Source organism: Alosa pseudoharengus, unplaced genomic scaffold (genome assembly GCF_046254945.1).
Source record: "Alosa pseudoharengus isolate Yale_2024_CS ecotype anadromous, Long Island Sound unplaced genomic scaffold, YU_APseudo_1.1 YU_APseudo_1.1_scf_3, whole genome shotgun sequence".
NCBI classification, from domain to species: domain Eukaryota; kingdom Metazoa; phylum Chordata; class Actinopteri; order Clupeiformes; family Clupeidae; genus Alosa; species Alosa pseudoharengus.
The window spans coordinates 24,509,646-24,653,824 of NW_027468718.1; the positions used below are offsets into that span (position 1 = coordinate 24,509,646).

At 43.6% G+C, this 144,179-nt stretch overlaps 6 protein-coding genes across 12 annotated transcripts; 5 read left to right on the forward strand and 1 right to left on the reverse strand.

The window, feature by feature from the left end:
* Positions 1 to 16,817: 16,817 nt before the first annotated feature.
* Positions 16,818 to 21,301, forward strand: LOC143100467 (claudin-10-like). Of its 5 annotated transcripts, none has more exons than XM_076263672.1 (5): positions 16,818 to 17,031; positions 20,280 to 20,441; positions 20,523 to 20,604; positions 20,690 to 20,794; positions 21,070 to 21,301. In XM_076263672.1, exons 1-5 carry the CDS (start codon positions 16,818 to 16,820, stop codon positions 21,221 to 21,223), a joined length of 717 nt encoding a protein of 238 aa, XP_076119787.1. In that variant the 3' UTR covers positions 21,224 to 21,301. The 5 variants fall into 5 exon arrangements, with proteins under 5 accessions (XP_076119787.1, XP_076119789.1, XP_076119785.1 ...); XM_076263674.1 differs by lacking the exon at positions 16,818 to 17,031 and adding an exon at positions 18,165 to 19,015 and having other exon boundaries at positions 20,690 to 20,800; positions 21,088 to 21,301; XM_076263670.1 differs by lacking the exon at positions 16,818 to 17,031 and adding an exon at positions 18,165 to 19,015.
* A 27,687-nt stretch (positions 21,302 to 48,988) lies between these two features.
* On the forward strand, positions 48,989 to 50,599 carry LOC143100465 (claudin-7-like). The gene is made up of 5 exons (XM_076263668.1): positions 48,989 to 49,257; positions 49,436 to 49,597; positions 49,693 to 49,780; positions 49,958 to 50,065; positions 50,162 to 50,599. The coding sequence occupies exons 1-5, from the start codon at positions 49,026 to 49,028 to the stop codon at positions 50,376 to 50,378; spliced, it is 807 nt and encodes a 268-aa protein (XP_076119783.1). The 5' UTR covers positions 48,989 to 49,025; the 3' UTR covers positions 50,379 to 50,599.
* Positions 50,600 to 51,149: 550 nt separating this feature from the next.
* Positions 51,150 to 52,982, forward strand: LOC143100466 (claudin-10-like). The gene is made up of 5 exons (XM_076263669.1): positions 51,150 to 51,462; positions 51,575 to 51,736; positions 52,292 to 52,373; positions 52,487 to 52,594; positions 52,689 to 52,982. The coding sequence occupies exons 1-5, from the start codon at positions 51,231 to 51,233 to the stop codon at positions 52,867 to 52,869; spliced, it is 765 nt and encodes a 254-aa protein (XP_076119784.1). The 5' UTR covers positions 51,150 to 51,230; the 3' UTR covers positions 52,870 to 52,982.
* An 872-nt stretch (positions 52,983 to 53,854) lies between these two features.
* On the forward strand, positions 53,855 to 61,889 carry dnajc3a (DnaJ (Hsp40) homolog, subfamily C, member 3a). The gene is made up of 12 exons (XM_076263667.1): positions 53,855 to 53,945; positions 54,558 to 54,668; positions 55,039 to 55,163; positions 55,855 to 55,929; positions 56,172 to 56,324; positions 56,626 to 56,807; positions 56,946 to 57,065; positions 58,724 to 58,829; positions 58,994 to 59,114; positions 60,444 to 60,576; positions 60,730 to 60,878; positions 61,151 to 61,889. The coding sequence occupies exons 1-12, from the start codon at positions 53,864 to 53,866 to the stop codon at positions 61,306 to 61,308; spliced, it is 1,515 nt and encodes a 504-aa protein (XP_076119782.1). The 5' UTR covers positions 53,855 to 53,863; the 3' UTR covers positions 61,309 to 61,889.
* A 1,031-nt stretch (positions 61,890 to 62,920) lies between these two features.
* uggt2 (UDP-glucose glycoprotein glucosyltransferase 2) lies at positions 62,921 to 95,333 on the reverse strand. 3 transcript variants are annotated; one of them, XM_076263676.1, is made up of 41 exons: positions 95,311 to 95,333; positions 94,516 to 94,649; positions 94,109 to 94,191; positions 93,746 to 93,876; positions 93,477 to 93,589; positions 93,072 to 93,249; positions 89,638 to 89,734; positions 89,465 to 89,537; positions 89,232 to 89,332; positions 88,664 to 88,763; positions 88,265 to 88,325; positions 87,410 to 87,501; positions 87,054 to 87,204; positions 86,352 to 86,471; positions 86,068 to 86,153; positions 85,840 to 85,975; positions 85,412 to 85,543; positions 84,921 to 85,085; positions 84,451 to 84,574; positions 84,167 to 84,265; positions 83,743 to 83,837; positions 80,544 to 80,750; positions 78,852 to 78,983; positions 77,416 to 77,546; positions 77,028 to 77,123; positions 76,764 to 76,866; positions 75,724 to 75,803; positions 74,162 to 74,351; positions 73,821 to 73,979; positions 73,383 to 73,468; positions 71,582 to 71,666; positions 71,408 to 71,490; positions 70,761 to 70,784; positions 68,935 to 69,036; positions 68,614 to 68,698; positions 67,726 to 67,908; positions 67,427 to 67,587; positions 66,875 to 66,989; positions 66,630 to 66,746; positions 64,311 to 64,473; positions 62,921 to 64,036 (listed from the first exon to the last, which is right to left on the reverse strand). In XM_076263676.1, exons 2-41 carry the CDS (start codon positions 94,638 to 94,640, stop codon positions 64,014 to 64,016), a joined length of 4,587 nt encoding a protein of 1,528 aa, XP_076119791.1. In that variant the 5' UTR covers positions 94,641 to 94,649; positions 95,311 to 95,333; the 3' UTR covers positions 62,921 to 64,013. The 3 variants fall into 3 exon arrangements, with proteins under 3 accessions (XP_076119791.1, XP_076119792.1, XP_076119793.1); XM_076263677.1 differs by lacking the exon at positions 95,311 to 95,333 and adding an exon at positions 95,171 to 95,257; XM_076263678.1 differs by lacking the exon at positions 70,761 to 70,784.
* Positions 95,334 to 96,866: 1,533 nt separating this feature from the next.
* On the forward strand, positions 96,867 to 140,272 carry hs6st3b (heparan sulfate 6-O-sulfotransferase 3b). The gene is given in 2 exon segments (XM_076263679.1): positions 96,867 to 97,432; positions 139,564 to 140,272. Coding segments are annotated over 2 exon segments (1,275 nt in total).
* Positions 140,273 to 144,179: the final 3,907 nt, after the last annotated feature.

Here is a 144,179-nt window from a genome sequence, read left to right on the forward strand (position 1 = left end):
AAATTATGTTAACAGCAAATCATACTATGCGCCTACACACACAAGACCATGTGCTGTGGAGACGCTACCATGCGTATGTTCATGCGTAATTTGGTCATATCACATCTGGCACATGTTTTTCTTTTCTTGTAGTGGAGAACCTTTTATGTAAATGACCAATTACTGTCAAGGTGGTCGCTCACAGTTTGTCTTTACTAACTTAAGCGGTGAAAAAGAAAACATAGATCAGGCACAGGGGGTGGGCCATCAACCCAAGAGTTCACATCAGCAGAGGAGCTGGCCCTCCATTTAAATAAAGGGAGGCCGGTAATTGAAGGGATACAGGGGGGGGGGGGGGGGGGCAACCACTGACTCTGCCCCTCACAACGAAACTACCCCCTTCATCCGAGGTAATTCCAGTAAACTGTCATGCACATGCAAAGAACAATATATGAACATATACAGAACATATATATATATATAATATATATGACTGATATTGTCTTACAGTGTCTGGAAGCACGCTCATTCTTGTGGAGCCATTAGACGAGTACGTCGATCCAGTGAGTGATATGAAGATATTTGGTGAAATGGCTATCATGGAAATCATGACCATTGGCAAGCATGTCAATCATGCGAATTACACCTGACATTGTCCTAATGAAGACACTAGTTGTACATGTAGGCAGACTCCAAATGTTGGCAAAATGGCATACGCCTCTAATGCGAAATAATGCGATTACGCACTCTCCATCTATTGGTCACAGTGCGACAAACCACACTGATTTAGCGCAGCACCTTCCCCTCAGAAGTTGCCGATCTCAGATAATGTACTTCTTTTAGAATTGACTACATGGGCAACACTGAATTGCGTACAACTATCACCGACATGAAACAGGTTCATTGGCCACATTTTGTGATTGTAGCAGGTAGCTGGTACGTCTGCTATGGATAAGGAGACCGTGTCTGTGGACTCCGCAGGCCTCGAGGTAGCCTAATGTTCTGGAAATAGTAATAGTCCATAATGGGAACTTAAATTATGTGTTTGCTACTCATACAACATCTAACGTCTAACAGGACCCAGAGGCTGTACCACCAGAAAGGCCATCTAGCAACGTTGTGAGTATAAAAGGCCTACAATTGAACAACATTCATGGCAAAGTCCTGCATTGCTACAGTAATTAATAGGTTTCACAGAATTCACAAACCGTCAGGTGCCTGTACAGCACACACTTGCAGCGCCAGATCAAATTGGCGGAGGTACAGATTCAGTACCACAAAAGGAAGATAGTGGAGGTGGAGCTGGATATTGAAATAAAAAGGCGCACACTCCGAAAAATGGATTTGGAGGTCCATACTCGCCAAGACAAGTATGTGATGTGTTCCAAAAATCACTGTAAGCACTAAGCACTATGATAAGGTCGTAACTTTTTTTCTCCACCCCTCCACACTCCCCAAACACACACACACACACCTTCCACTCCCAACAGATGAAAGACAACGACAATCCACAATGTTGGAAATAAACAGATGAACGCATTTTGTGTGTTTTCTCCCTCTTTAATAACGATGCGGTAGGCCTAGCCTACTCAACCAACTGGGGAGCTTTGAGGACTTTGTAAGGATATGTTACAAAAGATAATTATTTCCTGTGAACTGTCAAAACTAACTGAATTAACTGAAGAAATTCACAACATAATGGTCTCTGACCAGTCGACCAGTGGCGTCATCGGGGAACAATGCAGCGTTGTCCCAGTCCCTCTCCACAATCATCCTAGGTGCCCGTTCCTTCCTGATGTTGGCAATGTTGTGCAGCACGGTGCAAGCTGTGATGTCACATGCCCTCTCTGGTGTTACCCTCAGGTAGTGGAGGCACTGGAAGCGTGACTTCAAAATCCCAAAAGACATTTCGATCTGTGCTCTGGTCTGGGCAAGGTTGTATGTGCGCTGAGCAGCAGTCTGGGGGTCTGCAAATGGTGTCAGCAGAAAGGGCTGACAGGCATATCCCTTATCCCCCAGCAACAACCCTGCAAATTCACCTAAAAAGACAAGATATCGCCTAAATGTAGCCCGAAATATATGCAAGCCACAATACCTGTTTAACAGCATAATGTAAAACATCTTATTCATGTTTCTACCTTGTGAGAGTCGTTGGTGAATTGGAGAGGCCCGAAAGACTCGCGAGTCATGGACCAATCCTGGCCACTTTGCCTCTACATTGCTGAAGCGACATTCAGCATCACAGATCATCTGATGCGGGAAGAATACATAAAGATGTGGCCAAGCAGAAATAAGTAATCTATAGTCTCTAATCTATAAGTCTTCGCTTACCTGAACATTAAGACTGTGAAAGGACTTTCGATTCACAAAATCCGCTTTGTTCTCAGATGGACGTTTTATCCGTATGTGGGTGCAGTCCAGTGCACCAACAACATTCGGGAAACCTGTAATGAGTCAGTCTGTGCTGTGACAATTGTAGTCGGCCTACCAGTTTTCAATATGTGGTTTTCTTATTACAGTGCATACCTGCAATTCTGTAGAATTCATCTTTGATGTGGCACAGTCGTCTATGGCCAGGGAACGTCAGGAAAATATGGCTGTAGCGCTTTAATGCCAAATACATTGCCCTGATGGATCGGCACACAGTGGCCTTACTGAGGTTTTCAGCATCCCCAATGGAATATAAAAACATGCCACTGGCTAAAAATCTCAGGCCAACACAGACCATTTGGGTCACAGTCAAGGCATGGCTCCGTCTGGTTCTGTGTGCTATTCTGGGACCCAGCAGACGACAGAGGTAGCGTATCCCATCAGCTGAAAATCTGTATCTTTCATATAGAAAGTCAGGGGTGTGCAGAGACCTTTGAAGGGGCTCAAATTTTAAAAAAGGGCACATGGAACAACATGTTCTTGTCTACACAGAGATCATAGTCTATAAGGCTACATCTTATTGATTAAATTCAAAGCTAATTTTAATAGCCTAGAAATCTAGACGCACCCTAGCGGCAGCAAATACTGTATGTTATTGCCTAGTCTGGCTTGTCAGGCTATAATTTTAATGTTTATCACAGTGAACTACCACCATTAGCAAGCTGGTGTCTTGCAGATTCACGTGCTGTGCGTGTGTCCACTGAGTGAAATGACGCGTAATGTAGCCTACTGTAAACAGAGAACGACGTGTGGAGTTGGGTTAGATAAACAACTACAGTAGCCTATGTCGTCGGCTTATGACGATTTAGAAAAGGTTTGCCTACTCTGTTTTATGAACTAGGTCTACTAACCTAAGCTACTATAACATAGTAACCTAAACAGAATATGTTATGAACGTTCAGCCTTAGATTTTCGAAGCTGCCAGGTTATTGAAATGGATGGACCATGACATGGTTAAAACGGGTTTGATAGCCTACTTCATTAAACATGAAACAACTTAAAACATTTTATTCTCTATCTCTAAGCTGAATACTATTGCATGTTCAGATAGGCTAACTGCCAAGTGCTCCCAACATAGACGGCTCCCAAACGTCTCCTGCAGCACTGCCTGCGTGCACCTTCTGAGAGTTCACTGAATGTATGACGTCACGGATTGGTGGCCGCAAGGTATTTTAATTAACACAGAAAATTTTTATTTTTGTACATTTCTAATTTCACAAACTATTAATGAGACATTTTAGCGAATATTCACGTTGGAACTAGCGGAAGAATTACAAATTTTAAAAAGTAAAAAACGGGTCTTGTCAAAAGGGCACTTGGACATCAAAGGGGCAAAAGGGCAGGTGCTAGACCCCCTGTAGCCCCCCTTCTCTGCACGTGGCTGTAGAAAGTCGTCGTGGAATGCAAGGCGGTCCGCTCTGTCTCTCTGAACACTCGTTCGTGTCGGAAGGCCCTTCTTAGCAGAAGGGCTTCTTCATCTACCACGTCGTCTAGGTCTGAACACTCGTTCGTGTCGGAAGGCCCTTCTTAGCAGACTACCACGTCGTCTAGGAAGGGACAAGCCATTGAAGAAGAAGAAAGACTCGTAGACCTATCACTTTATATAGTGCTGTCATCACTGACTTTATTGGAAACACCATTGGACGTGTTCGTCATTTCAAAAACGCACCCAATGTAGAAGCCTACGCGTCAATTATTTCAGATATCAACACATTTACAAAATGTAGTTACGGAACAATAATGGTATGAATATAGGAATTTATGTAATTAAACAACAGAAAAAGACACATGATATAAACATGTTTTAATGCAGGCTGTTACAAGTAAATCTCAACAGGCCTACTACTTATGAAAGCGCTCATCTCCTTGCACGGAATGACAGCTCAATGACAGCTTGGAGTGACGGCTCACTGAGCCAATAAGGGAGCAGAATTAACTAAGCTTGGCTGTTAGCCTGGTCGGGACCAGGCTAGGTGCAGAGAATAAATCCCCATGGTAACTTATGCGGTATGTCTTTCGTGAAACCAAGTCAAGGCTATTCATCCAGGATAACCAAAAATCCCAGCTTAATCCCTTATCTAGGTTTTGTGAAATACCCCTCTGAATCTGATGATGAAGGCGACTTCATTACATTGGAGAACATCCCTAATCTAGAGCTGACCTTAGCTAAAGATAATTACAACAAGGAAGAATCTCTCGGTCTGGCAGCAGAGGAGCTATACGCTATAACGCTGAGGAGAGATATCAGATGCTATTTCCACAGTTACATTTGACGGGGATAAAGTTTGTGTGTTAGAAACTTTATCCAATGCTACTAGCTAACGTAGGCCTACTGTCGTTAGCTATTGGCACCATAGGCTACTAGCCAAAACCCATTACAGATAGTTTCAGTGGGCAATTAATTTGAATAATGCGAGAATGTCTTGTTTTGACTGATGGCAGGGTGCCTTGCATTGTGTGTGCATTCAAATTAACAGGGTTTGCAAACGTGATATCATGTTTGTTTAGTTCGCGTTTTAGACTATTTTATCCATTGCTAAACCTGCTAAATCCATTGCCAACCTGGGGCCTGTACTACGAAGGGAGCTTAACCTACCCAGATGTAACCCAGGGTTACTTTGTTAAACCAGGGTTGACAAAACCTGGTTATCTTAAGTGGTGTTAATCGGTACTACGACGCTGATTATGAAGTTGATTTGTTGAGCCGGGGTTAACCTAATTGGAGTTTGTGCGCGTTCACATAAAAGGGGCGGGTTGCAGCGCAAGTCACCACTTTCAATGATGACGCGATCACCTTATTTTACGGATGAGGAATGCACAATTATTAGTTACTGTATGAGGAATTAAAACCCACTCTACGACAAAAATCAAATACGTCGGCAGTGAACAAAGCAAGGCTGTTGGCAACGTATTGCAGATCGGGTAGCCTAAATGCCTAAAAGTAAAGTTTTATTCCCACATGTTCTTCAAATATGTGTTATGGAGGATTAGTAGCTTGCGGAATGTCTGACATGAGTTAAAATAATTAAATAGCCTATTTTGAGTTCATAGAAAGGCCTACAGATGCAACCCAATTCAGAAGTGGGCATATAGATTACAGTAATAAGGATTATTGAATGTTTAAGTAGCCCCCATTGACTGATTTAGTGTATGCCTAATCCTGTGAACATTTCAGATGCAACCACATTGCCAAACGCACATGGCAACAGGTAAAAATGAAACACAAAAACATTATTCAGAATAGTAGGTTTATATAGTTATAGCTTGCATTAATATTTCTTAATTATGAAAACGACAAATGTAGGCCTAGCTTATACTTCACTTGGCCTCTGTTTTACAGCTAACAAGAAAAAGGTGTCTTTGAACACTACTGTAGGAGGAAAGGCACCAGAGTGTTTTACAGTAGCAGAGGAGTTGGCCATCGCAAATAATAGTGGAAGGCCGATTATGGAGGGGGTTGAGGGAGGCATTCTGGTGCTGTGGATGTGTAGCCTTTATGTGCAGGGTACAGTAATATGACATTCAATTCAACAAGTTTGTTAAAATGGTGATTTTTATTTATTAGGCCTACTGTAGGCTATGTCCGATTTATTTTCGGACATACAGTATTCTTGCATCACCGATTGAATACATGAATGTCCACGTACGGGCATTGCTATGAGACGTCTTTCTAGATCATCTGACAAAGATAACGAATTCCCTCGGCTGACAATCTATATCTTCATAGAGAATATCGTCCGGGTAGGCTATATATATTTTCTGGCGGTCTCTAAAACCCCTCACCCTGCGAAGAGAGTCCCTCGCGATTTGCGCTCCAATGTCGGATCATCCAGGTACGCCGACATGTCTCGGGAGAAATTGTTAGTGGAGGGGTGGTACTTATAAAGGGTGTGGTTAACGGAAACTTCGGGTTAACCAAGAACATAACCTGGTCGGAGCAGGTTTGAGATGCAGCGTAAATTGCCATGGCAGCATACCTCGGTTAAAACCTATCCACCTTTCGTAGTACGGGTTAATCGGGAAGTTACGCCACACGTGATCAAGTTACTCTCGAAGTTACCCAGATAAGCCAGTAACCCCGCTTCGTAGTACAGGCCCCTGGTGCCTTGCACTGGGTGTTCATTCAAAATAACATGGTTTGCAAACGTGATCTCATGTTTGTTTTAGACTACTTTCCATTGCTACTAGCTGGTTCTGTAACCCATTACAGATAGTTTCGATGGGTCATTAGCATGATGCACTGCAGGCTGACAGATCAGTGACCGTGACAGGGGGGGTAGGGTTGATCTTAATGTCATGCAAATGAGAACCATTGTGTTCCCCTCCCATGGCTTGAGGGAGAAAGTAGCCAAATTGAAAAGCCTGATTTCTCAGCTTGTAGCTTTGAGATGTGTACTTCTGGCTACAACTTATTCAAATACTAGATGTACCGCAGAGCGGTACAAAATATGACCGCCGCCCAGTCCAGCCCATTTTTTCCACAAAAATAAATCACGCTGAAAGGCCTATATGATTCTAACTGTCTCACTAAATTGCATTATCCACACTCAATTCTCACTGGTATCACAAGTACCAAAACATGATCAGTTCATAGATTTCACATGTAAAATTAATTTTATACAACCCCACCCCCATCTTGCCTGTTCATAATTCTGAGAAATTCTTGAATTGTGTGCATGTGTGCGTGTACATGTTTATGTTTATGGGTGTGTGTGTGTGCGTGCGTGCTTGTTTGTGCATGTGCATGCATGCGTACATATGTCTACTGTGTGAGTATGTGTCATACGTATGATTACTGTGAATGTATGTGTGTGCGTGTGTATCTGTTTATGCACATGTGTGCACATGGAATGGGTTAACATGACCCCTGGAGGCAAACATACAGAAAAAATTGGTCATCCTAGGCCCTACGGTTCTCAAGGTATTCACAGAAAAAACGATGGTTCCATGCTATCCATGTGAGGTTACATGCAAGTTTCGTGTACCCCGGTCTTTCACTGTCCCGGGAATCCTTGTTGGTATACGGTCACTAAATGTACACATAAATTATTTTATTGTAAGGCCCCCCATGAACGAAAGTTCACAAAAGCTTGGCATGCATTCGGAGGGTGTCATAATGATCCTACACTTTCAATTTTGTGCAGTTTTGACCATGTCAGCCAGAGATATTGTGATGAAAACACCTAATTTTTTGCTTTTTAATTTTTAACTAGGTGGCGCTATACATGAAATAAGTGGTAATGGGATAGGTTGACATGCCCCCTTAAGACCAACATACAAAAAAAAAAGGTGGACCTCCTAGGCCCTACGGTTCTCGAGATATTCACAGAAAACTGTCTCCAGCCACCTACAGGCCAGTTGGTGTATAGTAACATAAATTAATTTATTGTGTGGCCCCCCATGAACGGAATTCCACGAAACTTGGCGTGCATTCAGAGGGTGTCATAATGATCCTACACTTCCAATTTCGTGCAGTTTTGACTATGTTAGGTCACAGATACCTGCGATTACAACACCTCATTTTTACTTTTTTGTGTTTAACTAGGTGGCGCTATACATGAAATGAGTGGTTATGGAATGGGTTGACATGGCCCCTTGAGATCAACATACAAAAAAAAAAAAGGTCCTCCTAAACCTTACGGTTCTCGAGATATTCACAGAAAACTGTGTCTGCCCTACCCTCCTTTCGGGGGGTGCAGTCCAGCGGGGGGGCTACAGATCAAAACGAAAAACGATGGTTCCATGCTATCCATATGGGGTTACATGCCCACCAAGTTTCGTCTACCCCGGTCTTTCAGTGTCCCGGAAATCCTTGACGGAAATTTGGACATGCAAAAAAGAAAAAAAAATCTGACTAAACCTATATGACCGCCGCTTCGCTGCGCGGCGGTCATAATCAGATCTCCATGAGTGAGACATCATTGGATAGCTTTGAAACTACACTTTCAGAATCTGTGAATAACTCAAAATGTCTCTGGGGAGACATGACGGCTGGTTTTCCCACTCCTGGTCACATATGTATTTGTGAAATTGCATAATTTCAGCACATTTGAACAGCTATTCCAATGACAACCCCCATGTGAAACCCACATCGCATAAAATGGCTTTTTTTATTAGAACTCCTATGGCCTATTTCTCTCATTGCAGTTTTTATACACTAAAATTGGTCCCTATTGGTCAAGACTGATTTGTTGCAAACAATTCCACCGTATATGAATAGTTGAGTGTGTCCTCTTTCAATGACATCCCCCATGAGCAATTCCATCCAAGAAAATAGGCTTTTTTAATTTCAAAATCCACAAGCTATTATTCTGATGGGGGGCCAAGCAGTGAAGCTGCTAAGCATCATTACTGTTTCTACCTTTTCTTATTTGGGCCAGTAGCAAAGCCCAATTGTATATTTACGCTTTCCTATTATTCGGGACCAAGCAGTGTAGGCACCCATTGTGTTTGTACATTTTCCTATTATTGGGGGCCAAGCATCGAAACTGCAAGGCACCCACTGTGTTTATATGTTTTCACATCCTAAGAACACACAATAAATGTGGAGTCTTTTTACCACTGTGGGGGCGCTATAATCACAGGATGTAGGCTCATATATCAGCAATGCTTTCGCGTACCGAAACCAAACTTGGTATATGGACTTAGGACCCCATCCCGAGGACAATATATTTGGTGACCTTGGACCACTAGGAGGTACTAAAGTTACAGGAAATTAGCTCATATCTTGGCAATGCTTTCTCGTACCGAAACCAGACTTGGTTCATGGATTTGCCACAGCATAATGTTGGTGATGTTTGGCCACTAGGGATAGATTACATTAGACTCAACTTTATTGTCATTGTGCAGAGTACAAAGTCAACTAAATTCAGACACTGCTCTTGCTTGCTTGCCTGCCGGTTCACACCTCACCCCTCACTCAGTGCAACGTGCACCTCCACCATCAAAGGCTAATGCACTCCTCCCCCACAATGTGATCATGAACAATGCGACTACACTAACGCTGTTCACCAGCCACCAGTCTACAGCCACCAAATACCCCTCATCCCCCCTCCTCTGGACAAGGGGAAGTGCTATGAGTAGGCTATCATGTTTCTTGTCTTCTCCAGTGCTTTTAACACCATCCAACCCCTCAGACTGGGTGAAAAACTCCTGCAGATGATTGTGGGTGCTGACCTGGTATCCTGGATTGCAGACTACCTGATAGAGCGGCCACAATTCGTCAGACTGAAGAACTGCCTCTCCGACACTGTGATCAACAGCACTGGAGCTCCACAGGGAGCAGTGCTCTCTCCAGTCCTGTTCAACCTGTACATGTCTGACTTCTGCTACAACACAGCCACATGCAGAAATTTTCGATACAGCAATTGTGGGGTGTATCAGGGATGGGCAGGAGGAGGAATACAGGAGCCTGGTGAAGGACTTTGTGCAATGTCTGTAGGTCTAAGGGCTTCTACATACTCGACGCACCCAACCGGTAGCGCGACACCGTGACGTCAAAATGACGTAGATCTTGCTCGCGCGCCAGGATTTTAGCCAGGTAGCGCACCACTCATTTTTTTTCAGACGAGGGCAAAAAATATTCAGTTCGAGGGCAAGCGAGAGTTGCAGTGTTTTGTTACAGTCGTGAATTTGTAATAGTTTGCTGGATAAGTTAACAAAGTTACCAGCGAGAGTTGCAACACATGGAATTAAGAGGAAAGAATAGAAACAATTTATTTTCAAACAAAGGATATCTATTAAGGCCTGAACAAAATCTCTTTCCACTTCAGGAAATTACACAAACTCAGCCAGCTGCTAGCTAGCTAGCCAGCTAACTAAACTGTTTAAATTATTAAAATTTCCCTCGGGATGACTAAAGTATCTATCTATATATCCATCTATCTATCTACCTGTGCGCACACCTTGGAAACTAGATGATAATGATGGTGGTAGTTGTACCATCACAGAGGCTAGCTAATAGCAGAGCCCATTTACATTCTCTGCTACTATTGTTTCTTAATGCAGCTTCTTCTGCTGTGTAACGTAGTTAGCGTTAAGCTTTTCACAACAGCGACACCTCTGTTCAGGAGAATATTGCAACTAGTGTCGTGACCACGACACGCGAGTATAAATGGTTACGGCGCTTCTGTGACGTCACATTGCCGCGCTACCGGTCGGGTGCGTCGAGTATGTGGGCCGTTTAAGCCCGCTCTGCTCCCAGTTACCATTGAGGGGGTCAATGTGGAGGTGGTAAGCACTTACAAGTATCTGGGGATACAGCTGGACAATATACTGGACTGGTCAGTCAACACTGAAGCACTCTACAAGAAAGGGCAGAGCAGGCTGTACTTCCTGAGGAGGCTGTGGTCCTTCAATGTCTGCAGCAAGCTCCTCTGGATGTTTTACCAGTCTATTGTTGCCAGTGTCCTCTTCTCTGCTGTGGTAAGGGAAGGGAATTAGGGAAGCTGGCTCTGTCATGGGAGCTGAACTGGAGTGCATCACTTCAATATCAGACAACAGGACCCTGAACAAACTAATGAACATTTTGGACAATGACTGTCATCCACTCCACAGTACTATCATAAAGCAGAAGGGCCTGCTTATCCAGGACCAAGGATGCAGAGGACAAGAAGGGTGTGCGATATATGAGTGGAATGGTCAGATAAGATAATTTCTTATGTTTGAGGTCCACACAATGGGGGGGCCTTACACAAAGGGAGTTGTGTTGTCCAGCATCTTCCACACCTCCCAAATGTGTTGCATCTTCCTTACCATGTCCCTCTTATAGGTGTACAGAGTATATGGAGAGCTATCCATTCCTTCCACATTGTGTCTTTGTTTAGTTCACACACAATTGTTGTTCAAACTTTGGAAACTGAAATCTTTTTATTTTTTGGAAACCTAAATGAGTGTCAGACCTCCTTTTTATGTTGCAGTGTCACCATACCTTCCTCCCAGTCTTTTTTGCATTTGTTCCTGTTCTTGTTTTAAACACACATTGAAAACTTAATAAAAAAAATCTATTGAAAACCTAACATGTATCAGTCATCCTTTTCATGCTGTAGTCTCACCAGCCAGCTGAAATATAAGTTATAAGTATTTTATTGAAACAGTGGGTGCCTTCTTCTTCTTGCAGTATTGATCAAACCTTTCACATTTAAGTTGTTGTTGATTCTTATTTAGCCTATGTGTTTTTGACATGTTTATGGCTAGTCTTAAAATGTTAGCTGTGTGGTGGCCACCTTTATGCTATTTCTTTAAAAGATCTGAACAGATTTAATGCATTGATCAAAGTTTTAACATTTAAGCGGTTAGGCTACTGAATGCTATTCATATATTTATATATTTGATAGACGTTTATTGCTAGTTAACAATGATCAAAGTTGTGTGGTAGATTGGGGGGGGGCACCTTCATCTTCATCTCACCAAACGAACTGAAAAGGACACTGGATCTAATGTCCACACACAAAAAGGATACAAAATACATAGCCTACGTTTTGACAATGTAAGTAAAGTACTGTATATGTAGCGTGATACAGGCAAATGTAGGAATCCAATAACAGCTTATGTCCAGCAAGGAAACAAACGTTCAATGTTAGAACTACCAAAGAACATGTTTTAGATTGATGTTGCAGACCAATTATACTCGCAATATATAATTGACACTATAATGTAAGCATGCTAACACGTAATAACACTTGTTTTTGGTTTGTTGTAATGTTTCCCGTTCAATAACGCACTCGCTGCTGTCTATCCCATTGAAATAACACGACACGCAAAGAGCTGTTTTGAACTGTTGAAGCGTGCGTGAACCACGTGACCGCGTGTCGGCGACTTCAAAGAGTGTCGTAACTCTTTTTCTATGGCTCTGGGCCAATCTTTCCATTGTTGTTTCAAAGATTACCGCTTGACTGATTTCAAATAAGGCCCTTCACAAAGCAGTAGGCCTAGGGGTATTCACTAAGCTCACATGTTCAGATGAAAAGAGAAACTAAGTTGGATGTTCTGCCTGCACAAACAATAAAATATCTGGCAGTGGATTTGTAATATATGGTGGCGCATTGCATTCACATCACAAAACTATCTCGTAATTATGAGAGAACTAGATGTACCGCAGAGCGGTACAAAATATGACCGCCGCCCAGTCCAGCACATGTTTTCCACAAAAATAAGTCACGCTGAAAGGCATATTTCTAACTGTTTCACTGAATTGCATTATGCACACTCAATTCTCACTGGTATCTGCTAGACAACAAGTACCAAAACGTGATTAGTTCATAGATTTCACATGTAAAATACATTTTATTCAACCCTACCCCCATCTTGCCTGTTCATAATTCTGAGAAATTCTTGAATTGTGTGCATGTGTGCGTGTACATGTTTATGTTTATGTGTGTGTGGGTGGGTGTGTGTGCGTGCATGTGCATGTGCTTGTGTGTTTGCCTGTTTATGTGCCTGTGTGTGTGCATGTGCATGCATGAGTATATATGTCTACTGTGTGAGTATGTGTCATACGTAGGATTACTGTGAATGTATGTGTGTGCGTGTGTATCTGTTTATGCACATGTGTGCATATGGAATGGGTTTACATGACCCCTGGAGGCAAACATACGCAGAAAAATTGGTCATCCTAGGCCCTACGGTTCTCAAGATATTCACAGAAAACTGTGTCTGCCCAACCCTCCTTCCGGGGGGTCCAGTCCAGCGGGGGGGGGGGGGGGGGGGGGGGGGCTACAGATCAAAACGAAAAACGATGGTTCCATGCTATCCATGTGGGGTTTCATGCCCACCAAGTTCCGTGTACCCCGGTCTTTCAGTGTCCCAGGAATCCTTGTTGGTGTACGGTCACTAAATGTACACATAAATTATTTTATTGTAAGGCCCCCCATGAACGAAAGTCCACAAAACTTGGCATGCATTCGGAGGGTGTCATAATGATCCTACACTTTCAATTTCGTGCAGTTTTGACCATGTCAGCCAGAGATATTGTGATGAAAACACCTAATGTTTTGCTTTTTAATTTTTACTTTAGTGTGCCACTCAACTGGGCCCCATCTTCATTCCAGCTGTTCCTCAGCACCAGTTTTGTCCCTCAGGCCTGGAAAATGGCGACCATTATCCCAGTTCCTAAAACAACACGCCCCAAGTCACTTAATGACTTCAGACCCATTGCCCTCACCTCTTTATTATGCAAGTGCTTGGAGCGTCTAGTGTGCAGAGAACTAAAACTGCAAACGTCTGAGCATATGGACCCCATGCAGTTTGCTTATAAAGCTGATCGAAGTGTGGAGGATGCCACTCTCACTCTTCTAGAAAAAATTCACAGTCACCTAGACAAGGCCAAAACATTCACCCGTGTACTTTTTATGGACTTCTCCTCTGCATTCAATACTTTTCAGCCCCATCTTCTGCTGAGACGCCTAAGTGCCCTGAAGGTCAGCCATAGTCTCATTCTATGGATTAGGGAGTCTCTGAGGGAAAGGCCCCAGCGTGTCCGTATGAACAATACCATCTCTGACTGTCTTGTCCTAAACACCGGTGTCCCACAAGGGTGTGTCTTGTCCCCCCTTCTGTTCTCCATATATACCAATGAGGTCAATTACAACAACAATGACTATACATCTAATCAAATATGCAGATGACATGGCCCTTGTGGCCTGCCTACAGGATGCCAACAGCCCTTCCTACTTTCAACACATCAACCATCTTGTCACCTGGTTTGACAGCATCTACCTTGATCTAAAAGTCAGCAAGACCAAGGAACTGGGCTTTGGAGGAAAGAGGGGAGCAGGCAACAGAGGACCTAACTTCATGCCCATCAACATGAAGGGGAAGGATGTGGAACAGGTCAGCAACTTTAAATATCTTGGGACAATTATAGATGAAGATCTTACATTCCAACCTAATGCAGACTACATCTTTAAAAAGGCAAGACAGCGTCTCTCCCTCCTCAGGAAACTGCGAAGCTTTACCACCAGCAAGCACACCCTGACCATGGTGTACAGATCACTCACTGAGAGTGTTCAACATCACCTCCTGGTATGGGAACCTCTCAGTGAAACATAGGAACAAGCTGGCTCAGGTGGTAAACCAAGCCAGCAAAATTACAGGAGAAGAGCAGTTACAACTCCACACTCTATACAGCCGTTCGATAACACAAAAGGCCATCCAGGTCTTCAATGACCCCACCCAACCCCTTCATCCATCCTTTCAGCTACTGCCATCTGGCAGAAGACTGATGGTCCCAATGGCCAGGAAAAATGGGTACAAAAAGTCATTTGTTCCCTCTGCTGTGTCTATCCTGAACCAAGGCATACTAAAATAACTCCCCCCTCCACTTACTCATGCACCACCCAGTCAGGGTGATGATGAGAAGGATCAGTAACGAGAACTGCACTAGTATTTATTCATTTATGTTTTTTTAACCATTTATGTAACTACAATTTAACTAATATATTGTCTGTTGCTGTGTGTTTTTATGTCGCCAGAGTGCCATCTATCTATCTATCTATCTATCTTTAACTAGGTGGCGCTATACATGAAATAAGTGGTAATGGGATAGGTTGACATGCCCCCTTAAGACCAACATACAAAAAAAAAAGGTGGACCTCCTAGGCCCTACGGTTCTCGAGATATTCACAGAAAACTGTCTCCGGCCACCTACAGGCCAGTTGGTGTATAGTAACATAAATTAATTTATTGTGTGGCCCCCCATGAACGGAATTCCACGAAACTTGGCGTGCATTCAGAGGGTGTCATAATGATCCTACACTTCCAATTTCGTGCAGTTTTGACTATGTTAGGTCACAGATACCTGCGATTACAACACCTTATTTTTACTTTTTTGTGTTTAACTAGGTGGCGCTATACATGAAATGAGTGGTTATGGAATGGGCTGACATGGCCCTTTGAGATCAACATACCAAAAAAAAAATGGTCCTCCTAAACCCTACGGTTCTCGAGATATTCACAGAAAACTGTGTCTGCCCTACCCTCCTTTCCCAGTCCAGCAGGGGGGCTACAGATCAAAACGAAAAACGATGGTTCCATGCTATCCATGTGGGGTTACATGCCCACCAAGTTTCGTGTACCCCGGTCTTACAGTGTCCCGGGAATCCTTGACGGAAATTTGGACATGCGAAAAAAAAATAACAAATCTGATTAAACCTATGACCGTCGCTTCGCTGCACGGTGGTCATAATTATCTCATAATTACGAGATAACCTGATTATTTTTTGTGTGATGTGAATGCAATGCGCCACCGTAGTAAGATAGCCTTACCTGACGACAAATAGCATTACCAGATCACCAGCAGAAGAGCATCTCAGCACAGTTCATCTATCCACTTTTTTTACAAACATGTATTTATTTGTTTGTCTGTTAATTAATCTGTATCTGTGTCAGTGTCTACCTGTCTAACCCTTTGCTGTCTATTGCCAATAAGAGTATCTATAGGCTAAATATATTATTGTGTGGCTGTTATGTGTAACAGTAGACTTAGTGGGTAAAAAGCAGCAGGGTCAGTGTCGAGCTACCACACGCACCATGTTCATTTGTGTTCCTATAGTCCCAGTCAAAACTGACCTGGAGACAGGTGGTCTAGTTTGTTGCCAAGCTTGCACGGCTTCTGGCATAGATGGGATGAAATCTGACTACATTTATTTTTGTTTTATTTATTTTTAGTCGATCACAGTCATTCATGTAGGCTTATGCATTTAACAGATGTCATAGCCTATCACTGAATATTTATATATAATCAACACTGAAATATTTCTGTGGGACAACTGTTTTGATGAACTCAGATATCTTAGCTTAGGCTGTTCTCATTTATTAGCTGAATGAGTTGATTGAGCAAGTTTGTGTTGAGTTGGTGTAATCTGCATGAACTGTGTAGAGTGCTTAAACAGATCTTAGAAAAGCTGTTTTGTAACATTTATAGATATTTCAACAAAAATATGTATTCCTAAAATACAGCAGCAAACCTACAGACATCAGTTGGCAAAAGTGTGACAACAATGGAAGAGATCCCTTGACCTGTCTACAAGAATATCTCCCAGTGAACTTTGTCACATCTCTTTTAAAGATGACCCATTAGTGTGGAAGATGTTAATGTAAGACTTGACCTCATTCAGCAGATGAACTTGAACATCTACAAAATGAGAAAAACGACAAACAGAAAAAGCAATCTGAAAAAATATACTTCCCATCTTAATACCTAACTGTTAGTTGACTCCTCTTACTTTTTCACCTCTAAACATCCCTCCCCTCAGCAAATGGAGCACAGCGAGATGTCTTGCGTGTAAATCATCTGTGTAACACATGTCTCCAGTGTAATTTGGTTGCCTGGGGCATTTTTATCTCTTTTTATCTGACTTCAAGATCTTTCTTACCTAATTTTAGCCTTCTGAAGTCTCCCTGCTAGCAGAATGTCAAGTAGGCAGATCTGTGCTTTGCTGGCTGGACTGGTGGGACTGGGCGCCATCATTGGCGCGACCATCTCCAACGAATGGAAGAGCACCAGCCGGGCCTCCTCGGTCATCACGGCCACCTGGGTGTTCCAGGGCTTGTGGATGAGCTGCGGTGGGAATGCCATCGGAGCCGTGCACTGCAGGCCTCACCTCACCATCTTCAAACTGGCGGGTAAGGCACACACCTGCACTCATGTCACGACTCCAAGAGAAACATGCTGGGGGATTGTGTACAGGATTTATTTTGAAAACATACAAATATACATGTGTAAACTGTGAGAAATAAAACTAGATTAAATTTACATTGCTGAAGTTGTTCAGTAGCGGTCAATGTTGTCAGTGCGGCCAAATTTGTGCTGCCAGGAAATTGAGGCTTGTATGGGGATCATGATGTTGATTATATAAGAATGTCATTGTCCCTGTGATTTATTGGTCAAATCTGATTCTTTATGATTACAATTTGTATTGTAAGGATCAAGCTTCCAATATATTTCAGTGTGTTGATTTGAGTTGTGACTGTGCACAATAATACCCTAAGCAAGTAACTGACACTGTTATTAATTGGGTGTAAAAAGGATTATTACATCATCTATGTGCTTTGATACATACAACCAAAGAAAAAAACATTACAAAGAAAATGTATCTGAAATGGAAAACTGCTATCATAAAATGTCTGAATGTTCATACAACCTGAAGGACGTCACAGTGTTTTCTGAAGTGTCTGTAAATATAGAACATATTTAGCCAATATGTAACCCCCTTTAGGAAACATTTAACAACCAAAGGAACAGAAAAGGGCGGGGAGATGACGGTGTATGAAACAACATTTAACCAATAACCAGAAGGTTATTAACCTTTAATTATTTGCAAATGCTCAGTGTAATCATACAAAAACTCTAGACTGTTCATGCCACCTTCATGTGAAACTGTATGGACATTATATGTGTTAACAGTTTCTCAACTGATTAGCTGAAGTGTCACAACAAGTCCTGTCAACAGTAACAGCTTCTGCACATACCATTTACATGTTTTGAATTTGTGTGTTTCTCACATGTGGAACACTTTGAACCCCCTAAACAAGCGAATATGGCAAAATATTGAAAGCATTAACTCTCTTCCCTTCTCATCACACCCCCATGTGGCGATATATCAGTGATATTAAATGTAACCACTAGATGGGTCTCTAACTCATTGAATACAGACTCTAAGTAAACATCATACATTGGCACTAAAGAGTTGTACATGAAAAAAACAAAACCTCAGAGTGAATTTATTATTTTTATTTTGTTGCTGGTTAAAGGTTTTTTTTCAACCCATCTGTTCAAGTGGAGCCATCACGTTCTAGTGCATTTTAGAGCTCCATTTTCTCAATCGTGGGGTATTGAAGATCCATCATCGCCTTTTAACATTACTCAGGAGACAACATGAGCAGTTTAGTGATAAATAGTTAATAAGTGACTACATTCATGTTATTTTTAACACTCCTTCCTGAATATGGCCGTCATGTCTGACCTTCCCAGGACTTTTCCCTTTAAACACAAAAGTTATTTGTGCCACAGTGCACCCCAAACATGTCAAGGATAGAAACACCAAGTATCTTACCACAGACTCCAGGATAATGACTACCTTTTGTCTGAATGATGTGATCTCTTCCTTGGTCTCTTATCCATGTGCCATCAAGCCCTCTCTGCTTTGTGACACAGGATGACGTCATGATTGCAATACCACAGGGGGTGGTGGGAATTACTCAACAGGTGATGACCATATCCCTCCCTCAGAGTGTCACTCAGTGTGGAGTATATTAACCAAGCACTGCACAATGCCCGGTTGACCAGGACTACGTTTACGCCACACCAGGGTAGCTCTCCTGGGCAGACTCACCCACACACCAACCAACTTTTCAGTAGATCTTGATCAGTTCATCTTTGCGGTGATCATGAGCAACATGGTGACAGAGATTGTTGCCTTCATGCTGAGCACATCAGGCTGGGTCCTCGTCTCCTCCACCTTACCCACAGACTACTGGAAGGTCTCCTCTCTTGACGGCACCGTCATCACCACGGCTACCTACTGGTCAAATCTGTGGAAGACATGCGTTACAGATTCCACTGGAGTCTCCAACTGCAAGGACTTCCCTTCAATGTTGGCGCTGGATGGTCTGCTGCCTTTTTCTCAATCATATTTCATCTCATCATATATTTCAATTTCTCTGATCTTTAAAGTGCAATAACTCAAGGACATTATTGTTAACCATCAGTATACACTGTAGGAACTGAAGGGACATAACTTTGGATATGCATTGCATGAACATAAATCTTCTCTTCATTCTGTAAAAGTAAAATTGCAATAATCCAAAGGAATGTTGTTAATGTTCAGTTGGAGACCCTATAGTATAGAAATATATGCTGTTTGTGAGACTCCATGGTCACAGCAAATGCCAGAGGGTCTTAGATGGTTTTGATCATTTTAATTAGTCTATGTGTGACCCTTTTTTAAATCTCAGGCAACTTTCTATATTTGTAGGGAATATCAACATTTTTATTTGTCTATAATTTTCCAGTGTAGTTCTTCAATCTGCTTACAAGACAATATCCGAAACATTATTGGCGACAAGAAATATAACTATGTGCAGATGGGCAAACCGTTTTTAGATGGCTGAGCACAGCCCCAGTTCCTTGATAGGGATCAGTGGTTGCATCCCTCCACACCAGATTTCCAGGACTCATCTCTTCTGAGAATGTCTTGAATATTTTCCAGGGCTATTACAACAGGTGCAATGTGAAGTGCTCAGCAAGCTGACACGTTTGCCCTCTAGGATGTAAATGTTTAGCTTCACTTCACACAGCTAATGGTTCTAAATTTGATTTACTATGAGCCTGAGGCTATGTTATCTATGGTTCACTTGTTTTAAGGTGCCACCAAGCTAATTTTCTTATCAATAAATCACGGCTTGGGGACACTGCTTTATGTTGAGTGAAAATTCATTCACCTGACATGATTAGTTGGTTTCTGAACTCAAAATATGGTAGCGTTTATATATGTATAGGTGGTGGTATAGCTGACCTCCACTTTAGCACTGCTAGCATTATCTCAGCTCTCTCTCTCTCAAATGAAACATGAATATGATGTATTCAAACATGTTTCAGTTATTTTCACGTTGTCGTTATCATGGAACATTATAACAAAGATCCTTGATTACTGTTCTCTGCTTCAACCCTCTCTGATTATAATAATGGTTTGCTCATGTCTCTTAGAATAGCCACGATATAAATAATCATTGTCATAATGTAAAATAAGTTGTTCACTGATATAAATATTTCACTGATCTTGTACATTGAGGTATGCCTGCTTAATTATTTGTCTTGATAGTGAACACCATGAACATCGTGTAAAGAACATTATGTGTCTCCTGTTGGACAGGTTACATCCAAGCGTGCCGGGGACTGATGATCTCTTCTATCTGTCTGGGTTTCTTTGGCTCCGTCTTTGCTCTGATTGGTATGAAATGCACCCGCATTGGTGGAACTGACCAGGTCAAGGCCCGGATAGCCTTCTTTGCAGGATTCAATTTTATACTCGCTGGTAATTACATAACCAAACACCTCACTGACACATTTTTTTTTGCTTGGTCTTGTTTGTAAGAGGTGTTTCATTTCTCTACAGGTCTGTGTTCTTTGACTGCATGCTCACTGTATGCACACAAGATAACTTCAGAGTTTTTTGACCCTATGTATATCGCACAAAAGTGAGTGATCTTTTCTTAGGTCACAGAACCATGCCTTTTTAAATCTTGATATTCATAAAGCAATAACAGCATTATCCCAAACCAGGTATGAGCTTGGTGCTGCCCTGTTCATTGGCTGGGGTGGTTCTGCACTGTGTATTTTAGGAGGAGTGGTGCTTTGCTTCTCTCTGTCTGATGGGCTCAGCAAGAGGTCAGTGTACATATCATCCAATGACTTCACACCTTTAAATGAACCTGCAACCATCATCTGCTCACATACAGCATCTGCTCTCTGTCCATGAAATTACAAAACCTTACACTCAGTTACACAACATGACAGTGCCATTACAAGCATGCATAATGATTAACCATGTGTCTTCAAGCTTATGCCCATATGCCATGCTATTACCTGTATTCATGCTCACAGGCCAAATATTCACATTTACAATAATGACCAACACCACACCCTGCTGTCATCCTCTGCAGTTCGAGTCATTCTGGGAGGGTGTACGGCTACAACGGAGCCACCTCCATCATGTCCGCTCGCACTGTGGACCACAGACACCCCGTCAACTACAGGAGACCACCACCAGATTACAGCACCAGCTCTCAGCAGTTTGATAAGAACGCCTACGTATGAGATGAGCTGAGATGAAGTCCGGCCTTCAGAAAGGAAGAGAGGAACTTAAAAGTTCGATTCTGCTGTGACTCCCATGAGATTCTGTTCTATTTAAATCTGTGAGTTTTTTGTATACAGTTTTTACAATAATTAATTAAGTCCTAATATTACATTTTTAGCGTCAACATCAACATTTTAGCATCATAATTGCATCAACAAGCACATTGATTGTGCAGACTGCAGAGTATTGCACCAAGCTATCTTCTTTTTATTTAAATGTTTTGTTTTTATTTATGGATTTTGTATAATAGTATAATCTATAGTATCATCTAGCCTGAGGCTTTAAGATACCATGCAAAGCATGTAGTTGGATCAATAAAAGATGACATTTGAAGGTAAAATATTCTGCACTTTTAGCAAAATGCCTATAGATGGCAGTGACAGCATATTCACTAGAGGGTGACAATTTTCCGGGACTCCCGCGGGTCACGGGATTCCCGCGGGTTTCCCGCAGTACAGGAGTAAATTTCACTGTTGGTAACGTGATTGGGACGGGACAGGAAATAATAAACGGGAGCTGGCGGGAAGCCAGAGATTAACTTAAAAAAATTACGGTGCAATGCAGTGAGTGCGCCCAAAGACGTGAGGCATTTCGTTTTAGAAAAGAGAACCAATTACAACCCACAATACTGTGGTGAGCGCTCGCGGAAAGATGCAAGTGATCAGATTATCTTAATTTACAACCCTTGCGTCCCTTACACCGCACAACCACAAGGTGTACTGTATTTATTTAGAATCAGACATGAACACTCAATATTAGAATACTGGCCAGACATAGCCAAACACACTAAGATACTCAGTCGTGGTGGTTAAAGTATTAGTAAAAGTTAACATGAACTTGACACTATTATCAGTCACACACACACTGGAAACCACAGAAGGCAAGTGAACATGCACATAACAACACTAAAACATGACTTTTATCTTAACCATAAACAGTCCCATGAGCCTTTGTGCTAACTAGCTCAACTAGAGTGATGTCTCCCTCCTCTGGTCGCTACATAGCCCCCACCTGAGGGGTCAGCCGTCCTTGGAGACCCCATCACTCAATACAAAGTCCCTCAAATGTCCAGGCTGTCTCCGCTGTCGAGCAGGCCGTCTGGGGCTCACAGGAGGTACAACAGGAGGAGAGTAGTCCATGAGCCACAGGGGGTTGTCACTACCACTTGGGGGGGCAAATTCTCACTATATTTTTCTGAAAGCTACATATCTCTGGAGTATAAAATGGTATCATAGCAAGTTGGATCTTGTAGCTTTGTGGCTGTACAGGCCTTAAAAGTTGACCTCTGATTTGAAAAAAAAAGAAATTCCACCTATTTGGCTTTTTTTGTTAAAACACTCATAAGAGCCCAGAAAATAATCAAAATCTTATTATTACTGATGCATATGTGGTGTTTGATGTTGGCATACATATTTTGACTCATTGTGTGATTTTGCTCTTCATTTTGGTTGATAAAATTCAAGATTTATGTGCAAAAAAAAGCTAATTTGAGTTTTCAGAGCAACATGTTATGGCAATACCTGAATGCAGACCTTATTGATCATTACTATTCTACCTTCCTTACTTTCAATTGCGAGTTGAAATTAATATTAAATGATGACATACATAGGTCTGCAGTACAAATGTTTTTTAAATTGTAGCTGAAACGAGTACAAAGGATCTATTCATTGAATTCATCATCGTCAGAACAGGAGCACAGAGGATGCCATCTCTATGGCACTTCACTCTGCCCTGTCCCACCTTGACAATAGCAACACCTATGTAAGAATGCTGTTCATTGACTTCAGCTCAGCGTTCAACACCATCATCCCCTCCAAACTGATCACCAAACTCAGTGAACTGGGCATCAATACCTCCCTCTGTAACTGGATTCTGGACTACTTGTATTGCATTCATTGTGTCTACACTTGAGATAAATAAGTTTGGTTTTTCTTTTATCACATACACATATTGGTAGATGTTTTTTCTTTACCTTGACATGTTTCGACGTATACTTCCATCTTCTTCAGAAGGTCACACGGTGGAGTAGTGTGACGCGTTTTTATCAGCTGATGTTGTTACGGAGGTGTGATCCACCTGTCAGTTTTTTGACAGGTGGACCACACCTCCTACTGTCAGTCAGCCGCCCCCCAGGACGGCACTCCAGGTATGGAAGAGCATATATGCTCCCTCATCTCTGTTCATCGTCTTTGGGCTCCGCTTTCTTATTTCAATCGCCTCCTTTATCCAGCGGTGGTATCGGTTGTTCTCCTGCTTAATGACTCTGGCATGCAGGAGGTGTGGTCCACCTGTCAAAAAACTGACAGGTGGATCATACCTCCGTAACAACATCAGCTGATAAAAACGCGTCACACTACTCCACCGTGTGACCTTCTGATGAAGACGGAAGTATACGTCAAAACATGTCAAGGTAAAGAAAAAACATCTACCAATATATGTGTCTGTGATAAAAGAAAAAACAAACTCATGGATTCTGGACTTCCTAACCAACAGACCTCAGTCTGTTAGGTTAGATAATTGCACCTCCTCAACCATCGAACACCAGTGTACCACAGGGATGTGTGCTGAGCCCTCTCTTCTACACCCTCTTCACCTACGACTGCACACCTGTACATGGCTCTAACACCATTGTCAAGTTTGCAGATGACACTACGGTGATTGGGCTCATCAGCAATAACGATGAGACGGCCTACAGGGAGGAGGTCCAGCACCTAACATCGTGGTGCACTGATAACAACCTGGCTCTCAACACCAAGAAGACCAAAGAGCTCATTGTGAACTTCAGGAAGTCTAAAGCTAGCACACACACACCCATTCTCATCAACAGGACTGAGGTGGAGCATGTCACCAGCTTCAAGTTTCTGGGTGTCCACATCTGGACCTCTCTTGGACCCTCAATACCTCTACCCTGATCAAAAAGGCTCACCAGGCACCAGTTCTTTCTGAGGTCCATCTGTCTCCTCAGATCCTGGTGAACGTCTACCGCTGCAACATCGAGAGCATCCTCACCAACTGTCACAGTTTGGTATGGCAACTGCTCTGCCCACGACCGGAAAGCACTGCAGAGGGTGATGAAAACTGCCCAACACATCACCGGTTCCTCACTCCCCTCCATCGAGGCCATCCAGGGCAAGCGATGCTTGCGTAAGGCGCGCATCATCAAAGACTGTTCTCACCCCAACCACAGACTGTTCACCCCACTTCCCTCCGGGAGGCGTTACAGGTCTCTCCGCATCCGAACTAGCAGGTTCAGAGGAAGCTTCTTTACTGCGGACTCTAGCCCTGCATCCCGGTGACATCCAACAAACTAAGCCCCCATCACCCCCTGCCCCGCCCCCGCCTGATGCCTCCTTGCCTGTGCCTGTTGAGGTGTCCACGACCATGGCAACCTTGACAGGGACAACAAGGAGGCGGACATCCCCTAGCCCCCTCCCCCCCACAACTGCACTACCCTATCCCACCCATCTATCCCATCCATCTATTTATTTACAAATGTACATACTGTAATTACACTTATACTGTACATAGCCATATTCTACTGCTTTTCATCCTGCACATACACTTATTATTAATACTATTGTAATGTTACTGTTTCTGCACTACATTGGTACTGCACATAGTTGTACTGTACATATCTGTCTATATGGTTCATACTAAATATCTTATTCAGTTTTTCTGTAATATATTCTGTTAATACACTGCATATATCTATATTGTTCTTACTACTACTATAATGGTACCGCCACTACATTGCACATGCCTGTACATGTTGTTCATACATTGTTCATATTACAGGACATAGCCATATTTATTCTGCTCTTATCAGGGATGGATTACTGCACGGGCCTACCGGGCCCAGGCCCAGGGGCCCAAGGGGTCAGGGGGCCCTGAAGCCCAAGCCTTTGCATGGAATCATTGCCTCAATATCAACAAATCAGGATGTAGGCTATGAATCTGATTGAATTTAGTATTGGCCATCCCCAAAATGCACCAGAATACAGGAAATCACATCAAACAAATTAAAAAAATTCTGGGGGAGGACCCCCAACCCCCCCCTCCCACATATACGACAATAAGTGGGGGGCCCTTAATACATCTGGGCCCAGGGGCCCAAAAGTTCATAATCCGCCCATGGCTCTTATAAGGTAACTGCTAATACACTGCACATATTTAATTTATGCTAATCTAAACCACCTTCTGCAAAACAACTGTATACTACTGTCTACACTGCACTATATTTCTTGTCCTGTCTATGCACCACCTGCCTATACTGTGTATATCACATTGCACTTTTCTGCTTTTTTGCACTTCTGGTTAGACGCAAACTGCATTTCGTTGTCTCTGTACTTGTTCTCTGCACAATGACAATAAAGTTAAATCTAATCTAATTTAATCTAAAAAATTATCTACCTCTGCTTTGCCTCTTTACGGATCATGCTATGAATAGCAGCAGCAATGTCTGCATAAGTTGAGACATTGTTATTGACCTTCTGGACCAGAGACATTCCATCAATGATTGTTGCTGTATTATATTCATCTGGAAGATTATCTGATAGTGATGCAAGTTTCTGCAAATGCTTAGCAAGTGCTGCTTTAGAGGTTTTCCTTGGGGTCCCCTCAGGTGTCGCCAATGACCGTGGTTAAGGTCCAAGAGGGTGACAAAAGACTTCTCTCATGTCCAGTCTTTAACATGATGGTCTTCCCATGTGCCTGTGTTTTCTTTTTTGTCTCATGCTCGTAAATGTCTTTAATTTTTGCTTTGTCAATGTATCATGGAATTTGTGCTTAGGTGTATCTGACTCCAGCCTCTATGTCATGATCTTTGCCTGTAGTATGAGCCTGAATCAGATCATCCCTAACCTCTTGTGTTGCTTTGCCTGCTGTAGATATGCAAATGAACTCATGTTCCTCTGAAAATGGATTGATCCAATTTCAGTTTCTGTCTCATCAGATCTAACTGTGTAGAATTGTTAAAACTGTTGTACATTTATGTACTTGTAGATCAAGTCTTGGAAAATAGTTATTATTATTTATTTTCAATTGAAATGATTTTAACATCAGATGAAAGACAATTTTAAGTATGATAATAATAATAATAATAATAATTGTACATAATGATACCAATGTGTAAAGTATGAATATTTTCACCAACCAGTTCATCTACATCTCATTCCCACATTCTTACTAGTCAACGGTACAACTGAAATGTATAATGTAGATCATTTTAGCACCTGTGATGCAATTACCATAATTTCCCAACTATTAGCTGCAGCTTATACATTGATTTTGCAAAATTTCTTCAGCTATGAGGTTAATACACGGGGGCAGGTAATATGGTATATGGTTTTGTTTCTTTTAACTTGCATACAACACTGTCCTGTGGCTTATACACAATACGGCTAATACACAGGAAATTACTGTATGTATTTCATGTGCCCTGGACATTATAAAATTATAATATTTATGTTAAGCTGGGTACATGTGGTGATGTGAACAATTTTCATATGGTATTCCTTGAATGTAAAGGTAATATGTGATTGGTAATCATGATGTTTTGATCTCTTGGAATATCTCTTATGGGTAGTTTCAATAAAATACTAATTTACTGAATTGTGGGGTGTTTCCGAATAGTACATTTACAAATAGTAAATAGCATAGCAATGCAGACCTATGTAATCATTTGTATTTCAAGTCTCTGCTGGGAGGTAGGAAGGTATAAATACATTGATTAATGAGGTAGTGGGCATTTCAATTAGTGCTGCAACACGTTGTGTCTCTGAAAACGTAGATTTGCTCATTATTACACATAAATCTTGAATTTTATCAACCAAAATGAAGGGCAAAATCACAATGATTCAAAATATGTATGCCAACATCAAACACCACATATGCATCAGTAATAATGAGGTTTGGATTATTTTCTGGGCTCTTATGAGTGGTTTAACAAAAAAAAGCCAATAGGCGAATTTACTTTTTTCAAATCAGAGGTCAACTTTGAAGGCCTGTACAGCCGCAAAGCTACAAGATCCATCTTGCTATCATACCATTTTATACTCCAGAGATTTGTAGCTTTCAGAAAAATATAGTGAGAATTTGCCCCCCCAAGTGGTAGTGACACGCCCCTTTTTGGGCCTGTGGCTCATGGACTAGAGGCATTCTGATCAGCCTGCGGACAGATACTACTGTCCCCCTCTCCAACTAGAGATGGGGCAAGGGGCCGGTAAGGTGAGAGTCTGTCCCGGTGCAGCACCACCTTGCGCCCCTGGCCGGGCATGCGCACCCAGTACACCACTTCAGACAGTCGATCCAACACCTCCCCGGGCCCTTGCCAGCGGCTGCGGAGCTTGGGAGAAACCCCCTTCTTGCTGATAGGACAATAGATCCATACCTTGTCCCCTGGTACAAAGGCCTGCCCCTGACATCGCGTGTCGTAAGCCCTCTTCTGTCGTACCCCAGCGTTGGCCTGGGCCTGGCGGGAGTAGTCATGGACCACCTGAAGACGATCCCTCAGTCTACGAAAGTAGTCCATTTCTTTTCCCCCAGCAATCTTGGGTTCAGGCAGGGCGCCAAAGTCAACTGGTGTCCGGAGCTCACGCCCAAACATAAGGGCAGCAGGCGTGCACTGGCTGGACTCCTGGACTGCAGTGCGGTAGGACCACAGGACTAAGGGCAGGTGGCGGTCCCAGTCACGCTGGTGTTGACTGCTGAGGATGGCGAGTTGAGTGGCCAGGGTGCGGTTGAAACGCCCATCGCTTTGAGGATGAAGCGTCGTCGTCCTCGTCTTGTTCACCCCAAGCCGTCGACAGACCTCACCGAAGACTTGGGACTCAAAGTTCCGCCCCTGGTCACTGTGGAGCTCGGCAGGGACCCCGAAACGGGCAAACATCTCCTCCACCAGCCTCTCTGCTGACGTGGGGGCGCATATGCCTCGGGCCACTGAAGTAGTCCATGGCCACAAGGACATACCGGTTGCCAGAATCAGTGACCGGGAAGGGCCCAAGGATATCCACTCCCACTCGCTCCATCGGAGCTCCCACTAAGTACTGCTGCAGAGGGGCATGAGAGTGCCGTGTTGGTCCTTTTTGGGCGGTGCAGAGGTCGCAGCAGTGCACATGTATCTCTACATCTCGTCAGCAGCCAGGCCAGTAGAACCTCCCCCTGAGGCGGTTAAGGGTCTGGAGAACCTGAGAGCGGAGCGCCTGGGGCACTAGAAGCTGCAGGAGGTAATTTCCTCTTCCAGGGGCCTGCCATCTCCGGTAGGCCAAACCGTTGTGGAGCTCGAAGTTGCCCCATTGGGAGTAGTAGACCTTCACCTCAGTCCCCAGCGCCGACACCTCTGTCCATGCAGGGTGTTGCCCCACCTCCAGCCAGCCTCGCAGCAGCGCCAGGGTGGTGTCTGTCTCCTGCTGCTGCCTCAGCTGCTGAGTAGTAAATGGGAGCAGCCCCTCTTCATTGGCAGAGAGGTCAGCAGTTGCCACCACTGTTGTCAGCTGGCCCCGTTCATTCTGCCGCTGGCAGTACCGTCACTCCAATGCTGCACAGGGGCGTCTGGAGAGTGCATCAGCGTTGCCGTGATGTCGCCCCGCCCGATGCTGGATCTCAAAGTTGTAGCCCTGTAGCACCTGACCTTCAGGGTGCTTGAAGTTTAGCAGCCATGTGAGTGAGGCGCGGTCTGTGCGGATGAGGAAGTGGCTGCCATGCAGATAAGTGTCGTAGTGCCACGACCACTGCCAACAGCTCGCTTCGGGTGACACAGTAGTTCTTTTCTGCCCAACTCAGGCTACTGCACGCTCCCCATCTTCTGCCTGCTGTGAGAAGACAGCTCCGATCCCCACATTGCTGGCATCTGTGTCCACGATGAAGGGCTGTTGAGGATCAGGGTAGGCAAAGGCTGCAGCACAGGCAGTGTCCCAGGCGAATGGTCGGCCCTTGTCGGTCAGGCAGTGGAGTGGGCTGGCGATAGTTGCAAAGTTTCTGATGAAGCGGTGGTAGTACGACGCCAGGCCCAGGAAGCTTCTCAGCTCGCTGATGTTAGCTGGGGTGGGCCAGTTGCGGACGGCAGCTACCTTATCTGGGTTGGTGGCTACACCGTGGCCACTGACGATGTGGCCCAGGAACTCTGTCTCCCTTGTCAGCAGGCGGCACTTTGCAGGGTTCAGCCGCAGCCTGGCCTGCCGGATGGCGGTGAAAACCTCCCGTAGATTTGACAGGGCCTTGTCAAAGTTGTTGGCATGCACTAACAAGTCGTCGAGGTACACGACACAGCGGCTCCGGGGTACATCTGCCAGCACCCTCTCCATCAGCCGCTCAAACGTAGCGGGTGCATTGCAAAGCCCGAGGGCATGACACAGAACTGCCACAGACCCTGCCCGATGGTGAAGGCAGTCTTTGGTCTTGCATCTGGGGCCAGCTCCACCTGCCAGTAGCCACTGCGCAAGTCTAAGGAGCTGAACCAGCTGGACCCCAGGAGGTAGTCAAGGGCATCGTCGATGCGTGGGAGTGGGTAGGAGTCCTTCCTTGTGGTGGCATTAAGGAGTCGATAGTCCACGCAGAAACGCCAGCTGCTGTCCTTCTTTCTCACCAAGACAACTGGGTCTGCCCATGGGCTGTCGGAGGGCTCGAATACTCCCGCAGCTAACATTTCACGGATCTTGTCCTCCGCCGCCTGCCGTTTGGCAAGACTCTGCCGATGAGGGCGTAGACGGATGGGCTTGGTGGAGCTGGTGTCCATGTAGTCCTCAAGGAGTTGTTTCAGCTCGCAGCATTGCTGTGGGTTAAGGCCATCTCTGCTGCGTTGCCACAAGTCGTGTATGGCCTCGGTCGTCTCAGTGGAAGGAACTGCAGGCTCCGTCATAGGGGCTGGGGAGGGCTGTGGCTGTTCAGGGGTGATGGTGGGTGTGCTGGCAGGTGGTGATGTACATTGGCCTGGCTCTTGCAGAGCAGCCATTGCTTGGTGGCTGGTGCGTTGGTTATTGGGGTGCTTCTTCTTCCGCTGGCCAGACTGGAGTGCCAGGGTCTCTGTGCCAAGGGCAGTCGTTGCCCCGGATACATCAACAAGTGCCTTCCAATGGTTCAGCAAGTCCAGTCCAATGATGCACGGGTCTCGGATGTTGGCGAGCCAGAACTCGTGCACCAGCGCCAGGCTTCCAGCCTGGATTCTCAGTCCCTTCTTCCCTCTCATGTCTGCTCTCTCTCCTGTCACTGTCATCAGCTGAATGTTAGTTGGGGACCACGCCTTTGGGAGGGGGCCGATAGTGCTTGGGAGGATTCCAGGCCGCACCAAGGAAATGGTAGACCCCGTGTCTACCAGGGTCCGGCAGCGTTGGCCATCGATTTGGCAAATCAGGTACAGTCCCCTGGTGTGACCGAAGCAGCCGACCAGTGCATACTGGCCTTGGAGAGGGGTTGGCGACTGGAGTGGTGGTCCCCTCACTGAGCCACTCCACTGTCGTTTCCCGCATGGTGGGTGGCCCTGGTCTTTGGTTGAGGGGCTGGGCAATTTCGAGCAACATGGCCAGGCTCCTCGCATCGGTAACAGCAGTCTGGTTGGCGAGGTGGACGACGCCTGGAGGGAGGAGACAACCGCTGAGACCGTTGAGGAGAAGGCTGGACTTGATAAACCTCTTCAACCTCCGCCTCTTCCTCATCATAGTCAGCCATCTTGATGTCTGCCATCCTGACGTGTGGTTGTGGTGTGGAACCCTTTTGAGGAGTAGACCGTGTCAAGAGCACCACTTCAGCCTTCACGAAGGGCGGTGACGGCTAGCTAGCTGCTCCCTGCTCTGGTCGGTGAGGAGTCTCTGCCCGAACCGCCTCTGTAGCGCCATGGTCAAAGCCTGTAGGTCTCGTTGCTCTGCTGGGGCAATGTCGAGGAGCACCTGCAACGCTTTTCCTTCCAATGCAAGGGCCAGGTGAGTGGCAGCTTCTTCGTTGCTCCAGCCGCCGTGCCATGCTGCTAGCTGCACTTGAGAGAGATATGGCTCTAGCTGCGTCAGCCTATTGTACTTAGGAAGCTTGGCTGGTGTCCTAGGCATGGCTGCAGGGTGTTGTGGTCTGGGTGTGGTTACCAGTGGTGGTGGTTCATTGGCGGCAGCGGCAGCGAAAGACTGTTGATGTCCCACGCCTGTCGCAGACAGCAGGGTGTCATCAGCGGTGGTCCTCCTCGCCACTAGGGGGCTCAATGGCTTTCTCCAGCTCTTTAATCTGTTTCTCCATCTTTCCTTTTTCTTTAATTTAAAATCCCACTTCTGGGCACCAATGTGGCGAGCGCTCGCGGAAAGATGCAAGTGAGTCAGATTTTATTAATTTACAACCCTTGCATCCCTTAATCCGCACGACCACAAGGTGTACTGTATTTATTTAGAATCAGAAATGAACACTCAATAATAGAATACTGGCCAGACATAGCAAACACACTAAGATACTCAGTCGCGGTGGTTAAAGTATTAGTAAAAGTTAACATGAACTTGACACTATTATCAGTCACACACACACTGGAAACCACAGAAGGCAAGTGAACATGCACATAACAACACTAAAACATGACTTTTATCTTAACCATAAACAGTCCCATGAGCCTTTGTGCTAACTAGCTCAACTAGAATGATGTCTCCCTCCTCTGGTCGCTACAATACGTTTGTTGTTGATTGGTAGCCTATCAGAGCAAGACAAAGCAGCTGCCCTGTTCACAATCAATCAGCTTCAGCGACTAGGCCCTAAGGCAAAATGGATGCAAAGAAACAGTTACAGGCGAAAGTGTCAGCAAAGGACAGCTCTGTTCAATTGCACGAGCTGTCCGGGAAATCCGGAAATATCGTAGGGTGGCTGTAAATGAAAAAGTAACTGAATACGTTGCTTGTAAAGAGTGCCACACTATCTTAAAATATCAACCCGAGAGTGGCACTAGCGGGCTACAGCGTCATAGCCTCGCCTGCAAGCAGCCTGCACCGACAACGAGTGGCACGCAGCCTTTAATCTCGAACTGTTTGAGGAAAAAAGGTGCCAGAGGTTGAAAAGTCACGCGTAGCGGGTAAGGTGGCCCGGATGTCGGCCACCGACCTAAGGCCGTTCTCACTTGTTGAAGGCCGTGGCTTTCATGAAGTGGCACAGACACTCATCGAAATAGGAGCCAAAGATGGCAATGTAGGGGTGGAGGACGTCCTGCCCTCTGCTCGGACCGTGAGCAGGTACGTAAACGAGGAGTACGAGGCTGTGAAGACTTCGGTTGTGGACACGTTGAAACAGGTAAGCTAACACAAACATATTGGAATTTTGTAGGATCAAGGGTTATTGGAAGTTTGGTCGTGTTTAGTTGTATGAAAGCACAGTTTTTATAGCCATGCGTGTTCACTTCTGGCTCCTGTCCTGGCTATGAAATTAGTAGCCTACTATAGCGAGCTATTTCACGTCTTTAGTCTGTTATACTGTAGCCTGCATTTCCTATTGTGTTTTAAACTAAAATTCTAGTTAATGGGCCCTGTTCCAGTGGTTGAGATTAGAGAAACATTTGGTTGCTGTTTCAGGAAATGAATTGTGCTTCTAAAAATATGTCTCTACTTAAAACAATGAGATTCTCTTGTTTTTTTTCCTTAGTGTTCCCCGAATTGTCAGTCCATCACAACTGATCTGTGGACAGAGGAGAAAACTAACACAGCATACATCACAGTCACCGTGCACTTTATTCATGATTGGGCCATGGTGAATCGTATCCTGGCTACGCGTGAGATGTATGGCATAAAGGATCAACACAACATCAGAAACACTGTGGACTCAATTCTCCAGGTAACCAACCAAAGTACCACCACACCTGACCACACTCACTAACCATTAACTACCAGCGCCCAGCCACAGACCTGCCTGTCCAAGTAGTTATAGACTTGATGATCATGCTATGCTATAACTGTACTGCTTTTATGCAATGGTTCAACTTTCATTTTTTGTTTAGGGTTTGTTATACAATTAAAATATATTTGATGAAATAGTAATATGCAATTCTAGTGCAATAGATTAATAGTCTATATTGAAACTTTTTGAGACAGATAAATGTCTATTTCCTCCGGCCCCCGCAGGAATTTTCCATCCAAGGCAGGGAAGTCGTGTTTGTAACAGACAACGGCTCGAATGTAAAGGCAGCATTCAAAGACCGCATGCGTCTGTCTTGTGCAGGGCACAATATCAACCTCGTCCTGAAATATGTCTTCGATAAATTGGATGGAGACAACCCACGCCACAGTGTCATCATCAACCTGTTGAGCGATGCCAAGAATTTGGTCACACATTTCAAAAGAGCAGGGTAAGATGATTCATATGTTCTGCATAATGCTGTCATATAAGGGTGAAAACCAAACTGAATGCAGTTATGATTACTGAAAATCTGCACTTAAAAATGTCAAAATTATAATAATAGTAATAATTATAATAGTAATTACAAGTATATCTATTGTGCACATGTGGCTACAAGCTAAGGAGTTTGAACTTGTTAGTTTTGAGAATTTTAATTCTGAACCAATTGAGAAACAAGCTGTAAGCAATTGATAATTTCAGGCTACAGAAGAAGTCGGATCGTTCCCTGAAACAAGCTGTAACACACGGTGGAACACCAAACTGCTAATGCTGGAGTAAATTAGACATGCCATGCAGTCTGGAAAGCTACACGAGGTGCTGCTGCAAAGGAACGAATTGAGATTTGTTAACTGCATTGACTCGGACCTCATCAGACTCCTTCAACCTTTTGATGAGGCCACAAGGCACCTATCAAGCGAGAGGGCCCCCACCCTGCACCTTGTCCTGCCAACCAAAGTGACACTGCTCAGAGGCTTAGCACCTCAAAATGATGATGGGGACATTGTGAAAGAGGTAAAGTACTGTTCTGTTGGTCATAGTAGAACAAGTAAATGTTGTATATGCAATAATTCATATTTGTTTGTAGTATACAGCAATAGATAATAGGCTATGTATTTAAACTGCATACTTACTGATGCTACATACAGATGCATACCTGTGATGCATTATCTACAGAAATTGCACTTACGCTTTTTCTTTCCCTCAGGTGAAAAGCATGTTAGCTGAGGCAGTGGAGCTGAAATTCCTGATCCACCGCTATCATTTGGTTGCCACAGCTCTAAGCCCAAGCCTGAGGTCATTCCTCAAAAAAACAGTGAATCCACAGAAGTTTGAGGAAGTTGTTCAGGAAATGGTGACCATGGTTGGTGGAGCAGCAAAAAAGCTTATTAGTTTTGTTCTGTGTCTGAGTTATACTACCCCAGCCCCAGATGTTTAACCCTATGGGCCTTATGGAAGATTGATAAAAATTCATGATTTTCAAAGAGATTTATCAAACTGATATGAGAAATATTGACATCATATGTTGCCAGATATGGATAGCCTAGGCTCTGTTGAGAGAAAAAAAACATGGTATAACATAGGTGGCCTTTAATCACAAAGATATATTTTGTTAAATGAAAGTAATAAAATTAGCTATAGATTTTATTATCTATATTGAGGGCAATTTGGTGTTATTATAAGCCTGTTCTGAAACGATGTCCTGTCCTGTACCCCTTTTTTGTCTAAAGATCCTGCCACAGGCACCACAGAAATCCACAACTTTTTTGCCAGCTGTGTTCAGGTGGAAGACGAGCCATCAGATGATTTGGAGGACACAACTCGGCAAGAGGTCATAAAGTACCTCAGCGAACCATTGAAGACACCCACTGACCTCCTCACTTTCTGGAAAGATAGGACAAGTGCTGGAGATGCCCTTTTTCCTGTGGCCAAAAAACTTCTAGCCATCTCAGCAACAAGTACCCCGTCTGAGAGGAGCTTTAGTGTGGCAGGGAGACTAATTGAGGAGAGAGCACTGCCCTTGATCCAGAGTGTGTTGATCATTTACTCTTCCTCCACTCCAATGTAGCCTACCCTGAGACTTTCTCTCTCTCTCTTAGATGTTGACAATTTTTCCGCAGGTCATGGTAAAAAAAAATCAAAGGTTCTGTCATTTTGCCATAGCATTTATAGCTCCAGGTGGGATAGGTTCAATACACTCACTATAGTTAAGCTTCTTTTGTTGTCCTCACCCCTGTGTGTGAGTGTGTGTGTGTGTGTGTGTGTGAGTGTGTGTGTGTGTGTTAATTGCACTGTTGCACTTTGCACAAACTGTCTGTCTCTACTATTCAATTTGTATGAATAAATACATTTTATAAATATTTTATTTTATTGATTGAATGGGTATTATTGTTTTATTATTGCTTTTTCCTCAGTAAATCATTGCTCCAAGTCACATTAATTATCTATAGTTTCTGTAGGCTTTCCAACTATTTTTGGTCTATTGACATCAACTTTTGGGTGATGTTGGCGATTCTCATTGAGTTTAATGTGTCATGCAATGTTGGGGCATGCACCTCGACGATCGCATTCCTCAATATATTTATCGCATAACCCTGGCGGAACACAAAAAATAGTTTTGTTTACCCATAGCAACAACGTTGCTATGCTTCGCAGGTTTAACCTGATGAGAACGGTGCAAACCAAAGATTCTAGAGCGCTACGCGCTAGAATCTTTGGTGCAAACTTAACTGATGGGTTAGCCTACTGCAGGGGCCTGTACTACGAAGCAAAGATTCTAGAGCGGAGCGCTCTAGAATCTTTGCTACGAAGCGGGGTTACTGGCTTATCTGGGTAACTTCGAGAGTAACTTGATCACGTGTGGCGTAACTTCCCGATTAACCCGTACTACGAAAGGTGGATAGGTTTTAACCGAGGTTTGCTGCCATGGCAATTTACGCTGCACCTCAAACCTGCTCCGAGCAGGTTATGTTCTTGGTTAACCCGAGGTTTCCGTTAACCACACCCTTTATAAGTACGACCCCTCCACCACTAACAATTTCTCCCGAGACAATGTCGGCGTACCTGGATGATCCATACGACATTGGAGCGCAAATCGTGAGGGGCTCTCTTCGCAGGGCGAGGGGTTTTAGAGACCGGGTTATACAGACATTCTTTGTTAGGGTAAATGACATGTGAATAATACAGTGTTGGGCAGCTACTTCGAAATTGTAGCGAGCTAAACTATCAGTTACTCTGCCATGAATAAAACACTACACAATACTACCACCCAGTCAAATGTATTAGTAACACAAACACAGCAGTAGGCTAGTTCTCTACTATGACAAGAAAAGTGTAGCTTGTGTGGCTAAGCTACTTGATAAATAAAGAAGTTAAGCTATTGAAAAGTTACTTTATTCAGGAAATAGTGAAGCTAGGCTAACACGCTTAGGCTACAAGTAGCAGCTAGCGATTGCCCAATAATAGGCTACAGTCTGTGCCACTTGTGTAAAATTCGCCAGCCAAATGTAGTATGATTTATTTCTACAATAGCCTTTTTGTGTCAGTTGTAATCTAAGTCAGTGTTATGGAATATGACTTATCAAGTCTCAGTTCATAGCCGGGTGAACACCGAGACTCTGTCTCAAATCGCGTACTTCTGCACTTACAATTCCTAATTTGAGTGCATGAGGGTGTTCACACTGAAAATTCCAACGACACGAAGGGCGCTGCAAGTTCCCGGATGGTGCACTCATAACGGTCAAAAAGCTGAGTGTGCAACGCTGGACACTTTTCGCCCTTAACGGACGCCATCTTGCCCAAATAGCGGAAGGGGAGGGAGTGTTTTCAAACTCGTGGTAATCGCGGTTGAGAAAGCTGAAGCAGCAGCAGTGGAAAACAGACTTTACGGAGGTACAAGCAAGTTATAACATAAACGGTTCATGTTTTGACACAGTATGACCATGTCACTGTCGAATTGAGGACGCCAATAAAGTTATATTAAAATGTTTTGCGATCGTCATGTCCGTGAAGTGCACGGAGTTAGTGTTTGATATGAGACAATACTATTTTGTTAAAATTTGCGCACTCTGCCAGTAAGCACACAGTGCACATAGTGTACTACACGAAAGTGTACTCACGTAAGTACACCAATTGAGACAGACTCCGAGTAAACATAGCCTAGCTAGCTGGCTACGATTCTCATACAGTAATATCAAAGATCCTTGCTCCTTCTCAACTCTCTGGTAATATTCTATTCACAAAATACAACCAATAATAGCCTACGGTAATGTTAAATCTAGGGGTGTGACTTTCGAAACCGATGTCTCGAATCAGTGTCAGGGTTCGAAGCAGAAGTGTTTCGAAATACTGCTTCGAAACGTGGTTCAAAACAGCCATGTCATGTGACCACTGCTTTGAAACATCGTTCAAAATCCCCATGTCATGATGTGACCCAAGTTAAGTGAACCAGAGAATGTCTAATAACGTAGACGGGCTCTGAGTGAACCTTCGGTGCATTTCACCGGTGTCGGCAGGCGTGCCCGCGCATTCAATTAACAGTGTAGACTATTCTTAAGCAATAACCATGATGGTGTAGTGGTTAGTGATGGCGTTTTTTGCACGGTAGGCCTAGCCCAGGCTGCTCAAATGTGGTTCGATCCCCGTTTGATTTAAGGTATTGTTTCAGATCGTATCTGTTTATGTTTTCTTACTTCATCATTAATTACACAGTTTCAACTAAACTCTCAGAATGGTCAAAAATCGAGAGTTTTTATAAGAAGAAAGTGATTTAGAGAACACTAAGCAAGCCACAAACTTCGAAGACTACATCTCCAATACGAAGCATTTGACAGATTTGTTTCACCCTAAACAGCTCTGGTGTCGGAATTGTTTCGAAGCTTCGGAACAATTCGGCACAATTGCTTCGAACGTTTCAGTGTTTCATAAAGCCTCGCTTTGCTCATCCCTAGTTAAATCTTACTTGTGAAAAGTAAATCCCCCTGTTTAAAGCCCTGTTTGCGATGGTCCGCCGATTTGAGCAGGAACATGCTGCACAGGGCTGGCATCTTGTGTCTTCTGCTGCAACCATAGACAGTAAAAGATAGGCTGCAACCAGAGAAGAACCGCCACTCTCGGGAAACTTCCGGTTTCTGAACTGGTTGCAGTTCCTTATCTGGTTCCACATGAGGGCGCTCACGAATAAGTGCAGAATGAATGGAGGCCTATGGAGCTGTACCCCTCAAATCCATTTTTCTCGGGATATAATTTTTTGCCCAGAAATTCGAATGTTGCAGTCAAAAGAGGGCGCAGAGAAAATACAAACCGCTGAGTATTATATTTTTTGAGTCACTTATTTGTTCTAAAAAGCCTTTCAAATGTGTCAATGACGTCATTCATTAGCAGAAAGCTAGTGTGTTGTGGGCAACAACGACCCAACCTGAAAGAAATCTAAAGGACGTGACTACTCGTTCATTCAACTTTTGACCTATAATCCATATTGAGCTTGCAGAACCCACAATCAAATCTTCAATTTCTCAACGACAACTAGGTGAAAGAGACAAATTTAGCCGTCTAGCTCCATAGACCCCCATTGAACTGCAACATATTGCAGGTACAATGGAGTTAATAGGGAGTGATCCGGCTCTCCGTAAACGGGCTCTGCTGCAACCAAGGGGGCAGGCGAATCCCGGAAGTAGAAGAATCATAAGCTGGAGGGACCACTTCTCTGCCAACCCCATAGAAGCCCATTCATTTTAGGATTTTTTTTAAATACCATAACTTCATATAACATATATCCTGTGCCGATATTGTAGCTTCTGTGTAATCTACATAAACAATAAAAGGCAAAACAAGACTCGACTACCTCGTAAGTAACGTTAGGTTCCCGTAAGAAGAATGTTTAGCATGTCCGGTTGTAGTGAAGCTAACGCACCGTAGGGGGATAACCGTTTGGGTAAGAAGTTGGGTAATAACTGTTTGGGTAAGAAGCTCAGTCCAGCCAGCACGGAAACTCATGAACAAAGCTATGTAGCCTATAGCATTGTATGTTAAAGTAAAGCATTGCATAGAGGCAAGTAAACCTAATGAAAAACGGCACTAACGAGAGGTTTTCGATGGATTGACCGTAGGTCGGAAAAGTGGAAAGAAGATTAGCTTCAAGGCTATATAGGTAATCTTAACAGCGTATAGTTAAAGGGACAACAGGCAACGTTTTCGTGTTAATTACTCATCTTCGTAAGTCGGTATATGGTTAAATGACTCGTTACAGGGCGAGACCGCCCCTATTGCCTGTAGGAAGAATACCCCGCTTGCAAGTTCAGTGTATAGCCTACCGCCGACCGAAGCAGGCAGGCTAACGAAACGCTAGAGATTGTTGCAAACGTGTGTATGGCGAAGAACCGAGCGAGTGGGTTTCGTAGAGAAAAAGCAGCAGGCTTGCATGGTGTCCCTTTAAATAGCCGGTCAACCGCTTTCACACCACCAGACTGAAAGAACGACTGCTTACTGTGCTTCCACATCTGAGGGCACATTTACGCGGAAGAAACACACTCCTGAGTTTTGAGAAGGACATTGGACCAGCTCTCATGATAGCCTGTCAAACTGATAGTGATGCCATGCACTTAATGCGAGCAGCACAAATAGTGCGCAAAGAAGTCCTTAATTCATCTTTCTCTTTTGACGGGTCATTCAAAGAAAAGGGACGTGCCACCATCTCTCTTGGCCTTCATCAACATGGTACTTGATGGTACAGTCCACCACAAAACCTGCCTTAACAATCTCCCAATTGATAGTCTTTAACAGTAAGAAGTAATTAATTAGTAGTAATTAAAAGGCCCTTTCACACTGGCGAAATCGCCGCAATTTTATGTACCAGAATCGCGGAACGACTGTCCCTTTCACATAGACCGAGGCGGAACGGCAGGACAAAGTGTCTCGCCAAATTTACTACCAAGCCCCCTAGACATTTTGCCGAGTTTTTTCGTTCCGGCACCATGTGAATGGGTCAAGGCGGAAAGGGGAATCTGGGCGGGCATTTCGATGCTATGTCCAGCCCACCACAGGAGATTGCAAATCAATTTGATCAAAAGCAGCAATAGCAGAGACCCCACATTATGTCAATCTATAAATTCACAAAGTCTCCAGTCATTCAATGCCTGCTAGAGTTGACTGTAGCTTGGAATGCAATCAGTTGCCATAATAGGCTATAATAAAATCCAGCGAAAAAACAAAGCATGAACTCATGAGCGTCTGTCTGCCAGGGCCGTAGTCACCATAGACATTGAGGTGGACGTGTCCCCCCCAATATTCAAATATGACCAAAATGAAACGTTATATTTTTAAATGATGCATTTCTGCAAGCCTGTGTCATTCATTTCTTTCACATGTCTTTCAACATAAATAATGCATTCATATGCTAGTAGTAATGCCAGAAATTACCGTTTATAGGCCTCTTACAAATGGTTGTTGCATCTTGCATATTATTTAGATGCGCACTCAATCGTGCATCCATGCAGGCAAAACGTAGGATTCAAATGTGGCGACGGCACACAAGTTGAAAAAGACGTTCACAATGCACTGGCGGTGATAGCCTACAGTTAATGTGAATCGCGGACAATAACTAAAGAAAGGAATTTGCAACTCCATTCACCAATTAAAGGCTGTAGTAGGCCTAGTGTTTCTACATGTTGTTGGCACAAAACGTCATTTCTGTCAGAAGCCAGTCTATAGCCTAATGCAGGGGGTAACGTGAGTCAGACAGAAGAGGGGCCTGTCTTAGTAGCCTATTCCTGAATCCTGTCCCTTTCAAACTACGTTAAAATTGTGTGAGTAGCCACCAGCATAATACAATCTAAATTAAAAGACAAAATCTTATTAGGTTATAGGTCCAAACCTATGAGTCTAAGCCTTAGTTAAAAAAAATCTTTAGGTGTACAGTAAGTAACAAATCAAAGAACCACATTCTGTGTAATATAGAGCTTAACAAAGATACTCTAGTTTGTAATTTATTTTAAAGTATACATTTTGAAGACAAATGGAGTCATACCACAGGTCCAGGGATGGATTACTGAATGGGCCTATGGGCCTACTTCAGGGCCCAAGAGCTCAGGGGGCCCTGAAGCCCAAGCCTCTGTGTGAAGTTGCCTCTTCTCCACCCTTCTCTTTTCACAAAACTCACCAGAAGTCATCATTTAAAGGGTAATTTTTTTTAAATAAAAAATCTTCCATGGGAGAATGCCTCAGGACCCCTCTATCTGGAGGAGGGGGGGGGGGGGCATCTCTGCCCAGGGGTTCATAATCCATCCATGCCATGCTATGTCCATCAAATGTTTGGAATACCCTAATTGACTGACTTAACTAACGACTTGTTTGTGATTTTTAATCATATTTTTTGCATGGTAGGAAATGTATTGAAATTCTGTTTGGGGGTCCCTCAGACCCCACCACAGATTTGGTCCCCCCCAATGTTGACATCATGACTACGGCCTTGCTGTCTGCCCTATATGTATATCCTCTGATTGTAATGCTTACAGATATCTAGTCGATATTTGTAACATTTGTTTTGTATTTGGCCTGTTATAAAATCATGTAGACCTATTGAACAATTTAAAGCAACACCAAAGAACTTTTCCTCTGTCGCACGCATGCAATTTGTTTATCCAACGGCTTTGTAAATAACGAAGTCCATAGACAAGGTAGAATATGTTGCATGATTTTATGAAAGTAGGCTACGATGTATTGCGACATCATGCAAGTCAAATTTGTAGTTTCTTATGTCTCATTCCATCGAACTACAGATCCGCTACCCGATCTGGCAAACTTACATAGTGCGGTTATAGCCGATAGAGGACCGCAAACAAATGCAGAAGTGCCGTTCACCCTGTTACGAGTTGATGAACCACGGAAACAATTTTGGAAACATTATTTTAAGGTACAAAAAACTCTTTGGTGTTGCTTTAAACACATTAGGAACCGCAAAGTTGGAGACATGCATAAAGACATTGCTGCAAATGTAAAACCGGATTACTCTGGAATGGCTAACTGTACAGGGGAATACTTTACACCTTTGTGTTCGGTAAGGTCTGCTGTTTATTATGACCGCCGCTAGCGAAGCTAGTGAAGCGGTCATATAGGGATTGTCAAAGTTTATTTATTTATTTTTTTTCCCCGTCATCTACTTCCTGAAATTTTGGTCAACGATACCCGGGGCACCGAAACACCGGGGCACATGAAATTTGGTGGGTATGTAGCCCCACTAGACTAGAAATTTCGTTTGGTCCCCGGGGGCCACTCCCCCTCCGCGCTGGGCCCCCCGAAACCCAAAAAATGCAGTTTTTCCTAAATAACTACCTGAACCGTGGCACCGAGGATGAAGAAATTTTTATGGTATGTTGGTCTCAAGGGCCAACATCAACCTAGCCCATAACTCATTTGTGATTTGCACCCACCCGGGAAAAAATGAAAATGCAATATCATTCTGCTTTAATCGCCCCTCTCTTCAGTAAAGACGTTCAGAACTGCACCAAATTTTATGTGTATGATTAACCTGACATTCTCTGAGAGTATGCCAAGTTTCGTAGAATTTCATCCATGGGGGGGTCTAAAAAATTAAGTTATGTGTACATTTAGTGACTGTACACTCATTGGCCTGTAGATGGTGGTGCACACATATACACACGCACACACACACACAGGCACGTATACCATCAGTATTGGCAATTAGAACGGCCGATACATAATTACAAATTCAGTAGGATTAAAGGAAAACCAAATATTCATCATAATAATAATTTGGCTGCATTTCCAGTATTGGCGTCACGTAGTCGTTTGTCCACTAGATGGCGCATCGTTGCAGTGAGACGTAATTTTGTTGGAAGTTAATCTAAAGTGGGTTGGAAAGACACTACACTTCCTACAAGGACAAGACTGTACAGTAGTTTCTCTGCATGACATGTAATTCCCATTTCCTCTTGAAGCTGAAATAAATCTGAGAATGTTTATCGGACATGCTTGTTTTTTACTGCAGGTAGGCTACGTTAATCCTATCAATAGCAGAACGTAGGTAAAATAATGTTACCGTTAGCATGGTTGAGTGATGGAGGCCAATTTGATTATTGATGTATTTGTAGAAAACCATAAATGCGTTTATAGGCTACAAAGCAAATTGATAACAGCACTAATTGTATCTTTCGACTGTCATCTCATTTGCTTATGACCATAACCTAGGCTACTAACAGGAGCTAAGTGAGTTAGCCACAACACGTTCTCTACGTGATGGTTTTTTAATGGAAAATATATAGGCTACCTGAAAGATAACCTGTCTATGATGCATCCTAAACACCGGGCTGGGACATTTCTGCTCAAAGTCTCAAAAAGCATCTGAGTCAACGTTCATTCCCAAACACCCATATAGGCTACTTCAATCCTCTATTTTCAAAGGTGATTCAAGTAAGGAAGAGCATGGCTCAAAGTAAAGTAACTGAAACTTCATAAATTCGTCAAAGTGAATAATTTGTGTCAACTCGCCGCAATGTAGATTTATTAACACACCCGTGATGATCTACATCTCCATTTAAACCAGATGTTTTAGAGCGCACGTTGAGATGTATTCAGGGCAGGGCTGTCTACACATATTTGTTGCACGTGCTACAAAAATCATTCTTTGCGATGGATGATATTACCAACGTTACACCGGTCAGATACAGTTTTGCCTATGGCTATTCCGTGAGACTGAGGCGCTTTTTGTTTGTTCGAAGTGCGTGTTTAGGGTGTGGGAGGGGAGTCGATGTGCTTTGATTCCAGCTTGGTAGTTGTAGTCTATGCGATTAAAAAACACGTGTGTATGAAGTATCCAAACAATGATAACGCTTTCATTATGGCTGCTTAACCACAGACCTTGAGCTACTGTACAGTGGGTTGGGTTAGAAGTGTCCACTTCATTCGCCCTTTCCGTGATTCACACAGCTACGTGAAATGTATTACTGATATGCAAAACTATTAACTTTTCGCCAAGAGGTGGCAGCTTGATACTGTAAGGTGTAAGCCATTGGTTCCAAAGGAGATTTTATTTGGGTCGCCAGCATAGCCTAGTGACAAGTGTTGTGTAGTAGGCCTTAGCATAGGGCCTACCTTATATAGCTTATAGTTTGTTAACAGTCACGGTTTTGTCATAACTCCCTCTATGCATTTTTGCATTTAGAATAGCTCTGAAACCGGGGGGCGAACACGTCGCAGGGGGGGCGCCAGTGCGTGGATATCTCAATCGCAAAATTAAACAATATTTCTATCGGGCGCCTATACCATGAACTAGGCTGGGTGAAAATCAAAAGATTGCGTCCTCATAGGACCTCATAGTTGCAAAATGCAAGGGAACATGAATCAGCATATTATTTGCACAAACAATAACGGACAGTAGCTCTTCAACTTTGCCCGTTAAAATGTGTATGAACAGTCTCGCAACGCATTTCGGACATGTCAGTTATTTGCACCACTGGGTAAAACGGCATTTTGTTTTAGACTACTGGTATTTAATTTGTGCATTGACAATAAAGCTGAATATCATTTGAACTAGATGACTAAACTTATGCATATGTAGAAGAAGAAACATTCACAAAAATCCATGACATGACCTCTCTTCTTGATAGCTGTTGAAAACTGCATGGAACTGACAGAGATGGTTTTGTTTAATAATAAATAAATAAATAAATACATTATGCTGCTACCTTCTGCTTTTCCCAAATACAATGTAGCCTACAGGTGTACCTTTCATCAGTCCAGTTGCAATGGATGGACTGTGGTGAACTGCCCTACTTGTGATTGTTTAGAGATTTTAAAGGTTTTATAACAATGCTACACATTTTTTGGCCCAGAAACAAATCTATTCACCTTTGCAGCGCCAGTAGGCTACTTTGTGTGCAGAATGTGTGCAAACACACATTCCAAACAAGCATACACAAAAGTTTAAAGAGTGGGGGATGGAGTAGAAGATGGAGACAAATTCATTAATATGATTTATTTTCGCGGAATGGATGTACAGGACTGAGCGGCGGTCATATTTTGTACCGCTATGCGGTACATCTAGTTCTGATATATGGTTTGTCATGTGTTGAGGTAAAGTTTGGTAAAAAGGTAAAAAGTATTCCACCAAGATGAATGGGTAGGGAGACGGGCGCAAAAAATATGATTAGATTAAAGTTACTTTTCTCGCGAACCGTTTACCACAACAACTAACCACTAACATCGTTTAAAAGCTGAGAAAAAGCTCTTTCGTGTGATGTGATGTCTGTGATGAATAGGCTACTTCGCAAGTAGTTCAGCAAATTTGGGCGGGACAGAATACCTTTACAGAGCAGCAGCTCTGGCCATATTGGCTCTGGCTCACATGATGTACTGCTTTGAATGCATTATCGCTTCACTACCCAACACGCGAACAAGAAAAAAAAAAAAAAAAAGAAACCAATGTGCTTATGTCGCGATTTCCGATAGGCCCAGGCCTAGAGAAAAGACAGCTATGGTAACCTAACAATTAGGATTTGCTTTGCCTACACTGCTGTTTGGTTGTCCCAAACTTTGAGACGATCCATACTCGCATTAACTGAATTATCAACCCGAACTGCGATGTTCCAAACAGAGTGACAGGATGCAATGCCTAATAATCTCAATGCCTTCGGCATAACTGCTACAGTGCGCCTAGGCCTACTGTTAAACACCTGAAAAATATTAAACTGCTGTTTTCTTTTCATGACCAGCACTAGGCCTACGCAGGCCGGTCTCTTCATCTCGCTTTCAGACACAAAAAGACGGCAAAAAGACGTCTCCTCTTCCCGCAAATTTAGCGGGATCTCTGTGTGAAAAGGCCTAAAGACACAGCCTTACATTCACATGCTAGCTACAAATGTGTTCAAGCCCGGTTGACCGGCTTTTTAACTAGGCTACTCTGTTAACATTACCTATTTCAGCCATAACAAATTTCACATTACCAAGCTGACATATCTACAATATACTCTGTTCAATCATTAAACTAGCTTCAGCTCACATAAATGTTCCAGACTGTCTTCTAGTTTAGCTAGGATAATTATTTTGATCAATGTCCATGATGTTTACCTGCTAAATTAATTTGCAACATGAATAATATTATGTAATTATGTAATAATATTGTTTGTTCTTAGTCAATATGTTTACCTGTTAGAATATGTCGATTGAAGTGCTCTCTACATTGTGCGTACTGTGGCCTGTAGCAACAACTCTCTAAAGCAGGGTTTTTTAACCAGCGGTGGTATGGCAGGTGGTCTGTGAAAATGGTCTAGGAACCAGCGGTGGTATGGCAGGTGGTCTGTGAAAATGGTCTAGGGGGTCACCTGTGGATAATTCTGTGCTGTGAAGAAATGAAATTAGCCACACATCTCATGAAATAACAACTAATAACTGAATAATACAGGGACAACAAAGAAATGAATTGGGGTACAAGGGTACATAAAAAATGAATATTTTGATGTTTTGTTTACCTTGACCTTTACATAAATGCATTTTCTTGAACTCTGGTGGTTTCAAAGTTATCAGATACAGAATGGGCACCCAAAAGTTAGTGGGAAATGACACCTTAAGTGTTTTTCTACTGTGTTTGGTTCCAACGTGAGGCACTTTTGATTATAATTGGTGGCCATCTTGGATTTGACCTCTCCCGGGCCTCAGAGGTCAAATTTGACTTCCCTCCCAAAATAAACCTTATGGTATAACCTAACTATGGTAGAAGTTTTATGTTTCTTTCAAAAAGTGCACAATTCCCCTTGATTTGAGGGCTTAAACTCTGTACTATGAGAAGAATTTCTGTGTATCTATCATATGAGTTACAAGATTCAGTTCGATGGCTAATGTCACGAAGAGGGGGCGGTGGGGGTAAGTGTGAGTCTGCGCAGTACTGGGGGGACCAACTGAAAAATCGTTCTATTTGACTCTGTGCCCCATTGAAAATGACGGAGTCTGTTCGTCCATTTCTTTTACTGTCTATGGCTGCAACGCAATGAGGAGTATGACCGGTTCAAGATGGCGGCCGCATTTCTCGTTTCCAGCAGCCAATGCAGCGTCTATGTAGGCTATATTATGTCTATGGTTTAAACCAGAGACTTTCTAATGTGGAGACACAGCACTCAAAAAATACTCCATAGAAATGCATGGGGCTAGTTTGTCATGCCAATATGGCCGTTGTCTACACATATCCCACCCCTTCCTCGGCAAAACGTCGACATGTGAATACATTGAGCCAATCATGTGGTGTGATCTCGCCACTGGAGCAAGATTGGTGTCCTGAAGCCTTGCGCACGCGCATTTCTGCTGAATAGGATGCCCGATGAGTGCCCATAAAGTGTTGTCATATGGCCGCCGAGTGGAGGGACTTGCCTAAAAGGACTTTGTTTAAACTGTTCAATTCCGGCACTATCGTTCCGGTAGGACCCGCAAGAGACGAACCAAAGATTGTTAAGGCGGAGCAAGATATTTCATCAGGAGCCACTTCCGGGAACCCAGATCGCACGAGGGGGGGGTGTCAAAATCCACCTTTATGCAGAGCAGAGGCAGCGACTGCTCCATTGAAGTCTATGGGCATAGCTCAGAATTTCACCACATATGCTAAGGTCTTGGTTCTATAGAGTTAGGAATGTGAATTTCGTGCACGTTTTCATGATCCTCAAACTCTTCTGAACATTTCAGGTAAATTTTTAGCATTTTTGAACATTCCAGTCTGGAGAAAAAAGACCTTATATCAGGTGTGCGCCGGTTATTTATGCCGCTGCTGTTGGCCGGTTGCAACGTACGCTCATCAATACGTCATCGACATGCCTCTTTATGCAGACAGGATTCGATCCCCATTTCGTGCCCATAGACATGAACTACAACGAAGTATCTTGCTGCGCCTTAACAATCTTTGGACGAACTTCACTGGCTATCATTTCATTGGCTAACCGCCTCGCGTTAGCCGCTCTCATTTGCATAAAGTTCAGCCGAGCCCAACTTCTTGACGCGCCGCTTCTGTTCGAATGGCCGCGCCGCCTACCCAAGGTGCATTGCGGAAGCGTAAACCCCGCCTTGCCCCTCTACATAGGAAATGAATGGTCTATGTGCGGCGTGGTGGGCTTTGCCGCGATAATGTACGTGATCGGGATATGACGGGAGTATTTGTGCGGGCTCGGGATGGGACGGGAGTGAAAATTGATTCCCGTGTCACCCTCTAATATTCACCTCTAATTGTTCTCAGTTTGCATGACACTTCATCCACTAAAACAGTTCAACAGTAAGTAGATGTGAAAGTGAGAATTTATTTTATATATTTTCTCCATGTATTTTGTACATATAAAATGCAATAAAGGTCTTGTAATTGAGCTATTGTGTCAAACTATCTTTTTACATACAATGTGAGCGGGTCCCAAGTACTAGATAGGCTACACCACAAAGTGGCCTTTTCTTAGTGCTGCTAGCATTTGATCTGGAGCAATTTACAACATATATTTACACATATGTAAATGTGAAAAGGATTTTGTGCCATACTGATATTTTGTGGATTAAAAGCACTGTACAGCAGATAATGTTACTTTTGATGTTGGACAGCCCAACGCTTTTTGAGCCAACTAGTGACTGACTTCATCTGTCATTATTAATCTTGTTGATAAGAAACATGTCCTTTAAAAAGCTTTTTGGGGGGTGCTTGTACTGGCTGCATGCAGTCATTAGTTTACAGTAAACAGCCCCTATGATGAAGACAACAACACAGCCCATATTCTCCAGGGCACCAAGAAACAAGGAACCAGAAACCGAAACTCACCCTTGCCATCTCAAGTGTGCTATTACTTCCTGCTGGAGAAACAGCTACTTCAACATCTAGTAAACATCTGATATGTTTTTACTCTGAGAAACTCAGACGAGTGACACAGGTTATCGATCTGTATTATAGACATGAGGAAAAGACTGATTCAGATCTTTGGCTTCTTGATCTCGACCCTAGGTTGGGTTTTTGTGTGCTGCACAATAGCAATGGACTACTGGAGGATTACATCTATTGGTGGCCAAGGTGGCTCCTGGATCATCAAGACAGCATCGTACTGGTCCAACTTGTGGAGGGACTGCTACACCGACTCCACAGGCACATCCAACTGCAGAGATTATGATGTCTTGTGGGGTGTCACGCGTATGTATTTCCACAGATGACAGGGAGGGGCTGAATAGAACTTCTTTCTCACATTGGGGTGACAATGAAATCATACAGCAAAGCAAAGTCAAGATTGTAAAAATATGCTCTTTTTAAATCTTGTTCACAGTAGCCTAAACATAAATATAATTTGGTAAGTGGCTTCTTTCTTATGTAGCATATGTCCAGGGTGTCAGAGGACTGCTGATGGTGGGCATGGCCTTTGGATGTATCGCTGCCATATTATGCTTTATTGGCATGGACTGCACCTACATTGGGGGAAGTGAGAAAGCTAAAGACAAACTTGTTTTCACTGGAGCCATTTTCCATTTTGTTGGTGGTAAGCAGAGTGGTGCTATACTCTTTTTGGAAAACTGTCTTTTTTCCCCTACTTGTGTATCGGTCATCATAGTGTGATTTTTTTCCCCCACTCAGGTATTTCAGACATTGCTGCTTATTGCTTATACATCAACAGAATTGCCAGAATGACTTTTGCTAACTCTGTGGAGAGAGGTGTACTAAGGTGAGAAAGTAGATTTTACATTGTAACTTTAGCTTTGAAATTACTGAATTGAACAGGGCCAGATTCTACTATAATGCACACATTTGCAAATGCTGTTGGTATTTTTTTTTATTATTGATATAGGGATTGGTAATACTGTTAGACATGATGCCATAGAATAATATTTATTGTTTTCAGGTATGGCATTGGAACTCCAATATTTCTTGGCTTGGTGGCCAGCTTTTTCATCATCCTAGGCGCCCTTCTGTATGCAGTCACTGTGTACCTCGTCCTCGTCCCCAAAAGGTATAGCTTAAATGGTAATATCTGAAAAATAAACGTATCTGTATCCTTAATCAACAGAACACAAACAAATGCAGACATAACTGATTTGTTTTCCAGGGTTGTGTATGCTTTAGCTCCACGTACATACATGGCTCCTCAGACATACAAGGGTTCCAGGAACAGAACACCGTACAACGGGCCTTCATACTATGGTCTACCAAGGCAATCAAGGCAATCAAGGCAATCAAGATCTTCAGGATACACTAACAGCTCCAGGGTATCAAGGATTAGCCAAATAACTGAAGAGAGATCAGCAAGAGACGCATTTGTGTGAGATGCACACACACCTATATGATGATACATTGTGACTAGTCTGACATTTACCAATTTGACTAAACTAAAATGGTTATGGATTCCGCAATGGAAATACATGTCCCCAACAAATGCTTTTGTAAATAAACTGATAAATGCCAATTGAAACTATGTATTCTGTAAGCCTTGTAATGTACCTATCTATTCATAAGCTTCCTAATAAATAAATAAATAAATATGATACCATTGGCATAAGGTGTTACATTGTTTCAAGATCATAATATGCTATATCAAGATCATATAATATTGTTAATATTATGAACAAATGAAAATGGATTGCCATCCCTAATCGAGCCAAAGTATTAATTAGTATTAGTAATTAGTATATATTGATGAAGTCTGATCACTTCAAGTCAAATCTAATCTCAGTGACAAATATTTTTTTTATCAGAAAAAAGTATAAATAGGCCTATTCTAATGTATCATATATTGTAAATACTTACATTATTAATTAATTATTGCTTGAACACAATGATGGATATAAATGATGCTAAATGCTGTGTGGAATATCTGTTAGGCGTGTTGTTGAAGCCATGGTGGCAGTCCCTCGTTTTTATATCAATAATAAACATTGCGCTGTTTCTGTGCAACGTGACCTTCACCAGACAAGACAAATATCTGAACACTCCCTCGACAACACCTGAAGGGGTGTCCAGAAGAACACCACCCTTAAAGGAGGAGACAAAAAACTCCCTGTCCTTAGGTTTTCAGTCTTGTGGACTGATCATATGTGTTGAAGGGTAGCAGTAGTCCAGACAAATAAGCACCAACTACATTCAGATACCTAAGACCCTTTTAACTGTTATCAACAGCCATGAAGTACAGGACAGTGGTCATGTATATGGAGATAGGATGTTTTGTTGTTTGCGTGTGTGGATGGATCCTTGTTATTTCTACAATGCCGATTGAGACCTGGACCTGGTCAGAGGTAGAAAGCATAGTTCTTACTACTTCTAACTACTTCTACAATTTATGGAAAAGCTGCGTCTCAGATTCAACAGGAGTTTCTGACTGCAAGGGATATCCATCAATGCTTGCCCTTCAACGTAAGTGTAATGTCTTTGAAAAGATCATTGGAAGATTTTCACAATGACTTACAATGTCTCTTTATCATTTGAACAGTGCATATACATTTATGTCTCTTTATCCTTTGAACAGTGTATTTACATTTGAGCCGTGCTCTGATCATCATCGCAATAATCTTGGGATTCTTTGGAGACATTCTTGCTTTAGTGGGAATGAAGTGTACCAAGATTGGAGGGACTGAAATTATTAATGCCAGAGTGACATTTGCAGCTGGAATGAACTATCTGATTTCAGGTGATTTTTTTTCATTTACTACTACTACTACTACTACTACTATTATTATTATTATTATTATTATTATTATTATCAGTGGTTAAAGTGGGATTTGGCAGGTGAGGGAACCCTAAGAAAAACTTGGTCGCTGCACACTCTATCTCCTAATTCTTTTATTTAATTCCAACGTGGGGGAACCCTAAAATCCAGTGTTGGTGCAACGGGGGGAAATGACTCACCGTTGGACAACATATTGAGTATTGTGGTGTAGCAATACTTTTTGGGCAAGAATTGCTAGCTTCTTGGTCACCTCTGAACACGCGAAAAATTAACTCTTTATTTGAACAATATCATTGGTCTATATCGTTGGTATGAAAGAATATATTTATTATTAATTTATCTGAGGTGGTGGAACTGCGTTCCTCCCTGTTCCCCCCACTTTAACCCCTGATTATTATTATTATGTATTATTATTATTATTATTTACTATAGATTCATTATGCAAAGAATAAACTGTAATTGATTATCGGATAATGATGATTATAATAATAATAAATGGTTGATCCTCCCAATCAGGAATATGTGCTATGTTTGCTTTCTCCTGGTTTGGCGACAGGGTTGTGTCTGAATTTAAAAACCCTAACTTCAAGGGACAAAAGTAGGTAGATTTTTGCTGCTCTCCATAACACCGAAACAAGTACAATTTCATGGTATAGTGACAAAGGTAACAGAGTTGTTCAGTAAACACTAACTGATGGAACATATCAACAGGTTTGAGTTAGGTGCAGGTCTGTTCATAGGCTGGGGTGGATCCTTTCTGTTGATATGTGGGGGCCTTGTCTACAGCATCTTTGCAGGAATAGAGGGCTGTACATCAAGGTAATACATATTTATATGAAACATATCTCAGAAATGTGTTAGCCTACAAATACAGATTGAGAACTTCTCAGATTTTTGCATTCTCTCATTTCAGCCCGGAGAATACAGATGTGCCAGTGTACACCACTTACCGTGCTCCCCTATCATATGGTTATTACTCACCTAAGCCGGCTAACACCTTGCCACCATCCTCAATCCCTGGCAGAGAGAGCCGGAAGTCCAGAAACCCCAGCAGGAGCTCTGTCAGACCCACCAGTACAGACGCTTATGTGTAGAGTTGAGAAGGCTCTCAAAACACAAGAAAAGATGCCAAATGCAATAGTTCAAAAGATGACAATGAAGTGTATTTGCAACTACCATCTTTCCGAATAAAACTGTATTGTTAAGATATGATGCTAAATATTGTCACTTTTGCAAAAAAATACCAGGTTTATCCTGCAAATTAACTTTTTAATAAAAGTTGTGATGGAATAAGAACAGAATAATAAGTGTTTAATGGCAGCTGAGCTACATATTCAATACAGTTTTTCCCAATGTATTCAGCAGACTTGAATTTTTGTTTGGCTCCAGTATCTGATGCTAATGCAGGCTTGGCTTATTTTAGAGGGTATCTTCACTCCTAGGACATTCATAACATGGACTACAACATTTAGTTTCAGGCTGTTTATTGAATAGTCACCATGACCATGATTTTTTGGCTAATCAAGTTTCCACTGTATTTTATAGAGATGTTCTATAGATTATTGTAGGCCTACTTCATGTGATAGTGATCCACGCAAAATTATTACCATAGCCTACGCTTGGCCTGTCTCTGCTACTGCATTAGGTCATCATTGGTTCAATTAGGCTATACACACTTAAGTCAAGCGCCTAGAGACCATTTCCATATTGCCAATTTACACCAGACGATTGACGTCCTGCATGTCGGCATTTTATAGCAGAGATATTTACCTAAGCTTTGGAAAAGTTTCTCAATACTGATTGTGAGAATCAAAACTAATGTGGTATCCTGGTATAGGACACGCTCCTCGTTAGTGCTGCCGTGGCCGGACTTCGTTGATCCAAACAATCGGGGCGGAGTTTAGAAACTCATGGACCAATCATAGTGTCCCACGACCAGTGGACTTCGGTTCTGCTTTACTGGGGTACTGACATGTCACTTTGAAATCTCTTAGAAAGTGCCTACCTAACATTCAACTGTTATGTACTAGTCAGCCAGGGAAAATATTTCAAGTTTGTTTGCAGGAAGCTATCGATTAGTATCTGTTCATGGTCTCAGTAAACCCAATCGTGCACAAAATCCTAAATTACGTTCCATTTGTCCTTGTTTTGATTGACCTGCGATACGAAGGTAAGTTAACTTTAACTTAAGTAAAAGCTACTCTATATAATTAGTAGCATTTTTAATAACCGTAAAAGGTTTACTAAATTAGTTCTAGCAGTCTTTTCTAACCTCTAACCTAATCTGGTTGCAGAGTTTGTTGTGTTGATATGCCAAGATGCAGCCTAGAGTGGATTACAGGGGACCGCTCTTTAACGTTAGCGAGGTGAACGTTAGCCATGTAATGTACGTTAACGTTAAGCCAATTGTACAGCTCCCATTTGTAGCTAAGGTTAATTAGCAGCGCACTGTAACCAATATTTTCAAAGACTAGACTATAACATCAGCGATTTCATGGCGGACAATGGCACTTGCATTTATCAATCAGACTGTTGTACTGAAGTCACTTTTTACCGGTGGTTTGTTAAATTGAGTCGCACTCGTGGGACAGAATTAACGTTAACGTTACCCAAAAGAGTTTCCTCGTGGGGAAGAGGGAGCTATCGTGATGCTATGACAGAAAGCTAACTTAGCCTAGCTGTTATTAGCTGAACGATACGACCAAGTGAGCAGCAACACTCACCCTATGTAACATTTATTTGCTAGGTCAGTAATTAATCTCACAATTTACCTTGGTTGCAGGCGTCAGATGTGGGAAAACTGTGGATGTTGAAAATCACCTGGAGATGGGGAAGAAACTCCTAGCTGCGGGACAGCTGGCTGATGCACTGTCGCACTTCCATGCAGCCATAGGTGAGGGAGTGTGCATCATGATATCATTCAAATCAAATAACAACATTTAAAAAATGGAACATATTTGACAGGAGGACCCTCTCGAAAATGAGATGTCACATCTCAAGAGGCATTCCTCTTTAAATGAATAAATAAATAAATAAACAACATTGGGGGCGGGGGCCTACACATATTCCCCAAAATACCTGTTTCAGCAAAAGAATAACAGGAAATACTATAACTGAACTTGGGCAGTAATGGCTTTATTTGTAATCGTGAAAACCCCTTTTATTTAATTACTCAAAATCTGTTCCAAACAATATTTTCAAATGTATAGTTTCAGAAGCTTGAGTAGCAAGACATTGTTTTTATACTTTGTGTTCACTTTTAGATGGAGATCCAAAGAATTACATGGCGTACTATAGAAGAGCTACCGTATACTTTGCGATGGGAAAATCCAAATCAGCATTGCCGGATTTAAGCAAAGTTATTGAACTCAAGCCTGATTTCACAGCAGTGAGTATTTTTCTTTGCCATGTCTTGAGATGCATCAGGGGCCTCCAGATTGTTTAAAAAAAAATATGAGAAGAGGGAAACTCCGGGTTTCCCGTTCCAGTAAAAAACTTTGGGTCAGTTGCCACAGCAACCCTGCTCCCTAGCAGGTTATCTTTAACAAACCCAGTGTTTCTCCATACCTGTCCCCCTGAGCTGTTATCAGACACATGGGTTGTCATTGTCGGGTTATCAGTCCGACGCAAGGGCGAATTCATTTGCATAGCCTAGGCTACACCCAGGGAGGAGAGATCATGAATATATTAACCAACGGATATATTAACTCAGTGAAATGTTATCACTTTGAAATTAACAGAACTAATTTTATTTAGTTTCCAAATAGTCTATGTCACCATGAATCTAGGCTACTGTATTAAACTCGTTGACAGGTGCAGCAACATAGTAGGCCAAGGTTGAAAATATAACAAAATGATGATGGCTTTTCCTAGTCATCGGGCACACAGTGAACTCTGAGTGAGCAAACTCTGTGCAGATTAAACTAATCCATATCTGCTGTATTGGAAATGGAAATCTCAGAGTTTCCCATCTCAGGGCTGATCAACCCAGAGATCAGACAGAGAGTTTGTTTTTGTTTTTGCTTTTGCACTCTGTTGACATTTAAGAGAAAAATTAATCCTCTGTTTTGTTTTAACAGGCAGTACTTCAGAGAGGAAACCTCCTGTTGAAGCAGGGGAAGCTTGATGAAGCAGAGACAGACTTTAAAAAAGTGGTAAGGTAGTCCAGCTTTAATCACATTATTTTGTGAATTGGGATGGGATCTGGTGTCTGTAGCAAGGCTGTTATGATGTGACTAAGACTAATGGCTTTCTATTCTCTATTGTATCTGGCAGATTGTGCCCTTTCATATTTTTAAATATTGCCGTTGCTTTATAGCCTATATTTATTCTGCTGCATGGTGTTATTTCTAATAAACTTTGAAATATGACCTGTTATATCTATCCTGCTACCCAGCTCAAATCAAATCCCAGTGACAAAGACGAGAAAGAAGCCCAAAGCCAGCTCACCAAATCAGACGAGATCCAGAGGCTAGTGGTCCAGGCTCGTGCTCACTTTGATGACCGAGATTATAACACTGCAGTGCTCTATTTGGATACAATAATTGAGGTGAGAAATTCCAAACACTCAGTCATACTCTAGCGATAGGATTGAACACCTACCGGTAGACATTGTGTTTTAATACATGGCAGGTACAGTTGATGGTCTTCTATTCAACTAGTTTTAGATAAACTGAACCAACTCTTTTAGAAGGGGTTGAATATGGTGTACAGCAGTCTTTCTGCATGTAAATGACAGAATATGGCATGCTTATGGCACCACTGTGTTGGGGGGCTTTGTGGTGTCTTGCCTTTGTTTAGGCACAGCTCAGTGCAGATGAGTTGAGTGTGAGTGTTTGTTGCCCTATCAGACATGCACCTGGGATGTGGATGCGCGAGACATGCGAGCTGAATGCTTCATCCAGACGGGCGAGATGGCAAAGGCCATCACTGACCTAAAGGCCACCTCCAAGCTGAGGAGTGACAACACACAGGCCTTCTACAAGCTCAGTAAAATCTACTACCACCTGGGAGACCACGAGACTTCTCTCGAGTAAGAGCTTTGTTTGAGAGACGGCAACAGGCCACACTGTCACAGCTGCAGTGACCTTTACGTGTGTGTGTGTGTTAAAGAGATTGCTGCTCAGGTGTTGTTGGTGTTGTTGATTTCAATGAAAATCTCTTCCGTTAGTACGATACGCGAGTGTCTGAAGCTGGATCCAGACCACAAACAGTGCTTCAGTCATTACAAGCAGGTGAAGAAGTTAAGCAAACAGATTCAGGCCGCAGAAGAGCTCATCCAGGAAGAGAGGTACGTTTTCATATTTACACACCCTCGGCTCATGAGGCCATTTGAAATGCAATGCGTAAATACCTGGGGCTGTATTCACAAAGAAGCTTAAGACTAAAAGTAGCTCCTAACTGGCGAATTTAGGAGAAACTCCCCAGTAAAATGATGGCTGTGTCACTCGTAATTTTAGGACTCCTATTTCTTTTTTTACTAAGAGTAATTCACGAAGCATTAGCCCTAAAATTAGCAGCACCTAAGTAGGGATGTAATGGTATGAACATTTAACCTCACGGTTATAGTGACCAAAATTATCACGGTTTTCGGTATTATCACGGTGTGTTCAATATGTTCAGAAAGCACTGATAGGCCTACAGAAGCTGAAATAGTTTCAAAAAGTGTCCCTTTCACTTTTTTCTTGGTCATGTTTAATTGACTACGTGCTTATAGCTGAACTTACCCTACCATAACTTGGAGTTTGCTATTTCTGTATTTGGATCCAATGAGTGAGACCAAAGAAAGCGTTCAAAATAAAACTTTAGGCTACTGTATTCTCCTGATAACGTGAGTGGAATGGATTTAATATGGGCGCAAACATAAAAAGACGCAGGGTACAGTGCACATTTTGCGGTGAAAATGTTCTGCCTTTTAAAATCCGGTGTAGCCTAATCCGAATCGTAGTTAAAACCATCAATTAGACAACAGAATCAGTAGGGTACCAATTTTGTTTCATTGTACTAGGCCTACTGTATGTCAAAAGCAGGCTCGGATCAAGCTGGGAAGGATTAAACACACGGTTTCCACACTGCGGTAATCAACTGATAATTATGATATTTGAAAAGAAAACGGTAATTGTTATCGTCAACATTTTTATCGCGGTTTACCATTATACCGGTAATCGTTACATCCCTACACCTAAGTCTGGGACGGCTTAGAAAAAGTCGAGAGGATTCCTTACTCAGACCTATTCCTTCCTTACTAAGACCTATTCACAAACCATCATAAGCAGCTGTTTGTAGCATTTCACGTTGCAATGTTTTTAAATGCACATGCAGAATCAGATCTGTCACATGTAATTGTGAGGGATGCAATAACTCCACCAACAACAACCAAAACATTCATTGTCAATATTTAAACTAAATATAAAGTTTCATTGTAAAACAAATTAAATTACCTCTCATCTATTCAAACACGACTATACAGATTTGTTTGAAAAAATGTTGCAAAGATACTGCATCAATCTGTAGTGCATTCCATTACTAGGCTATTTGCTTTAGTTTACAGCCTGTCGTCTTTATTTATTTATTTTTACCACTCCTCCTTTGCGGTAGCCTACACGTGTAGCACGCTTTCTCATAAACAAAGACCTGTCACTCATCATCAGCCAATCACTGTGATCATTGCCAGGAAGCTCATGCATGAGAATTGACGTCATCCATAGCAATGGAGACTCACTCTTACTTTAGGAGTTGTCACTTTTCCTTGCTAAGAGTAGGTCTGAGAGGCTTTGTTAATAGTTTTTGAACACTCCTGGCAGTATTTGGTCAGTACTGCTGTAAGCTCAAATGTTCAAACAATGCAATTTCTGTATATGACCATCATCATCGTCGTCATCATATGTCTGTTATGCATACCTAGAGATGCATATTAAAAGCAGCCTCGTTCATTTCCACATTATGCAGATATGGGGATGCTGTCAGTAAGTATGAGACTGTAATGAAGACTGAACCAAACGTGCCTCAGTACATTCAGCAAGCCAAGGAGCGCATCTGCCACAGCTTGTCCAAGGTGAGCTGCAGTCTCTGGCCAGCAGGTGGCACTCTGCACAAACAAATCTGCACTGGAATCCACATATCTGAATTTAAGCAGAAAATTATATTTTTCCATGACATATGAATTGAAGGCGTTAATGCCTGTTGCTCTGACTCACTAATTAATGTTGTACTTTAAAGGACCAGCAAGGTGCCCGAGCCATCCAGGTGTGCAGTGAAGCCTTAGAGTCAGAGTCCAACAATGTGAATGTGCTGAAGGACCGAGCAGAGGCCTTCCTGCTGGAGGAGCAGTATGAAGAAGGTAAAAGAAACTTCAAGATCGAATAGCAAGATACCTGCTATTTCTGTACAGCAATTCCTTTCATGTGAATGTTTTATAGACATCTAGCAGCAAAATCTTGTCAACACAACTGCAGCCGTAAGGATGAAGAATGGGGTACAGTGAGTGCACCCCGACTATTCAGCTCCTCTAGATAGGAGCCGAGCAGGGAGCTGGTCATTAATCAGCCCGGTGGGGCCAGTGCATGGGTTGTGCCAACACACCTCTGCCTGCTGCTGCTCCTCCCGCCATCTGTGCCAACTGCCAAGGCCGGGAGAGGAGCGCAGAAGAGAACACCCGCAGGGAACCGAGCCAAAAGGAGTGTTTCCCCAACAGCCGAAGGGTGCACAGCTAATTGCACTGCTGCTGTGCCTCAACAGAAACACAAGTCCACCCCAGGACTCTAGACCTTTTTGCCTTTGTGGATCGATCTACTTCCTGAATTAGTTCATTTTTTCTTTTTTTTTTTACCCTTGAAGGGGGTGTTCCACAGCACACCTAGATTGACTGTGAGAGAAAGGGTTTGGTGTTCTGTGTGCAGATGTCCAATCCAATCATTTACCACTCACAGTCTCTGCACGTTTGCTGGTATTCAAATAGCCTCCTGTGTGTTTGTTTTTCTGAAATGTTTACTGGCCCTCTGAGCTGTCAGATACAAATACCCCCACCGTCTTCCCAGCCACTGCCATAGCAACCATGTGTACGTGTCTTGGGGTTGGGTTGGGGCAGGAGGTGTGTGTGTGAGTGTGTGAGAGAGAGAGATGAGGGGTGGGGAGCCGTGTGCACAAACAGTAAATTGTCATTAAAGCACTTTAGCTGCTTGGGCGTGAAGCACAGCAGTCGGTGGTGGCGTCGGGCACTGGGCCTGCTTTTAAACTGTCAGTGTCCCACTAGAGCAAGCATTTTCAGGGTAAACAGCTTGCGGTGAGAGAGCGCGCCGCACACTTCAGTACACGGGAACTCACAGCCATATCCCTCCTACTGCTCCAAGCAGATGGCTTCTGGGGCCGAGGGAGCGAGGCCATGTAACTGTTTAGAGGATATTTCTACCTGCCTGAACATTTCAGTCAGCACCCTATAGTAATATGTCCATCAGTACGCCTGGGGCTATAAGATGAGCCATTTCTTTTGGGATCAGCTTGGTGAACTCACTTGGGCGAGATGAATAGACTCATGGTTTGACGACTCAGGAGGCATTTGGTTGGCATTTAGAAAGTAGCTGTGTAGGATGGGGGGGTCAATTCAGTGAATGAGAATGGCTCTAAAGCCCAGGTCAGGTAATGTTCTCTTTTTTTTTTGCACTCTTGGCAGCCATTAAAGACTTTGAGAGCGCCAGGGAGCACAGCGAGAATGATCGCCAGATAAAGGAAGGACTGGAGCGAGCCCAGCGACTGCTGAAGCAGTCCCAGAAGAGGGACTATTACAAGATTCTAGGAGTTAAGAGGTGAGGTGCACAAACCAATGTGCTTCCCCATTCAGCCACAGTCCAGCATGTTCCCTGTTCAGGCACAGTCCAGCATGTCTCCTATTCAGCCACAGTCAAAAATGTTCCCTGTGTCCTCTCTATAACTGGCCTTGTCCCATGTTGCTATGGCAGGACGGCTCAGAAGAAGGAAATTATAAAGGCCTATAGGAAGTTGGCTCAGCAGTGGCACCCAGATAACTTCCAGGACCCCGAGGACAAGAAGAAGGCTGAGAAGAAGTTCATTGACATTGCACAGGCCAAAGAGGTGCTCACTGATCCAGGTAGGTGATGCTTTTTTGAGCCAGACTGACATATGAGAAATGAGGATCATATTGGCATTGTGTCCTCGTGGAAATGGATCAGTGGCCCAGTGCTTTTCATTTAAAGTATAAGTAAGTATATATACTCTTTTGATCCCATGAGGGAAATTTGGTCTCTGCATTTATCCCAATCTGTGAATTAGTGAAACACACTCAGCACACAGTGAACACACAGTGAAGTGAAGCACACACATTTGTGCAGTTATTTATTTTATTTTTCTATGCTTCTGCAGAGATGAGAAGTAAGTTTGACCAGGGGGAGGATCCCATGGACCCAGAGAGCCAGCAGGGCGGTCACCATGGCCACCACTTCCACGGGGGCTTCAACCCCTTCCAGGGCTTCAATCCTTTCGGTTCTGGACAATTCAACTTTAAGTTCAGCCATAACTGAGAAGCACCGGAATGATGCCTGACCAACCGGTGACCTGCTTCAGGTCATCATCCAAATATGGGGTCAACTCCCAATGTGGCCAAACTAACTAGGATCAAACCTCCATGCCTTTCCACTCTACAGGAGCATCTGAGATCATCAGCGCTGTGTGTTTGTGTGTTCCTGCACTTATGTCTGAATGATAACAAAGAGACTGAGTACAGTACATCTGTACTGTGAGTGACCTCAGCTCGGGAATACAACCTACTTAATGCGTGCATGAATACTTGAAGCATCTCCTTTCTTCAGGGATCTCAGTCTTGAGACATTTTGACCATTTCCAAAAACAACCACTGCATCTTTTTGTAGTGTGATGTGTCAAAAAATACAATTGTCAATTATTCTTGGGATTCTTGTGTATATAGAAAAAAAAAACATTATTTTTATATGGACTAAATCATTTTGATTTGTACATATCTAAAAAGAAGACTATTTATGCCTATTTAATTAGTTGGCTCTGAAGGAGTCACAATTAACAAATGTAATGTGAACAACTGCAGAAGAGAATCCTCGTGATAACAATAAAGTTGTTCCACTCTTGAGTTCTGTATCATCCCTTGCACAAGTTGACAGTAAATGAAGATGGATCACACCCAATTGTGCACCCTGCTAGATACCTGATGGCACCAAAGTGCTGGTTCTATCCAGTGGCAAATTGTAATCTTAGTGAATCCCTAACTGACAGCAGGGTTCAGATAGATTGATGACACCTTTATCCAAGGCTTCAAAACCTGAACCATGAGCACATCACACTTAAGATGAGGACAAGACACAGTGGGCTTATCAGATTTCCACATGAGCTCAAAATGTATTTCCCCTAAAAAATACATTAAAAAACATGTTAATATTGCAATGTGCTATTCTTCACATTTGTATTATTCTTTTGGACCATGAGACCCAAAAGGGGAAATATCTGAGACTGAGAGAGTCGGCTATAATGACAAGAGTCAGGGTTGTGATTCTTCAGTTTTTAAATGGAATTCCATTTTTTTTTTTTACTTGAAAATGAGACCTACACAATTCGTATAGATCTGATGAGTTTTTTTAGGGGGGGGGGGTCTGTGGGTGAGAGGTAGACTATATGTCTGTATAATTCAGGCCATAGACCTCTCCAGAATAAGTCCCGCCTCCTAACTTCCGTATCCATCCAACCTTCGGTCGTCAAATGTCTATGGGAAATAACATGGCGTTTTGAAAGATCGTACCTGTCAAATTCTGTAGGTGACAAAGTAGAAAAAGCTGCTGGGCAGATTGGCCTACACACTTCTGCCATCTAGTTTCCACTGGATTTTTTGATTTTAGCACCGACAATCAAAAAATCCAGTGGAAACTAGATGGCAGAAGTGTGTAGGCCAATCTGCCCACCAGCAACTCCACCAGCTTCGTACATTTTTCTTTTTTTTTTTACCTTTGCCAATCACACCCCTGCAAGAGTACATGTAAAGAAATAAAGATTGATTTGGTGAAAAGTTAATCTGGGTATAGTTGTATTCCAGTTGAGTCCATAACTGCTCAGGAACGATCTAAAGCCATCAAGGACCCCTGATAATGAATACAAATACCACTCATCAAAGAACGTTCCATCTTACCTTTATTCCTGAGAGCATTGGTATGAAATATGAATACAAAAGACAGACTAAGGCCAAAACATATTAATGTATCTGTGATGATATTCCTATATCCCTGTATACGCATATTAACACAGGGAAAAAACAAACTTGCATTTTTACAACACATTACCAGTCGAAGAGGCAATAAATCTAGAGCTGTTGGAAGAATGAACACTTTCCACTGGATTCAGCCAGTGAGTATCCAGGTCTTAGATACATACAGCCCTGCCAGGTTCTCAACGCAGCCTGTAAATTATTACACAGGTAACTTAGAATGTATTAATATACACTAACCTCTGGTCCAGGGAGCAAGACTCCCACAACATAACTTCTTATGAATGCTATGTATGAAAATATTTTGTCAAGTGTATACTTTCATTACGGACAGTAGTGCAATAAATGACTATACACATGATCAAATGAGCCAGATATTTTAAAAGCCAAAGGGAATGTACGACTAAGGGAATGTACAAATAAGGGAAAATTCCAGTAATAAAAAATGGACAATAATTTCATGTTTTTAGAATGGCAGGTCTCCATTTTTCATAACTTTGGATAAAGGATTGTATACAGCAGTTATGAAAGAGGACTGACAGATATACAGGACCAATGCATACTACCCACATACTGTGGGAATGGGCCTCAGGTGAGATATGGACAAATGAGAAAAATTATTCCTACAAACCGGAGCAATGATGAATTTATGTTGTACAGAGTCATACCACAAATACCAAGAGCTGCTCCAGACCCTCATTCTTCACTGTTCTTCATTTCAGTTTCACAGGAAAAGTACGTGGTCATTTACAGCAGTTGGTGCTCAAATCTGACAGAAAGCTTGACTTCATCCATAAATACAAAAGTACGAGTATACGAAATAGTTCTTTTAGAAAATAATTGCTGAGTAGCCCCACTGGTGTGGCGACGCTTCAGCGGTAACACTTGCTGGCAATGTTCATGAGAAATGTACATCTTTGCACAGCTGCAGTCTTCAAGCTTCACAGGAGCCTTAGGTGCAAATCTCACTTTCCTCTTCAGCACGGGGCGCACCGACAGGTGCTAAAGTTCATCACGCTGATTTCCTGAAGAGGGAGAAGGTGACATGCAACTCAGTCTCTGAAATGTTGTTCTGAAATGTCTGCCGTACACACCTGTGACTAGACGGCAAAACATTTTTTGCTTGACAAGAGTTATCCCATATTTGATTTGACCACATCATAAATCAGTCATAAATAAGCTCTGTGATAGGCAGTAAGAAAAGCATGCAGTGGAAGCATAGTCTGTGGTCTGGAGTGAGGACAGGCATAATGTCCATGACAGACACTTCTCACTGGCCCCTTTCCTGCCTGGACTCACCTCTGTTCTCTGGTGCAGACGGAGACTGACCGCGGGGCTGCTGGTCTTCCTTCTCATCGATGCGCCGGAGGAAGTGCTTAATCTCCGTGTCGTACTTGGTCCACTCGGGCACAATCCTGGCCGCAGCGGCAAGCTTGGGCTCCTTTGTCTTTGGATTGTTGCACTGCGGAGAACAGAAGAGTGGCCCCAGGCCCAGATCATCAGCACCATCCTGCGCTGCCCTACTTAACCCAGCCACTCAGAGCACATTGGATTCCTGCCACCATCAGAAAGGCATTAGCCACACTGTACAAGGACAACTAGGATCGATCTTTTACATTTCATTTCTGATCCTGTTTCAGAAGTCATAAATTATAACGTTTGAGAAACACCAATGTGCCAATCCACTCTCTAAAAACAGGACTACATTTTGAGTTGCTTGTAAATAATTAATGAGCCCTAGGCTTTCAAATCCATATGATTCTTGCAAAAAGCAAAATACAAGACATATTTGACTCTTAATTAAAAAATATACCATTACAAAATTTGGAGTATGATACATTATTTACTCAAATACAACAAAACATTTGGGAAACACTGCTATGGCCCTGACAATGGCACAACGCGTTCCCCTTGCTTTCATTCATTCAAGCCAACCTCAGGACGACTCTTCCATTGGGATGCGTTTCAGACCATTGAGCCTGAAGGGGAGCCGCTGCATTGGTTATTGCGTGATGGATGGCAGACCCTGTAGAAATGGGCTGCCCTGTAATGGAGAAGGGCCTCTCCTGATCACTGCCATTCATTTGACTGCGCCTCAACTAATGAAAGCCTCCCAGCAGCAGTGTCCTCGCGGAGCAGCGATGAGAGTGTAAATGAGACTGCTATTCCTGGCCCCCGTGTGCGACCGCACATTTCAGCAGGAGGGGGAGACGAGGAGACCGGGGCAGGTCAGGGTGCCGCTGAGAGCCAACATGAATATCCACCGAGTCTTTGGGGAAATCCAGCAGAGGAAGAACCCCGAGCCACAGGGCCACAGAACACACTGCCTTTGTGATGGCCAGTGAAATGGAGTGGGTCTGTATTTGCATTCAGAGATGTTCTCAGAGCACAGACTTCAGGGCACGAAGGAATTATTGATTTTTCTTTGCATCTGTGTAAGGTGGTAAAGAGCACCAAAGTGACTCTAATTATGTGCCATTGGCAAATTCTACAAAGAGTTAGGAGTAGGGTTGCAAAATTCCGGGAATTTTCAAAGTTGGAAACTTTCCATGGGAATTAACGGGAATATACGGAAATTAACGGGAATAAATGGGAATTAATGGGAATAAACTGGGAATTTTTAATATGGCAAGTTAGTCTATAACAGGGAACTTATACGTAGTGGACAAAACCCCATCTTGCAGAATAATATTAGTTAAAACAACCTGATTTAATGCAATTTCAGTCAAATTTCTACCCTGCACATACGTCAATCCCATGCACACAGCAATCAGCACAGCACACATAAAGGAAACCTATGGTGCGTTCATGTGCATGGGGAAAATAAATTCCCAGTGAAAATGTCATCTCATGTGGGAATAACTTGTGTGAAACTGGGGGAAGTTTGCAAACAGAGTTGTCCAGTTATGGGCTTGTCGTCACATTTGTCCTCATTCAAATGGGTGCACGTCATTTTGCATAAACTGTAATGGAACGATTAATCTGTCTGATTAAGCTTATATATAATTTACATAATCTATAAGGTTTGGTTGGTGTGGTATGTTGTGTCATTATATTTTTATTTGTTTTACCATTTTCTGGGATTCTAACTTAACAAACTGATAGTCAGTGTTCCAACCAATTGGATTTTGTTGTTGAGTGGCGTTGTGCATCTTGGCCAGTTCAGTGGTTTCAGTGTTGCTAGCTTAGCACGCTAGTAAACCATATGCAGAGAATGGGATTCCCGCTAGCATGGTAGCTAGCTTTGTATGCTATGCTAAGCGAAAATACGAACAAACAAATCATTGCTTATTACGAAACAAAATGTTAATGTCTGTATATGAAACAGTAGGAATTACAAAAAATTCCCAGTTAATTCCCGTAAATTCCCATTAATTCCCATCATTTCCTTAAATTCCATGAAAGTTTCCAATTTGGAATATTTCCAAAATTCCCCAGCTAAACTTCCCATGGAAAGTTTCCGGAAATTTACCGGAAATTTTCCGCTCCTTTGCAACCCTAGTTAGGAGGCTGTGGTAAGAAGCTAAGGGCCATTATATGGATAAATAACTACCACCAAACATAAAACACAGGGTCCTATGGCATTTTCACGTCATAGTTGTGTTTGCTGCCACTCACAAGATCTATGGTCTTTGCTGTCTTCTTGGACACATCATCACACCAAGTCTCACACCACAGCCATTCCTGGGGCAGAGACTTGATCGCCACCTGGTGGATCATGTTGTTGGGGAGGTCCTGTGGAAAGCAAGGGGAAGTAGGTTGTTGAATTATTCAGTTTTCACCTCTCATACAGCACACAAAATTGAAAGATATCTCACTCATTCATTTCCCAAAGCATAACAGTGCAGCATAACAGCACTAACCTGGTCCAAGTTGGAGAGGCTGTTTGGGTCTTGGCTCAGAGCTTGGTACTGACCACGAAGGCGATCACCTGCCGCAATCTTCCTGAACTTCTTCAGATCCACCACATACAATGCACTGGAAAAATACTCAGATAAGTTTACAGATATTCAAAAGCCAAAAACAGCGCATCTAACACAGAGTATTGGGAAGATATGCAGTCTATTTATGTGCAATGGCTTTTTATATGTCTTTGTAAGCTTTTTACAGAATATAGAAAATGTGCCTATTTCTCACCATAGTCCATTTGGACACAGGTAGCTGCTTTATATCGTTTCAGAATCTGTAACCCGATCTGTCCCATGTAGCACTGCCCCATCCCAGAGACTACATTACAACACTTTTAGGCAGTATCAGTTGCAGTTCACCATATTATTCAGTTTTTGTCTCTCTTCACCTATAAAGGGATCCTCTAAAAATATACTGCATTCTCTGGCTCAATTTATATTACTACACTGGCATTCCTGCCTTGTGTGTATTAATATTATCATTAGTAACGGCACTGGAGGATGTACCTGATATGGTATTTCCTGTGGCCCAGGTGGGAGGCCCAGTAACCCATCTTCCAAAAGCGGTATCCGTCCATCTCCTTGCGGCTGTCGCAGAACGGCGTGTAGCCGTAGGGGGCTCCCTCCAGATCCAAGTCCCTTAACTCTTTCAAGTCTGTCCGCACAATCTGCGGAGGAGGGTGAGATCGCACTCAGCTCAGACAAAAAAACTCTGAGTCAGTGCAATTCCACCTACAGGAGAACTCACCGGAACTGATTCCGTTCCAACACAAGCAGGCTGAAGCACCACACACAAACCCGCTTACCTGATCGGCGTCCACAAAGATGATTTTGTCCACGGCCAGGGGAAAGAGCACGTCCAGGAAGAGGATCTTGTAGCCCCAGATGATGCGCTGCTTCTCTGTCTGCTGGTGAAGCCAGCGAGGCCACTTGTATTGAACCAGCTCATATTGGAAGCCGTAGGCCTCCGCCATGTGAGGGATGGTTTCCTGCAGGGTGACGAGAGTGACACACACACACACACACACACACAGAGACACACACACAGACAGAGGAGCCAATATAACACAGCAGTTCTGCATCTCCTAGCAACATCTATTTTGCAAAAATGTGTTGGAATAAATTAAATCATCCAAGAATGCTAATGATAGAGGCAAGATAAATGTCCCATAAACTGAAATATCTGAGACATCTCTGAAGTGCTCTATTAATAACTAATAATAATTAATAACTAATTAATAACTATAACTATATATAACTAATTAATAACATTAATAACTAATTAATAATTAATAATTCAAGATGGAAAGAAGCGTGAAGTCAGTCAAGTACCTATCCATTTTTATTATTAACAGGTAGCAGAAAAGTAACTGTCTGTTCCTTCTCAAATCGTTACATTTTGCCAAGACATCTCTCTATCCTGCTGGTGTCCCTCTATTTTTACCGCATGTGATTTGGCATAGTAGGCGTTCATGTATATAGACTCAGCCCTATAGGAGGAGGCAAGGAGGAGATAAAAGGGGCCGAGTCACAAAGGAGAAGAGCACATCCCACAGTGCCTTTCATCGGCCCAGCACAAACAAATCCATTCCTCGCAGGCAGGGGTGAGGACCAGCGCTGGAAGAGTGCTCCTGATGAGAGCAGGCCAAAGGACAGAAAGTTTTCACAGCGTCGTGCAGCGCAGCGTTTTTTACCTTGAAGGAAGGGGAGAGGTAGTTCTTGAGGAACCAGAACTTGATAGGGGTCTGGGTGTGCTGGAGGACCGACAGCATCATTATTCTACAGGAAAGAGAGAGAAAGATAGATAGAGAGAGAGAGAGAGAGAGAGAGAGAGAGAATAGGTGGGAGAAAGAGAGCAAAAAGCGAGAGAAAATGAAAAAGAGCAAAGATCAGTGAGTCTCCAAGGAAAAAAGGATAATAAAAGGAGTGAGGACACATGGGGGCTTCAGACTACCTGTGTGTGTGTGTGTGTGTGTATGTGTGTGTGTGTGTGTGTGTGTGTGTGGGCGTCTCACCTCAGGAAGCGCTCGTACAGATGTCCAGAGGCCACAGAGAAGATGTTGAGCACATCCTCCTTCTTCTTCTTCTCCCCATCCTCTGAGCTGGCGCCGGTGATGCTGCAGGGGCCAACACAGCACATTATGCAATTTGCTCCCTACAGACCTACCTCACACACGCGCACACACACACACGCACATGCACACACACACGCACACACACACGCACACGCACACGCACACACACAACTCAATCATATTCATGCAATCACACAGGTCTTGCTCACAACGTGAAGTTTGCTACAGTAATCTAGGTTGCGTTGACAACCACATGACATTGCCAGACACAGGATGCCATCAGCTCAGAGCCTTGCTGGACATAATTAGCGAGCGTCTGACGGAGCTCCGGCGGCGGCCGAGTCCGAGCGCTGTTCCACTCCACCAGAGGGATGCGGCTCATCAGAGACAGATCCCCGCTGCCTCCACTCCTGACCACTAATCAACTCCTCCCCGCGCACACCAATATTACAGCCTCCATTCCCATATTGCCTCCCTTTTTTCCCCCCCACACATATTGAGTTTGCTGTTTTTTATTTCATTTGGAATGATGAAACTGTCGAGGAGTCGGCTCTCGCTTTAGTCTTTTCTGCTTCCTCTGATCTGGTGGACAAAGCTGGTTCTGCACACTGGAACTGTGACGTGCAAAAAAAGAAAGGAACGGCCGAGTAGATTACACAGGGCCCCCTTTTACAGCCACAAAACAGGACACGTGACACCTGACTACAGCCTGCATGGGCCAGAACAATTAGCAACCAATTTAGCCCAGCACAAATATCTAATTCAGCTGTGTGGAACCAATGGTGGTACACTGAGGGAGAGCCCATTGTGAACCTGGTCAACACCACAACAGATCACACCCAGCATAACACAGAACCTATGGGACTTCATGAGTGGACTGCTATTAATAGTTTTTGATATAAAAGCAGTTTGGCATTCAGATTCAGATTCATTTTCAGATTCATTTCTGATATTGTAAAAGCTAGGCATCATTTACTGTGCAGCTTTCAGCACCAAGCACAGGGACAGGGCCCTGGGATTCCACGTCACATGCATGAAGAGACGGAAAGGAACAGACAGATGAAGGGAAGGATAGGAGGAAAGAGAGGAAAGGAGCAAGAGAGACAGATGAAGGGAAGGATAGGAGGAAAGAGAGGAAAGGAGCAAGAGAGACAGATGAAGGGAAGGATAGGAGGAAAGAGAGGAAAGGAATAAGCCAGTGAAAGGAGAGAAACCAAGTGTGCTGCAGACAGGACTGCCCGACAGCACTGGCCATCACAGACACGCTACTGAGATGTCCACTCCAGGCCTTCCTTACGAGCTGTCTGGCAGCTCAACGTGTCCACGGCGGGAGAAGGCAGTGGAGGGCCGTCACCCACCGGCCTGTCAGAGGGCCTGCCAGCGGCAGAGAAAGGCTCCACTGTGAGATGGAGATAGGAGCATCTACACAACACCTCCAGAGAAGCAGCTCAGCAATATCACACTCATCCTCTCTGTCTTCCTTTCTTTCTTCCTCTGTGTCCCTCTCACACACACACAGAGGTGAACCGAGTGCTGGCTGACTGAGAGAATACCCTCCATACTTATGATGGGCTAAATTATAGCCAGATCACAATCTAGCAGTAAATTCAACATTGTAGTTAGCTTCTGGCGATTTGAAAATTCAATTTCAAGAAAACGTGACACCTCTAAACCAGTGACATGATGGTGACATGACCAGAGGAAAACTCTCCAGAGTGCAAGGAACAGAACATGAGCAGAGCAAATGGATTCAGAAAGCTCCCTACCTTTTCTCCAAAGAACTCCACACACTTCACACAGACAGCAGAGAGTGAGGAGACAGAGGACAAAGAGTTAAGGGTGCGTTAACACCACAAAAACACACCAACACACAACAGACAAATCACACAAGCAGACCCCAGAGGAGTTCAACTTCATTAGATCAATTCAAATCATTCATTCTCAACCCCTTAATTACCTCATAGAAAATAGTTAAAGGGTTCAAATGATTAGGAGCTCAAGAGAATGAGTACACTATTACTTGCCATGTAGGTCAAAAAAGAGGGCTGCTGCCAACTCAGAACTAAAAATGAGCTGAGGGTTTTGACAGAAGGTATCAAGGGTCGTATTAATCCCAGTGTGTTTACCTGGTCAGTATCAAGGGTCATATTAGTCCCAGTGCGTTTACCTAGTCAGTATCAAGGGTCGTATTAGTCCCAGTGCGTTTACCTGGTCAGTATCAAGGGTCGTATTAGTCCCAGTGCGTTTACCTGGTCAGTATCAAGGGTCGTATTAGTCCCAGTGCGTTTACCTGGTCAGTATCAAGGGTCGTATTAGTCCCACTGCGTTTACCTGGTCAGTATCAAGGGTTGTATTAGTCCCACTGCGTTTACCTGGTCAGTATTAAGGGTCGTATTAGTCCCAGTGCGTTTACCTGGTCAGTGAGTCCCAGATTCCTTTGCTCTCAGTGGCTTCGCTCAGAAGGTCTTCATGAAGTTTGTCAGGACGTTTCTGGACCTGCAAAAACAGTAAATGTGTCCACACAGTTACTTTATTGTACTTCAGTAGATGTCCAGTAGATTGAGCAGTACCAATGTCCTGCACTTACCCTGACTTTGATGATCTTGCTGTGGAAGCTGTTCAGGACAACTATGACATCGCCAGCGTCGGCCGGGGAGTCTGTGCCATCGTGTCTGTGGGAGAAAGAGAGGAGCAGCCATTGGTCAAGGTTGATGATGAAGTTTACATTCTCACTAGCACAAGAAAATCAATCAAAGAGGTAATGACTGTCCAAACAAAGAAAATGCAGGGGACACACTGTACATCGCAGCAGATGAACAGCAATACAGCCATGCACACGCACACACACACAAACCAAAAATACACCAATAGATACAGAATAAGCATTCTGGGAAGGCAGCCAGGGCCTTACACAAATTACATTAATGTTCTGGTCATCTGAGCGATATTACATTGGGGAAAATGACTTTTACATGAGACAGCCTCTGGTAATTGCTTCAAGACAAGCCGGTAGATGCTCTGAAGTGTCTGGCGTAAATGAGGTCCCATTCCAGCATTCCAGGCCATTTGTGATTGTGAGCATTATTGAATGGATTTCTGGGCAGCACACGGCATTCTTTAAAGGTCAACGCCCCCTCCACTGCAGCCCCTCTGCATGTGTAATAAACAGGTGTACTGGTTTTCCACCAAAGACAATAACGTGCCGCACTCTGTTTTATGGCTTATGAGTGTTGGGTATAGATCTTTTTGCGTTGAAGTAATTATATTTATGTGAGCGGCCCATAAATCCTTCCTTCTTCGCTCCTCTGAAGGAATCGCTGCAACAGCAGCGTTCCTGTATCCACATGGGGAGGCCAAGGCGCTGTGCTCCCGAGCAAACTTCCCCAGCCAGGAATGAGAAATAGGCTGTCAAGGCACGGCAAGTCGTCATGACTTCAGCACTTACTAACGGCACGGAGTTAACCTTATCACCGTGATAAATGTAGACCCGTACGGAGCCCCGAGTGCATTTTCCCCCCTTTGAGGAGCGCTTGCTGGGCCTCCGCCCCGGCCGCCTCCCTCCGCCGGAGCCATTAGGCGGCGGCTCGGAGAGCACAGGGCATCAATTTGCATCCCGCCGCAGGGAGATCCCCCCATCTCATTCATTTCTGTCAGGCGGAGAAGACAGCGCTACAGGGAAGTGGCAGTGTACGAGAGCTGGAGAGCTGGAGCGTTTCGCGCGTAAACACAACGAGTAAACACACACAAGACACACACCGTGCACACCCGAACCACACTCGAGTGCTGGTTCAGTTGTGCAGCAAGTGTAGCTCTCGCTAGGGTAGAGGCAGTACTAACCGGATGAATAATGGCACTGCCAAGGTGAAAAATGACATCACCTTTTAGCTTCACCTAGAGGATAGGGGGATAAATCTTTGTGTCTGATATGATTTCGGAGAAATCCAGCACTGTGTTTTCTCAACTGCCGTTTAGAGATAGCAGAGGGGATAATGCCAGCACCACAGATGCCTTCCAGGACTTACAAACTGGGACTGGATCCATCACGCCTGAGAGCAACCCCAACTTAGAAAGGAAAGTAGCACAGGAATAAGTCACTGCCAGTGTCGCCATGCCGTTTAGGAAGTTAACAACATGACTTTGCTCATCTTGAACTTTTTGGGGGCAAACAAACGGACTAAATGATCATCTGTATGATACAGCAGACCTGGGTTCCTGAGGTTGCCATCTTTCTAAAAGCACAAACGTCTAATGCTCATTATTGGCATGTCCAAAATGTGACAATTAAATACACTGTTATATTAATTACTGCAATATTGACATAACGATTTCAATCTAATCTGTTTGACTGAAAATCATTAGTAAAGGTTATAATTGGTAGTTGCACTTACGCAAGTATTTGGTAGATATCCTCTGACCGACCTTTACGCAACCTGAGGATCCAAGCACCTGGATTGGCCTTCAACTGGAAGTAACCCTGAGAATGGGATGTTACAGCTTATCATCATTATCTCCTATTATCTATTAAATATAATAGCAGTCTCATTAATCAGGACACCTGAAGGCATCTCAAGTGCAGTGCTGCCCATCGGAGAACAATCACAATGCTGATTAACAAAAACAGTCTGTTAGGCATTTTGAAAGAAATCACACGGGCGCACACTTACTGAACTCAATTAAATGACTTGCAGAGCTCAAAATTGAAATGTGAACCGCTGTTTTTATCGTGTTTTTATTGCCAGTGCTGTCAGTTCCCCAGCTGGCTCTGGTGAATCATCGCCAGAAACAGTCAGGAGCCTGAGAGCGTGTTGGGAGGTGGGAAAGCTCACCAGGTTGGCCATGACGATGGTGTCCTGCATGAGGGGGTCCTGCCCCATGCCCAGGGTGAACTGCAGGCCGCGCGGAGGCTGGCCAGTGGACAGGTCAAAGCAGTGGCCCTCCAGCAGCAGATGCTCCAGCTCGTACTCGGCAGAGACCGGCCCATTCACCTGGACAAACACACACGACGGAGAACACTCAAACACCACCTGACCACACACTCATTTCACAAAGTCATCAACCTCCATTATCTCAGGTGCATTTCAAAAACAATAGGAACGTTTTCTCCCTGTGGTCCTATTTGCAGTTTGAGGATTAGTGGGTGTGAGAGTGCGTCTCGTCATGCGCGCACCTCCTGGAGGTGGATGTTGTCCAGGTCGTGGGGGCTCCGCACTGCCTCCACCATCCAGCTCTCGGGGGTGATCATGTTCAGCGTGAGAAGGGGAGACTCCGGCATGTCCACGAAACGAGCCACTGGCCCGGCGGACAGGGTGTCGTTCCCCAGGAATGAGACGTCCGGCTGCAGGACAAAGCGGTAGAAGCTGCAGGACAGAAACAAAGGAATGGGCATCAATGTGGCATCAGTTCACTTGTCTGGAGACGTACATTTCACAATAACTTTCCACTTGAAGACACACAGACCATACAGAGAATAACGCACCTTATACTATCCTATAACTATAACTGTTCACATCTAACACCTCCTATATCGACAGCCGGGTGGGAAATGGCTGTGAATGTGGAAATGTGCACACCTACTCATTTTCGCAGATTACTCACTATCTGCCACGAGGGCATTTCTTCTCACAGTTTCTTTGTTAATTGCTTTTTCAATCATGCCTTCAGACACTGGAGGCTCACAGAGAAGACTGAGATAACAAGCCAAGTGATCAATATTAATAAGAACCCTCATTGTATTTACGCTGCCTTTCTATCCCAGAGGCAGACCCCAGCACTCACTCCACAGGAAGACATTCCAGACGTTAAATTAACTGCAGCACGCATGGCAGGAACAAGTCACAGCAGCTCTGGAGCAGGGAATACGCATCTACAGCCGAGCAAATGACATCGGCAACGCTAGCAAAGTGACGCATCCCATAATCATACCAGTTCACTCTCAATAGACGTTACTTTACTGAGATGAACTGGCAGAAGGTATAGCAATTTAGTCAGAATCTAGCCTGTAGACACTGTAAACAAATCTAGCAGACAGACACAATGGATAACAACCTCCAAAGTCAACTTCAGACATTCTTTCCATCCTGTTTCTCTGGGAAAAAAGGCATTTTTAAGTAGAGGTGTGCTTGGCAGAGTGCCTGGTCTGGAACGGAACCCCTCCTCACAGTACTGGCAGGCAGCTCAAGCAGCCCAATTAAAGGCTGAACAGACCACACATCTTTAACACCCTAGTAACACCCCAATGTCCATCAGTAAACTGGGAAAAAAGTGAAAAACTCAACTGTTGGTTGAGACAACTCAACAATCTAAATTAAGTACAGTAATGGATAACAAAAAACTAAGGTGTAAATGGTAGTTGTGTGCATCAAAGAAACAAAGTCAAACTAATACGCAGTCTTTGACACACTCAACTTATTCTATTTCCAGCCATATGCAGATATGCCTTTCCAGAGCAGCACCTCTAAGTGAACTGAACTCACCTGGGCCTCTGCATCTGGATCAACACCTAGCTTGCCTTCTCACCTGTATGTGCTAGGGAACTATTTGCTTGAGAAAGTGGTGAGGGCCCGAGGCATTACTGAACAGATGGCACGAGTGAAATCAGACCGGGGCGGCCTGCATCTGCTGCCACGGCTGCCGCTGCTCTAGCTGTAGCTGTGTGCGGCTCCTGCAGCAGGGCCCGTTGCCATGGCGCTCACAGACAGGCAGGAAGTTTAATTGGGTGCAGTTGCCTACCTCTTCAGGGGCATCTCGGACAGCTTGGCACGGCAGTTCAGGAACACCTGCAGTTTGATATTGACCACTTGCCCAAGCACCTGGAGGAGAGCACAGAGGATGTTACCCAGTTACTGCACACTCACAGGACTGATACACACACACACACACATCTCTCTCACACACACACACACACACACACACGCACCTTTAAATTAAAAAAGCAGGGCTCAAAACTATTTCAGCCTTTACCTCAGATAAACTCTAGCTAGGCTATGGCACTTTATACTCTTTTGTGGAGTGCACTGCGTCCAACAAGCAGCAGAAGTGAGAGAGCAATTACAGCCAACAATTACTTAAATCAGGCATGATAGGATCATTAAAAAGGCTCTCTTATTATTAGTGGTGCATTAGTCACAGGTCTCCTGCCTAGTCGGTGAAAGCCTGTGGAGCGCTCTGCCACAGCTGGATGAGGCGGCGCGGTGCCCGCCAGCGCCAACGTGATGGGAGTGGGAGTGTGGTGGCGGCAGAGGCCGTGGGAGTGGCTGAGTCAGTAGTGAGGTGTGAACATCATGGATGCAGCAGGAAGAGAGGCGAGCAGCCAAACCAGGAGTCTCACTCTCTCAAACACATTTACACACACACACACATACGCACACACACACACAGACACACACACACACACACACAGACACACACACACACACACACACACACACAAACACACACACACAAACAAACAAACAAATAGAAACACGCAGCCATGATGAGCTGATGAAACCTACCAGAGAGGTTCAGCCAAAACTCTGACTGATGAAGGGAATGAAATGGCGCTAATGAGTCACTGTCACCAACATTCAGAATAGTCTTGCAGCACAGTTACTGAGACTGCTTCCACTCCATGCTGCAGGCTGGATTCTAAGGGCTTAGCTGACGAGGCTGGGTTGTATATTAGAAGTGTACATTACCCTGCCTGACACCAGCCTGAGACATTATTGGCGTTGCTCACAAGTGCTTTATGTTGCACTGTATGTTCCAGAGTGAAAACATGAGAATCTTACAATCAATAAAGGTGACAACTTCTGTGCCTCTCTGGTCAGGGGGTCCACAATGGCGACCACGTCGTAAAACACTTCATCTTCACGAGCGGGAAGCTGCAGAACACTGATGGAAAACAGAACATTGTCAGAATTGTCATAACACACAGAACATTGTCAGAATTGAACATAATGCAGTTATGTGTTTTAAAAACTACCACCATAGCACATAATGATTTACTGTTCCATGACAATAATGTGACCACCTGTGCCACACGACTCCTTTACCTGTGCTTGTCCCGTGGGAATTTCACCTCTTTCCTGGCCTCAGTCTTGGGGGCAGAAGCCAGGAGAGCGTCCACCCTCATGACCAGCTCACTGGCTCTGAAAGCAGACCCACAGCCAACCTTACTCCACCAGTCACAGAGATACCTGATGCCCTCACCTCTTAACAGACACTTCAGAACAAATTACACCTGATCCACATGTACCCAAAACAGAGAGATTGGCTAAAAAGACCATATCCAGTTACAGAAACAAATCAAGGTACCACAGACTACTGACTCCATCTTAGAGGAACACAACTGCCTTTCCTTATAATCTTTTAAATCTCATACCATAGTTTAAAGTTTTTTTGTTCATCATCAGATATTAAGTACACATAAAAAGAACATACTTTTCCCCCTTTAAGCCCATCTGCTTGACTTTGGCTTTGATTTTCTCGGCCGATGTGCTGAGTGTTATCTTCTCCAGCAAATGGAAGTCGTCTGCACTGAGTTCTTCCTCCTCCTCAAATGGCCCCAAGATCTACAGAGAGATGAGAGTGTGAACCATACGTCACCTGAGAAACGCTTGAAATAGGGGCAATATAAACCGTAAACAAACTGTCCTGTCTGCAAAAAGAACACTCATATTTCTTGGTGATCTTCACTTGTAAAAGACGAAAGCTACAGCGCTTATGTTTATGCATGAGGCTGGAAGTATGAAAGGCGCTCTTGGCTTCGGGGAGCACAGATGTACACGAGTGATACCGACCACAAATTCAGGAGTGTCTCTTCCAAACACGCCGCCTCAAGCCCAGCTTTCGCTCCAGATGGGAGAGATGTGATCTGTGCAGACCACTTTCCACGCTTCCCTGCTAATCACAAGGGGGCCACTAGATGCCTCATCTGTCCCAGCCAGATGGTCACTGTATATCACCGCAATAGCTTCCGCACTTCTCGCTCTTCCCATTGCTCCGTGTGGAGGAGTGGACTGCCTGCTTGCTGCCTGTCCACCTGCCTGTGGCTGAGTGATATTAATTGCAGGGGCCATCACAGGCTTTGGCCTCTTCATCCTTCGCTGTCAGACGCGACGCCGCGGAGGCATCAGTCACAGGCTGCCGCCATGAGAGAACGCAGCGGTCCTGCCCGTCACCTGTGACCTCACACAAACAAGCAGCGCGCTGATGGGTCATCGGGTGGGATGACTGGCCGCTTGGGTGGGCGCACGCCACAGTTGCAGACGCAGCAGATGTCCAGCATCGCTGCAGTGTCACCAGATTGAGGATGATCGCAGTATCTGATCATTTGTTCAGATATTCCTTTCCTTCCAGTATTTTATGGGATAATGGTGTTTTTATTTTCTCAAACTCTTTGCCACTAAATAAAATAGTTTACATTATTATAAAAGATATGCTAAAAGGTTTACTGCTGTGTGTGTGTGTGTGTGTGTGTGTGTGTGTGTTGACGTTATTATAAAAGATATGCTAAAAGGTTTACTGCTCTGCTCTGATTACCAGGGCAACACAAGAGCAATGCAAAAGAAGTCCTTTGAGGTTTGGAGACTAGTTTTTATAGTGTACCAATAATATGGGCAGATCATGAAAGCAATGCTTTGTTAAAATAAAATAGTGTGGTAATCACGTTTTTATCTTTTGTGCTGCAATCTTCCCCTTCTTGTGTCTGTGTATTGTGATGAGGGAGTCTAGACACTCATTGATTATAAAAAGACACCAAAGCTAAAACCGGGCTGAGGCTTGATGAGGGAGACATGCTGGTTGGTCAGCTCTGGCTCTGTGTGTGCTTGTGTGTATATGTGTGTGTGTGTATTGCGTCTCCCGTCTCCACTCACCCTGCCGTTGCTAAGCACAGCCCTCTGGCCGTCCCTCAGCTTCAGCACCTCCTGGCAGAAGCGCTGCTGGCTGCGGAGGAAGTCCAGCTCCATGGTGTTCAGTCTCTTCTCAAAGGAGTCCTCGTCCATGCCCTGCAGCCAGTGAACACACACACACACACACACACACACACACACACACACACACACACACACACACACACACACACACACACACACACACACACGTCTCAGCTCAAGAGATCGTCTGAAAATAGGATTTCTGAGAGATGACTCACACAGGCTAAAAATAAGCCCGCCGACACCGGCAAGCGAACTAAGCAGAAAAAGAGAAATATTAATGTGGTTTAATTATTGACAAATCTGGAAAGGGCTGCATGAGAGCAATTATTGTGGCATTCAGACGCAGACATTTAGAGGAGGAAAGTCATCAAAAATGCACAGGCATGGCTACTGTGCCGTTATTAATCAATCACACTTTTCCATTCATCATATTTGTAATTAAACATTGGCTTTTCAGTCGATAGCAAATCACAAGAGCCCTCAAGTTTGCAGCGTAAGATTATTACAGTATCCAACATCTCCCCTCTCCCAGAAGAGCCAGGTGAAATATCAATACCAGCACAACTAAACCCTGGACTGCACCCAATAACAAAGCCTCCACATGATTTTTTCCCCTGATCTTTAACACAGCAGATAAAGTAAGCACTCAGATAACGAGACCTCTGTAAACGCAATGGTAACCTCCAAATGTTAAACCCTTTCAATTCAATCTAAATAGCACTATCTGCAAATATAATGAGGGATCTGTAAAGACACAGGGAGTGAAAAGGAGATCAATGTCAAGAGGAAGCAAGGGAGTGAGGAAACAAGGGAGTGAGGAAGCAAGGGAGTGAGGAAGCAAGTTAGTGAGGAAACAAGGGAGTGAGGAAACAAGTTAGTGAGGAAACAAGGGAGTGAGGAAACAAGGGAAGCCATCAAGGATAGCCGGAGAAGAGAGAGGATGAGAACTAGAGGGAAAAGGATGAAATATGAGGAGACAGACAGAAAGAGAGAAGTGCGAGCCTAGCACCTGTCTACATGATCCATCCTCAGGAGCATTTGGAACAAGCTAAACCAGTGCACATGAACAAGCTCCCAGGCAGTGAGGCCGGCCCACAACCTGCAGTCAGAGCATCTGGAGAGGAAGGGGGAGAGAGGAGGAAGGGAAGGTAAAGGGGGAGAAGGAGAAAAGTGCGCACGGCTGATCAGATGCATCGGAGCCACCAAGGCAGGAGCGCACAGCAGTGCCCCCAGCGCCCGAGTCTCCAGATTATTCCAAATTAAAGATTCACCTCGCCGTGCTCTGCGGACGTGCCTCCTTACATTATCAGATGGAAATGGGGGCTGGAGCTGCCATCTGGGCCTCTCAGGCATGCTCTGAACGAAAAAAGCCCAGGAGCTCTCTGGACGTGTTCAACCATCCAATCTAACTATCCAAGACCACTAACATACAACTGTCACTTCATATTCTTCAAAATACAAATAACCATCACACATGGGTCAAGAGGGCAAAAGAAAACCAGCGTTTGTTTTTTTTCAATCATCCCAACTGAATGCAGTAGAATGCAGTAATTCCTTTAGGTGTAAATACATGAACAATTCATCACAACAATATACAAAGCCCAATCCAGGGATCCATGCTCAACTAACCGATAAGAGCAGTTCTTTTATCTTGGTTCCTTGCTGCAGAAGCTGGATGTTTTCCTCCTTGAGGAGTTTCTGGCCAAAGCTGAGGGTCTCCTTGCTTCTGTGGGTGAGCAGGGAGGCCCAGAGGGCTCGGTAGAGGAGCGTGCTTTCCTCCGTCAGTTTCTCACTGGGGTTATTAATCACCCCGACACGGGTGCTGGAGCTGGACTTCTGCAGGAACACACTACAGTTAGGAGCACTGGTACACACACACACACACTAACAAAGGGATACAATAATACAGACATGCAGAAAACCTCTGATCAATTAACCTAATAGGTCTAGTCTGATACACCTGATACACTGATACTCCTGCACAAACTACTACACTCTCACGTACCTCAAACAAAGAGGCAAATCAGATAACTCATGTACATAGTCTTCATGTGCCCATATCAACACAATTCCAGTGTTCATTTGAGATTAAATCATCTATGTTCAATAAAGGAAAAACACATTTAAATTTAAATATAAAAGAGGATCATTTTGTGTCAAATCAGATAAAGTCCATCTCAGATTTTGTTCAAACATTGTCTTCATAATGAATCGGTCCCAACAACAGGACTGTAAAATATTTCTTTCCTACATTTTGACATCCCTTGAATAAGTATACATATACTCTTTTGATCCCGTGAGGGAAATTTGGTCCCTGCATTTATCCCAATCCGTGAATTAGTGAAACACACTAGTGAAACACAGTGAGCACACAGTGAGGTGAAGCACACACTAATCCCGGCGCAGTGAGCTGCCTGCAACAACAGCGGCGCTCGGGGAGCAGTGAGGGGTTAGGTGCCTTGCTCATGGGCACTTCAGGCGTGCCTACTGGTCGGGGTTCGAACCGGCAACCCTCCGGTTACAAGTCCGAAGCACTAACCAGTAGGCCACAGCTGCCCCTATTGACTATTCAATTTTTGTAGGCTCAAAAACACCTTAGCGGTGAAGTTAGAAAGGTCAGAAATGTCTTGACAAATATTCTTCAGAGCCTCCCAAAACTATGTAGACACACATATGGATGCCCAAACCATCCAAACCTGTTCTAGGTGCCATTTTCCTTTTGTAAGGTATGGTCAGAGAGAGTTGAAGCAGAACTTAGTAATCAAGGGTCTTTGGTAAGGCCCTACATTTGGAACAAGTCATTATTCAACAATATTTTGTTAATTTTGTGTCAATATAAGAGGTCTCGACTATCAATGGACATTAAGATATTATGAATAAAGCCAGACATCACTAATTTTCATTGGGAAATGCTTTTCCTTCATACAAAAAAATAGAGACAGATTTGCCAGATATTTTACCTATGACACAAAAATGAAATTGAAAAAATAAAGGATAAACATGTCTTCAGTATGTTCAATGGAATCTAGATGTAATATTAGATGTAAATTGTGTCACTGGTAAAGTCCTGTGCATTGAAAAGAAGTGAAATGCAATTTGTAGCAGAAGAATATATTTTGATAAAAAGGAATGCTAATTGGCTCTCCCAAGCTTCAGTGGGAGCATAAATGTGTTTCCACATGAAAACGTGTTTATACATGCAGTTTTTCAATGTGCATTCTAGAAAGCTTTCAATTGCTCTGATATGCATGTTGCAACATGTCCACACCGTGGAATCATTTCCATAGGCCCTTACATGTACTAAAGAATCAGCAGATGTGCTTCATTTTTCCAAGTTGTGAATGAGGGTCCAGTACACCCAGGTTAAAGGACGGGTGAGTGACTGCTCTCTCCCTTCGCTACACCTCCAAAATGTATTGCGCAAGGTATGATGCCAAATTTGGGTATGCATACAGGATACATAAACAGTTTTTGTACAAAGGGGATATCACATTTAACCACTCCAAATATAAATATAGCATATATGAGAGTTAATGACTCTTTCTATAATGAGGCCCAGAAAATAGCTTCCATTAATGACCAATAGTAAAATGAGCCATGTTTTACTTTACCCCATCAATATTGTAGAGTCTGGGACAAAATGGTCATACATGAAAGGTTCATTGCAGATAAAATAAAATAAAATAAAATAAAAACCGCTTTGACAAATGGCTATGCTCTGTGTTCAGCTAGCATCAGCCTTGCTCTCTTGTAATATCCCTTTGTACCATGTGTGGTGCTGTATTTAATACAATGCAAGTCAGTTGAAGAGTGCTGTGTGGCTGCATTCAAGACAACTCAAGGACTACAGAACTCCACTCACCTTTCTGCTAGCACTATTTAGCTATTTCCACATACATTTAATGTTCCTATTAGTTACTCCACATACTATTGTAGTACTATTAAAATGATTAAAAATGTTACACCTTGTTTCTTCCTTAATATCTTAATGTCCATTACTGATAGACATTGGAAAAAATACATATACTGTATATGATTTATACCATATGGGTGCAAAGAAATGGTTTCATAATGCCCTAAATATCACACTAAGAGTTAATCACTTTTCCTTCCGGTATCAGGCCTTATAGAAAATCAATGGGCAATGCATGTAGCACAAACGTGTAATGCATCAGTCATACTGAGGATATGTTTGTTCTCCATCCTACCAAGTTTGATGAGGCAAGGAATGAAACCTTTTTCAGGTATTAATGGCAAAACATGGCTTCCCAGAAAAGATAAAATACAAAAACATTGAAATTGGAGAACAATATTTTACGTACAAGCGTACAGGCAAATAGAATAAACATTGTAATATTTTCTTAGCATATTTCATAACCTATAACAAATTGATAGTAAATCTACCACAGCTACTCCCTCTGTAGGTTTATGTCTTATATGTTTTCTAAAAGGTGTTAAATAAAATTAAGTAATTCGAATATGAATAAGTTAAAGCTGTGGTAACACAGATAGCCTAAGACACATGGTAAACAAAGTATGAAAGCACTCAAAAAGACTAAAATCCTTCCAAACCATAATACATATTTTTTTTTTAATTAAAAAAAAGCTTCAGTCATGCTTAAAAATAACTACATTGAACACACTCTCAGGTAATCAGGGTAAGGATATGCTTACACATTTGCTTGCTTATTTGCAACAAAGACTAAATGAGATTCCAATGATAAATGGCCCAGAAATTAATTTCTAAAATTGTGTAGTTCTTGCTTTCTGAAGATAATGTGTTTCCTGTGGATAAAACTAATTGGAAATCAAAACAGCAGCATCTCACCATATGCTTTAGAGCGCTCAACAGCAGACGCCTCCCAGAAGCTTTTCCAACATCCGCAATTATCCAAACGGTCACTCCGTGGACCAATTCCTCATCTGAGGAGGGGATAAATTGTCTCATATCATGCAGAGGTTCAATTGAAGTTCAAAGAATGTATACTGTAACCTTGACGCTAATTACGTCTGCCACTAATTAATGAAATAAGCCAACTTGTGTTACTGTCTGCTATAAAGTATGCCGTGAGCTAAATACCAGACTGGTAGCTAAAGATGTGGTGATGTCCTCTGACAGCACACCAACAAGTCTGTGCATCAACAACATTTTCAAGGTACACAGCCCAAAACAGCTACACACAGCACAGGACACGTTTAATTAGTTTCAACATTCTCTGAAATAATGATTAGAATTGACCAAGACCACTTACCACTCTTTGCAAAATATTTAATTCTCTTCATGACAACACCGCTTTTATCCTTAGAATCCATATATGAGAACATGGTTGCATCTCCCCAGTCATCTGACACTTTGGATAAAATCAGCAATAAAATAAATCAAAAGAGATTTCAGGACCATCTTTCCTGGCATTTATTACCATGGCAAATTATAGAGCCATTAAGGACGCCAATTAAACACAGTTAAAGTGGTTATTGGTGGCAAAACAAACGTGAGGCTGGAGGGATGGGTTCAGCTGAGTATATGTCACAGTACCGGGAGAGGCTGTGAAGTCCAGGTACTTCCTGTCGGTGCTCAGAATGAGGGGGTTGATACGAGGCACAACGTTGGGCTGCTCCATCAGGAAGTCCACCACGTCCACTCCCTCACTGATCTGGCCCTGGGGGGGGGGGGGGGGGGGACAGGCCACACAAACAGCCTGTTAGTGTCTCGGCTACATGGGCTCGTCAGCCCCAATAGGAATGAAGAATAATCTTGGACTAAATCTTTTCAAGTGGATTCTTAATGTTCAGTTTTGTTTAACACATCACAGTTGACCGAAATCACTCTTGCCTTGAAGCTTGGTTTGTATTGTGCTCTACCTGCAGAACTGCAAGTATAAATGCATGATTGCCCGGGAATACATATTGTGCACGTGTCGGGAAAACCAACTTGATATGTATTTATGGGTCCAAGTGGCTCTGCAGGCGTACAGCGCTACCCCACCCTGTGTGACCATGACTTACCATGAACACTGCCCGCTGGAAGAAGTTGGTGGTGTCCATGATGCGCTGCAACAGCACCGTCTCCAGTTCCTCTGGGTCCATCTCCTCGCTGCTCAGTGGGGCACCATTGAAGAGGCCCACGGGCACCGGGCCCAACCCACTCTTCCTATAGAGCGCCGCTCCTGCCTACCAGCCCACAACACACAGGGGTCACAGGCATCCAGAGAACAGCCAGGGAACAGCCATAATCAAGTGCATATTCAAGTGCACTGTCATCAGCACTATTCCCTTTAAAACACCTCAGGAAACCACTACTCCCTTTAAAACACTTTGGGAAATGTATCCACATATTTCCAATAGTTCCACTAACTAGACGGATGCCAGGCAGACTTTGAACTTAATGCTATTCCACTGGGTTTCAGGGAACCTTTCAACTCTTTGCAGGATTCCTAAGATGAAAGGGAAAGCTACTGCAGAGGAAGACAAAGAGCCATTTTAAGTTGCTACGATACCTTCCGCTTCTCATCATAGGCTGAATCCACTCCAAGGATCTTGGCAGCGTTGGCTTTAGGAAATTTCCTCTTCAAATATGCAGACACCGTCTCAACAGACAACGTCTCTCCCACATCTACTTTGTTATACATCTGCAAGCGCAAAAGAGGGTCACTGCAGCTTAGCCATCAGTCTCCATTAGATCAAGAACACAGCTGATAACCTCAAGTAAAGCCCAAAGAGAGGAAGACGCCTCAGGCAAAATCTTTGTCAGTCTACTCAAATAAAATCTAAAGACAGGCAGCGCTCGAAGAGTGCAATTAGAACTATCTGGAGGGGTGAATTCTGAGCAAGACTACAGAATGTGCTTAAATAATTCTAGAATAAGTTTACTACTATAATAAGATCATACACACGTGTCAGATAAGCTAAGGAATTAAGCACTCACCGATATCATGGACAAAAAAGCCTGTGAGATATCATACTCCTCTTCGATGTAGTTCCAAACTCGGCAAAATGCTACTCCAACATCTGAGAAACCATCAACTTTGTCATCTGTATTGACAACAAAGACAAATCCAATCCTAAAAAGAATAAAGCCATGAGAACCACTTTAAAAGGCAATTGAGGGAGTATATTGAAATGTCTGGCAAGGAAACAAGAAATAGACATCTACCTGAGTGGAATTTTATGTTTGTAGAAAAGCTCAGCAAGTTTCACCAGCTCAGTACTGTCTTCTTGAGATGGGTCGAGGAACAAAACCTAGTTTGAAAGAAAGAAAGCCTTAATAAAAACTAGACTCTGAAATATTACATCCAATGTTGGCATATTATGCCTTATGTCCTGAATCCAAATTTCAATCATTTTGCACACGTTGCAGAACAAGAAACGCAATACGCCTCCATTAAACCTCTACATTAAAAGTAGATGCTGATTTGCCTGTTGAGGCCTTCATCTCACCAGACTGAAGAAGTTGCGTCGTATCTGGCGGATGACACCGGGGAAAGTGGCCCGCAGAAGCTCCTGGATGCCTGAGGGCCACGAGCGATACATGGAGTCGCTCTCAATGTCATTAACCCACTGCAGGACACAGAGGAGAGGAAGCAATGAGACAGCTGGGACATGGGATGACCCCTTCCACCTGCCGAGCACTAACAGAGTCTTGTTCCCTTCCACCTGCCCTAGCGCTAACAGAGTCTTGTTCCCTTGATGTGCTGCTGATGTTCAAGTTATCAGGAGTAATCAGGAGGCTATACATTCTACACAGACTTCTAGGATCGGATGCATGGGTATACAATTCATTCAAAAACAACCAATGCAACTTGGCAACGCCAGCCTCACCTCTCATCCACTACAAAACAGACTAGACAGAAAAGCAGCGGAATCTTGAGAATCTCAGAAGTTTCTAACAAGCTCCCATTTGACAAATTAACAGTCTTCCCATTTGCTTAAGGAGAGAGCTCTACAAATGACAAAGGCAGGCAGCCAGCTTACCACCTACTTTCAAAGGGATTGTTTGTTCTGTTCTTTTTCATGTTTTAATTTGATTTGATTCATGTTTATTCAGGATAAAAACTTAGAGAAGATTATCTAGCAAATCCTGTAACCCAGAACTGCAGTATAATTAGCTGGAGTATGTCTGTTCATTTCTTTAACTCTCACCACAATAGCAGGATGCCGAATGTCCAAAGCATAGCTGTCCTCCACGGCGTTCATTGGCAACCGCAGAAATTTCCCCACCTGCTCCCCTTTGATGCCCAAGTTATGCAGACCCTCCAGGATCCTGGCTTCCCCTCTGATTATGTCCAAGATGCTACAGCAGGGGGAGAGGAGTGATGTTACCCTCACACACTCATTACACTGCTGCCGCATGGCTCCAGCAGCATGCCTGGTGTACACACATCAAGTAAAGCCGTACATGGGTGTAGCTGCGCCAGCCGCGGCTGCGCTCAGCCCCAGCGAGAGTGGCTTTAAAGGCGGCCGGCACAGAGCTGAGCGCTCTCCCGCTGCGCTCCTACCTAAAGGGGTTGTGGACGTCCAGATCAATGTGCAGGCCGTTAATGAAGAGCCCGGCGTCTCCAGGGTGGATCCCCATGGTGTCACTAAGACGCTGGAGAACAGAGGGACTCACTTGAGTCGGGGGATTACAGAGCACTAACATGGTTTCAACAGTGACAAAAATCTATCAAATTGAATTTAGGCTGACTGTGTTGAATATATATCACATGCAACAGACATCGTGTTCAATATGTAATCTAAACCTCATGCTGTCTCATGAGTGGAAAGAATCTATGGACATTATTGTATTTGAGGCACTACATACAGAATACATAAGGAGAGCAAGCACTACTCCTGCCAGTGCCTTCTCATGACAACTTGGTATTGGTTGTACTGCAAACAAAAATACTGGCAGAATTCAAAACCCAATCCTTTCCTTTGAATGAAATACAAAATTACACAATGTGACTTTCTTTGCACTTGCCATGAGTCATTCCAAGACCATGACTGTAGCCTTGGACAAGGACTAAGCATATTCACAACCAGACCAAGGAGATTGTAGTTTGGTGGGTTGGGAATAAATATTAATGCTTTCTCCAATAGCAATTACTATGTCTTGTCTGGCAATGGATAATAAAATTCTACCACTTTAATGATTATCTTAGCCTATCCTAGATGGGATAGTCTATTTACTGTGCATTTCTGCAGACCTGAAAGATGGAACACTAACAACTGACTGTATAATAGCCAATTCATTAATTAATTAATTAAACAGTAGAAACTATGCTCTGGGAAACGAACAAGATGGACACGGCAGCATCTTGCTACAGCCTTGATGCTATTTCACGACAGTAAGGAAGCTTATGGGATTGCACCTTTTGGTTGTCCTCAATTTCTTTTCTCATTTCTTGGTTTACGGCCACCCTTGTCAGTGATCTGTGGGAACAGTAAAATACGTACAGTCACTATCAGCATTTTTCCGCATCCCAGAAGAGTAGTCAAATCCAGTTTTAATCTCCAAAACCTCTCTGGTCCTCTGATGGTATATCTGCAGCTGACTCACGGTAAACCCGGCACAGCACTGACTCAGCAGTCTGGGCTAATTTCTCATAAAGTCATAAAGTGCCTCAAACCCAGAGTTGGCCAATGAGTTACAGGGCAACAAAACATGAGCAAATACTCAAGCCAGTCTCAGAGGCAAAAATAGACTAACTTTTCAGAAAGAGAGAGAGACAGACAGACAGGGAAGGAAATAGAAACTGTACTTTACTCACCTAGCTTTGCTGGGAAAGTTTTGACTCAAGTCTTGCATTAACTTCAGGGAGTCAAACTTTGGTGCAGACATGATCCTGCTTGCTGCTTGAAAGCTGAGATCTAATAAGCAAGGAGAGCGAGCAGCTTTCAGTCAAGAACACTGATTTACATAACCACCCGCACAAAGATTGCCAAAATGACAAAATGAATCCTTCCTCGAGATCTCTCTGTGCCCTCAGACTTGACAAAAGCGTGTGCTACATAGAGATAAAAACATGCTTGATAAGATCATAATGAACAGATAGGAGATAAAAGCCTTTCTTGTTTAGAGGAACTCCAGAGACACCAAGGTGCCCTTTGAGAGTCATCACATCAACAAAGTTGACAGCAACAGTTCTAATTAATTCCAATATAACCATTAGACTGTGGTATTTAGAAGCCCTCTAATGATGACGTAAGAAAGCCGGGAGTAAATGTGGACAATGCACATACCTAAATACCTACTGTTGATTGCAGTTATCATCAGGTAACCACAACGGGACACAATGCATGAGGATTACATGTACTGTAAATGTTCAACACACTTACCTTGTAACTCCCACACTTTCAGTGGGGCCATGTCATTATTGCTTTCAAGAAGGTGCTTCTTGAATTCATTTAACTGCTTGTTCAAGTCTGGGTGCGATTTCCTAAGGGTGAAATAATGCTATTATCATTTTTTTTAGTCATGCTATATTATAATCAAATTCAATTTCAACCCAAAGCCATCTGACAGAATGTTCATATAATATCAACATGAAAATAAGGAAGATGCTGCTCACTTCAGTGTTCCAAAAAGGAAACCTTGAAGATCGTCACTGTCATCTTCCTCAATGTTTGTTGCTGATTTTGTATCTAAAACAGAATCAAACAGAACAATGAGTTGAAAAGAAGGTAACCGTCCCTTGTTCATGTACTATTCATAGGGTCTTAAATGATGTCTTAGCTAATGTACCTTCGACTTGTGTATCATCAACAGCTTTGTATTCCGTGCTTTTAATAGCCAGTTCAACACCATATCCAGACAGAAGCATCTTCCTTGGCTTTGGTTCCTGTCATGGAAAAAGAAAAAACAAAACATTAGAGAACAGAAAGGGGGTGGTGTGGGGTTGATTTTCAAATACTAAAACTATTATGTAGTCTGTAATTCTGTACTCCTCTAACTCAGTGGTTCTTAAACTAGGGGTCGGCAAAAATATTGGAGGGGTCGCAAAATGATTTGTTTGGATTAAAGACATTTTTTTTTTCTAAAGGTTTTTAGTCAAAGGCTGCCATTGACATAATGCCTTTGGTGTTGACATAGCCTACCTATGAGAGAAGACATTTTCTGCCTCTGCTTCCAATGCCCATCTTGCAACATTTCAAAACCAAATCCCGCCAGTTAGACAGAAGGGGGTCGCGAGGCCCATGTTTTTTAGGGGATCACCAGACAAAAAGTTTAAGAACCACTGCTCTAACTAACCGTAAGGACACAGAGAGCTGTTTTGTTGGCTTACACACATACACAGTAGTGTGCAAAAGCTTTGGGCAGTTTAGCTGTGTCAATAAACATGTATGTTACCTTCTACCCTTATTAGCATTAGTGTGACAATGGGCAGAATCAGACCTTCTATTTTCAAACACTCTTTTTGAAAATCATGTATTACATTAATCATGTATACAAGTATCGCAAAGATATACTGTATGTTGCTGCTAGAGACATACACAGTAGTGTGCAAAAGCTTTGGGCAGTTTAGCTGTGTCAATAAACATGTATGTTACCTTCTACCCTTATTAGCATTAGTGTGTCAATGGGCAGAATCAGACCTTCTATTTTCAAACACTCTTTTTGAAAATCATGTATTACATTAATCATGTATACAAGTATCGCAAAGATATACTGTATGTTGCTGCTAGAGACATACACAGTATGTCAGAAACATATGACAGACTACACTGTAGCCTGAAAAACTTAATTGTCATCAGTTCAGAATTGGTAGAAACCAGTGAAACTTGGAATGACATGAAGACACAGGAAGAATCAAGACAGTCTTTACAAGTGTACTAGGCCAAGTGAAAGGAAAGTTGAACCAAATACTGATTTGATTTATTTTTGTACTGTTTTTTTTTAGGTAGAGTTAAATACCTAACGGTAAAAAAACACTTAATCTATTGTACAGTGCATCATGATTATCATAAGAATTCCATTCGAGAACCTTTACAAGTTACAGTGGCTTTCTATAACTTTGTCCAAATTTGTTTGAAAGGAAACCATTACAGCCTCTTGTCAATGTACCAAGCCATTACTCACACTTACTTTGTAATCTTGGGTCAATGTGAAAGCTATTCAGTATACAGCCCTGAGAGGGCAATGGCCCAAAATAGTTGAGGGGAAAAGGTATTGAGAGATTACATCAGTCAATGAATGTGAAATCTAATGCTCTCACACTCAGATATGATTCATGTGGGTCACTTTAAGGGCACAAAATGCAGTAGCTGTTGAAATCTATGATGTTGAAGTGTAGGCTATATGAAAGCTGCAAGCTAACTGAAGCGAACTGTTACCTTGAGATTGTAAGAATGTAATCGATCCAGACAGCTAAACCAGAGCAAGTACCACTCATGACAGAAAGGTATAGATCAGACTAATAACAGCTCACTGAACTTCTGAGTTGTACGATGTTGGGCAAAGAGTTTTAGCCACACTGTGATAAAAAATCCCAGTTACAGAAACAATAGAAGAAACTAGTGTCATTTCAGTCATTGTAGCTTTATTCATACAATTACTTACTATAACAATAAACAATAAAACTATGACCAGCACTGTTTCAGTGCTATCACATGAATAGTTATGGCCAGAACATATTGGAAATCAATGGAAGCTGGATGGAATAAAGGATGTGGAAATTACAACCAGAAAGACTCTGCTGTGCACCGGCAAGCAAGACAGCTGACACCACATTAAACATAGCCAACCTTGAGTCAACCTCAGACTAAATGACAATGAAAACACCAAAGATGTCTGAACCATCCTACCACAGACGTAACTGCAACATAAAGGGATAATTCTCAGTTAAAAAGGCGACTGACAATTAAGCATGGTGCTATAGTGGCCAACCTTTTGTGGAACCTTATGTAAAACTCAGGAAGTGAGGAAACAGAAAATCATCGCGGCCAACACGACTTAAACAGCCACCTTACACAACCAAACTTTGCAGACTACACATTTTCAACAAAGATTTTGCAGTCCCTTATCATTTTTGTGAGAGCAAGATGACTGAACATGTGAATAATGTGTTGACTATTGATTGATTTCCAGTATTGATCTGATTAAATGTTGGTGATGAGCCTAATTCTACTATGTCACTACTGTTTACTGCCACCTCATTTACTTTGATTATAAATGTGGTCCAAGAGAATTAAGTATTATGTGAGACCAAACCGAATCAAAGCTTAAATGTATTACTGGGGCAGTGGCAGTGTAGTTGCTAAGGAGCTGGGCTAGCGTAGCCCTTGAACAAGTGCTCTGGGGAGAATGGCCCTTGTAATACGACTGACATATGTAAGTTGCTTTGGATAAAAAGTGTCTGCTAAACAAATAAATGCCAGTCATAATATTTTGCACTTCATTCTGTATGTGCACTTACCGGTAATTCTGATCAGGTATCAGTCAAACTACTGGAGACTGATGTCGCAGATACTGCTGATCTGATACACTACACCGTGTTCCAAATGATTATGCAAATTGGATTTAAGGGTCATAAACATTTTTTTTTTTTTTTTTTTTCAATTAAATTCATGGATGGTATTGTGTCTCAGGGCTCTTTGGATCATTGAAATCAATCTCAGACACCTGTGATAATTTGTTTGCCTGGTGAGCCCAATCAAAGGAAAACTACTTAAGGCAGAAACTCCCCAAAAACTCAAAAGAATTGTGAAGGTGATGTCAATGAAGGGGTCCTATGTTAACATGTAACTTGGCCTGTTAAGATGTTTTTGATTGAAATAACTTTTGATTTAATTTTCTTTGACTTCCTAATGCTGCAAATTTAACAAATGGTCATTTTTAGTTCTTTACAACCTATAAAATGTCTCTATAAAAACTCTGTTGTGCATAATAATTTGGAACAGTGCATTTTGAGTTTTATTTAATTTTTTTAAATACTCATTGAGTGGTTCTACTCTAACGGTTGATGACTTAAAAATTATACTGACTGTCATTTGCAACAACTATTTAGGAAAATCTGAGAAAAATGTAATTTGCATAATAATTTGGAACGCAGTGTACATTGCATTGTATGTCAACTATATCAGCAGGACAACAATTGACAAACCATCAGCTAAAGTTGGAACATTTTCTCACCAAGGAGTGAATGAAGGAAAGAAAGAAAGAAAAGAAAGAAAGCTCACCGCTATAAAGTGACGGAGGACATAGATGAGTTTGCCCTCGCTTGCCCGTTCTGCCAAGAGCTTGTGGAAAATATTGAACTTCTTGGTCCCAATTTCAGCATAGAGGATCGTCACTGGGAGATCCGTGCTGTTGACTCCTGGGAACTTATGATCATTCTTGAACAAGTACGGCTTTGGCCTGTGAGTGGATAAAGTAAAGTATTTGCTAGCTTACACACACAATATCATAGGCTATTAAAGTGATATTTATTGTACAAACAATACATCTGCAATAGCAAATCGACACAACAACAATGTCCATGGGGGAAAAAATGTGCAGTGAGTAAATCATGATACTGTAGATGTTGTTAGACAATACAATGGTAAAGCAATGCTGGAGGAAGGCGGTGGGAGCTGGTGTGTTACCTGCCTGCGGCTCCCTTCAGGAGCTTCTTCAGATCCTTGGTGCTGCAGGCATGCTGGCCGTGGACGGAGACGAAGGCCACGCACGCCTCAGGGGGCGGCTCATCACTGGCAATCTCATGGTCAAACACAACCACAGAGCAGGACAATTACAACTTACGCTTTTGCCAGATGCTCCTGCTGATTTTGCATCTTATTAAAACTTCAGATGAAATATTTTTTCTACTGAGTAGTGTGTTAAAAACTAATTTGGTAGTATGATAAAGACCTACCTGTTGGAATGCATTAACAGCGGGTGAAAAAGCTCTCAATGAGAGAGCAAGCCTCAGAAGACTGACCTGAAGATCGGTCAAAAACTGACCAGCTTTCTTTATAATGAGGTTATAATATGATCTCACAGACTCTGTAAGTGAATGAAAACAAAGTTAAATATGCAAATAGTGGAATGCAAAGGAAGACAAATAATGGAATACAAAGGAATAGTAGGCTACATGTATTCATTTAGCAGACACTTTTATCCAAAGTGACTAAAATTTACATACATACAAGAAAGCTTAGATAAACATACTGTCACTGTACCTATCTAACTGCTACTACTAGGCTAAATAAATACATTTTGTTTATGAAATACTTACCCCCATTCTTATATACAGTAAGCTCCTTCACAGTGTCAACAAACTGCCAAAACTTCTCTTCCCCATCCTCCCCAATGAATTCACTGCAGAAGTGTACATTGCCTCATTAAATGCTTTTACTACTTGTGTTCAATAACTGCAGATACAAATCAGCAAAATAACCATCACCCACTTGTGAGTGAATTATCAAAACTAATTTTCTTGTAACCAATCACATTTTATATACACATTAGCCTACAGGGCATTTCATATCAATATAGTCTGATTTAAAAAGAACATTACTGACGTTTTTGTAAAGAATCTATGACCATTAATTACAGAAACAATCCATTACAACATCCATACAGTTCTTCATCATGGTCATTTCAAGATAGTTCGAGATCTTGAGTCTGCATACAAGAAGCTACCTTGTCTCGAGTAGAAGAGGCGTCATGGGCCACTTGGCTTTGAGACTGGCCGTAACACCTTTAGATGCAGCATGAACATGTTGCAGAGTCAACAGCAGCAGCAACAACTGGGTGAAGGTCGTCATTGTCTGGTCCTGGTAGTGCAAATAAACCCAGGCGTTGATGTTATCTTATTTTATTTAAGAGGGTCATGTCATGGAAAAGCCTTCCTCTCTTTCACTGTCGGATACTTTTACCGAGGGAGTAGGTCGGCTGTTGTTTATTGTTAGGAGCTCAACAGCTTCATCTACTACCTGTACATTCGAAAACATATTTTGGCACTATGACTATAGCTCGAGCAAGATGCAACAACATCAGATTCTGTGCTCTCTCTCTCTGCTTGCATTGCGTTATGGCGATGCCACGTATAACCGCAGCTAGAGCAAAGCAACATCACACAAACCCATGTATTAGTCCGCGACGGAGTTTCAATGTACGACTACTAAATTAGCTTTCAAAGAGTAAAACATATAAGCTATTATTGCACTCCATAACAGCAGAACAGTATAGCCTAATAATAATAGTAATGTTTACAACTAACATTAGCCTATCTGATAAGCATGGACTGATTTGGAGATGAGAGACGCATCATCACAATCATGTCAGGTAGCCTAACCTTATGAAACACATTTTACTTTTCATCAAGACTGTGTTGACCACAACTGTCGGTAGTTTTGTATAACAAACCGATACAACAGGATATTTTGTTCACACAAAGAACCTCCAGTGGTTACTGTTACAGTGCCGTTATCTTACCCCGGTTCGACTGGCCGCCGCCATTGCTGGGTCCTATTTATTTAGGCTACTGGCTACAGCAATGATGCATCTCCATGAACTTGGAAAAAACAGACAGCCTCGATAACAAAACATATGAATTCATTCCAAATGTCATCTCTTTCCGAGATTTTATGAGTCGTCATTAGCTAAATGTACATTTTAGACTACGTCTCAGCTCAGGTTAGCTCATCAGGCACATTCTGGACAGCCTGGATAAAATCTCAAATTCCGCCAGGAGGGGCAGTTCATTCAGAGATGTTACAGGCATGCAACCTACAGATGAGAGTGGAACCCTGACTATGGCAATAGGCTGCAGTGTCTGATCATATTTGGACGAGTTTACGCGTAAATAAAGTTTGAAGTTAAGGACATCCATTCATTAGGGGGCAAAAACGACCCTTGATTTTTTTTATGTCTAGGCCTATAAGATATTGAAAACATGTTGAGGCAGCCTATAGCCGTGCAGAATTTATAGATATTGCTTTATTTATAACCATTAAAAAATAGCCGTGCATGCTATTTGCCATTCATGCTCATTTGCCATGATCCCAGGCCTAGATCGAAAATTATTGCTAAAGGTATGAACATCCCTTTCGTCAAGGTTAGGTTAATTTAGACCAGCCTAGTTTAGATGAGCTCCACATTAGAGCTATTTGTTTTACACATTCTACATTATTTGATAAGGCAACCCATTAGAAAAAGTTCCTGCAGACACATTGCTTTTGCTACCGCTATTATCCACATTATCTTTAGATTGATCCGTCTGAAATGACAGCGGATGAGAGAGATAGAGAGATAGCGTGGGGAGTGGGGACGCGTGGTTGCGCAAGGAGCAACACACAATTCAGATACCCTCACAAACACACAGCAGAGATTAAACTGAACTGCTCCTCTAACGTAACGGACGTGAAAGTGGCGGCAGTAGGCTACAATTCAACGTTTTTCTCCCCGAATCGTTTCAGTGAAAGCCTAGTTCCGCTGACTGACCGCGATGCCACAGAGCCCATCCCACCATACAGAACTGCAGTCGTATGGTACTGGACATGGTCATCAAACTGGGACATTACGACTGCTGTGCTAGTGCATGCATGGGATTGCGCGCAGGATAAGAAAACCACCGGTGTTGGACATGCAATGATTTGAGCTATGCCGCGTTCCTGCTGGATGACAGTAGCCCAACATGGATTTGTCGGTACATGCCAAAGCCGAGAGTTTGCTAACCAGTCACTGATTTACAACTTGGATAGCAGTCCTGGAAAGTAACGAAATTAAGTACCTTGCGATTATTTTTTATTTGCATTCCGTTAGCATTTCCAGAACTTTGCCGTTGTATTTTGATTGCTATGATCTGAGGACCAAGCCTACTACCTAAAATGTGCAAGAATTCATGTAGTCAGGGCTACTTTTTCTGTTGACACCGAGTGTTTCTTTGTCAACTCAACATGTGTCAACGGGTTCTAGGTCCAGCAGAATAATGTGCCTGGCGCACGGTGATTATTTCATATTAATGGCATAGGCTACACATGCTTATTATGATGAATGATAAATCAAATAAGTTAATTTTAGTTCCAGTTTTGGCTGTTCTTTTTGTAACTATAGGGTATCAGTATGTATGTCCAGCAGGCAGCAACTCTTGTCACTTCGGGGCTGGTGAGAAACTGAGAGGGATGCGTCCGCCATCCACCCAGTATCCCACGCCTGATGACCTGTACCGAGATCAAGAACTCGAAGATGATAGCCCTCCGAAATTTTTGTCCAAATTTAACTTTACTGAGCGAGAGCTTATGCGGGACGTGGAATTTAACATACGAGGAGATGATGTGATAGTGTTTTTGCACATACAAAAGACGGGGGGTACCACTTTTGGTCGTCATCTAGTAAGGAATATACGGTTAGAGCAGCCCTGTGACTGTAAACCCGGCCAGAAGAAATGCACTTGTCACCGGCCAGGGAAAGAGGAATCGTGGCTCTTCTCGAGGTTCTCCACTGGCTGGAGTTGTGGTTTACATGCAGACTGGACGGAACTTACCAACTGCGTTCCTGTTATAATGGACAAAAAGGCTGCTCAGAAGAACCGAAGGTAATCTCTCTCTCACTCTCTGTCTCTCTCTCCCTCCCTCTCTCTCTCGACTATATGTAGCTTAATTTTTTTTTACAAAAAATAGCCTATGACAAAGAGCATTCAGCAGCCTTATTTCTGAATAATGTGTCTAAAATGTGTCCAGGTTATAACATCTTGGCTTTTCAGTGCAGTGAAATCAAAAGAATTGTAAGGATATGCACTTGAAATGCAGAGTTGTGTAGGACTCACCAGAAAGGCCAGTGAGGTAGACCCCATGGGCCAATTAAATAGCTGGTTGTTCAAGAAGCACACAGTAAGCAATCATCCGCAACAGTTGTGCCCAGTATGGTTTTCATGGAATATGGACTGAAATGTCCAAAAGTTGCAGTGGGCCGACACTAAAAGTTACAGTGTGGTTTAAATATCTTGCATGTGTCAGGTGGAATATTCTGTAGGATCAAGTTATTTTAAGACTACATTTTAATTCAATATTTTTTATGTCAGCCCATTATGTCCCGTCCTCTGTCCTTTTTTATATCTTTTTTCAGATTTACTTGGCCTGACTTTTTGTCAACGTCCATTTTGTCCAAACTACATTAGTACGCTACACTGTAGTTTAGACTAGACTACAGAGCAGAGTCTCTATCACATTTTCGTTGTATGGTTTTTCACAATTACTGTGATTTTCTGTTCTTGCACTGGATAGTTCCTGGTAGCCTGAAGTCAGAGCAAATGGCAGTATTTGACCCAGCTGATCAAGACAAGTACTGAGAACATTCCTTTAACGGTAGAAAGGTTAATGCTATGGTGGGCTATATGGCACGGAGTGTAATCAACTCAAGACAGAGCTCTGTAAAGAGGTGGGGAAAGCCTGGGCTCAAATGACTGATCTTCTCTTTTCCCTCCGTCTTTCATCCCTATGTATGAGAGCATCCATCTCTGTCTACTGAAAGGTTCAAAGAGCTGTCCAGTGGGCAGCAAACCGATGCAAACACACACACACACACACACACACACACACACACAAATACAGTCTCTCTCCTCTTTCTCTCAGAAAATATGGATAGGAGTATCTTCAATTGAATTGCTATGCCTCTCCTTTGCCTTTAGGCGCAACCAAGTAAAAGGAATAAGGGGTTAGTCACAGTCTTAGTGGGTCAGCAGCAGAGAGTTTCTTTGGTAAAATTCAAATTTCTAGTTTGTGGTTTTAACATCTTTTGGAGAAGCACTTTGATCCCTAAGATCTTTTGCCTTTGCTTGGAAACAAGACATTGTGACCATAAAACAGAGAATAATCATACAACCAATAAAGATCTGATCCTTTTGCATATGCTTGAAGATACTATTGCAATCTTTGCAGTGATATTTCAAAAACTGAATCAAACAATTATGAAGCCTGAGTGGTCATCAGGCATAGAGTTGCAATCTCAAACATTTGTATTTTTCTTCAGTGCATGTGAACAAAGTGGACTCATCAGGATTCCCAAGTAACCCCAGTACCAGTAGATTGCAATTGTCAATGAGGATATTAAAATCAATGAAGCTGAACACTGCATGTCATTGTCTTACATGAAAGGTCTCTCATTCAGTTATCAGGTTCAAGAGGTGGCAAGTAGCACATAAACCTCTCATTGGCCCTGTTACTCCTGCTGGTTTACATGGAGCTTACACAGACTCCCTTTGGGGCAGTGTGTAAAATGTAAAAGAATAATGTGTTAAAGACCAGATTACACATAAACATTATTCTGATAATTTCATTTTATTCATATTTTTAGTGTTCAGTTGTGCCCCCTGAGTAACGCCAGTCTTACAAGTACCCATCACACAGTTGAGCTACTGATCTTTACTGTCATGACAACATGACTTAAGTGTTAATAATCTTATTCAATAGAGTTGAATTAGACTGGTTATGTTCTATTTGACATGTTTAGTTGTTTTTTTTGTTTAAGAATAGCTCATTGCCTTGTGTTACTGCGGAAAGAGCATGATGTGCAGCTTCTAGATACTAAAAGCTGCTTCTTGTTTGGTAATGAACTTTAAATGAGGTGTCATAAAGCCAGACTGAGCAGCAGGGAAAAGAAGTCAAGTGTTTCCATCTATAACACTGACAGTGCCAGACTGGATGTGCAAACTGCTTTGGAAGTTATTTTAGTAATTTACTGGGTGTAACGAGATTTTAATGTGTCCAAAATCTGCAGATTTTCACATTTATAAGTGCAAGTAAATAAAAAACATCTGCTCTGTTATTGCCCGGGTACGTTGTTTCCAAAAGAGTGCATAAAACAGCTTTGTCATCAATCTGTGCTTCAATTTGCCCCATAGAAGTGGCCTAGGTATAGACCACAGTGGGACTGTGAAGTTGAAGCTAGCAATTATTTCTCTGTAATTGGCCACTCATACATTTAAAACGAGAGAGTGGTAGTCTCATGTGAGCTCAACTGAAACGCTTGCATGGCAAAGCCAAAATGGTTCTGTATGCCAAACTAATTTGGAATATATCAGTCAGATAAAAGACTGTCGTGCCTGAATGTTGGCCTGATTTGTTTATTTTGTACTTATTCGGTGACAACCTGAGCTGTAGTACTACAGTGCTTAGATAGGCCCAACATGAAGTGTTTTTGTTTCAGTTGCATAAGTTGCAGCTGTTCACCATATAATGCTACAGCCAATACCACTCCACCCCCACCCTGCATCTGAAGAGCTGAAATACCAGTACAATCGCAAGTGTGTGTCTGTGTGTGCGTGCGTGCTTGTGTGTGTGTGTGTGTGTGTTGGCTGTGGGGCTTGTGGGGGTGCAATGCCACCTTTTTCTGAGGCGTGGAAGCTTCCTCCACAGCCGTTTTATCAATTGTGCACCCTACAGAGATTCAGAAAGCACATTACTGCTGCCTGCGAGCAGACACAGATAGATCGCTCCTGACAGAACACTTGCTCTCACGCCCTGACCCACACATGTTAAGTGGTGACATTATGAAAATTTCATTGTATGTGGAATATCTTCCTCCTCTCCGCCTACTCATGGAAAACAGGGCATCTTCTCGTATGTCATTATGGAGATTTGCGTGACAAAAGGGCATGCTTTTATGCCCCGTCTCTGCTCGTATGCAGTCATGGCTCAGTCTGTGAGTGTGCAGATTGCAGGGTGTGATCCTCTGACCCGTTGTCTGTCCCGTCCGGTCTGTGAGATCGGCTGGATGGCGCTGCTCTGGCAGCGGGGCTCTGCCTGGCACGGCACGGCATGGCCTTTTCAGCTGGACGCTGGCAGGAAAGAGTGCCACGCCGACCTGGAAAGGTCAGAGACGTCAGAGTCGATCAGCGGCGCTCCCACGGTGCCCGGCGCTGGAGTGGGCTGCCAATCAGAGGCCCCGACAGACACGACTGGCTCTCTCTCTCTCTCTTCCTCTCTCCTGCCTGGTCGCTCTGGCAGAGGCCTCTGGGAGACGTCCCGCTCTGAGCTGTCCGTCTGTGTGGGCTGTGCAGAGAGTACGATGTTAATATGAGAGCAGAGGGGATGCGAGATGGACCAGTGGCAGGGCACTCTCACAGGAACACACCAGCCACTGTCACCATCCCCTCCCAAGGGCCGATGGCTCCACACATTTGCTTGCTAATATGTTTATATTTCCATTATTGGCAGTTTCTTATGCCGTTGAAATAACAACTTGCCTCTGAGTGATTGTTTTGACTGTGTCCTCATTGGCAATGGGCGTTGGTTAATGCATGCCCCACAGTAATGGATTCAGGATTTTTAGGACTAAATATTTTCTTTGAACCCTAAAAAAATGCAATTCCAGAGTATTCAGAAGCAGTAAGAAGCATTTGGAAAGAAAAAACAGCTGCCATGAGTTTTTATGTGTCAGTTTGCACATAAAAAAAAGCTGTTAGTCCATTTTCAAGCATTCAAGTATTCATGTTGACCCATTCTCAACACAATCTAGCTGTTTGCCCGGGACTGCACACCCTTTTTTCCGAGCACTATTTGACTCCCTCTTCTCAGTGCTAATTAAATCACACAGGTCGCTTGGTGCCATGACCAAATGTATTTTCTGGGCAGCCACAAATGCACCTCCTGCAACACTTAGTCATAATTACAGCGGCAACTGCGCTGAGGTTATTAGATTAAGGCGACGGAGAGTGCTCCATTCGTACTTACCCATATGGCTCAAAGTCTAAGTGGTATGAAAAGACTAAAGTACTCCCCATTAAATACTGCTTTTTCTCTATGAACATGGAACAGACAGCAGGGTTTTTTTTGTCTTCAGGCTTCTCACCCACGGTAGATGTGATTCAGATGGTGTTCTCTTCATCTGGAACGGAGGTTATGTGCAATTTTCACACTCCGACATCGCAAGCTGAGACTGCTACTGAAATGTGCCTGGAATCACCTTAATGTCTGAAGGATAAAAAGAGACTGTTGATTTTGCTGCTGCGGCTGCTGCTCCTGCTAATTTGCTGGCCGGTGTTGTCCTTGGTTTAATTATTTTAATTATCGACAGCCCTCCTGCAGACTTTGTGATACTGCAAATCAAAGCTGTGCGGAGACAGATTACTTTGTCACACTAAGTAACAAACCACAAACTGCCGCCAACATAGATTTCCAGATTAAAACTGCTGTTAATCGTTGTCCTTAAAGATTTTAGGCAGTTGTTTGGCAGAGTTGGGTAAAAGATGCAGTAACCCTATTTCTGTTTGTGAGAGAGAACAACTGCTCTTAATAGAAGACCAGCCCAGTCAAGCGTGCTGCGTGCATCTAGAAATATCTGAGAAAATGTGTTCATTTTACATTCGGTGTACTACAGGACAAAACATCTACAGGACAAAACAATGACTCACAAGAGAACATATAGTGAATTTAGTCAATCGACTAATGATCAGTAAAGCAGCTAGTTTAGCCATAACCATTGATTTACCTCAGTCTGTATGTCCGCCTTCCTCATCAGTGAGCAGAGCAGCACTTTCCCACTGTACTTTCTGCCCCTCTACAGTGATCCCTGCCACCAGCCAGCCGCCATGATTGCCCCCCGAACAATTAGGAAGAGAATAGATTCACTTTTCATTTCCAGGCCAATCAGAATAACGAGTGACCTGCAGTCGCAGTAATGGCCTGTGATTACTCATGTGGAGGAGCGATGACACGCTCCTGGAGGAATAAAACACTGCATCATATTTTATTCTCCTCTGCCGGTCGGCGTAATTGGTGCCACTGCCCCCAACGCTGCGTGTCACACCATTCAGCTAGTCTTGGTCTTTAAGCTCAACGCTGATGGGAAATGCTGGACAAACACATGATGATGAGCCAGTGCACATCAACAGTGAGAAACAGACACACACACTCTCTTTCTCTCTCTCTGTCTGTCTGTCTCTCACAGCCACACTCTCTGTCTCACACACACTCTCTGTCTTACACACACACACACACACACACACACACAATTAGACTGTGACAGGGCTGTACGGAGTGGCAGTGGAGTGGGAGAGGAGCAGGTGCCTGTGTGAGCCCACATGCAGCACAAGCAGGAGGAAAGTTGGGTAGATTTACAGCTCTGAGGCGCTTCAGCAGGTCCCTCAGATCCTCCCCATCACGCGCTGTTTATTATAGGCACGGCTGAGCTTGCCCTTGTGGACCAGGTAGCCTACACCAGGGTTTGGAGATTGCTTTTCATGTGTCATTAATCCTGGCCATCATCTCTGCTGGGGCAAAGCTGTAATCTAGTTGTTGTTATAATTAAGTGTTACCTAGAGCAGGCATGCTGCGGCATCATTCAAACACTTGTTCCTTCCGCACAAACCTGACCGAGTGGGTGGGAGGTGTGGTAGTGTTCAAGGTAAAGCTGAGTAGTCATACTGTACTCATTTGCATATCTTCTGTCAGTGAGTGACAGTGAGACATCCATGAGTATTAAATATATGTTTGCAAAGCGTCCTCCATTAGTTTAGTATATTTTAGTTAAACTTTAAACTTTATATATTTTATGATGATTTTATTTTGAAGAGAAGAAGGCTCTGTCTGAGTTAAATTTAACACAGAGTAAGAGAGTCAAGGATTCCTCAAGTTCTCGTCCCTTTAAAGATGATTCCTTTACTACAGTGAAGCTGTCTTATCCAGCGGAAGTTCAGGCAATTATAAACAAAATGTCTACGTTTTAATTTTTTATTGTGTGCTTGCAAGCCTTTCTTTTTTATTCATTATCTTGTATGGTTTGATTAAAGCACCCCGACGCTGATTTGAAATTACAGGCTGGGCCTTGGCAATCCTAGCCCCACGGCAGAAAGCCCAGCATGTGCCTCCCCAGGCCTCCTGCCTGCTGATGGAGCCTGTTTTTGAAACTTTAAGAAATGGCATCTAGTCACTCCAGTCAAAGCTCTGAAAGCCACTCAGGGTAATGAAACATGGCTTGCCAGAAGAGATCTTGCTCTGCTCTTTTGACACCACTGTCAAGTACTTGCTGGCCTGGCAAATATGTATCTCCAATAGTCTGATTCAGCTCTTATTCCTTGATTAAGGACCTGCTCCTTATTCACTTCTTGGCTGAGCTTCACTGTTGGCTAGTCTTGGCTCACACCAGCTTTTTCTCTGGGGTCTGGACACAGCTGTGCTCTGACTATGCCTTGCCTAACTCCAATTAGCAGTCATCATCTCATCTCATCTCATCTGCTCTATGCATGCATGCTGTATGGGCTGTGTGTATTTACTGAGCAGCCTATATGAAATCATTATTTAATATGGGGTATTGTATTATTAATCGCCAAGCTCTGTATGAAGAATGAGTGGATTTTATGTACATTTCTTTGAGTGAATTTAGAGACAGTACCAGCGATTTTACCCCCTGAGGCAGAAATATGCAATTCTGTGCGATTTGTGGTCTCTTTGGGTCCTACATATTAATGAGAGAAAATTGGAAGTTTTTTCCATAATATTTCCATAATATCTGTCTAATATCTCTCTCTAATGACCGTCCTGCCCTCATTTGGTTATTTGGTCTTGTATCCTTTCGCAAAATTAGGGGATTTCATCACAAATGCATAACCCGCAGACCCAATCATATTGGCCATTACGGCACAAGCCTTGTCTTTTAGTCATTTTACTATATTTTGTTTTTTCCTAATACCTCGTCTCAAAGAAGTATCTCTCTGCACAACAACTGTGGGCTAATGGAGAAAGTTCTGGAACAGTGTGATGAAGTTTGATGAACGTGGTTATCAGTGGATGTAGATGAGTCACACTCTGAAGTGACTCAGAGACTCTGCACTTTGATGCCCCAAGAGGCCCTCAGGGTACTTGAGCAACATTCTCCTCCATTCTCTTGTGGTGCCATTAACTATGGTGTCATTCTCTCCATAACCAGGCTTGGGTGCATATTTAAGCACTTTTAGTGGACTATACTATATGTAAATGTTAGAATGCAATCATGAATTGTGTATCGGAACTCCCCCTATTACCGTCGGTCCCGTATTTCCGCCGTCTTGCGTGTATATGTCACTTAATATCCATTTCTATACAAACCAAGATGGCGGATTCCTAAAGAAACGCAACCACCCACACCTATGTACCAAAAATTACATTTTACCGTGACTCAAAGAGCTGTAAACGGTGTTGTAAGGCTGCGTGTACACATCCGCTTGGAGCTCCAGTGGAATTTTGAATTGCTGACGAGAATTCTCGGTCTAACCGTTCATGTGCCGTTGAAACGGCATAAATAGGCGACCCATCAGGCCAGCACTATAACTCCGAGTGTGGTAAACAAAATCGGATATTTCAGGCAGTAAATGCTCCCGTTAAGAACCAAACCAGATTTAGTTCAAATCTACACACCTATGGCTACTGAAAAATGTAAGGTTCATTTAGCAAATGTTATTTTGAAGTGTTAAAAAACATTGTTGTTTTAGAATTTCCGATTTTTGGTGATAATTGGGGATATTACGATATATTTTTGGACATTGCATATGTATATATGCATGGTGTACAGTAGGAGCACTGTACCGGCACTCTTGGATGAAGAGCAACTGCAGGAGCTCAGTATATGACACCTCTTTAGTGAGATAATGGTACATCTGAGCTGTGCTAGTTCTGCCCCAGTAAAAAAAACTGCTAATGGTGTCATTCTCTCTCACCACATGGAGAGGAGATTGAAAAGACAATTGAGTAAATCAAGTTTTAGAACAGAAGTCGTGTTTGGACCTGACTGACTTGTTCCTTCTGCGTCACGATCATTGTTTAGCACTACTGAACACGAGACAGAGAAACTACACAACTTAACACCTATAAAGCTGCTGGCAGCCATGGGCGTTACAACTTCCCTTCCACAGAAAAGTCATAGCTGTGCCCACAAATGAACAGTATGGCTAAAAGTCTAACTGAATAGTCCCCACTACTGTATATGGCTAAAATGTGAATTGAATAGTCCACGCTGTGGCACTGATACTCTTTAGCACTATGCTGTTTTTTTCCTGCGCTGCAACTGCCTTTCATCTTGTTATACTATTGTTATGTTATACTCTAATAATGGGCCTAGGTATTAGTAAAAAGGCAATTGGCAAAGCTCCAATGTCCGGGAGCATATCGTACCCTGCCCCCCCCAAGCAGCTGAAAGAGAAGGAAGAGCAAAAATCGGCTAGAGCACAATTTGAGTGTAGGTGGGGGTATTTGCTTGTTTGTCTGAATCCCCCCGTGATGCAAGCCCAGCATTCTCCTCCAGCCTGTACTGAGGCATGCTGGAGATATGCATCTCATGAATTCCGTAATGTTCTTACCTCACCACATTGGGAATATGTGCAGATGACTGCTCTGCCCCTCTCACTTACAAGTCCAGGATTCGTCCCTGCATGAAACGTGGCCCCACTCCTTTATCTGTCTGATGGATTGACGGATCAAGCAGTGGTGGGGGGAAAAAATGCCAGCTCAGATGCTGCGCCGAGTTCTTTTTCAATTGCGAGCACTCAGGCCTGACCATGGGCGTCTGCATGAGATAACTTACCGCAGGTTTGATTTATCGCAGGCCTGCCGACGACGGGGTCACGTTTGCTGACACGGCTGCTATGATGGCGTGACAGGTTAGTTACACAGTATGTGGAGGCGGCCGGGGGGAGGGGGGGGGACGCCACGCGCGGCCGTCTGGCGCGGAGCAGGTGGAGTCACCTTCATACGGACTAATCTGCTCAGCAGGCCCGCCGCCTCAGTCCTCCTGGTGGCTTACTGTTTCAGCCCCTTCTCTGTTACTGTGCCAGAATTGCTGTATGAGAGACACTAGCTCGGTTCCAGAGCAGGGATTGTTTTGTACAGCCTCATTGTGATATTTTTTTGCTTTTTTTTGGACAGTCACGCCTAGCTGTGGATTTGCTGGGACATGAAGACATTTGACTGATATGTGTAGACACACGCAGACAAAGCCTCCAGTGAAATCTTTTGACAGCACTTTTTGGTTATTCAACAGATCCAATTTGGCACGCTGAAAAAAAACAGTCACTATCAAGTTCTTCTCTTCCTTGGAAAAATGCAGGAAAAGGGCACACTTTGAAATACAGGAATCTCAAGACCTTACTTCAACTTTAATTTGATGATGACTAAATGTCAGGAAGGAAGGCATGATATCAACAAACAGATTGTATCCCAGATTGTCTCTTAAACTCCTGTGTTTATAAATAGGTGTCTGTGTGTGATCATGCTTTCATTTGCAGGATCAGTTCTGATTTTTCATTTGCAGCATGCACTTCTTAGATCTATAGAATCATAAAAAGTCATAACCCATAAACACTTCTCTCTTATGTTATAGAAGAATAAGTATCAACATACACCAGTTCAAAATATGACAATGTAGAAAAAAATGTCATATAATTGTACGCATATTACACATACAATTATAGGAACGTCGCATATTACCAACCGTAACGTATGTCCAACCTCTTACGTGTATGTGTCACTTAATATTCATTTATATACAAACCAAGACGGCGGATTCCTAAAGAAACGCAAGCACCCACACCATGAGTTTATCTAAATTAGCTATGTACCAAAAATTACATTTTACAGTGGCTCGAAGAGCTGCAAACAGTGTTGTAAGGCTGAGTGTACAAATCCGCTTGGAGCTCCAATGGAATTTTGAATTGCGACGACGAGAATTCTCGGGCTAACCATTGATGTGCAGTGAGAAAGGTTGGGAATAAGTACCCACCAGGCCAGCTCTAAACTCCGAGCGTGGTAAACAAAATAGGATATTTCAGGCAGTAAAAGCCCCGGTAAGAACCAAACTAGATTTTGTTCAAATACACACACCTATGGCTACTGAAAAATGTAAGGTTCATTTAGCAAATGTTATTTTGAAGTATTAAAAAACATCATTGTTTTAGAATTTTCGAACGAAATGGTTGGTAATTAGCACGTTTACGATATATGAAATTTTTTCTACATTGCCTACACATGCAGATGAGTAGATCCAGTGCACTTCAGATTTAAAAACTGATTTTTAATTTATTATAGTTGACGATTATGTACCACTTAGGTGTGACTAAGGTGTGATTAGTTGCCCTCTGAAAGGTGCAAATTAACTCTGCTCTGGATGTGTTATGTTTAGACTTTTTAAAGAAGGCAGATGGTGAGACATGACTTGGCATATGCTGTTGTTCCAAAGCTTAGCACTTTATTAATACTTCATTCCCTGGGGAAAGTTGGCCTAATCAGTGCTAGGAAATGGGTGTTGCTGGACAAATTGGCTTCTGAGCGATGGTGTCCAAGACCATGCATGTACACTGGTGGTGAGGCAAACACGCAGGGGGGATGGGGTGGGGTCTGGGTTAGAGAAGTGCTGCATCAGAGAGAGTTGAGCTGAAACAAACAGCATTATGTCCCAGCATGGGGTTTAATACTGCACATAAACCCCATCATAGGAATTCAATATAGAACTCAGTGTCCCCGAATGTAAGCCGGCTCTCTGTGTGAGAGACAATATGGAGGAGAAAAACCCCACACTCTCCCGGGATCAACCTGGTCTTACCGCTCACAGCGACGCCAGGCTAATATTGGGCTTGCCGGCTGAAGGAAATGATTTTGGGGGGGGAAAGTGCAATGAGAGAGTGTCAATTACTGTGGGAAATCAAACTGATGTAAAGTGACAATGGATGTCTCCCGCGGTATGTAATAACCACCCTGTGGCCCTCACAGGTGACACATATGATTATTCTGACAATTAGGCCAATATCATGGCAGAAAGTTGGGTGGATTTTTACATTTTTTATGACATCCATGACCCAAGTATGCCTGGTGTGATCTGCAGGGATGGCTGACTGGAGGGGCCCTGGGTTCATTAGCCACCGCTGGGTGGTTGGTGGGGGTGGATGTGGTGGTGGGGGTTCACACTTAATTCCCCTCGGCCGAGAAAATTCTTCAGGGTAGAGTTAATATGAGGATTAAAACACTAAAAATAGCAAGCAGTTCTAAAGAAAAATGCAACGTTTAAGTTTAATGTTCAGAGTTTCTGTGCAAAACTAAATTTTGAAAAGTTTATTTCAGAACAGGTTCATTAGGCCCAAAGAGCAAGGTTACCACAGACGCTGCAGCCAAGACCACAGACATGACAAATGGGAAGACTGTTGACTGGGGAGAAATGCCCTGTGATTGATTAAACTGTTTATGCCATAGCCATAATCTGCCACCCAATAATTTGATTTCACATCCATGTTCTTTCTTAAAGTGCTGTTGTTCTCAAAATGTAATTCCATAAATCGTAAGAATATCTAGTGTAAAGAATCACAGGTAAAACAGTGTATTTCTTAATTGAGTCACCACTGCCTGAATTATCCTTTGCCTGCGATTCACATCTTAATCAATTTTATTCGGCCACCTCTGTTGTTTCAGATGGTGGTGTTTAGAACAACATGGTTTCCAAGGGGGTCATTTTTTTCAGGTTTCTCACATTAACCATGTGGAACACATCCAATTACTCATTTAATGTGCCCTTCTCTCATTCTGCAACAAACCACAAATCTTGGAACAACAAGCCCAAAAGTATGATGTGCTGCATTTTGTTAGACATTTGCACTGCGCCTCCAAATGCACCCGGCAGCATCACCACTTCATAATTGAGTAATGACGAGCCCCCCAGCGCAGTAGAACGCTGCAAAGGAGTCCTTGATTCCTGACAGGGTATGACACGCTTAATAAGAAAGTCATTAGGGAGAGGAGAAGAGAGGCTCTGTGCCGGTGGCAAACGTAAACAGAGCGAAGCACAAGCACTTATAGTCTTCTTTGGCACACATGCATCTCGGCACAAATCTCATTTCAGCTGACTAATATTACACTAGGACTGCAGCACACACAAGACCGTTAAACCATGGGGGTCAACCCACACATCAGTGGACATCGTTTGTGGTACTTCAATCATTTCCAAGTAACAGCAGCATGCACAGACTTTACCATTGTGTTATGCTAATGTTGACTGAAGCGGAAAAATGACTAAATGCTACTACAGTGCCTCTCTCTTTCTCTCTCTCTCTCTCTCTCTCTCTTTTTCTTGTTCTCTCTGTGCGTGCCTGTGTGTGTGTGTGTGTGTGTGTCTTCTTTCTGTGTGTCTCTCTCTTTCTCTGTTTGTTTGCACTTTTCCTTGTTTACACTTTCATATGGGACTCTTGAAATAATGTAACTTTATTAAAAGCTGGGCTGAAGTGATATTTGTGTGGTGGACCATGCCCTGAATATTGAGCACCCTGAGTGAGGGTGGGAGCAGAAGTTGCTGTTGCTGTGCATCTGATTGATGGGGCTGTACCGAGGCAGGAATGGAGCGAGCTTGTCCCTGTGTTGGACTCTGCAGGCAGTGAACTGTGTTGGTTAATCATGCTGCATTACCACACAAGGGCTATTTATCAAAAAAAAAGACCAAAGGCTGCAGTCTGAGGAAGTTGCTGTACTCAGTCTCTCTCCTCACGTATGATCAATTCAAGTGCACAAAGGCTGCAAAGTCACTGCTTGTCATTTAGAAAGAAGTAGTCTGTGGTGCAAGTAAGTAGGAAGTCCATCCAAATATCAGTCCTATTTAGTCAAAAGCCATTACTACTGCATGTTTATGTCTCTTCCCCAATTGCTGATTACTGTGGCAAATTAAGAAAAGCCATCTATTTTTGTGAGGGAAGGATAGCCCGATTTCCGTATTTAATCATGGCTCTTTCCGCCGATGTGGGCAGGATGTGGTGTTTCACAGGGTCCAGATGCCCGCTGTCTTATTGAGCCCCGCACTTCCCAGTGCAGACCTCCCGCATGCCTGCGCCTCCTCCAGCAGGGCTGAGTGAAAGGCGCGGAAAGTCCAGGACCTGGCAGCTCAGTGGGGCATTCTCCCCCTCCTGCCGAGAGCGCTGAGTTAAAAGCACTTACTGCACCGTGGCCACTCATGTGAGAGGCGTCAGGGGCTTTTAATTATGTGATGAATTTGTTTTCGTTTTATTTTTGTTTACACTTTTTTTGGTGGTAAGGAGTGTCCAGACAATATACACTTGATATTTTGCGATATTGGACAGATAATGTAAGTAGATTGAGGGCAGGGGAACCAGAAAGAGCCAGACAGACGTAACTCTTGATGACAGTCATTAAGTGTCTTGGGACATTAGTCCTTAAAGAGACAGATGGCCTCTGCACCGCCACTGCTCGGAAGCTTGGAGACCTTTTGCCAGGAAGGCATTGTGAATAAAGGGGTGGTGATCAATGTTTACTCTCTACACACATATGTTAGATGGCCGTCATGGAATTGACCACCCTGTATAGGAGGGACTCTGGCTCAGAACTGCCTCTAGAGGATGTGCAAACTGGCAAGTGCTGAAGAACAGCTCCACTTGAACCAGACAGAAGAACGGCCTGAAGAACAGTAGATCAACATTTGTCCACTGCGTCTTTGTGGAGATGAAGCACTTCACTAGGCAATGGAAAGTGACGTGAGGTGTATGGGCATGTCTGATCCTGCCCTCTGTGTTTATCTTCCGTGCTTGCTTTACTAATTGTTCACACTGACGAGCTCCCCAAGGCCTGTGCCCTGATGTTTGATAAGCTGCGGCAAACAGACACTTGTTTATACATGGCTTTGATAAATGGCTTGGCTCTCTGCGCAAAGGAGGCAAACAACATCCAGAGGAGGGTAACCACCGCTGTTTTTAATTATCGAGCCACACATGCAATCACAGCAATAAACCTGTCACGCTCTTCTGTCTAATGAAGGAGGATCAAAGTCAAAAGGTGCCTCAGATGCCTTTGCTGAGCCTTTTGTTTGCGTTGTCTGGGAGTAGGGGGAAATATCCCCCATGTGTGTTTACTGTCACTTCCCATGTGGAGATGTGGGTTCAGTGGCGATGGAGGTGATGGAGACCCCAACCAACCCCCCCCCCCACCCCCCCCCCCCAACCACACACACACCTGGGACAGAAGCAGCGGCCCGTGCTGGAATCTGTATTCATGTGTGCAAATAGAAGCAGGAGGAGTGTCCAGCCGACCGTCCACTGCCTTCTTACTCATGCAGAGTAGATGAGCCTAAAGTGACATGAAGCTGCGAGAGAGAGAGAGAGAGAGAGTGGGGGTTGAGGGGTGCCTCTCCTGCCAGTGCGAGTGTCCTGTCTCGTCAGGAGGCAGAATCCCGTCCTTGGAGCCGCGAGGGCGTCCGTGCAGGTGAGAGGAGGAAGCTCAGATGTGGCCGTCGGTCGCGGCTGCCACGGGAGACGAACTGAAAAATCAATAAGGCCCACTCAGGACGGAGCTGGACAGGGGCTCCACTCTCCACACGGTCTGTCACACACCACACACGCTGCCCCTCAGACCGCAAAGGAACTGCTGACGAGAGAGGTGTCAGACCATGACGGCCAGGCCCCCCGAGAGAGAGAGGGAGAGAGAGAGAAAAATGGCCAAGTGTTCAGCACCATGGTCAGTGACAGAGAGAGCCTCAGATTCTAAACCCATGTTTGTCATGCATTTACTGTAGTGAGTGATGTAAATGATTTAATAAAGCCTTAACGTTGAATTAAAGCTGCATTTTTCTGAACAACGGAAGTACAAAGGTTGTGAGAAGGATGCCAACTGTAATGAAGCCACCACTATAAATGGTCTAGTCATTGGTGATTAAGTGGTGTGTCATGTTTGGAGTAATTGCCTTAATTAGCTATTGAACAGGTTTCAGGGTTAATGGGACAACAGGTTGGCAGTGAATTTGATTAACTGCTGGAAGTTAATGATTTTACTCTCATCTTCCCCTCATTCCTTGAAATGATTTGATTAACAGTATGGAAGAAACAGATCCCCCTTGTTTGTTATTACAAAATCAATTTCACGGCTGGGTGAACTATCTCTGACGGTGTTTTTGTTGGGCGTGCGAGGTCCTCACTCAGCCGCCTGGCGCAGAGTCAGACAAAGGCTTTCCGGCTCCGCGTTGTAAATCAGCTCTTCCTTCCTCTCAGGAAATGGATGGAAGATCTCCCCACACACACACACACACACACACTCTCTCTCTTTGCTATCAACCCACCCCCCAACCCCCCCCCCCATACACACACACACTGCTACAGGCAGGTGTAGCTCTCCAGGTGGTGGGGACTGACCCTCTGGACCGTGCCGGACGTGCTGCTTCCTGTGTGTGTGTGGGGGGGGGGGGGGAGGCGGTGAGTAATCTGAGAGCGTTGTACTGCACCACCCCCCGTCCAGGCACGATCAATGGGCTCTGGAACAGGACGTCAGTGTGAGCGGCCAGAGGGGAAGAGCCGTAATGATGGCTCCTCGCAATCTGCAGCGGTCAGGCCAGGCAAATTGAGGGAGAGGCCCACTCTCGCTTGGTACTCTGAGCCTGAAAATGCAGACTCTTGGCATCTGAGAGTCGTAGCAGGTAGACGGAGCACAGCGCTCCTGGTCAGCAGCACAGCGAGGCCGTTTTGACAGTTGGCTGTGCACTTGAACGCTTTTCTGAGACTTTAGTAAGTAGCCATGCAATTACCTTCATGGCATGGAGTGGAAAGAGCGCGTGCCGTGTTGCAGTGTAAGCACACACAGGCAGACCTGCGCTGGACGGAGAGCCGAACGGATAAACAGAGGAGTCCAGTCAGTCCTCATCAATCCCAGGCCACTGCCAGTCAGCACATGTCGCTGGGCCTGGCCAATGTCACACACGCCCTGTATGATGGACTGCTTACATGAAACACATCTCTTTCAGAGGTGGGATTCCAGGCATGTAATGTATGGGTTCATTTATGAAGTCTGGAGTGTGCTCTTGGAAAGGTCACTGCGGAGGGGTAGCGCGGGGTGCGCTAAGCCTCTTCTAGCGCTGCCAGACGCTGGGTTCTGCCTCGCTGCATGCAGAGAGAGGCGTGCTGAAAAGGGCACCGATTCCCAACCAAATCGACGTGCAGCCACACGTCGCACAGATTGCTGATGTGACTGTTTGAAGTGCTCCTTTGTCTGCCTTTATCCCCGAGGCACCTCATGGGCCGCCGCCACAGCATGCGCCGCACACAACATCAAACGCCATGTTTTATTAGCACGGGATCCGCTGAGGCAGATTACACTTTTGTCCCGGACATTGCATCTCAGTCTTGCAGGGATGTACGGCCGGCACGTTCAGTATTGCTGTATTGCATCCCTGGACAAAATCCACACAGTCATAAAAAAAAACGCCCGAAAGTTCCTGCTGAGCAGCAAAAACTCCACCCCCCCCCCCCCCCAGCGCGCGTCTCCGGAGAGCAGTAAAAGGTGCAGCTGTACAGTAAATGAACAGGCACGTATTTCACTGCCTGGGTGGGTCTGCACTGCTTGGTTTATGCCTGCGAAAAATACACTACAGCACAACAGCACACACACACACACACACACACACACACACACAGTGGAAGAGTGTTATCAAGTGTGCTGGGCTCCACAGCAGCCTGTGTCATGTCCTCATCGTTCCTTTAGCTAGACCGTGACGTCAGCCACATCAAAGCAGAGTAAGTGTCTCTGCCGAGTGAATGGCGGGGGGTTATTTGTGATCTTGCAGCGGGTGCCACATTCGCTCCCAAATGGGATAGGCCATGTTGGCTGTCTGCGCCAGATTGTGATGAAGTTTTAATATCTTCACAGCAATATCATATAACACCAGCCGCCACCACAGCCCAGCAGACCTGAGCGCAGTGCCTTCGCCTCCTTATCAGCCGGGCGGCTCCACCAAGGCCTTTGTTTGGCGAACAAGTCTCATTTCTGTCTCTGCACTGTCAATGAAGCAGTGCTCTAAAACCTGCAAGAAAACACTTCCCCTCGGCCCCCTTCCTCTCTGTTTAGTCATTGAAGTCAGTGAGTCCCCAACTGAACAATTGAGTCTCCCCACAGAAGGCTTTTAAGCTATCAGTACCATGTAATAGAAGTACAATTTCGAGGCTGCTGAGTGCATGAGATTGTAATTTTAATTGCAGTATAGCATTGCTGCATAAAATCGATGCATTGACTGATTTTGTCCCTGAGGTTATTTTGCGAGCTGTGATAAGGACAGTCTTCCGAAGCGTCATCCGAGTCATGATGGCTCTGAGAGATGCAGTCAGAGAGGGTTAAAGCGGAGTAATCAAGGATCTTTGACGCAGTCCTCCCCCGCATTCTGCACACGAGTACGAGCAGAAGGGTGTTTGTCATGCAGCCCGACGTTTGTCATAGCCTCTTAATTTAGGCATTAGCTTGTGATGCAGCCAGTAATTGCCACACTTACCTCAAATAGCATCAGACTATAAATCAGCATTGGGAAGCTGCAGCCAGCTCTGCACTTAAGGGATCCCTAATCCCCTCCTCTCCCACGCCCCCTGCTGTCAGGGGTCAGGTTTCGGTAAATGTACTCACGACCTCTCCAGAACGGATGGGACTGGCGGCTGCTCTGCTGTCTGCAGCAACAGCAGCCATGTTACAGCAGATGATTGGTAATACAGGAGGGAGAACCTGGGGGAGATAAATCTCCAATATCGCCATGTCACCCCCTCCTCCTCCTCCTCCACTTCTACTTGTTCTCCTCGCAGCATATTCACACAAGCCCTGGGGGCACTGGAGTATGGCTTTTCCAAATAAAGAGTTGCAGAGAGAGGGAAATGGAACGAGAAAGAGAGAGAGAGAAAGCCTATCTGGCACCTGAAGGGGCACAGACAGACGACCAGGGCTTTTTGTGATGTTGGTCACACTTTGACTCTGCTTGGATAGGTTATGCCATATCTCCACCACACTCCACTGCACCCATACACACACATACACATTACACTCGGCGAGGTGTGAGACAGGCAGGTTCTCCTGGGTGGCTTTTGAGAAACACGTGTAAAAACTGTGAGAGAGGTAGACTCACTTGTGTTAGTCTCGCGGACATGCTGAGAAGAAGTCATTTAAAAAAGAAAAACCAAAAAAAAAAAAGAAAAGTCCATTCGGAAATAAAAGTGGCAGACATATCTGACAATGAGCAAAGAGGCTTAATAGCTTTTCCAGTTTTGCTGGCTACTCAGCTGCTTAATTGTGTCAAATCTACCATTTTCAAACAAATCAAGGGTGTAATTCTGGGCGATGGATCCATGGCCATGTGTAATGATGGACCTCAGCATGACGTGTTGGCCACAGCATGAGGCTATGGAATAAAACAACAGGGCTGCATCCATCTGGGAGTCCATCTGGTGGGATAAGCAGGGGATACAGAGACCAGCCGTCTCAGAACATGGGGGACGGGGATGCAGAAGATACCAAGACCAGTCGTCTCAGAACATGGGGGGACGGGGATGCAGAAGATACCAAGATGCAGGACAGCCGTGAAGTGCAAAGCCACACCAAGAGTGTGCAAGAGCATGGAAAGGCCCCCAGAAGTTTCCTGTGCACTCCTGACAAATGTCAATGGGGTTTAAAGCTGTCAGTTGAAGTCATGCCTCCTGACAGGCTGTGATTTTGATTGAGTCTGCCACTGCCTTGGTTACCATCAGGCCTAGTTTGTGTCACAGTCCCTGAGTCACATATTCAGGTTAGGGTTAGGGTGAGAAACATTTTCAGCAATATCCAACTCTGATATTGACATTTTTTTGTCAGTTATATCTATTTTTTTTTTGCAAACTATAATTGTTAGGACATCTGTGTTCATATGTTTTTCATTGACTAAGTCATCTGAATACTATATGTATACTCCAGTCAGCTCAATAGGAAGGTCAGTGACGGTGTCTGTGTTCTGACCTGCGCTGTTTGAGGACTATTGATTGAGCTGTAGTCATATTCCTGATATCACTGAAGCATGTGGATTATTTTTCCTTCTTGTATTGATCAACAAGCTTCTGAGGGTAGATAATGAAATACAGTAATAAAAGGGATGTTATCAGTGAGACCTTGCAAGGATCAATTCAGTATTGCATTGCATCCTCAGTTCCTGTAATTTATTGTATGTTTTTTTTTCCTCTCTAAGACCCACATTCATAGTAAACAACAGGAGCCACAGTCAGGAGTAGCACACATCCAATTAAAAAGCTGTTTCCTGAATAAATGTGGAATACAGAGGATGTTGAGGAGGAGATCCTCATGTTTCAGTGTGGACGCGGTAACGAGCGCGGGCTCTGCAGTGACAGCGAGGAGGAGCGTGAAGGGAGGAATGAGGGGACGTGGGCTGAGAAGAGGACGATGAAAATGGGAGCTGATGCTGCCATGACTGTCTTGTCGTCAGCCGAGGATGGCCCACGAGGACCGCCGTGTGTTTGTGTAATGAGCTAACAGCCAGCATGTCACAGCAGGCTCCCTGACGACAAAAGCCTGCATCCCTGTGTGTGCACAACACACAATGCATACATATCTACACACCCTAATACATGTGCACACACACACACACACACACACAATACACGACGCATACATATCTACACACCCTAATACATGTGCACAGACACACACACACACACATATCTACACACCCTAATACATGTGCACACACACACACACACAATACACACACACACACACAATACACGACGCATACATATCTACACACCCTAATACATGTGCACACACACACACACACAATACACACACACACACACAATACACGACGCATACATATCTACACACCCTAATACATGTGCACACACACACACACACACACACACACAATACACACACATACACACACAAACAACACACCCTAATAATGTGCACACACACACACACAATACACTACGCATACATATCTACACACCCTAATACATGTGCACACACACACACACACACAATACACGACGTATACATATCTACACACCCTAATACATGTGCACACACACACACACACAATACACAACACACACATATCTAAACACCCTAATGCATACTGATGAAGAGCAGGCAAACATAACACACACACACTCACTACAAAACACACACACACACACACTCACTAAGATGCTTTGCACTTTGTTGCTTCATCCCAGACTACCTTACCCAGATGGCAGATGAAGAAAGAGAACAGCTGTGTAATGCGTCACATTTAGTTTCCCTCTCTTGACTGTCTTCTGATATTCCACAGGGTGACCAGAATTCTATCCTAAGAAGTGATTTATCATCTGCAGGATGTGTCTGTGCTGTGTGTGTGTGTGTGTGTGTGCGGTACACAAGCACATACATGCTGTTTCTACCTACTTTACATCAGTACAAGTGTTGAAGCACATCTGAGCTTGTAGAGTGAGTGTGATTGTGCTGAGTTTTAGGGAGGGGACCGGATGTGCAGATTCCTCTGGGCTCTAGTCTCGCTCTGTTTCTGGCTTGGCTGGACTTTTGTGTGTGTGTGTGTGTGTGTGTGGCAGCCAGCTCTCCAGAATGCTGCAGGATTATCTCCTCTCTTACACACACGCACACACTCTCTCTCTGTGTCTCACACACACACACCCTCCCTGTGTGAAGCGGGCAGGACTCACACAGCTCCTCGGTGCCCTGGGGCACTCTGCCCTTCTCACAGCGGCACTCAGGTTACATCACTGAGATTCCCCACCATACACTGCCATGGCTGAGCCTCCTCCACCGCACATACGCAGACTACTCTTTCTCTCTCACAGGCTGCAGGGTGTCACCTGGGGTTGTCTCACTGAAAAGGCTTTGGGGATGTGTGTGTGTGTGTGTGTATGTGTGTTGGAAAACATTGTTTTGTGTCGGTAAACCTGAATCCCTAAAATTCCATGTCAATCCTTATTCAGTGCAGTCAACAGGGATAATGACTTTCTGCACCACAAATCCAGTGTCATTGTGTATGTGTCCTGGGTTTGCTTTTGTATGTGTAGATAAGAAGACCCAAATAGCATTTCAAAAAAGGAGAACTTTCAGTTGTGATTCACTTCTTATGTTAAATTGAGCAGACAACAATTAAACATGACAATTACACATGGTTTCTCTTAACATAATCTGCCTACTCATCAGTAAATAGTTTACAGCTTTTTTACAACTGCTTACACAGATTTTCTAGAACTGTGTCTCCTTTTTTCAAAACTCAATTCAAACTCAACACAATTGCCAAAAGAGCAAGCACTAAATGTGCCTCAATACCCTCAATTTTTTGCATCAAATGACAATATTTTACTGCAGGAATAAGAAGTATTATTACTGTAAAGCAATGGGCCCTGTGTACATACTGTAGTAAGGCATAGAGGTGTAACTGTACTCAGCCTGCTTGGTGGGTCTTGTCACAGTAGCATATCATCTTCATAACTAACGTCCTCCTTTGGAACATTCTAAAGAAGCATACACCATATGTCTGTTGTCCTGAACATTCTAAAGAAGCATACGCCATATGTCTGTTGTCCTGAACATTCTAAAGAAGCATACGCCATATGTCTGTTGTCCTGAACATTCTAAAGAAGCATACACCATATGTCTTTTGTCCTGAATATTCTAAAGAAGCATACGCCATATGTCTGTTGTCCTGAAAACACTAGATGAAAATTGTGTATGTAATCAATTAAAAATCTAAGGCCAAAAAATAGTGAAGATATAATACAATTATTTAATTATATTTCTGTTAAATTTCTTTCTATTTCTGTAATGCAAAACACAGCACGTGATCAATCAGGCTCAACCGAGTGGTAGTATCAGATGGTGTCATCAGAGAGATTGGATGGGAAGATTCCTTACCGCCTGACAGTGCTGACTTTGCCTGTGCCCACATCCACAACAGCAGAGAGTTCATGGCCATAATAGGGAATCTAAGATGAATGCTTGATTTTGCGGTTGAAATTGTGGAAGAAGTAATCCAGTTTGTGTGAAAAAGAATGGAAAATGATCATTCAGCTGCAGCCCCATAATCCCCCGAAATAACAAGCTTATTCCGCTAAAGCCTCCATCATTTTATCTGGAATCTTCTATACAGTGGCATTATAATGACATCAAAGCTCAACTGCTAATTCGTGGCTAACAAATCAATGGATAGATGAGCTGCTTTAATGCTTAATACGTGGCAAAGTGCAGCTTGGGGAAGCCTGGTGTTTTCAGCCGGGGTAGAAATTGGAGAGATTGTCTGTGTCTGAAATATTAGGCCTGCTGTGTCTCTCACTAACAATGTGGGCTGTGGTTTACAGCTGCCTCTGATAGAATGTGTGTGTGTGGAGTGTGAGTGAGGGTGGATTGGGGTGTTTGTGGAGGGGTATGAGTAAGGATGCATCTCTCTCTCTCTCTCTCTCTCTCCCTCTGTGTGTGTGTGTGTGTGTCTGAAAGTGTCTATGCATGAGAGCAAGGGGAGAGGGGGAGAGAGACAGTGTGTGTGTGTGTCTCTGAGATGACTTGGTAGGCTAAGCCAAGGTAGTTCTTAGTCTGATTTGATAGCTCATTCTTTTGAATAAAATGGGTCACACACAGCACACTCTGGCACAACACTGGAACAGGTGGTTCCTTTATTTCAAGCAATCTGAAGAAACAGTGTATAGGGTATTAATTCTTGTCAGGATTTAGGTCAGGGCTAAGTGATATGCTGCTTTACTGAATTAATCTTGAGCCAGGACATAGGGTGCATAAGAATATTCTGTGTGCTCTAATGAAATCCCTTTGGGGAGAATTGTACCACAGTATAAGCACACTTATCCTGCCAGAGGAGATGTCACATAAGCTGTATTTACATTGCTGTTTGCAACTTACCATTGTGATTGTAGTGATTGTAGACTAACCATTTGTATCTAGTGCATGGGGAGGGTAATGGTTTTATGTTGTGTAATTCAACATTAGCAATCTAGAATACAGGCAAATGTAACAATAACAATTTAGACTGTGACAATTTAACAATTCTAGCCTTCCATTTCTAGAATGTAAGCAAATGTAATGGTCCTCAGTGTGTATACACCAATGAAAACCAAATGAAATGAAACCCATATTTTTTAACTGCCAGCCTTGTTTCAGCCTTGTTTCATTTCCATTTCCTCCCAACAAGCAGATAATTAATTGTGCAATATATTTTATTGCACGACTATTGAAACTAGCCCAGTATACTCTCAAATATTAATACCATATGTCAAACTATTGATCTGAAATATATTTTACAAATCGACATTGACTAAGTGAGCTTGATCATTTCCGTTTGCTCCTGGCTGCAGATAGATGGCATCTCAGTGACCAGCTCTCAGAGCCCAGAGGCATGAGACCCTGTCAGGCTCAAGGCTCGAAGCTGTCCTTCCCTCCCCAGCTGGCCGAGCCGAAGCTCTGAGCATTACTCAGTGGGGCCCTAGTGTGACTGTGCCACAGGAGCCGACACTGGCCGCCAGGATGTAGTGGGATGTCTGTTTACCTCAGCTCCTCTCATGATGCTCTGTATTGTGTGTGAGCCCACTGGTGTGGCATTCTTTACTGAATAGCAGCACACAGCCACAGCATGACAGGCCACTGTGAAATCACGCCAGATGAAGAGATAAAAAAACAAGGCAAAACTGAGGAGTATAGGAGGACAATGAGGGGGGAAAAGACAAGGACACACACACACACACACACAATTTCTATCTCAGACTGAGAAAAACCAATGCTGTCCCTAATTTAGCATGCATCCCGCTAGCCTGCGTCGGAGCCAACTTTAATCAGAGCGAGCGATCATTCTGGGCCTTGGGCTCGGTGTGGCCCCTGCAGACAGCCATGCAGATGGGAACCACGCACTGACATCAATTACCGCAGCCAGCTGGGGATACACGACAGGGTCTTGTCATCCAGCGGTGGGACTGGACGAGGCCCGGCGGGGACCTCGCCTACTCCCCCCAGAACGCCGCGCCCCGCAGCAGACCGGAGGGTGGGGGGACGAGAATGAGGGCGGCCCGCAGATGGAGGATAGCCGTTGGTTCGGCGTGGACAGAAGAGTAATGGTTGTAGTAATAGGTCAGAGTTATTAGTGCTCCCCCATCCATTCTGCTGCGGTGCCCCAGCATCTCTGCAGACACTGCCTTACTGTACAAACAAGCCATTCCAGTCTGTGGCACGGCTCTGTTCACTCGCCATTCACTCTGCTGTGTGATGGCTGTAAAAGCGAGGGATCATAGAAAAAGTCAGAGAAAAGAGAAAGAGCTATTGTGGTCGCAGTATATTTCTCTCTGTCTGGCTCTGAAGTGTGTTCATTGGATGTGTCAGTTAGCTGGAAATAGGGCCGAATGTTGTAATCACACAGATTAACTACACTCCCTTTTTTCTAAAGCGGGTGCGGAATTGGCTTCTCTCTTGATACAACTTGGCTCTTGTAGTCTCAATAATTTAAGTGGAGAGGGTACTGCTATCGCTGTCAAAGCAGCGGAGGCAACCAAGATGTTCAGCTTCACTATCTGAGTGGACAGCAGGCTGTGTGCAGCAGCTGTCCCAGGAAGCCCTTTCAATGGGCTCCATGATCCATTCTCCAGCGTGGTTGCCTGAGGTGCTCTCTGTTTATGTGGTTATGATGCTGTTCAACTGCATTGCCACAAAAGGACTTGACAAGTAGGAAATAGCAGAGAGAGCAATCTTATAGTATGAGTGGAGATGTGTGAGTTAAGCAGTAGCTAAAAATCTTTATTGAAGAGGTCATTATTTATGAATGTGTGTCATTCACTGCTGCCTATTAGAATGCTCATTGCCATGCATGTGTGGGAGGAGAGGCCATTGCCATTAAGCGTGATGAGCCTAAATAACTGAGTGCGTACTGTAGATAGAGGCTCTGAGTCTCTGGCGGGACCGCAGGATATTTCAAAGGGAGTGTCACCAATCACCTTGAAACAAGATCTATTTATCTCAATCAAATTCTTGGCCTCTGCCTTACGTGGCTCTTCAATTCCGCGCTGCTCGGGAGACAAGCACACAGAGAGGGATAAATCACTTATCTCTGTAACCAACAGCACACCGCAATATCAATAACATCGCCATTAAACATGACTGCTTACCAGACCTCGGGCTCGTTATCAGTGACACCGTGATCTTCCACTGCAACGCGCTCTTTTTAAAGGTCTCCAAACCCTGTGAGCATGTTAGCACAAGTCCTAGTCAATCTCATTTAGGGCTATTCAATTCATCCATTTGTGTCCTTTGTGGCAGCAGTAATTTAAGAAGTAACCTTTTATGTACCAGGTCCATGGCTGGGACTACTCCGAGGCTTGTTGACGAAGGGGGGTCGGACATTCCCAGGAATGAGGGGTCTGGAATAGCATCTTTGAACAGTAGCTCCTATCAGAGCTAACGCATTTTACCATTAAGTAAATTGCATTAGTTTAGTAATTTTATTCTGAATCTGCTGTTAGAGCTATTGTATTTTCCTATCATTTTTCTTTCCCGAGGCCCGATGCTGCGATTCAAAGACTTGAATCAATAGCAACCCCAACCTGGGTGGCAGGTCGTGCTGTGATGGTGGTGCACTGTGTCCATTGATGTTGCTGCAACTTTAGCCACTTAGATGTCCCCCCACAACTTTGTCTGTTGTTCCATGGACCTTATGTAAGTCAAACAGCCGGGGCTGGGCCCTAAAAGGATAATCTCCTTTGATTCATTCTCATTCTCTCTGAAAAGCCAAGCCTGTGGCTACTGATCATTAACTGGCTTAAATGAGTCCACTGTTCGGAATTCAGGGGGCTCTAATCGTCTGCAGTTCTCCCTCAATGGCATGCCAGCAGAGAGTTACACACTGAAATGAAAAGCATAAAAGGTATTCAGAGACAGTTCCATGGGCTTTTTGTTCTCTGTCTATTTAATGTAAAACCTGAGGGTAAAAATGGCAGTTTTGCATGAAAGGGACATCCCAGGTGACTTTGAGACTGGGGTTTCTTTGTATTTCATATAAGGCTGTTGCCTTGTGTAAAGTAAGAACTATTTTAGCAAGCTTGTCATATTGATTTTCATCAAATTAACACAGGCATGAAAACAGAACAGGTCTTTCATGTTAAGAGAATAGATTTGTTCTCAAATATGTTATTGTGTTATCCTTCAGATGAACTGTAAGAATGCAATGGAGGATTTAAACTCTGCCTGTATGCATATTCCCTGGGCAGTCAGTGTTACTTCTCTGTTTTCTCTTTTACTGTTCTACAGACGCAGTGAGATGATCGTTAGCTATGCAATTAGTATGCAGTTCAACAGTATCTGTCATCTGCCTCTCGTTGTATGCTGTATTGAAAGACGTTCATTATAAAGACGTTCATTTCGAGAACACTAAATAGCAGAAATATTATGTGGCATTTTAGGCATGTCTTGAGTAATAGATGTGTTATGGTATTCAGGCCCTTGATCTAAATAAAGACGTCTCTGCAAATGTCCCAAATACTTTGACAAATATTGAAGCAATTTGTTTATTATTTGAAAACACTTTAATTGGACTGACAAGACAGTGAATGCAACAGGCATCTATTAAAATGGAAATTGTATTCCTTTAATCGCTAAAATCTTTTTTAGAAAAAGGCTGTGTCAGGGTGCGTTAGTCACAGAATGCTGCACAGGAGAGCAACAACTGTGCTTCACATTTTTACAGGAGTGTTTTATGTTCCGTTAGAAGAATGCTTTGCAGGAGGAGATCAGATGGAAGTCTTCAGATGAGGAGCTATTGTGACTTATAAAGGAAAGACCTCCGCACAAACAAGCAGGGCTCTTTGAATAACCCTCATCAAACAGCTCTGCCTTTTGCTGACATCCTTCAGTCTTTATAAAGGCGCAGTCCCATGTTGATTGCCTTGGTTCATGACCAGCATACATCACATCTTCTGAATACATCTCTAAAGTGCTACATACCTCTGCATTGGAAATGTGATATTGAGTGTGAATATAAGTGTACTGTTCCTTCTTGTATTTACAAGCACTATCGGGATGCAAATTAACGAGTGGCCAGGATCCATTCGATTCACCATGTGATCCTATCTGTTCACTTGTATTGCTGTAGGACTAAATCTGCTTAAAGGGAAAAAAGCATCAGGCTGGCTCTCAGCACTGAGGAAGCAGAATGGAACAGTGATGCCTAATGGAAGCTGGAAGTGTCATGCCATGGTGATTTAATTAACATGGCTTTTAAAGCACTGTTTGTCAGCCATAAACCTGAGTCTCAGCCATGCAGATAAAGTGGTTCTGCATTTGTTGCTAAGTAAGTCGGAGAACTCCCCACAGTGCTTGGTGCATTCTAAAAGTATCCAAAGGCTCCACCATCGAGCTCTTACAGATTCATGAGAGACTTGATAATAACTTTCTGTCTTAATTATTGAAACGAGCCAACGTAAATCTGTGGACATGATCAGGCCTGCAGGACTACATTTTTCATAGTGGTCGTCCTTGCGCTGCGTTCACGCGTCCTCTAGAGCAGGAGTTAGCCGAGCGAGCGGTCGGCATGGAAATAAAAGCAGATGCTGTGTGGCTTCTGACTGAGGTGGTCACGGCACAAACAACCTGCAGCCAGCCTGCTGTTTTTAGCCTCTCAGCAGCGGCCACTGGCTGGCCTCCTGGAGAGGAGCACTAGGTGTGATACCACATGGCCACTGAACACAGATGGATGTGCTCGTCCAGGAGCAGACATCGGCAGTTTCATTCCTTGTGGGCGTGTGTGTGTGTGTCTGTCCGCTCAGAACAGCTGATTGCCTGGACCGAAACCTGGAATGAAGCGAGTGCGTTTGAAGTAGGTGTGTGTGTGAAGGGGAGAGACCCAGAGTAATTACACCTATCGACAGGCCCCAGACAGGTGAGGTGAGGTGAGACGCGGAGCAGAGTGCTGTGGCAGCCCTGAGGAGAGGGGAGTCAGCCAGGCTGAGCCCAACCCCCAGTGACAGCCAGGCCAGTGGAGCAGCAGGGCCGCCAGCAGGACCAGCACCACCCAACACACCTTTCACATCTGTCTCTGTCTGTTTATCTATCTATCTGTCTGTCGATCTATCTATCTATCTATCTATCTATCTATCTATATATATATCTATTCGATTCCTGATTGGGGTGACAACTTGGATAAATATATGGAAGGGGACATGAGGTTGTCTCTCTCCCTCACTACATAGTCTTTTGCTCTAATTCTCGTTCCCTCTCTGAGGCAGCTTGCATAATTGCGTGTGTCAGAGCCGTACACCAGTGGGCCATCTCTCCCAGTCCTCTTCATTTCAAGTGTCCCAGTCGTCGTCTCCGTTGCGTTGGCCCGGTTTCCACACTCCCTGTTCCGCCGTGTTTTGTTTTCTTGTCCTCTTGGGCATGCTCTCTGTTTGCCGCAGCAATTAATAGTGTTTGCGCAAAGAGGCGCGCTGGATGGCGCGAGGCCACGGGGAGGCCAGACTTGCCGAGGCCCCCTCATTTCGCCCCAGTCCCACTGTGCACAGCCAGGGAAATAAACCTGCTGAATATTTCATTAAATGCACCCACGTAACCTGTGGAGACCAGTCAGCCAGCGAGCACGCGCTGAAATGAAGTGGTCTGATGCCATCTGTGAATTTCCCCCCCAAAGCCATTTGGAGACACTCTGCCTGATGTGCCGCTCTCCAAGGTGCTGATATTGCCTGGCTCTGTCGCGTAGCTCCAGCACCTAATCACATGGCCTCCCCAGGGGGTGTTCCAGGGCCCTGCGCTGGCATCCTCGCTCTTGAACAGCAGATGCAGTCAATGCAGGAAGCAGACTGAATATCAGCCTGAGGTGGTGGTTAGCTTTTCAAAATTAGGGATTGTCGTCATGGGAAAGTCCATCAGCTACTGTGTATTACAGTACTTCTGCACTCTTTCTCTTTCCTTCTCTCTCTCTCTCTCTGTCTCTCTCTCTCCATCTTCCTCTTTCTATTGACCTTGTCGTGTGCTGGGCGTGGTCCCCTGTGGCACAGGTAAAATGAATCCATCCTGCTTCTCCTGGGCTGTGCTTGGTGGCAGTGTCCCCTCCATGTCGGCGGAGTCTGTCTGCTCTTGTCAGCCGCGTGCATTATTCATGGCCCTCCGTCCGAGGGCCCTGCTCTCTGTCTGCTGTTTGATTAGCCCTCTGATCACAGGCTGTCGCGGGTCCTCTGGGCCACTGGAGGGTGGGCCAGGCCCCTGCCACTCTCCCCCCGCGCTCCCTCTTACTGCTGCTGCCCCATGACGCAGGACACGGCCAGCAAGGGCAAGGTCCAGCAGGATGCTGATGAGGACTATTTGAATGACACAAAGAAATATTTGGAAGTTGCTTTTAAGAAGAGCCCAAATAAATGCACTGATTTGTTGTCTTTTCACATACTGTATGTCATTGTCATTGATACCAAAGGCTTATACCCATATGTTCGTGTTTACTTATGCAGTGACTTGTATCAACAAACTGTTCTTGAAGCTTACTTGACCTTGTTGTGGCTCTGCCGGTTAAGTGACCAATGGAGCTTTTCACAGGAGCAAGTTGAGATGGGCGAGAGTCTTTCATATATTTTCATGGACACCACAGAAAGAGCCGATGAATTATTAATACACGGTTATCATATGAGTGGTAAAAGCATCTTGTACCCACAAGCATCCGAGTCTCAATTCAGTGAGTAAAGCGTATTAAAATGGAAAAAGATATTTGGTCAAAAAATTGATCCCTTGGCTTTGGGGAATCTCAAAGGGTGATATCATTTACCCAGAGCCTTCTACATTTCCTTGCTCTACATTTTTTATCAGTGCGACGGCCCAAGATTTTGCCATCTGCAAACGGAGATCTTGTTTTTTGATGTAGGGTGTAACCTCTCAATAGGCAATAGTGCTACTGAACCAAATCTGGTGGAGCTTTACATCAAAACACATCAAAGACTTTTAATTGTATAAAGCCTGTGCCGGCACTGTACACAAAAAATAAACACAGTGAGCAAAGTGAATCAGTGTTGCTATTATTTTAGGTCCACCAATCAAGTCATTATGTTAATGCCTCAGTGAATTCCTACTGACTGTAACATACTCGAGGGGATCTTCCCAGAGCAGACTAGCATGAATATTTTACAGGTCATTAAATGCTTTTCAGGACAGGTATGCACTTCTCTCACAGCTCTGAAATGATTAAATATGTTCTTTATTGGATGAAAGGGTCCAGATTTCAGTCTTCAGAGCTTTCTCATCCTCTGAGCATATATGGTGCGTTCGTTCTGTGCTGTTTGTGGATCATTATCTCTGGATCCATGGCAGAACTGGCCGTCTGACTGACATGTCTGTCTTACAGTGGTGCCCCCCACCTCCCACACCTCCACCCCCAGCAGACCTCTCACGCAGAAGCAGCCCTCCTCCTTGCTCAGTGAGCGGTGCAGGAGAGGTGCTGGGTGGTGGGGGGAGCCTTTAGAGAGGCTGGATGTCTGCAGAGTCCAACGGCTGATTGGGCTCTGCTCTTTGAGCTGACACAGACGGCGAACAAGCACACACACATTCAACTCACCCACACAGTTTAAACATAAAGTTTGCACACACACACACACACACACACAGACACACTCTCTCTCACACACACACAGACACACTCTCTCTCACACACACACACAGACACACACACTCTCTCTCTCTCTCACACACACACACAGTATGTACAGAATGATCATATTCTTATTTAAACTTCATATATAATACATATACAGTCACACACTTTCTCCCCCTCCATACACAAAAATACACATACAAATAAACAGTACCTCTACACACACACACACACACACACATACACTCACCCTCTATCCTCCCTCCCCTTAACCATCACAGAGGGAGGATTAGCCTTTGGCAGAGAGTTCCAGAAGCCCAGGCCAGTGGGGAGACCAGTCCTGAGTCTAAGCCAGAGACTCCGCCAGTCAGACGTGAGATTAGAGCCTCTCCCGGCCAGGACTCCTCGCTCTCACACACTCTCACACACACTCTCTATCTATCTCAGCCTGGTTGCCTCTCTTCAGCCAGCCATCTGAATTTGGAGTGTCCTTGACAAAGCGCTTGATTTCACAGTAAATGAGCGCAGAGGCCAAATCTCCATCCAGGCCCCTGCTGGTCTGTTGTTATTGTGACAGTGTAAATGGCACAGTAAGTGCAGGCAGAGATTGCATTTGGGCAGAAGAGGGGGTGTGGGCCGGAAGTGAGTCCAATCAGAGCCCGTGCTGGCGGCTGCAGGGAAATGTGCTGCTGCTTTCATTTCCGCTGCCTGAACTCCAGCCATGACAGAGCACGATGGCCAGGCCAGTAATTACCAGAATTAGGTGCTGAGGGAAATAATGGGCTTTAGGTAGTGTCGGCTGTGCACATTTCTGTACTCCATTCACTCTTTAAGACTCATTCTTTTCTTAGAGGACCTGCATGAATCTCCAAACCTGCACTCCTTTCCACTCATTTGTTGTGTCCAGGAGAAATGTGTCTGCGTATTACAAACTAGAATATGTGTGTCATTCATTGTTCTATTATTTTATAGATTCATTCTTCATAGCATTCTTCATTCATTTTTCTTGAATTTCCCCTGGGGATCAATAAAGTATCTATCTATCTATCTATCTAGCTGTGGCAATACATGTCTTTCCAATATTTAACAGTTACATGTAATTTAATTGCCTTTAATGCATTGTCTCTCACAAACCCATGTTATGTTGCAGCTGAAGCTTTATTGATGTGTTGGTAGGGTAATACGGGTACAGAGGTAAATACAGAATGTCCATGTGCTCCACGAGTCTTGTCTTCCCTTTACTAATGTGCCAGATGGAATCCATACAGACAGACTAAATATTATCACTCAGTAGAATTCATTCTCAACCCAAGTGATAAGTGTGCTGTTTGTTCCTTCAGACAAATAATAATAATATTCATTAGTTTTCCTTTTCTGCGGTGAATCTGATAAGATTTGATCAGTAAACATCATTTTTATTGTTTTAAATTGAGCAGGACTTTTCATTATTTTATTATTTCTATTTGTTGGGATAATTGTCCTTTATCAGACACAGGAAAGCACAGCAGCTATCAGAGGTATACTGCGCCAGCAAAACAGATTGGTCATTTCTATGAATTTTCATGCTGAACCGCCTGCTCAGTGCTTGCCCCTTTTTTATCAACATGAACACCATTAATTTCAGCAGCTATCACAGAAGGGAAAGGCAAATATGTGGCACGCCATAAAGAAAGCTTTTAATGGGGACGAAACTATGAAATATAGGCAACTCAAAGCACGGCTCAGACAAACGTGCATAGTAATCACTTTCCTGCTGTGTAGGTGTGCAGCAGTTGTTAAGTTTTCTCTCTTCAGAACATGCAGTACATCAGTGTTACTGTATGATCAATGGAACATTCACATAGACTTCATTATAAATAGATGTGGGGAAATAGCTTGGAAAGGCTGAAAAATGTGTACAGTTGGAAATTAATCTACATCCCCCCTCTCCCTTTTTTGATTTGATTAGGACCAATAATATCAATCAAGAATCAGAATTATTATTATGGTTTGTTTTAATATTTAGAGAATCAGACTTATTATGGTATATTTTTACATTATAGTGACCATTCTCTTCAAAAACCTAGAGGCAGGTATTTTGGCGATATGACTTTATTTGTAAATATATTTGTAAATATACTGTATGTAAACTGTCCTGTAGGTCTAGTAGATGTACAGATTACATGAAATGTACATCAAATTCATAAAATGTCTAGCTTTTCAGACTGCATTGCACACAGTAAGTACATTCAGAGTTATGTAGCTGCATTTGAAGTGCTTTCCCATGTACCACAGAAAGACAAGCTCTGAAGTGCAACCAGCATGTTCACTCTGGAGTCTGGCAGATTACCGCTGTCTGTCTGGACATCGCCGATCAGCTCCTCAAGTACAAGCCCACCAATGGTGCAGGTGCCCTACGACCCTACAAGCCTGCATGATTCTACCAGCTTTCAGATTTATCCTTCAATCATAATTGGATGGTGTGAGGACAGAGGTACCTTCAAAGTGCCAGAATATGATTACATGATTTGACAGAATATGTCTTTTTTCCCCGTTAAATGAAGACCATTTTCTCCCTCCTTTTTTGTCCTTCGTCGTATCTGCCAGTACAAGCATTTTCCAGAATGCACACCATGTCAAGTGCCTCTTATGCCAGCCTTCTGACAAGTAAATGAAGGCGCTCCTTGTTCTGCATGTCTCTTCCCAGGTGACACACTGTCCCCATTCCGTCACTATCAAAGGAGGGAACAAGATGCAGAGAGTCTCAAAAACGGTCCATTACAGGCTGCCACAGGGACGGAGACACCATTAGGGAACGATATCTGTTACAAATAATGCATGCTTCTAGCCATGTGCTCACCATGAGAACAGGAAGGCGGAGTGGGGGGTAAAAGTAGTCATGGAGAGAGATAGAGAGAGAGAGAGAGAAGAAAGAGAAGAAAGAGTGGAACACAAAGAGGGAGGGAGGGAGGGAGGGAAAAAACAGAGGGGAGGAGAGGAGGGGACCTGGTGGAGGAGAGAGAGAGATTCACCAAAGAGTCCATGCAGCCTGCAGTCTCCTTCAGCGTCTCACAGAGCAAGGGCATCCTCAGCAGGCCAAGCACATGGGAGGAGGTCAGACGCAGCTGCTGCCATGTAAAAACACTCTCACCCTTCCTCAGGGGCCAACACAACCAGCACACAGCTCATTGCATTCATCTCATCATCAAGTCACCCATGCATGATCATTCTTCATTTATAAACTATCTATTCATACGCTGGCTATGCTGCTGTGTAGGAATATACAGTATATCAAGCAAGTTGCCATGGTAATTATAAACGGGGTGTTACACTTTTAAAATTGGACTCTAGTCAGGAACACCAATATTCATACACACATGGGTTCTAATTTTAGTATTTTTTTAGACAGTGACATTGACAACAGGTATCTCTGGCTTCTACAGGTTTCTACAGGTCTTATATGCTTCTGTGTGCATGTGGTAGCTGAGGAGCTCTGCATGAGCGTTTAAAACACTGTCACTGTTGAGGTGTGATAAAAAAGAGCTCAGACGAATTAGAGATCGCCCTTAATGCTCTGTCTCCACTGAGCCGTGCCAACTGTTCCAGTGCAGCAGTGGGTGGATGCAGAGACCTTGGCAGTCTTAATGATGTTAATGGGATGGTTTTGATGGGAGATGGGAGATATCATTTCAGACAGATTGTGGGTTCAAGTAAACTGGCATCCCTCTCTTCCTGCCTGCTAGTTCAACCCCCCAGAGCAGCCCAAAGGCAGCCATGTGCACTGGTCACTCGGAAAACAGGACCATGACCTCTAGGATCTTTTGTCATACACCAGGCTCACCAGTTATTGTATTAGAGGGTTTTTCAATGTCCTTGGTGACATGGACATCCACTTAGACACCCTTAGTTCAGAAGACTTCCTGTCCCTAAGACCTACAATTGGTGTCGCTCAGAGGCGTCCCTATCTATCTTCAAAAACCTCTTAAAAACCCAGAGTAACTGTTTTAACACTACTAATAACCCAACACACCTAACTTGCACTTCCCATGTAACACTACTAATAACCCAACACACTTAACTTGCACTTCCCATGTAACACTACTAATAACCCAACACACTTAACTTGCACTTCCCATGTAACACTACTAATAACCCAACACACTTAACTTGCACTTCCCATGTAACACTACTAATAACCCAACACACTTAACTTGCACTTCCCATGATACTCATCTCTACCCTCTCCATCCCTCTTATCCACATCTCTTGACTTCACTTGGCTCTGATCTGTCCTTCTATTTCTTATGCAAGGTACAGGTAGTACTTATTATTACACTACTGTCTCCTATTCACAATGTACTTGGATTGTTCTCTAGTTGTTGTAAGTGGCTCTAGACAAGAGCGTCAGCTAAATGAGTACATGGAGATGCAGATATAAAACACCAGGATGTGCCGATTATGCACAGCACTATTGAAAGATAACATAATGAACCATGGATGATCAGATCCCTTGATGATGTTCATCAACGTATTCATCTCATTACATTTTCTTCTGGTGCGTGATTCCATGCTGAGCTTTGGAGTAAGCCACCCATTCAACAAACCTCTAAGAGCGAAAAAGCAAACCTCAAAAATAAGTTGCAATAGGAGCGTATCATTAGGCATTCTGCAAATGAACACTAAACAGTTTTATTATTATCTATTTTATGGTGAGGCCATCAGTTGAGTAATTAGCCTTCTATTAGCTCCTTTCATTCTGATGGGAATCTGTCATGGGGAGATTATGCTGAGGTAGAAATTACCCTTGCGGCCACAGCTCCCTAATGATGTAACAGATTTAATGGTAAAACCTGGAGGACTGTCTTTTAGTTTAACATGCTATTATGCTGGGAAGCATTTATGTGTTTTTAATGCAGAGGCTGAATTGCCTTTGTTAGGAATATTATTCTGAGCAAATGAAAGCTTCTCGTGCCATTGAGGTGTTAATGGACCTGGAGTGATGGTAAGGCTTTGTGAACCAATTTCATACTGGTAGTGTTTTATTCTGTGTGATGAAGTAACCGACCATGTGATATTTGATATGATAAATGGACATCCATGCAGTAGAGGGTTTGTTTTCACCCTCAATGACAGCAACCCTAACCCTGATGGCTAACTCTGTGTTGTATCTATGGAAATAACTCAGCAAAAGTTACTCTTTTTATTACTGTTCCCTGTAAACATTTACATTTACACGTTACGTTTTACTACTTTGTTTGGAACATTGATCACGCATTACTACCCATGATAATTTCATGCGGAATGTCTAAGTTTATTTTTACATAGCTAGATTGTAATGAAGAATCTGATTAGTTTCTTAACTTGGATGTTATGGGGGTTCATATTTTTTTATGTAATGTACTGGTCGAAAGTGTAAGATGTAAGATACCCAATATCTCAGGCGACCCCAAGGTTGGGAAACGATGTCATAGGGTATACATACAGTATATTCTTATTTTACTTCTTCCTGTTGACAGGCTTCTTAAAACAGATCTTTAAAAAAACGTATGCACTCTAAACTCAAAGGTCTCTATTGTTAGTCACCTCAGATGTAAATCTTGATATGATTTGCAATGTACTTTTCAAGAGGTTTCAACTTACTTGAATATTGTCATGTTACCTGATAATATTTAGTAATATACATAATATTTAGTGTGCAGTACTGATATTCACCCACCAGACTAGGGTCTTGGCATTCTTTGTTGTTGTTGCCCAAGGTGTTCATTCTATTTTCACATGAATGTTTTTATTACAACAGAAAATGAGGGGACAAGACTTGTCAGGGATTCTAAACAAACAAAATGCTGCACACCATGAAATTGCACATACAGGGACAGGCTTGGGCATGTGAAATAAAATACAATAGTGATGTCAGAACTAGAAGGAATTGAGCTTTAGAGCAGAATATCTGTCCATCATGCAATCGTCCTTGGGTTCTATCAGTCTGCCATGGTCACAGACACTGTTACCTGCCAGTAGCCAAGCGCAGTTTGGAATGTGCGTGAGTGCAGACTACTATGTGTGGACCCCAGTTTGTTAGCCTGAGGGCTTGAGAAATTCTGATGTTCAATGGGAATTGTACTGCCGGTTGGCCAGGGGGAAAACTAGTGGCTCCAAATTCTCCTCATGCCTGGTGCTCGGCCACTGTCACTGCTCTGTATTTATCACCTGCTCCAGTCTGGGGGAGAATAATGGGGTGTAGGGAAAACCCTACAGAGAGGAGGTGAGCTTTAAATGGATGCCAGCTCTGCACTGCACCCTCTCCACACACACACACACACACACACACACACACACACACTCACACACTCACACTCACACTCACACTCACACTCACACTCACACTCACACTCACACTCACACTCACACTCACACTCACACTCACACTCACACTCACTCACACACTCACACTCACACTCACACTCACACTCACACTCACACTCACACACACACACACACACACTCACACACACACACACACACACACACACACACACACACACTCACTCACACACACACACACACACACTCACACACACACACACACACACACACACACACACACACACTCCCCCACACCCACGGGAAAAGTCATGGTGACTACAGTAAGTCTCTTGGTAATTGATAGTGCTTTCTGCATAGTTCTCTGTCACTTGGAAGCACACTGTTGTCCTAGCCTATGCAGTCAGGTGCACTGACCTTTCATGGAAGTTTTGGTTTGTTTGCTGTTCACTACATGACCTTCAAGGTATGTAGCCAGCTTGTCAATCACTATGCCCTAAAGATTTCATCTGGGGCAGCGGTCCTTGAGCCTGGCTGGGAAATCAGGTGACAGTGCTGTTGGGTCAATCAATAGCCAGCCTCAGTCAATGGGAGGCTGGAGGAAAAACTCAACATACAGTGCAAAGCAAGCCTGGGGGTGGGTTAGGCACACTTCAATCACAACCTTTGTTACTGCAGTGTAAATGTGCACTTGTAGGGTTAACTATACGTTTTTAATATTTCTAATGTTAGAATATACATCATTTAAAATATACCTTAGTGGTTTGGTCGGCTAAAATAGAACACACACTCGATTACAATTTCTTTGAGCATAGTATATTTTCTCTCTCCACTTAGCTCTTAGCATATTCATAGCATATTCAGTTTCCCACTGATTTCAGGCGGAACAACATCTGCATTTAAACTAGACTACATTATTTTATTTTTATTTATTTATCTATCCTTTGTTTATCCAGTGTAGTCACATTGAGACAGTAGGTACAGTATATTTTCCAAGTGAACCCTGGCCAAAAAAGGCAGCATCTAATTGGAGGAGAGGGGGCATACAACATCAAAATGCAAATACACAGCACAAATATTATGTTAACATTATAAATAAAAATGGAAATATATCACAAGGGAGTCTAAAAGCGTTCACAGTGATAATTTACAACATTTTCAATACAGAATTTTACATCAGATTGGAATGAATATGTTACGTTTCAACTGTTTTTGAAGTGCAAATTCAGACTTAACAGTTAGTATATTGAAAATAATGACATTATTAGTATTTTTTTTATAGAATCCTGTTTGGGATATTGCCTGCATGTTAAACATTTAAGATTGATGTCTGATAGAAACAATGTAAGTGGAGTTTTAGTTTTGACAGTAGCCACACCACTACCGACATAAGAGAGCGCATGATTGAGCATAGTGCGCCTGCTTCCCATTCCCTTTGAAGTGCTGGAGTTATGTCTCGATCAACTGAAGCGCCTCCAGCCATGGTCTTAATCGATGGGCAGGAGATCCTCCTGTCTCCCCGTCTGCTGTGGGGAATGTGGATGTGAGCACCTGCCTGTGTACCTGTGCACCTGGCCAGTGTTGCAGCTCCATCTCAAGCTCGCACTTTGAGCGCCCGCCAAGCTTACAGATGAAAAGGAGAGAGAACGTGTGAAATGGCAACGCACTGGGCAGAAGAGCCCGCTGCTTATTCATGCCATCTAATGATGAAAGCAAGAGGGGGGGGGGGGGGGGCAGGTGTTGAGTGAGTTTAATCTGCGACGCTACACAAAGTGAAATTTCCGTGTGCACTAACCATTTCCTCTCTGATGCCAACAGACTGCAGTATTATAGCAAACAAAGAGATCAAAGCTATTGTTTTTTATCCAAGTGTGACACTGTGATGTCTCACTCCTCATGCCTGAGGGGATGGAGGCATATTAATGTAAAATGGTTCTTATGGGATCTCTGAACGCCAGCTTTGTTGAAGTTTGTTTTGTTCATTTGTTTGAGCACTGCAACAGTCCCCTGAGAAACTGCAGCTTATACAGACCCTGCATCTGTGAATTTTGGTCAACTTTTGTTTGGCACGGAATATTAAGTGAAGCACCTCACATTTTTAGCTTGGACACAAAGACTCGGGGAAGGTGTAAAGTGAAATGCAGTGTTTGTGTTTCGGCAGCCTGCAATCAGGCAGGGGGCAGCAGAAGTCTGAAGGCAAGCCACCCGGGCTAATTACAGGCTATTAGAATACAGAGGTCCTGGCCCCAGCCGTGGCGCAGCTGGCTGGGGCGCCTGCACCGTACGCCGGCGACCCGGGTTCAATTCCCGCCCCGTGGTCCTTTCCGGATCCCACCCCGGCTCTCCCTCCCACTCGCTTCCTGCCACTCTCCACTGTCCTGTCGCATTAAAGGCATAGAAAAGCAACCAAAAAAATAGTTTAATAAAAATAAAAAAAAGAATACAGAGGTCCTGCCACGCACTCTGCTTTGGCTGAGGAGCTGTGGCCCGTTTGACTAGCAGCACATGACTGGACTCGATCACCCTGCCCGGAAATTTCAAAGACTCAGATTTCAGATTATCCAGCACTCTCTATTGCATTTTTCAGTGAATAAATACTTATGTCACATGTTTATATTTGTTTTCATTGTGCCACTGACCAACAATCTCTTGAGAGATGCTGATTATTTTTATTTGCTATCAAAACATTGTTAGTAAACATACCATAATATTCACAAGTTGCAAAGACTACCTCTGACCTTTATTAGTGGATAACTAAAATATGAACATATTTTTTATGTGACTTTTTCCCACATCTCTCTCTGGTTTTATTTCTGGAGTTGACCTGAAACATTTTTCTAAGACCTCTTTGAGTCTTTTGAAATATCTGATCCATATGTCACCCACTAAATCCAGTGAGAAAGCAGAGAGAGAGATCAGAGAGTGAGCACACCTTGAAGTAGAGTGTAACTGTATCTCTTTTGTTCTCTAAGCTTTAATCCCTCTAGTCTCGGAGGAGAATGTGTGTAAACAGTGGGTGCGATCTCGGTGTTGCAGCCTCTTACCTCACTCAGTGGCCCGTTCTCTACTGGCGTTCCACTCTAGTGAAGCTATGCAGCGGCATCTGGATAGAGTGTGGCTGATGCCCACCGAGATGCAATACGCTCCCCATTCATTATTAATGCATGATTAACCACTCCTCAGTGGGACTCGCTAGTTTAACATGCAGTTAGGGCGCGTGGAGTCATTACAAGGCACGCCATTTTCTTTGTTTTCTCCATTAGTCACTAAGACGAGAGGAGGACTTTTTTTGTTGTTGTTGTTGTTGTTTTTGGGGAGCACTTACTTACATCATGTGAGATATATCTCCAGCCGGATATCATGCTGTGAACGGAGTGAGATGTGTCTCCTGAATGACTGGCTGCTCAGAGAGGTTATCAGGGAGGCCAAACTCATCAGCTGGTTTGAGGCTAATGCTGTGCGACACTGATGGTGCTCGCCACTGACCTTTTTTTTGCAGTGGTCCTCGTGCTGGCAACACTTGCCGGCATGTGTTTATGTCCCAAAGACAGGCTAATGAGAGTGTGCCTGCTGACGTCCACCCACTCCCGAGAGGAAGAGCCAGCGTACAGCTGCCGCTAGCAGGGTACTAATCACAGCTCTCAGCTTGACATGGCTGTCTCAGACTCGAGTGTGTGTGTGTGAGGGAGAGAGAGAGAATCTGACTGGTGAATATCTCAAAATATATGCTGTATATATAATAACAAGAAGTGGGAGGGTATGCTCCAAGGTGTTATCTAACCTATCAAAAGTCAGACCAGAAGACAACTTTCCTTTCACTAAGATGGATGGATAACAACTCATTTCTCCTTAAATTCCTCAGATGAACTTTAAGATAAATATCAAAACTTGACCTTTGGTTGACCAGGAGTCTCAGGGAAGCCAATATAAAGGCCTGGTTGTGTCTTGGGCCATCTTACTAGAAAACACACACATCATTCCCGTTGGAGGTGCTACCGCATAGACATCAGTTGTCTGACAGTTATCTGTCCCCTTTAGCACTTTTCCAAGGGGAGTTCAAAAAGGTGCTGAGAAAGAGTGGATGGGTGAGAAGAGAGAGAGAGCGCTTAGGATGTAAAGTCCCAGCAGTAGGTTCCAATTTATTCCGATCGCTTTTCACTGCTGTCCACTCCCTCACTCAGTATTCACAGGGAGCCTGAGGATGTCACCTTTGGGCAGAGGCCTGTCCAGCCAACACCTGCCTCTCTGCTGCCGTGGGCTTTGCTACACACACAGAGGGGCTGTCGTCGTGTCCAACCGATTGCACCTCATTAAATCCGCAGCCATGCCATAATACTAGACCTGTGGCCGTAGCGGAGATTGGCATCTGCTGTCATCATTGCTCACACTAGCTTCAAGCAGCTGGCAGGCGTGAGATAAGAGACTTTTAAAAACAGGTTTAGTGTCTGTAAACAATTGCTCACAGTTTGTGACTCCACGCAGCAGTCGATGGCTGTGGAACATGCATAAGTTATATGGGGAAGCTGGCTGATTGCTGTTTGCTGTTTACTCGCCGTTGCCTGAAGTTCCAGCGCCATGCTGCTGTCCTACAAATGTCCTCCTCGGCACTGCGCGGAACTGATGAATTGAAAAAAGCTTCCTCGTTTTTCTTCCATGTTCACTGGTTGTCCCAGGGCTTACAAGGATTGAGGAGATAGGCTCTCTGGAGGAGAGGCAGTGATGTGTGTAAACGCCTCTCTCTACTAAAATGCCAGCGGAATACATTTTTCTTCTGAAGAAGGAAAACAGAGTTTAAGGGCTGATTGATGGCTGAAGCACTTTGTTGTGAGTGCATAGGAGAGAAATCAAATCATTCAAATCACTCAAAAGGTGCAGGTTGAACACTATTTAAAAACTAGTCATGGTTTGTCGTTATGGATTTCTAGTTTTGACGTTATGAGATACTGAATTATTTGATTATTGGCAAATGCATTATTTTGAAAGCTCTGAAATGTAAGATCATCTCCATCAGCTAATCACACATTACTTTTTTGTGGGCGGGTTGGTAAAGTTCTCTTGACTCATGTGGCCATGTGTCTTCTGCAGGAACTACTACTACATCACCATGCTCAGAGACCCAGTGTCCCGCTACCTGAGTGAGTGGAAGCACGTACAGCGAGGTGCCACCTGGAAGACCTCTCTGCACATGTGCGATGGCCGCTCCCCGACGCAGGACGAGCTGCCCAACTGCTACAATGGCGACGACTGGTCAGGTGTTCCCCTGTCCGACTTCATGGACTGCTCCTCGAACCTGGCCAACAACCGGCAGGTGCGCATGCTGGCCGACCTGAGCCTGGTGGGCTGCTACAACCTTTCGTCCATGAACGAAAGCGAGCGCAACCACATCCTCTTGGCCAGCGCCATGGCCAACCTCAAGAACATGGCCTTCTACGGCCTGACGGAGTTCCAGCGCAAGACGCAGTACCTGTTCGAGCGGACGTTCCACCTGCGCTTCATCTCGGCCTTCACGCAGATCAACAGCACGCGCGCCTCCAACGTGGACATCAGCGAGGCCGTGCGCCGCCGCATCGAGGCGCTCAACTACCTGGACGTGCAGCTCTACGAGTTCGCCAAGGACCTGTTCCTGCAGCGCTTCCAGTTCACGCGGCAGCGCGAGCACCAGGAGGAGCGGCTGAAGCGGCGCGAGGAGCGGCGCTGGCTGAGGGAGCAGCGGGCCAAGTGGCCCCGGGGGGACGCCGAGCCGGCCGAGCCGTCCACCACCGAGGACTACACCAGCCAGGTGGCGCGCTGGTGAGGCCCGCAGAAAGAGGGGGGAGCCGTCAGAGGAGGACAAAGATGGCCTCACAGACGCGACTCTGCTCTCTCCCGCTTTCTCCATGTCTCCTGCTATTGCACTTAAAGGTGGAGTCAGTGATACTTGCAGAGGAGAGTTATTTTGAAACTCAACAGTGAAATATGTCCACCCCTCCCCTCAGTGTTCTGGGCAGAGTCACATGGGTGACTGGTAGATTATTGACCTGTTTTGGGCAGTGTGGTTATTCCCACTGGTTAAAGCTCAACTCACCACTGCTCTTGACCTGTTCTTTTACTCAGAATATAAACTGTATCGATAGCAGTGAGTATTTCACCAAATGTTACAAAAATCTTTGGATTTAGCATTGCTGACCCCACCTTTAAAGCACTAAAATTACATTTTGTTGCCATTAAATTTGCAAAGTCTATGTGTCTCTACAGCTCTGCCTTTGAGTACCCTTTGGTGTCTTATGTATTAAAAAATATTTTCTTTTTTTATTCTTTCCGTGGTCAGCTGCTCTTGCTGTTTTGTCATGGGTATTTAGTAGTGTGCAAATTGCAAATTTTAAAGACATAAAAGAAAAATCAAAAGCCACAAAAGGAAATGTATGATTAAACTGCTCATGCTGATGTCTGTACAGCTCAAAGGTGTGATCTTGTCAGTTGACACTTGAAGTTTTTTAATTTTGCCGTTACAAAGCCATATTGATACATTATAATATATCTGACATTTATGGAATGCGTGCTGTGAGTGTTGAAATTAATTAAATTTGTGTCAAATGTAATTTGCCAAAAATAAATTATTACAAGTTAAGAATATTTTCAGGATCATCATGGTTCATGTTTAAGTTTAACATGCTGTTGCACACAAAACACTGTTGTATACAATGAAACAATTATCATGCTATGGACACAAAATATCTTGACTAAATGCCCTGGAAGCTACATTCAAACATATCTCAAATTAGAAGATAATCCACTGAGGCGGTCATAGTCAATAAGAAATCAGACCACACCCAAATGATGCAGTGTGTAGAGGAAGTGGCAGTAAACTCACATTCGGAAAGGTTTTTAGTAATCAATCAAGCAAAGATGTTTCACACAGCATCCGTCCTAACTTGTATTTTGTGGTAAACGGAGGTCCTTCAGAAGGAGGTACGGATCAGGTGTGACTGATGTGGTCCTCCAGGAAACAGGTCAGTGAGGCGCTGTCTACTGGCCGACTCCGAATGAGACCATCAGTATTCAGGCCTCGTTCTCCTCTCAGTCACACTTGCTGCCTTTACACGATTCTGGAGCCCATGCTGAAGGCATTATGAGCTGTGAGTGGATTTCTAATGCCAGCAGAATAGCCGTTAGAGAGCCCTGCATTGCAATTGCACGAGCCTCAAACTGTACAATGGGCCCTCTTTGTGTTTGGTCTCTTGGACTGAAGGTAAAGTTATGTACCTGGTTACTGAGCAATTCCACAAAATGGAACGCATCAGAGAGACATTTAGGGACTAACTCTCTTAACAGTGAATTAATGTCACAATTGCAAACAACTAGTGGGCCCCCAGTTTCAGAGAGCAGTTACAAGGAACAGGTATGATCTAACCCAGGGAAGAACACCTACATTCCATAATTTAAAAAAAAAAATATATATATATATATATATATATATTATTGCATTTTGCATATAACTTTATATAAAAATGCATGTAAATGGTGGGGTAACAGAAACAATCTATTAATGTGTTATCTCAAAAATACCCTCTTGAATTCCTTTTACATAAGTCAGATAAACAGTCTGGCCACAGATACACATGGCACAGTGGAACAGGAGTGGTATACCAGTCCTTCTTTACTTCTTTAACAGCCTGATCTCTTTCCAATTAATTATCCACTAATCCTGTCAAATTGCACCGTCCAGTGTTATATGAAACATAACTAGGGTGGAAAATAACTAGGGTGTGCGTTTGAGTCTGTGTGTGTGCTTGTGTGTGCAAGATTGCATGCACATGCACATGTATGCCTGTATGAAATACTGACGGAAACAATGCATGTTTTATGGCTTGCTTTAAAAAGTGATATTCCACAATGGAAGATTAGATCATCACCATGACCAAACCAATATATGTGGTGATAGATGGGACCTGTCTCCTAGGAGATAGAGTTGGGGGGATTGTGCTAATGGTGTAGATAAGAACTCTGCAATAGTTTTAATAATTTGAGATAAGTGGGACATCCCACAGAGGTGGGGGTCGGTGGCATTCTTACAGTACATTTCCAACTTTGCCAGTCATTAATCCCATGTTCTGAAGCTTAACTGGTATGCAATAAACAAGAATATCTGTGAATAACTTTAGAATGTGTACATTTACTAACTGCATCCCTCACTGGCCAGGCAGGCCTGGAAAGCACCATATTCCATACCTTCTTCTCAAAGCACCATATTCCATACCTCCTTCCTTCTCAAAGCACCATATTCTATACCTCCTTCTCAATGCTTCAGGTTCAGGTCCCTCTACCAAACTTGCCTTAAATGATCATAATGACCATATATGCTAAGTGTGGCATGCATGACAGAGTGCAGTATCCACTCTGACTGCTGTACCAGTGAGCCTGGCTCTTGGGTGTTGTGGTCAAGCTGCAGGTTTGGTACCCCGAAGACCTGGTTTTGAGGCCGGGTAGGGTGACTGCTTTCTTCCTTCGCTGCATGTGGTGATTTTATAAAGAGCGAAGGCTTTGTATAGGCTCAGGCATCTTAAAATAGCTAAGCAGCTTACTTCCATCATCAAGTGTAATCTTAAAACTTGTTACACAGCTCTTCAGCTGTACTGTAGGTACTTCCAAAAATCTGCTTTATATGCTTGGTTAATTTTTTTGTGGAGTTCTCAAAACAACTGATATGCCATCACCATACAAGTCACTAATCCAAGTTATGTTCCTATTCCACCAGGAAGTCCACATAGAAGATTCCCTTACTACTTCAATTAGATATCACAAATATAAAAAGGACGAAGTTCTCTATTGGCAGGAAACAAGCTACAATAAAACATTGATTAGTCAAACAGTTTAACAGATTTGGATTTTTTTTTCTACTGTATTATCGTTATGTGCTGATGTGCATGGACACATAATTACTGGAGTCAGTATTCATTTAATTAATTCCTTTAAAACATTGTGATGTATAAAATAAGTGTCTTGATAAAATATGTTTTAAGCTACAATTAGCTATGTCCTGGAAGACCTCAAATGGACACATTAAAGTAAATAAGAAAACTGGGCGTGATCATTTTGATTGGCATTAAGCAAGAATGTGAAGACAGAAAGAGAGCAGAGGGATGAGCATCATGAACTACTGAGCTGTAGGGATGAGTGACCCTCATAGACATCATGAACTATGAGCTGATCATTAACAGGACATTATAAGAAACCTAATCAGTCCCCATAACTGTATGGTAGTTATGGCACAACTTCCATAATAGTTCCCAGGAAAAACAGGTAATAATGGGCAAATAATTAAACTAAATTTTTTTCCAATGCATTTGTTTTCCCCTGGTTTGGTGAGATTGATGCTGAGCGATAATAATCCAGAATGCTCTGGTTCAGAAATCACAATTCTCTGAATTTGCAACAGTCTGTGCTGCTGACCTGAATGTCATTTGTTTCTGTGCTGCGGTGGTGGAGCACAAAAATAGAAGTACTCTTAACAGACACTGATTTGACTTACCTGCCAAAGGCGAGTGCATTTCCTGCAGGAAATTGCTACAAGCGGTGACACACTCCAGTAACTGAGCATAATGAATGGGTGTGTGTTCATCAGACACCCAAAGCTTCACTCATTTTCTGACAGGAATTTCTCTGAGAGCTCTTATGTCTGAGCTGTCCTCCCAATATGAGCCTGATAAAGAGTCACTTAAAGT

Coding starts and splice junctions, on each gene's coding strand:
- dnajc3a (XM_076263667.1), top strand. CDS start 53,864: ATGGTCTCAGTAAACCCAATCGTGCACAAAATCCTAAATTACGTTCCA. Junction 55,164..55,854: donor TCAAGCCTGATTTCACAGCA/GTGAGTATTTTT, acceptor TTGTTTTAACAG/GCAGTACTTCAGAGAGGAAA. Junction 56,808..56,945: donor GACCACGAGACTTCTCTCGA/GTAAGAGCTTTG, acceptor CTCTTCCGTTAG/TACGATACGCGAGTGTCTGA.
- LOC143100467 (XM_076263670.1), top strand. CDS start 18,796: ATGAGCAACATGGTGACAGAGATTGTTGCCTTCATGCTGAGCACATCA. Junction 20,605..20,689: donor CCTATGTATATCGCACAAAA/GTGAGTGATCTT, acceptor ATCCCAAACCAG/GTATGAGCTTGGTGCTGCCC. Junction 20,795..21,069: donor TCTGATGGGCTCAGCAAGAG/GTCAGTGTACAT, acceptor CATCCTCTGCAG/TTCGAGTCATTCTGGGAGGG.
- uggt2 (XM_076263676.1), bottom strand. CDS start 94,640: ATGACGACCTTCACCCAGTTGTTGCTGCTGCTGTTGACTCTGCAACAT. Junction 88,326..88,663: donor AACTTTCCCAGCAAAGCTAG/GTGAGTAAAGTA, acceptor CTGTTCCCACAG/ATCACTGACAAGGGTGGCCG. Junction 86,472..87,053: donor TTCGGCATCCTGCTATTGTG/GTGAGAGTTAAA, acceptor TGTGTCCTGCAG/TGGGTTAATGACATTGAGAG.
- LOC143100466 (XM_076263669.1), top strand. CDS start 51,231: ATGAAGTACAGGACAGTGGTCATGTATATGGAGATAGGATGTTTTGTT. Junction 51,737..52,291: donor AATGAACTATCTGATTTCAG/GTGATTTTTTTT, acceptor CCTCCCAATCAG/GAATATGTGCTATGTTTGCT. Junction 52,374..52,486: donor CCTAACTTCAAGGGACAAAA/GTAGGTAGATTT, acceptor ACATATCAACAG/GTTTGAGTTAGGTGCAGGTC.
- LOC143100465 (XM_076263668.1), top strand. CDS start 49,026: ATGAGGAAAAGACTGATTCAGATCTTTGGCTTCTTGATCTCGACCCTA. Junction 49,258..49,435: donor TGTCTTGTGGGGTGTCACGC/GTATGTATTTCC, acceptor TTTCTTATGTAG/CATATGTCCAGGGTGTCAGA. Junction 50,066..50,161: donor CTCGTCCTCGTCCCCAAAAG/GTATAGCTTAAA, acceptor TTTGTTTTCCAG/GGTTGTGTATGCTTTAGCTC.